The sequence below is a fragment of the Micromys minutus genome (genome assembly GCF_963924665.1).
Source record: "Micromys minutus genome assembly, chromosome: 2".
Classification (NCBI taxonomy): Eukaryota; Metazoa; Chordata; class Mammalia; order Rodentia; family Muridae; genus Micromys; species Micromys minutus.
In genome coordinates this window covers 52342744-52463555 of record NC_137971.1, presented here as the reverse complement: position 1 = coordinate 52463555, position 120812 = coordinate 52342744, and the positions used below count along the sequence as shown (strand labels likewise).

The window sequence follows — 120812 nt, the reverse complement described above, 5'->3', positions numbered from 1 at the left end:
ATGCTTTGGTTCGAGGCCCACAACTGTTTCCCTTGTACTCTGCCTGCCTCTCTAGGCTGTCAGGGTCTTGTTTTGAATCAACCCTCCCTCTCCGACAACTGATTCCATTCTGCTTCCTCTAATGTAGTCCAGGCTGGCCTTGAACTTGATAGTAGTAGAAAATAACCTGGATCTTCTTTGCTTCCCAAGTACTTCAATAACATCCATAAACACTGTAGCTGATGTTTATTGTCCCAGGGTCTGATTATATAGACCAAGGTGGTGTTGACCGTCCAGGGATCCCCCTCCCTGAGTTCTGGGATTGTACTGTACCCCAGTCCACTCAATCTTTAGTGCAGTTCGCTTGGCTCAATGAAACTGTGGTTGCATCCATGGGATACTATACAGTCACAAAAGAGTCAAAAGTAGCCACACCCACTGTGAAGGGACTTTGTAGACAGGATAATGAGAGTCAGAGCGAGAACGGAAGCCTATGTAGTATGACTCTACCAATACAGAATTCTAAAAGAGCAAAACTTAATCCATAGTCATGGAAGTGAGTCCCAACTACCGAGGAGTAGGAGGGCCCTCAGGGAGTGCAGATGTGTGATATCTTGACAGGAAGATGGCTACATACATCAATACACATAGCTAGCCGATACACTAAAAAAGCTCAAGTTGTGTTAAATGTAAAACACGTCTCAAACAAATATTTGTTTGTTTGTTTGTTTTAAGCAAGGATTTGCTATGCTGCTCAGGTTGGCCTCAAACTGCTAAAGCAATCCTCTAGCCTCAGATGCCAGAGTAGCTGGGACTACAGGTGTGTACCATCCCCCACCCAGCCCTAAGACCCCATTTAAAAAATAAGTCAAATATAAACATACTTAAAGTAAGCCTTTGAAATATAAGAGGGTAGCTAAGCAGAGTGGCACACACTTTAAAAAAATATATATTTATTTATATTATGTATATGAGTGCACTGTAGCTGTCTTCAGACACACCAGAAGAGGGTATCAGATCTCATTATAGATGGTTGTGAGCCACCATGTGGTTGCTGGGGATTGAACTCAGGACCTCTGGAAGAGCACTCAGTGCTCTTAACCACTGAGCCATCTCTACAGCTCCTGGCAGAGTTTTAATCCCAGTATTTGGGAAGTAGAAGCAGGTGGATCTCTGCAAGGTCAAAGTCAGCCTGATCAGCATAGTGAGATCCTGTCTCAGAAAAAACAAGCTACAAAATGGGCTGGAGAGATAGATGATGGGTTAAGAACACTGGCTGCTCTTGCAGAGGACTTGGGGTCAGTCCCCATCACCCACATAGTAGCTTATAGCTGTCTGTGACTCTAATACATTGGCTCTGACCTTCATGCCCACTGCACACACAAGGTGCACATACATAAATGCATACAAAACAGTCATAGAGATAAAATAAAAATTAATAAAATCATTACAGATTTTTTTGTTTGCTTTTTGAGACAGGGTTTCTCTTGTGTAGCCTTGGCTATCCTGGAACTCACTCTGTAGACCAGGCTAGCCTTGAACTCACAGATCTGCCTACCTTTGTCTCCTGAATGCTGGGATTAAAGGCATGCTCCACTACCGCCTGGCCAAAACCAATAAAGGTTCAAAAATATAAAAAAATATATAAACTACACAAAAAAGTTGGGCATGGTGACTTGCACCTGGAAGACTGCATGAGTCTGAGAACAGCTCGAACCTGCCCTACACGGTGAGACCCTAGCTCAACAAAGCAAACTGACAATCAACTAAAACGCAAATAAAATCACTAAAATAATCTCTTCCCCAAAGCCCTTTTTATGGCCCCTTGGGAGATATAGGTAGCCACAAATATAGATGTAGGCACATACATAAATTTCTCCCAATTAGCCATTTTTAGAAAGCATTCTAGGAAAGAGGGGGTTTTGGATATTTTAAAGATTTATTTTATTATTTGTTTCATGTATGTGAGTACACTGTCACTCCCTTCAGACACACCAGAAGAGGGCATCAGATCCCATTACAGATGGCTGTGAACCACCATGTGGCTGCTGGGACTTGAACTCAGGACCTCTGGAGGAGCAGTCAGTGCTCTTAACTGCTGAACCATCTCTCCAGCCCTTGTTTTTGTTTTTTAAGTGAAATTGTTCATAGGATCTGAGAACTGAGCTGTATTTCATGAGGGATTTAACCCAGAATGATGTGACCAATATTTTGCTATTTTGTTGGTTCTTCTCTCTTCCACCCTTCTTCTTCCACCTTTTCACCCCCCCCCCGAACACTGGAGTAGGAGAATAAAAGGGGACAGAGAAAAGGAAAAAGATCCCTGAATAAAGTCAGGGGTCGGGGTCGAAAAGCAATGTTATTGCTAGGCTACTTCTTGCTGATTGGAGGCATTGAGTTCCTTAGGGCAAGTTTTATCTTCACCATCAGGATATCTAATTTCTTCATTTATTTCTTTGTGTGCACACTACTTAACAAACTGAGACCAACAACAACCAACCAACACCCCATCTTTCAGGGCCCTAGCCTTTATACCCTCTGAAAAGTCCCCAGAATTCCAAACATCACACCATCACAGAAATTATCTGCAGCTGGCAAAATCATGTCCCTACCAGAGCATGAGGCAAATCATAGCTGCTGTGGACATTCTGAAGCAGCCCATATCCCACACCCACATCAGGAATTAAAATGATAATATTCTTATATTTCTGTGTTTTTTAAAGAAATAAAAATTCCAGAATTGTTGCTACAGAATGGGGCTGGGGGAAATGGTGGGGCACCTGAGTTGGGCAGAATGGGAGTGGGAATGAGAGAAGAGAGGGTACCCAGCAGAGAGACCAGCCTGAGACTGAAGAGGCTCAGTACAGCAAGGTAGCCAGGGCAAAGGAAGCCCAGTGTGCAGGAAGGCCCAGGTTTAGTCCCCTGGAGTGACATATGTCAAGGGTACATGTAACCTCTGCATTTGGGAGGTGGTGAGAGGAGGATCAGGGATTCAAGGCTAGCCTCAGCTACACAACAAACTTGAGGCTAGCCTGGGGTATATGAGAGTGTTTCAAAACAGGGGTTGGAGAGAAGGATCAGCAGTTAAGAGCAATGGCTACTCTCGAAGACTGGAGTTTGGTTCTCAGCACCCACACAATGGCTAACGACCGTCTATGATCTCCACCCAGTTCCAGGGGATTTGACACCCTCTTCTGGCCTCCCTGAGTACTTCATTCATGTGGTTCACAGACATATATGCAGACCAAACACTCATACACATAAAGCAAAGATAAATAAATGTTTTTAGACAAATGAACCAAAACCAACAAAAAATAACCAGCAGATGAACTTTGGAAGCAATTGGTGAAAATCCATGGAAGCCAAAAAAAATGCTTACTCTGTGGCCCCAATATTCCCTCCAAGGAAATGGTAGTAACTGGCCATTGAAGGAAAAAGCAGGTATGCATATGACAGCCTTCTTCACCAGGCCCCTGTCCTCTAAATTGGAAAAGTCCCCAAGCTGTCAGCAAGAAAATAGGAATACTCTTTGAGAACTCTTCATGGAACAGCACTCCATTCTCATATGGATGACAGCTACAAGGCTTTATGTGTACGCTAAAAAAAAAAAAAAAAAAAAAAAAAGTCAGTGAGTTAGCCAGGCAGGGGGCGCATGCCTTTTGTCCCAGGATTTTGGGAGGCAGAGGTAGGTAGATCTCTAAGAGCTCAAGGTCTATGGAATCCCAGGACAGCTGGGGCTACACAATGAGTCCCTGTCTCAAAAAAAAACAACCAACCAAATAAACAACAACAGCAACAACAAAGGCAGAGAGCTGAACATGCTGGATGTCGCTGCTGTCCTCCTTGAGCTTATTTTTAATCAATGTCTTAATTCTAAGAGCTGACACTATAAAACACTTAAAGAAAAACATGATGACTTCTTGACTTTGAACTGAACAAAAGACTTAGATTTTATATTAGATTAGGTTTTGTTTGTTTTATCTTATAGAGACAGGATTTCTCTGCGTACCTTTGGCTGTCCTGGAACTCTGTAGACCAGGCTGGCTTCAAACTCAGAGATCCATGTGCCTCTGACTCCCAAGTGCTGGAATTAAAGGTGTGTGCCACTGTGCCTGGATGGTTCTTAGATTTATCATCAGAAATATCAACAAATGAAAAAATATATAAATTGGATTAAACAAAAATTTAAAGTTTTTGTGAATCAGAAGGACAATATTGCTCGGCATGGTAGCTCCTGGCCAGCTACAACTACATGGTAAGACTCTGTAGTCAAAACAAAACAAGACAAAAGGACAGCAGCAAGCTGGGTGTCAAAAGCAGGGCTGTAATCTCAACCCTTGGAGACTGAGACAGGAGTGGTCCAGGCTAGTTTGAAGCTAGTCCGAGCTGCATGTGACCCAGTCTCCAGATGAAACAAACAATAGCAAAAGAACATTATCCTCAGGTACAGGATAACACATAGTTATTCATGCATGCAATCCTAGCACTCCAGAGCCCGAGGCAGGAGAATGTGAGCTGTGAGTTCCAGAAAATCTGTACTGTATAAACAGATCTATCTAAAAACACCAAGGGCTGAAACCATCCTTCACACACACACACACACACACACACACACACACACACACACAATTTTATTCCAGACAAGATCTTACTCTGTAGCCCTGACTGGCCTGGAACTCATTATATAGACCAGACTGGCCCCTCAAACTCAGAGATCTTCCTACTTCTGCTCCCTGAGATCAAAGGTATTTACCACCACATCCAATGTGTGTGTGTGTGTGTGTGTGTGTGTGTGTGTGTGTGTGTGTGTGTGTGTGAGGTGTTTATGCAACCATGCAAGAGTTCAAATGATTGAGTCTGTGCCATGTTTAAAGGAAGGGTAGTGCAATGGCTTAGCAGATAAAGAAGCCGCTTCTGTGCCTGAAGACCTTTGTTCAGTCAATCCCTCGGATCCATATGGTGGAAGGCAAGAAGGGAGAGTCTGTGCTCAGGTTGTTTACTGACCTCCACACAACAGTGATACAAAATAAACCAAATGTAATAAAAAATGTGAAGACAGCTAAGAGCCAGCTATCATGGGGTAAACCTGTACTATGATCACTGGAGAGGTGAAGGGAAGGGTATAATGAGTCAAAGGCTAGCCTGGGCTACATATCAAGACTCTGCCTATCAACAAAAACAATAAAACGAGAAAGAAACATCTGTAAATCATAAGGATTTATAGTCATAATATACAAAAACTAGTCTATACATCTCACTTAAAAAGAAAAGAATAAAGAAAATGCAGGTGTGGTGTCCCACAGCTACAGTTTGAGAGGCAAAAGCAGGATGATGAGATGTTCAAGATCTTCCTTACCTACATAGAAAGTTGTAGGTCATCCTGGGCTACATAAGATCCTGTTCTACAAAAAGAAAAAACCTCCCATCTTAGAAACAGACAAAGGACTGGAATAGGTATTGTATACAATATACAAGCCAGGAGGTGGTGCCACACTTGGGAGGCAGAGGCAGAAGAATTTCTGAGTTCAGGGCCAGCATAGTCTAAATAGCAAGGTCCAGGTTGGCCAGAAACACAAAGAAACCTTGTCTAGGAAAAAAAACAATAAAACGAGGTGACACGGTGCATCCTCCTGTCTTTATTTTTTTTTTTATTTTAGGTATTTATGTGTTGTGTGTTTTGTCTGCATGTGTGTCTGTGCACCACATGAGTGCCTAATGTTCTTGGATTCCCTGGGTGCTGGGTATTAAACTTGGGTCCAATTTGGAAGACCAGCAGGTGCTTTTACCTGCTGAAGCGTCTCTCCAGCCTGTAATCTTAAATTTTAAATCCCCAACTGCAAACTAACAAGAGTTAGCTGTATTGAAGTCCGAGCCCTTGAGCCTCACTTTGGAAGATGCACAGTTCATAGTCCCTTTGGAAAACTGCCTAGAGGCTCCTGAGGGAGAATCACCAATGCTGTCCTGAGAGAAAAGAAACCTTCATCCTCCCCAAAGCTGGTGCTCTGGTCTCCATCAAAATTCTGTGTGTATCTGGCCCAAAGTGAGCTCCAGCGGTCCAGAGACTGTGGATAAGCTGTAGTGCACACAGCATGAAATATTACTCATTCCCCCAAAGTAAAAATGATCAAATCCATGGGGAAACACAGATAAGCCTTGAAAATCTTTATGTTGAATTAAAGAAGCCAGATGGAAAAGGTCTCATGTGTGAGTCCATTTATGTGAAATACTCAGATTGTGCAAAGCCGCATCCAGAAAGTAGACCAGCAGGGGATGGGGTAAAGGGTACACTGGAGTGATTACTTAATGGGCACAGCGTGTTTTTCTAGACCAATGAAGTTTTGAAACCAGAGAGAGGTGGTGGTTACACAACACTGAGTGTATGAAAGACATGGAACTGGACACTTAAAATGGCGTGTTGTTTGGGTTTCACCTCAATTTAAAAGTAGCTTCAATTTAAAGAGAGCGGGAACTGCAGAACATAAACATCACCTCCAGCTCCCTGGTGGCCCTGAGAACTGGATAGATGCCAGACGTTCTTTCTTCACCTCTTTGGCCTCACTGCATCTCAGGAGGTGCGGATTCTCCGGGCTCAGAGATGGGAAGCCATTGAACCTAGAGCACACAGCAACCAAGGGACAGTGGAAGGGCTTCCCAGCAGTATGCAGCCCCTGGGGTTCTTCTCTAGCTCCCTAGCCACAAGCCGGTGAGGTCAGGCACAGGGAACGTCTGTGCAACCGCAAGGCAGGAGTTAATGACTGATGAGCTTGGAATGTGCTGGTTCTGAAAAGGCCTCTGTGGCTCCACAGTTGCAGCAGGAAGGGGCTTTCAAAGTCACGTACAAAATCTCCACTGGAGACCTGGGCCCGGCTCAGCTGCCACAGTGGGGGAAGAGGGTAGGGCAATCTTTTTTGCAGCAGGAAGATGAATGCTGTCAGGGTGGACTCAAATTCTCCCACGTGCCAGCACCTGACTGCCTATGTCATCAGTCTAACACTGGTCAGCCAAAGAGTTCAAACACCAATCAGTCTGTGTGTACGCATGTGTGTGTGTGTGTGTGTGTGTGTGTGTGTCTGTGTGTGTATTCTCCATTTGCTCATGCTGGAGTGTGAATACGTGCACATGCAAGAGTGTGAGTATGTGCACATGCAAGAGTGCACGTACAACACTCATAAGGAGATCATGGGACAGTGTTTGGGAATCAGTTCTCTCCAGACATCATATGCTCCAGGGATCAAACTCAGGTAGTCAGGCCTGTTGTAGCAAGCACTTTGACCTGCTGAGCCATCTCTGCAGCCCTGTTTTGTTTTTCGAGACAGCGTCATGTAATCCAGGCTGGCCCTGATTAAGCTCATCTTGTAGTAGATGCTGAGCTCAAACATCTTCGATCCTCCTGCCTTTACCTCTAGCACTCTGGGACCACAGTGCTTACCACCAGGCCTGTCTCTGTGACATTATTGTATGTATATCTCAGATGTCGTTGTCTCCCGTTCACAAATGCGGAAACAGGAGCTCACAGTTTGGGTGAATCATCGCAGATTCAGTTGATGGTCACCCATCCAGAATTCAAACCTAGAACCGACAGCATTCTGAGTGTATCATGTATGTATGAGGATTCTTTCTATGGATTCATTACCACCACAATTCTTTTCCCTCCCTCCCCTAACCCCCAACACACATGCCAGCATTTCTCTTTCCGGCAAACTGCTGTAATTTCTCCCAGGATTTCCTAGCATCAGGGCAAGGGAGAGACACCAGGCTGGCGATCTTCTGAGGATCCTTCAACAGCAAAGCACTTTTACATCTGTGGTCTCCTTTGGTCCCACAGCAGCCCTGGGAGGCCAGCAGTGAGGCCCAACATGGACTCGTGAAGGTGGTCTACCCGGGTCACATGGACACAAAGTATAGTTCTCAGACTAGACACCCAGGGCCACTTTGGCCTCTAAGCCTAAGTCTAAACAGCAGAACCCTAGACTTTGTTCCTAAGGAAGAAAGCCCAGGACTCTGCTTCCCTGAGGGCAAGTTTCTTCAGTCTGCACTGAAATGGAAGGAACTGGAGAAAGAGCTTTGGACCCACAGTCTACCAGCCTACCAGTCTTCACGTATGTGCCAAGTAAAGGCTTAAAGACTTGGTCACCAGACCAGCCACTTACTCAGTGGCCTTGAGCAACTCATTTCAATACCAGTCAGCCTCAGTTTTCCCCATCAATTAAATGGGGGTTATGGTGGCCTCTACATCCCCAGCATACCTGGCTAGGGCCTCACCCTTACAAAAGACCTTTCACATACTTCCAAAGTAGGCTGGTGACACACACAGTACTGGAGAAGTGCCTCCAGTCAAAGCTCCAGTCAGGAAGCCTTACTGATCGTGTCTCATGACAACCTGTGTCCTTCTGTAGGCTCTGTCTGCCTGCAGAGGCCTGGATCACAGCTTGTGATAGCCCCAGAGACGGTCTCAGGTCTCAAACATGTAGCGAGTTCTATCTGTGGGTACCCAAATGTCACTTCCTTTAGTATTAAAATATAACAACATTTTGTAACCCTGGTTTGTCACAACCTTTTGGTCTATCAGAAGCCTTGACAGCAGTTGAAACTGGGTGTGGTGGCACACACTTGTAACGTCTGCCCTCCACTAGGGAAGTGAAAGCAGGAATTCCAGGTTATCCTTAGCGGTGAAAGGATCTCAAGACCAACCTGCACTACACTACCTGAGACTATCTACAACAGCATTTTAGAGGTGAAGGGAAGGATCAGGAGTTCAAGGCCAGCCTCAACTAGATACCTGAGACCCTGTCTCAACCAACCTCCCTCCACAAACGACAAAGCAAACTCAGCTAAACAAACCTCCCACCCCATTCCAGAGGAGCGGTCTTAAGTCAAGAGACTTAAGATTTCCTTCCATTTCAATTCAGACTTGGGTGACAGTTGGAATGATTCCTGCCAGGGAAAAAATGATGATGATGATGATGATGGTGATGATGACAACCCATATTTATAATTCACAGTTTTCAGGCACTTTCCCCTTTCTTCTTTCTATATCTCGCCACGAGGCCAGGTGACTACGGGATTTTTTTTTTCCCCACCTTCTTCTATGGTGTTGGGAACTTTGACTAGCCTGGACGGGGCGGGGCGCAGCTACAAGCCCCAACCTCAGCTAGGTGAGTCAGGGGGAATCCTCACTGCACCTGGGCGCGGCAAGGAAATTGCACCATGTATGGGCAGCTGCGTCAGAGGGGGCGTGGCTGTCGCGGATGCTAGGGGACGCCAAGTCGCTCACTTTTTCCCAGTAGAGACGGTTGGCCACCAGAACAGGGGGTCGTGAAGTTCCGAGCAGACCGGTCCACGGAGGTTCATCTGGAGAGGTGGGTCCCTTGCAGGCGCCGCTGAGACACGCCCCCACCCCCTGCTGTGCAAGTGGTTCAGCCCAAGAACTTCATTCATAAAAAAGACCAGACTCTGCGAGGCGCGAGTGAGTCAGAACCGCAGCCGCCGACGCGGACCCTACGGAACATCCAGCCCAGGGCATGTACCGAGACTTCGGGGAACCGGGACCGAGCTCCGGGGCTGGCAGCGCGTACGGTCGCCCCGCGCAGCCCCCGCAAGCGCAGCCACAGACCGCCCAACAGCAGCAGGTGAGGCTGGCGAATCTCCCGGGGGACCTGGGTTTGGACAGCATTGGGAATGCTGGGGTTAGTCTAGTTTGCTCCGGGATTAGGACTGGGACCCCGAGCAGCAGTTGGCTCTGGTGGTCGCGACCCGGGATCCTGCACGTTCTGCGTGGTTCAGGAACCGGGTGGCCAAGGGGACGCGCGGCGCGCAGCGGGAAGAGCGAAGATGTTCGAATTCCCCTTCTCGCTCTCCCTGGCTGACTGTCAATCTGTGGCTGACTGTCAATCTGCTCCTCCATCTCTGTTACGGTTTTTAATTTCCTCCTATCTGCCCCTAAATACGCTGCCTCCCCCCCCCCCCAAAATACCTGCCCCATCCCAGCCTATACAGGATCAGAAGAGTTCTCCATCTCCAGTTAATAACTGGAACCTGGGCACATAGGAGACGGGGTCCAGCGGGGGACAGCGGGTTCTTAGCAGCCTGTCTGCGGCTGTCCGTGCGTTGCTTTAATTGTCCGTATCCCTTTACCCGGTCAAGTCCTCATCATTTTGTGTGCAGTGTAGAACCCATGGGCCCCACACAGTGGTTCTGAGGGGTACCTGGAGACCACGAAGTATTGGTTCGTGCGCGGGGTCATCTGCCCGGCCACTATCGAGCTCCACATTCTAGGCACTCGACGTCTCCCACTGCTGGATTGGGCCACTTGAGAGGTTGCAGGTGCCCATTTCCTGTCGAGGGGCCGCGAGCACGTGTCGCCAGGGGAGGGAAGGAGTTGCGTCCGTTTCGCCGAGTCACAGCGGCCGAGTCACTGAGGCTGAGTCACCCTGAATGCCCCTCCCTTCCTGGCCCCAAACGGCCCCTAGGACCGACGACCTGGGAGCGGGAGATGCCCCTGGCAGTGCTTCTAGCCCAGAACTGGGGGTCACTGAGCTGCTGCGTCGTCCCCCAGTTTTGGGCTGGGGGACATAGCTGTCCAGACTTGCCTAGGCATGCGAGGTGTATTCTGGACTGAAGGGAACCCACACCCTTAGCTCACAGGGCTTGAACCCAGTTTGCTCTCCCAAGATGCTCAGCCCTCACCGACACTCAATCCCAACACATGCCTCAGATTTCTGGAAAAGGACAATAGAATGCCACGCCCCTTCTGGGAGGCTTTTACTCCCTTTAACTTATATCATGGACCCCATCAATTTTGAACCTTCAAGTTTTTAAATCAACAGCTAGGCATGCATTTAACACCAGCATTCAGGAAGAAGAGGCAGGCAGATTCCTGGGAGTTTGAGGCCAATTTGGTCTACAAAGTGAGTTCCAGGACAGCCAGAGTTATATAACAGAGAGAGACCCTTTATCAAAACCAAAATTTAAAAAATATTTAAAAGCTGATTAAACCAATTTCTGAGCTATGAGTGTCAGCTTCTCCGCAGCTATGAAACGTTGAATGATATTAACAAGAACAGGGAAACTGAGGCAACACTGAGGCTAAATTATGTGTCCCAGTCTCAAAGTCAATGGCCAAGCTGATGCTTGAAACAAGACTCCCGAGCTACAGTGCTGCTTGTCTATAGTCTTGGTGCCTGGGAGGTAGAGGCAGAAGAATCAGAGTTCAGGTCTAGCCTGAGCTACATGATTACCTCTCCCCCACCCCCAACAACAAATTCTTTTACCTGATTCTCAGAGTTGCCTTGGGAGTTAGAAGCTGAAAGTATGTTCATCTGTGAGGATGGGTATAGGAAGGGGTGAGACCTCTGCCATTTTAGGCTCAAATCTTAGTTTCTACTTACTAGTTGTGGGTCTATGGGCAACTGTTCTCCTGTCTGAAAACCAAGATATAATTATGCCAGCAGTGTGAGTCACTGTTTGTCCATCCCCCCACCATCAAGTCACTGTTTGTTAAGTAGTTGGAACAGTGTTGAACAGTTCATACTTGATTTAAAACAAAACAAGACAAAACAAAAAAACAACTATCTCTGATGGAGAAACAGAGAGAGACATTTTGTGACCTTCTCAAAGTAACACAGTAAGTTTCTGATTACCAAATTGTGCTCCTTGTGGTTTCCCAGAACCACTATCTACACTGAGGTTAAGAGAGACAAAAGTCCAGCTCTAGTCCCCTGGAAGCACCTCAATCTACACAGACCTTATCATTCCCTTCTTGTTTCTCAGAAGTACCACCTTGTGCCAAACATCAACACTGTGAGTGGCAGCCAGGAATTGCAGTGGATGGTGCAGCCTCATTTCCTGGGACCCAGTGGCTATCCCCGACCTCTGGCCTATCCCCAGTACAGTCCCCCCCAGCCCCGGCCAGGAGTCATCCGAGCTCTAGGGCCACCTCCAGGGGTGCGACGCAGGCCCTGTGAGCAGGTAAGGAACAGCCCTTGGGAGTCCTACTAGACAGGGGCAGGATCTTGCTAAGAGGGAATTTCTATCCGCATAGGAGTCCCTGGGAGACCAAGGAAGAGGTAAAAGGTCACCTTTGAGTCAAGGAAAGCTTCCTGGAGAAGGCTACATGTTAAGCTAAGCTGCCAATAGGATTTGTGTATGGAAAGCTGAAAAGAATCTTCTTGGGAATAGGGTTGAAGGCACAAGAATGGAGGTGGAGGGGACAGAGTGTGAAGTAAGCATGTCTCCACTGTGCTGTGCACAGGGCGGAGGGAAGGCTGATGCCGTCTATGTACCTTGGGGCGAGGGAACACTAGGAATGAGTTCTTCTCAACGTTCTCTGGGTCTCAGCCTATTTCTTTTAATTATCACGAAAAGTGAGTGGGCAGTGGTGTTGGAAGCCTTTAATCCCAGCACTGGGGAAGCAGAGGCAGGCAGATCTATGAGTTCGAGGCCAGCCTGGTCTACAGAGTGAGTTCCAAGACAACCAAGCCTACAGAGAAGCCCTGTCTCAAGAAAGGGGGAAAAAAAGTGAATGGGAAATGTATTTCAAATTTTCCATCTTCCAGCAGAGGAAGTGAAGCATAGAAAGGTATTCGCTTGCCCGAGTTCATAGGAATGTGAGTAATGAGACAGGACTGCCGCTGGTCTCAGGTCTCCTTGACTCCCAAAGTCAGAGGGTCTCATGAGCCACTGTCTCAATGGAAGCACAAGGTTGCAGAGTGAGCTAAATTTTACCACCCTGAACTCCTTTCTAAAATAAATAAGGTTATGTTTTGGTTGGTTGGTTTGAGGTAGGGTCTTGAGATCCTCCTGCCTTCCCAAGTGCTAGGATCATATATATATGTTATATACCTGACAGGGATGGAGCCTCTTTTAGGCCATGGCACTTCTCTCCCTGAAGTACTGAGACTATGAGTCTAGTGCAGAGAGCTCTCCATACTCTAAAGCTGGCTGTACTGGGCCTGCCTGTAATCCCATAACTTGCAAAGCAGAGACAGGAGGAGCCATTTATTCCACTCTCAGAAACATGGGAAGTTTAAGGTCAGACTGGGATATATAAACCCTGTCTCTGATAACCAAACAACAACAAAAGAAAACTTGACTTAAATGTTAAGTAGGAAAAAATATGATGTAAGAAACAAGCCTGGGCGGGGGGTTTACCTCTGTGGTGAAGAACCTGCTTCAAGCCTGAAGCCGTGGACTCAATCCCCAGTGTATACACATATACTCAAGTGAATGCATACCCAGATCCTTGCCATAATGGCTTGATAGAGGATGGAGAGGGAAGGCAAGGCCCTGGGAGATATGCGAGACAGGCCAGAGAACAGCCAGCAGCAGGCTTCCCAGCAACTGAACAGCTTACTTCTGTGACCAGGGTGAATCCTTCCTTCAGCCCTGTCCTGAGTGTCACCTTTTGATCATGGGTATTAGTGGGTTGGAGCTGTAAGCTGTGGGTAGGTGGTCCCATCAAATAGCCTTTCACTCAGTGTGAATCGAGTGACTATAAAATCACGCTCTGGAACTTTAACAAATTACTCATCCTTCCTGAGCTTCAATTCCTTACATGTGAGTATGCAGAGGTCTGGAGAGGTGACTCAGCAGTAGCTCTGGCTGCTCTGATCCAGGTTCCATTCTCAGCACCATATAGCAACTCACTGTCCAGAATTTACCCCTAAGGTTCTGATGCTCTCTTCTGGCTTCCACCAGCACTGCATGTATGTGGCGCTCATACATAAAGACAGGCAAAGCACTCATACACATAAATTTGTTGGTTTTTTTTTTTTTTTTTTTTTTTTTTTTTTTTTGAGATAGGGTTTCTCTGTGTAGCCCTGGCTGTCCTGGAACTCACTCTATAGACAAGGCTGACCTCAAACTCACAGAAGTCCACTTGCCTCTGCCTCCTGAGTATGGAGACTAAAGGTGTGTGCCATCACCACAAGCTAATTTTTTTTGGGGGGGCGGGTAAATCTTATTTATGAATGAGCCCTTGCATGTATATTTGGTATTTGGTATACCTGCATACCAAAAGGCATCAGATCCTATTATAGATGGTTGAAAGCCACCATGTGTTGCTGGGATTTGAACTCAGGACCTCTGAAACAGCAGCCAGTGCTCTTACCCATTAAAACATTTCTCTAGCCCAAGGCTACTTTTTTTTTTTTTTTTTTTTTTTTTTTAAGAATTCTTTTGTGCTGTAGAGATGGCTCAGTGGTTAGGAGCACTGACTGCTCTTCCAGAGGTCCTGAGTTCAATTCCTAGTAACCACATGGTGGTTCACAACCATCTGTAATGAGATCTGATGCCCTCTTCTGGTGTGTCTGAAGACAGCTACAGTGTACTTATATAATAAATAAATTATATCAGTCCTCTTAACTACTGAGCCATCTCTCCAGCCCCTTAAAGATTTATTTATTTATTATATAAGTATGTAGCTGTCTTCAGACACACTAAAACAGGGTACCAGATCTCATTACAGATGGTTGTGAGCCACCATGTGGTTGCTAGGATTTGAACTCAGGACCTCTTGGAAGAGTAGTCAGTGTTCTTAACCACTGAACCATCTCTCCGGGCCACCTTTTAAAAAATCTTTAAACAAACAAAATAAAAACAAAAAACCAAAGCCACTGTTCAGGCAGTGGTGAGTTTGAGGTCAATGTGGTCTGACCTACAAACCAAGTTCCAGGATAGCCAAGGGCTACACAGAGGAAACCCTCTCAAAAAACAATTTATGTTGGGATGTTAGGGATGCTGGTGAGTCAGCTCAGTGGGTAAAGGTACTTGCTGCCAAGCCTAAAGACCTGAGTTCAATCCTTGAAACCCACATAGTGGAAGGAGAGAATCAACCTCCCAAAAGTTGTCCTCAGGTCTCCTGAGGTTCTATGGCACACTTGCATGTGCACACACACACACACACACATCTGACTCTAGCCAGGCATAGTGTGGCACATGCCTTTAATCACAGCACTTGAGAAGCAGAGGCAGGTGACATTTGAGGCCAGCCTGGTCTACAGAGTAAGTTCTATGACAGCCAGAGCTATGAAGAGAAACCCTGTTTTTAAAAACAAAACAACAGCAAAAGAATCTACGTAGGGAAGCTGGAAGCCCAGGAATCTGGGGTTTGAGGACAGTCTTGCCTATATGTTGTGTTTAAGGCCAGCCTGGGACACACGAAACTCTGACTTTTTTAAAAAGACAACACAAGCCAGATATGGTGGCACACATCTTCACCTGGGAGGCAGATGGCAGGTGGATCTCTGTGAATTCCAGGCCAGCCTGATCTATAAATCAAGTTCAAGGCCAGGCAAGGCTACTCAGAGATTCTGTCTAAAATACAAAGAAACAAAACTATGAAAAGCAGAAAAGAGCTGTAGAGATGGCTCAGTGGTTAGAAGCACTGACTGCTCTTCCAGAAGTCCTGAGTTCAAATCCCAGCAACCATATGGTGGCTCACAACCATCTGTAATGGGATCTGATGCCCTCTTCTGGTGTATCTGAAGACAGCTACAGTATACTTATATACCATAAATGAATACATCTTTTTTTTTTTTTAAAAGCAGAAAAAAGAATCTATTTAAGGTAGAGCATTTGCCTACCTAGCATGTACCAGGCCATGGGTTTGATCCCTAGCACTAAACAAAAGTCTCAGAAAGTGCTGTGCTGGCATAGCAGATCGATTCCCAGTAACTTTTGGCACACAAGAGCACCTCTTACGATTTATAGCTCCTGGGGGAAGAAATTCCATTCCGCAGATGAGAAGGCTGAGAGTCCTGTAAAGAGATAATTATGTCTTATAGACTCAGGAGGGAAGGCTGCTTCAGCCTGAGAGAGGAGAAGCTTCCTGGGAGAGGGAAAGCATTACAGGGAAGAAACCAGCAGTAATGCCAGGTGTGAGCTGGAAATGTCACCAGTGAGGTGAGGAGCGTCGGAGTGAGGAGTGGTGGCACCTAAACTACAGGCTGAAGGAAATTTGGATGGCCAGCTCAAGGCAGCTGGTGGCTCAGGGTCAGCCTCATTGTCCCCCCTTCTTCTCTTCCAATCTAGATCAGCCCAGAGGAGGAAGAGCGCCGAAGGGTGAGACGTGAGCGGAACAAGCTAGCAGCTGCCAAGTGCAGAAACCGAAGAAAGGAACTGACAGACTTCCTGCAGGCGGTGAGCATCATCCAGTACCGAGGGTCCCCAAGCCCGGACCCACCAAGACTAAGAGGGGCCTCGGCTCCCGGGAACAAGAGACCCTATAAATTACTCCTCCACACTCTGTTTTCCTCTCTACCTGAGGGGAAGTCCTGGAAAAAGGATAAGGGAAAGTGGTTTAAATACTGTTTGTCTTGGGCTTCGAGGCAGAATTGAAGTTGGTAGGCAAATCTCCTAAGATCCCTGGGCCTGATGGGAGTCATGCCCATTTTCTCCCAGGGTCTCATGGGAGTTGCAGTCCAGACTTGTTGGGGGATCCCAGGCACAATCCCTACTCCAACCTGAGGCTTGGAGATCTTTAGCCTTCATTTTCCTAACTTTCTGCTAATCCTGTAAAGGAGACCGACAAATTGGAGGATGAGAAATCGGGGCTGCAGCGAGAGATTGAAGAGCTGCAGAAGCAGAAGGAACGCCTTGAGCTGGTGCTGGAAGCTCATCGCCCCATCTGCAAAATCCCAGAAGGAGACAAAGACACAGGTGGTACCAGCAGCACCAGCAGTGTCAGCAGCCCACCGGCCCCCTCCCGCCCAGTGCCTTGTATCTCCCTTTCTCCAGGGCCAGTACTTGAACCGGAAGCATTGCATACCCCCACGCTCATGACCACACCCTCTCTGACTCCTTTCACTCCGAGTCTGGTTTTCACCTATCCTAGCACACCAGAACCTTGTTCCTCAGCTCATCGAAAAAGTAGCAGCAGCAGCGGCGACCCCTCCTCCGACCCCCTGGGTTCTCCCACACTCCTGGCTTTGTGAGGCACCCAGCCACACCCCTTCCTTGCTGGTGCTCTCCCCCAGTCATCTCCCCTCCCATTCGTCCAGCAGGCCTGGAACATACCCATGCCCCAAACCAGCAGGTCTTTTCTATCTCTTCCGATTAGAGAGAACACATTATACTTTGACGTAGAGCCAGCTTGGGGGTCCCCAAAGCTGCTCACTGTTTCTCTAGAGCCGGCCTATCATAATTTGCACAAAATCAGAGAAAATATGTCCCCTCTGCCAGAGAAAGCCTGGCGGCCCAGACTTTGTAGATCCCCAGTGATCCTTTTACGCCCTAACCCCCTGCAGACCACTCTCCCACACCACGTCACTTTCTTGCTATCCAGCCTCTCCACCTAGACAGAAGGTGCCCTTTGACCAGCCTAGAACACTAACTCACCCAGCAGCACCAGGACATCCTGCAGGCTCCTCCTGAATGGCGCAACTCAGGGGGCACCAGTGGCTTCTGGGATGAGCTGAGCTGCACTCCCTAGCTCTGAGAAGCGTTTAGCTCCAGGGTATCCAAGCCTCCACAGCAAGGGCAGCTGCTATTTATTTTCCTAAAGAGACTATTTTTATACAACCCTTCCAAAACGGAATAAAAGGCTTGAAGCTCTAGTCTGAGTTGTCATGTTGGATCCAGAGGCTAAAGGAGACCGTTTGTAACAGGAGTTCCAGGTTCCAGTCTTAGCCGTGACCTCGAAGAAGCTACCCATATTTTTGTTCTTCGATATTCTCATCTGAAGAATGGGGCTACCTCTGCTCTGCCTCGTCTCCTGTACTGAGAGACTGGGAATGCTCTGGAGTGCAAGCAAAGGTTATCAATTATTTTCCCCATGGGAACACACATTGCTTCTGTCTTAAGGACTGGGGGCAGGGAAGGCTGGCAGTATATCCGTCCACTATCCGACCAGGCAGCTCAGTGGGCTTTAGGCCCCCAACACCTGCTTCCTGTCCCATTGTTCTGGACAGGAAGGAGCCTGGAAGGGAGCTGGAGCCACTTTAGTGGCCGGATTTCGGCCTGTCTTGGCCTAAATCCGGGGAAGTTAGTGGTCAACCGCCGTCTCAAATCCCACCCCAAACCCAGGTAATGGGGAATTAGCTGAGGCTCTGCAGTCCCTCCGGATAGTAAGGGATCTTAACTACCTGCACCACATCTCTGGGTTTCCGCCCTTTTCCCAACCCCGGCGAGTTCCAGACACAAGCTGGCCAGGATTCGGGCTCTGCTTCCTTCCCAGTTTATTAGTCCCCACCCAACCCAAGTCCCTCCACTTCAGCCTCCATTCCCCTGCTGCTCTGCCAGCAAGAGCGAGGGGCCCTCCTCAGTGCCAGGGCTTTTCCAGTACATGCCAGCACCCTAGTGCTCAGCCGAAGCTGCGCCCAGGTGTGGAGGTTCACAACATTCCCCGCGCTCAGAGAGCAATCCAGGCAAGCATTGGCGTGGAAAATGCGGCGCCTTCAGTCATCAGGGGAGCAGGCTAGGGGCAATTGATCCGGGCTGCCCACACTGCCAGTGCTGGAACTTCCATCACCTAGGTCGCGGGGCCCGCACGGAGGCAGGGCCAACTCGGGTGTGGGCCCAGCACCTGAGCCCACTGCGCCACCGGGGCCACCGCGGGGGCCCCACTCTTCGCCCAGTGCTAGGCAAAGCTCCTTAAGGGCCAGATTTTCCCGCAGTAGCTCCTCCTGGCGGCCTTCCAGCTCTGCTAGCTTCTGCCAACAGCCACCCAGGTCCTCGCGCACCGCCCGGGATGCTTGGGTCCCAAAGAGCTGCCATTGGCGCGCCGCACGCCGTCCTCGTTGGCGCTCCGAGTCCAGGAAGCAGCAGAGGTCGCGCAGCTCCCGGTTCTCCGCCTGCAGGCGCCGGTTGAGCTGTTTGAGCTCACGGATCTCGCCCAGGTGACCCTGCAGCTGCCGATTCACCTCCTGCATCAGGCGGCCGCGCTGCACCAACGCTGCCAGACGCGCTGCCTCCTCCCGCCGCAGGCGCCGCACCAGCTCCTCCTTACCCAGCGCCGCCATCTCCTCGTCCGTCAACTCCTCCAGGCCGCCTGCCTCGGCCTCCATAGTTGATCAGGCAGCTGCAGCATTGCCTGCCAACGGCCGAGGCTCTGGAACCCCTCCTCGGGCCGGTTGCCGCTCAGGCTCCGGCCCGGGCTCTCTGGCTCCAAGGACCGTAGGCAGTGGAGGAGGCAGCATAGGCTGCAGCAGCTACCCTGGGCTGGGCACGAGGCCGGGCGCGCGCCGGGGCGGAGCCTCGTGATGTTGCCCAAGAACAGCCAATCGACAAAAAAAAAAAAAAAAAAAAAAAAAGCTCTCGGGAAGGGGCGGGGCCTAATCCTGTAGCTCTCTTTTTTCCGCCCACTTCGGACCTGGATGTCACGACCCTCAAACAGTAGGGACATTCTCTCTACTTTCCTTCTATGGTCATCTCAGCTGGACTTGAAGGCGTTGCAGGACTCCATGTTCCAAATCTCCTCGATCACTTTCTGAGAAATGATATTCAGATGCTGCCTTTGACTTCTGCCCACCCCGCAACAGAAGCTAAGCAGATGGCTTACCGGGCTCTTATTCCTTTGCCGGAACTCTGAAGCATTACTTGCTCCCAGCTATTCCGAATCTAGAGTCAAAGGTCTTGGCTCATTCCCAATCAACCCTCCCTCCCATGGACCGTTTCCTGCCGCAGGATGGGCCATCCAAAGGATTTGTTTGTTTGTTTAATAAACCTTTTTGTGTGAAAGCTCTGTGAAGAAATAAACTTAACAAGAATCTTGTATTTAACCAAAAAGGTCAACATCTGACAGAAGAAGCTAAGGCTATACAGAAAAAGCCTGTCTTAGAGGGGGAGGGAGAAGAATGAATATGAATGAGAATCTTTTGAGGAAGAGAGGGCAGGCATGGAAGCTCACACTGAGCATATGGCTCATTGATAAAACACCTAGCATGTGGAAGGCCCTGATTCATTCTTGGCCCATAAAAGAAGGATATGATGCAGAAGTAGTCCCTGAGATACCCAAAATATTTCCCAAAGAGGAGATATCTGAGGGGCCCTTAAAAATGCATAAGATGCCAGCAAAGGGTTCCAGGATAGATAGGGCTATGTAGAGAGACCCTATCATCAAAATAAATAAATAAATAAGACTAGCAAGAGAAAGTATGTGAGAGAAAGCAAGAAGTCTGGGGAAAGTCAATGGTGCCCTGTAGATTCTAGCTCCTTTAGGGTTCAGTGCGGATAGCTCTGAGATTTTGGTAAGTGTGGGGTGTGGGCATATGGAAAGTGGTAAGATAAGGAGGCTTTGAAGAACCCGGTGTGGGCTGGAGAGATGGCCCAGTGATTAGGAGTGCAGACTGTTCTTCCACAGGTCCTGAGTTCAAATCCCAGCAACCACATGGTGGCTCACAACCATGTAATGGGATCTGATGCCCTCTTCTGGTGTGTCTGAAGACAGCTACAGTGTACTCATATATAATAAATAATCTTTAAAGTGAAGAAGAGCCGGGTGTACTGGTACCTCCTATCCTGTAATCTCAGTGCTTGGGAGACTGATGTGAGTTTACACTAGCCTATACTACAAAATAAGACCTAGTCTCAACAAACAAAGCATAAAAGGGAGGTAGGCTTCAATGGTGGATAGATGTTGGGTTCTTAAGGACCTGCAATGCTAGACTAGAGGGTTTCCAAAGGCCAGTAAGAATTTTGAACAGGGAAATAACATTTCAAAGTGTTTTGTTTGAGGCAGGGTATGTCATTCTGAAGAGCCTGAGAGTAGACCAGGCTGGCCTCTAATTCACAGAGATTCTCTGGCCTCTGTGAAGGAAGTACAAGCATGAACCATCACACTCAAGAAAATATACATTCTAAAAAGGCTTTTCAGAAGCCAGTTGTGTGGGCATGTGTCAGTAAGCCTAGCACAAGCTTCAGGAATCCAAGATCATGTTCCCCACAGAAAATCTAAGATCTGAGCTGTAGGATACTTTGTCCCCAAAGATGTCTCCCAATGTGCTGTGTAGGCGGACTCTGGTGGCAGGGTGTACTCTAGATTAATAACACTGTGTCAGTGAGTACAGAGCTGTGCAGAAAGCCTAGCCTGGCACTAAGTCAGGGGGCGGGGAGTACAAAGCAGACAAGCCCTCAGCAGGCAAGCTCATCAACAGCTCTGAATGCCTCAAGAGAGGAACTTGGGAGACAGCCCAAGTTTCTAGAACTGGAGGGATGCTGGGGCTGCCACTGAGATAAGATTACAGGAAAACAGACTGGAGCTGAGAGGGCTTTCTCTAGAAACCCTAAAATGTGCTCTGTCTAGGAACCAGAGGTAATCTGGCCTTGTTAACCATGATGTCTGGGACTGGGACCTCCTCCTGTCTCTTGGTGCGCTGAGATAAAATGGCTTCTGTAAGGCTTTTTTTTTTTTTTTTTTTTTTTCCAAGACAGGGTTTCTCTGTGTAGCCTTGGCTGTCCTGAAACTTACTCTGTAGATCAGGCTAGCCTCAAATTCAGATATCTGACTGCCTCCCAAGTGCTGGGATTAGGTTATTCAAGGTTAATTATTTTTTAGTAGTTATAAGCAGTAATCTGTATTTTATGCATGAATACAACAGTGTATACATATGTAGGGGTCAGATGATAAGAGCTGGGTATACTGCTGGTTCCTATCCTTCAATCTCAGTGCTTGGGAGATTGCTGCCAATTTAGACTAGCCCGGACTACAAAGTAAGACCTTGTCTTCACAAACAAACGAAACAAAAAACGAAGATGGTTCTTTTCTTACACAATATGGGTGCTGGAGATAGAACTCAGACTTGGTGGCTCCTGTGTAAAGCTTTCAACTGCTTTGTGAGAAGACAAAGAGGACAGTGGAAAGCCTTGGCAGATAGGTGCCCCTGCAGAAGCCTACTTCCAGGCAGAGCTCGGAAAGACATTAAGTCACTAGCTTGTGTGTGGGTGTAGTATGTGTGAAAAACTGGGGCTGGAGAGAGAGCTAAGTAAGTGGTTAGGAGCAAGGAACAGCTCTTGTAGAGGAATTAAGTTCTGTTCCCCACAACCATATGGGAAACTCTTATTTACCTGTAATCTAACTCCAGGGGATCTGATACCTCTGGTCTTAAAGTGCATTTGCACTCACACGCACACACCTTCTCCCCACATACACATAATTTCAAAATAATAAAAATAAAATACGTGCTGGAAACAAGAAAAATGCTCATCTGTTTATCTGATGGGCTATGGAAATGGACCACACACACCTAGCGATTTCGGATAGTGCCTCGGAAACACTCTAATTTAGGACACAGGTCAAAATTGGGAGTCCCTGAGAGAACCGAGAAGATGGGAAAGACAGAAGGAGGTAGTGAAAGAATCTGCAAGACCCGAGCCTGGAAGAAGACTACCCCGAGCTTTTCCCAAAAAACCGCTCACAGAGCGGAGTAAAGAGCAGAGCCGCTTCTCACTAGCTCCGTCCCGGAAGTTGTCCTTCATTAGCTCCGGGTACCCGGAGCAAAATCTCTGAACTCCCGGAAGTGGCTCGGCGGCTACTAGCCCGCCCCCGGGCCGTGCAAGCTCCGGCTTCGGGCGAACCCGGCCCGGGCATCGTCATGACCAGCGAACTAGACATTTTTGTGGGCAACACGACCCTTATAGACGAAGACGTGTATCGCCTCTGGCTGGACGGTTATTCAGGTCTGTGTAGTGCCTTCCCGGAAGCTGTTGTTTTGGGTGAAAGAGGGGGCGTGGCCAGGACTTAAAGCTTGGTTTAGGGAAGTGGATAGAATGCTGAGAGTCGGGAAAGTGTAACGATTGGAGGTGGAACCCTTGGGGGACCTCTGGAGTCTTATGATAGCGCCTACTCCTCAGTGAACGATGCAGTGGCTCTGCGAGTACGCTCCGGAATCCTGGAGCAGACGGGAGCCACCACAGGAGTGCTGCAGAGTGACACCATGGACCACTACCGCACCTTTCACATGCTTGAGCGTCTGCTGCACGCGCCACCGAAGCTGCTGCACCAGCTCATCTTCCAGATTCCTCCCTCCCGACAAGCACTCCTTATCGAGAGGTGCTCACCAGGCGGGGTAGGGGTGGCTGGGATGTCAATTAATCTGACTTATACCCATTTTGTAGGGTGAAAGAGGCTCAGGGAGAGATGGGAAATAAAAAAGTTGAGAACAACAACAACAACAAAACCATTCCAAACTCCCTTCTTCCTCATTAATAAATCATTCATTAATAATGTCCTGTGCCTCCACAAGGTACTACACTTTCGATGAGGCCTTTGTTCGGGAGGTCTTGGGCAAGAAGCTGTCCAAGGGTACTAAGAAAGACCTGGATGACATCAGCACCAAAACAGGAATTACTCTCAAGAGCTGCCGGAGGCAGGTGGGTTCCACACATACACCACTACTCATCTAACCCATTCTTGATCCTCTGCTTACAACCCCAGCTCCACGCTAGCCTGTGATTGTGGAACCAGCTTCTTCATAAGTATCCTTGTCTCTTCAACTCCCATCTGGCCAGAGTGACCTTTTATAGGCCCAATCTGACTCTGACTTTTCTTTGCTTATAGATTTCATTGATTCCCACTGTCCTTGACCTTCTGATTCAGATTGGGTCCCTGTAGACTTCTCTGGGCTTACATTTCTTTCTTTTTTTTTTTTTTTAAGATTTATTTATTTTATGTATATGAGTACACTGTAGCTGTCTTCAGACACACCAGAAGAAGGCATTGGATCTCATTACAGGATGGTTGTGAGCCGCCGTGTGGTTGCTGGGAATTGAACTCAGGACCTCTGGAAGAGCAGCGGGTGCTCTTAACTGCCGACCCATCTCTCCAGCCCTAGGTTTACATTACTTGAGCCCCAAGTTTGTTTCTGTTCATGGTACTCCTGCCTAGAAGATGCTGTTCTTGGCCATATCTACCCCTTGAATACTACCTTATCCATGAGCCTTTTTGATAGCATCCATAAACTTTGTCCTCGAGGGAGAAGTGCCAGGGTGTAAACTGGGCTCACATGGTTATGAGAACAAATACGCATTCCTTTAAGGAAAATGCCAAAAGCTGACAAACAGTCGATTAATGGCAGTTATTAGTTATTAATATCTGGTCATGCTGGGTGTGGTGGCGCGCACCTTTAATCCCAGCACTGAGGAGGCAGAGGCAGGCAGATCTCTGAGTTTGATGTCAGCCTCGTCTGCGTAGTAAGTTCCAGGACAGCCAAAGCTACACAGAGAAACTCTGTGTCAAAACAAACAAAACCCTAGTCATTCGTTGAAGTGTTAGTGCTAAATCAGTACCTGTCCCATAGCATCTCACGCATGAATACCCTCTGACTAGTCTTCTTTAATTACCTTACAGTTTGACAACTTTAAGCGAGTCTTCAAGGTGGTAGAAGAAATGCGGGGCTCCCTGGTGGATAATATCCAGCAGCACTTCCTCCTCTCTGACCGATTAGCCAGGTGAGAGGCCAGCTAGCTCCCTTCCTACATAGAGTTTCCTTGGGCCCTGAGCCTGATAGACCTTCCCTTTCCTCACGATTTTACCTCTGATTGTTCTGGAGGAATGATGATTCTATTAGTGATCTGTAAGCTGCATCAAACCGTCAAGGTTAAGGCATCGTAAAGCATTGACAAAGTGCTCAGTGATGCGGTGTGGCCTTCCATTGTATCCCTTAGGAAGACTGGCTGCATCTTCTCTTTGCAGAGATGGGAGGTTGGTAAGGTAATGGTCTGTGGTTGGTCACATGGTGTGTTAGAGCAGAAGCAGACCAGAACTAAAATGCTTAGCCAAGATTGCAGGAGGGAGCCACCTGCTAGGAGAGATTTAAAACAATAACAGGTTTCTTCAAGAATGGCTTCTAAGTGAGCTTACTAATCCGACACTGGTGTACGAACCAGGCAAAGGTATTTCTGGTCCTAAGAGAGCCACTGTCCCTGTCTGCAGAGATTATGCAGCCATCGTCTTTTTTGCCAACAACCGCTTTGAAACAGGAAAGAAAAAGCTGCAGTACCTGAGCTTTGGTGACTTTGCCTTCTGTGCTGAGCTTATGATCCAGAACTGGACTCTTGGAGCCGTCGGTGAGGCCCCCACTGACCCAGGTGCCTGGACTACCTACCCTCTTGGGGACTGGTTCCCTGCTATCAGTTTATCCTGATGTATATACAGCTTCTACAGTACCCAGCACCCTTCTTAGCCCTCAGCTCCAGGCCCTTCTACGTATAGTCCCCCTTGCTCCACACACACCTGTCTGCAGGCTAAGGGCTCACTACTGTGTGGCCTGGGGTATGACATTTCACCTTTCACCTCTGAGATTCCAGTGAGGTAGTGGTGAAGAAGGTTCAGTAGGTCATAAGATGGCCTCTCATTCACCCACACCTTCTTTCATGGCCTTTGTAGACTCTCAGATGGATGACATGGATGTGGACCTAGATAAGGAGTTTCTCCAAGACTTGAAGGAGCTCAAGGTTCTAGTAGCTGACAAGGACCTTCTAGACTTGCACAAGAGGTGATGGGGGGCGGGGAAGGGGTCCGACGAGACGGGGTATAAAATTGTCTTAGATGGCTATAGGTATGACTGTCTCTTCCTACAGCCTGGTGTGCACTGCCCTCCGGGGAAAGCTGGGTGTCTTCTCTGAGATGGAAACCAACTTCAAGGTCTGTCGCCCTGTGCAGACCCTTCCCCCTAAAGTGTCAGGAGCCTTCTGTGCTCTACCCCTGCCAGGCAGCTCTGCTCATGCTTGAAGTTGACCAGCAGGTGGCACTGCTGTTCTCTCTGTCTGCCTTTGAGGGGGGTCCCAAGCTCATAACAAAAGGGACTTGATTGAGGGAGGTGGATATATTTGGGGAGGGGCCTGGCCCTCCCTCAGCCTCAGTGCTCAGCCTCTAGCTTCTGGAGCAGAAGACAGAACTCCCGAGATCCTTGCCCCACAGAATCTGTCCCGGGGGCTGGTGAATGTGGCTGCCAAGCTGACCCACAATAAGGATGTCAGAGACCTATTTGTGGACCTTGTGGAGAAGGTGGGTAGTCTTGTCCCACACCCTTTGGTCCCCAGCCTTTCCTGTGTCTGGGCAGTACTGATGGTACTACTGGTTCCCTTGGGCCTACAGTTTGTGGAACCCTGCCGCTCTGACCACTGGCCACTGAGTGACGTGCGGCTCTTCCTCAACCAGTATTCAGCGTCTGTCCACTCCCTGGATGGCTTCCGGTAAGAGGTGCCAGGCCTGCTGGCTAATTCCCCTGCTCTCCAGTAGCCTCAGGGCTCCCTATGGAACTACCCAGTGGGTGGAAGCTGTGCCTCTCATTGGGCAAGTTACTTACCTCTTCTGTGCGTTAGCTTTCTTAAATGTAAACTGAGGGTGAAGCCAGAAGTCTTCTAAGACTTTATGGAAACGGAATAGTCCTTAGATCAGTCCTCGGCGGTGGGTGGAGAGCAGGGGAAAGGAAGCTGGGCATAATGGCTCAAGTCTGTAACCCCAGCACTTTGAAAGCTGGGGCATGAGGATTGCCACTGTTTCCCAGGCCAGCCTGGGCTTCAGAATGAGACTCTGTCTCAGAAACAAACTAACCAAAAAAATAAAGATAAAAATAAGAAAGGGAGGAGTTGATGCCTTGTAGTGTAGGGAGCACTCAGCGTGTGTGGTGCGGGCATGGCGGTGAGTGGCCATCAGCTACCACTGTTGTCATCTTCATTGCAGGCACCAGGCCCTCTGGGATCGCTACATGGGCACCCTCCGTGGCTGCCTTCTGCGCCTCTATCATGATTAAAGCCCTTTTCCTTCCTTTCTCCAACATACCCCGAGAATAAAGTTGCCATAAGTTTGGAGACTGGTCCTTGTTCCAGGTTGAGGAGCTCATGGGGACTTCCACAGTGCATATGTGTACTCTAGTGCCATGCCATCATTTGTAAAGATGTACATACTAGCACCTCAGGGACCGACCAGGGCACAGATGAGGTCTTCCCACCCCCACCTTCCCTCGCCACACCCCAGCTGAATCCACTCAGAAGCCACAGAGCATCATGTCTCAGTTTATGAAGCCATACAGAGAGGATTGGGAAGTCAGGCAGAAACTCAGGGTGGGGCTGACAAGGAGGGCAGTGGCCATGTGGGAGAGGCTGAAGAGTAGCTGCTGACCTCAAGGTGGGCAAGAGATTGGTGGCTTCTTAACTGGGTGGCCCACTTGAGCTGTGATCGGGTACTTGGTGATTCCACAGGTGTTGTTTCCCCGGTATAGCCTGAAGTAACCCTAGGAAGTTAGGGGGTATCAGGGCCAGAACGTAAAGAAGACATTATGGTCTGCCCCCTTTCCGGTTCACTCCACTCACCTTTTCACCCCATTGATCTCCCCAGGAGTTCCTCAGGATCCAGTAGGGGGTGGATTGGCGAGGCTTGCCAGACTGGGACAAGACTGTCCCTGTCTGCCTGCCCTTTTTCTCCTTGCCGAAACCCACCAGCAAGACCGAATGGTCCACACGATGAGGGTCACAGGTACTGGGAGTAGCCTTGATCACACCCTTCTTGTAATACTGCAAAGGTGGGGCCGGGAGAGCTGAGTCTGGGGCATCGCTCCGTGTGCCCCCCACTCTTTCCCCTATCCACCCACCTGTAGTAGCATCATGTTGATGGTCACGGTGATAGGGCCGTGGGTGGCCAGGTAGCCGGCAATTACTAGAAATAGGTAATTAGTGGAGACTTGGGATGCCATCAAGCCCTGCCTGCCCTGCGGTTGCTGTTCTTCTCACAGGGGAATGGAGTTTACTGGGTCTCCCATAGCCAGGCTGTTTGCCTCCTTTCTGGTTTCTCTGCCCCCACCCTCCATGTCTACCCTGACCATACCCTGCTCATTTCTGGACAACATGGTAAAATCCTGGATCCAGGCCACCTTTTTGTACTTATTGGCTTGGCACCCTTGGCGGTTCTGGTGCCCTTTGAATGGGTAATCCTTTTCGCTGGCCAGGCCACCTGAAGACAAGCAAGACCAGGAAGGAGCCTTGGATACTGAACACTTACCATCCCTTGTCCACCCACAAGGCCTGGTACTCAACTGTTGTTGAGGACAGTTACATATGCGTCCCACACGAAGCCACCCTTGCAGTCATTTCCACAGCGATCACAGTCCAGCAGCTCTGGGGCAGATAGGGACAGCGTAGGTGAGCAGGCCCCTAGGCAGCTTTCCCTGTCACATGTCCACTCCCTGTCATACCCTGCACAGAGACGTCCACAAACTCCTTATGTTTGATGCGCCACAGAGCCTGGATGTTGTCCGCTGCTGCTATGGCCCAGCAGCACCTGCATTTTTCCTGAGTGGATAGGGTGGGACAGGGTAAGGCATCAAGGCCTTGGACCTTATCCCCTCACTCTTTGTGGTAGATTGGGCCAAACTGGGTTGGGACAGATACCTGGTTCCTGATCGATGAGATGATGTTCTTTGCTTTACGCCAGTCACAGGTGCGGGGCACGGATTCCCCCCACTTTTCAGACTCTATCTTCTTGGCCATGTTGGGAATCCTTTCTGGTGCCCTCTGGTTCCCATATAACTGACTAAACTCCTCCTCTGGGGACAGAAAGCCAGAGAAGTCACCCTTCCCTTCCATATTCTCTTTCTAGCTGTCACTATCTTGGCTCTTCCTGTCCCTATGATACCTTTGAAGGCATCAGGTAGGATACTGAGACCTAGAGCTGTCCAGTTTGTGCTGGTGCGGTCTCTGTACCTGCTTCTGGCCTGAGAGCCAAGCTGGACACGGGCACGGAAATCATGTCTGTGCTTTGAGATTAGGGTAGTCACCCAGGCTGTCCTCAAAGGGGAGATTGACCCTGTCCATTTGCCAGTCACTCCACCCACCACTTAGAGGCCAGGAGGGCTCTGCTACCTGTGAGGTCACTGAATAGAGTCTCTCCAAACTCAGCGGTACCCAAGTCTTCTTCCTGTAACCGTTGAGCCTGAGCCAGGTTGTGGGCAAAGATACCCAGACGACGAGTGTACTCTAGAAAAAAAGTTGCTGCAGGCCAGTCTCAGGGCAGGAAGTGGCCACTGGTTGGGCCACTCACACCCACTTGCTAAGTGCTGGTACTTTTCATCACTACAACTCTGCTGCAAGAAAGTGATTATCCAGCCCACATGAGGTTAGAATTTCCCCCAGAGACACTAATAGGCCCACCCTAGGGGGAAGCTGAGCAAGGCATTTAGAGGCAGTAACTCAGAAAGGAAAGTTAAAGTGGCTGGAGGTTGGTTTCCTGTACCTGTGTGCTACACCTCTGTCTCCTCTTCACACATCTGACCACAGGTTTGGAGGATGGGTGGGTGGGGTGAGGGGATGGGGCAGAGCGCACACATGCATACACACACACACACACACACACACACACACACACACACACTGGGGTTGCTGTCTTGGAGATAGGGATCTGCTGATTGAAAATGTGACTATCAGGTATATAACTATCCTCCACGCCCTGCCTGGAGTCACAGTTAAGTGGCTATAGACTGGGATCTTTCCGTGTCCATCATATATTGGGGGGGGGGGGGGCTAAGAAGTGCACTCGGTCCTATTTCCCACTCAGTGGCCTGGCCCAGGTGTGCTCCCCACCCGAAACCTCATCTCTTCAGAGGACAGAGGGAGTTGGACTGGAAACATCTGTGCCCATGATACCTGCTGGGTTTGAGTAACTTCTGTTGAACTGGATCTGGAACAGTTTGAAGGCTTCTTTCAGCTCCAGTAGTCGGGGACCTGCATCCTGCCAAGGAGCCAAAAATGGGGAGAGTGAATCCAACCATAAAGACAGGGCTAAGAGGTCATCCTGTATTCCTCTGTTCTAAATGTGAGCATCCACATGGCGCCAGCTGTTCCCTCTGAGAAATTAAAAAGATAAAGCTAGACAGGACAGCTCACCCCTCTAGCTGAATGCTCATTTCTGTATTCAAGAGGCTGAGGCAAGAGGACACCCTGGTCTACACAGTTAAAAACTAACCTGAGCTACAAAGTGAGACCTTTGTCTTTTTTTAAAAACAAGGTCTCTCTTCACAGCCCTGTCCTCAAACTCACTATGTAGACCAGGCTGGTCTTAAGCTCACCGAGATCCTTCTGCTACCAAAGGAATATAAAAAATATGGCAGTTCATAAGATAGGACCCCAGACATGGAACAGGCACGGAAGGGCATAGAAAGCAGGTTAGAAACATTTACCTTGGTGAGGAGGGAGTCACTGAGGCTTCGGCCTGCTAACAACAGGGCCAGAAAGTAGGAGAGGTGGGCAGTCAGTGTCATGGTGCAGCCACGAATGCTGGGGCAGGAAGCTGCATAGACTAAGTTGGAAAGGGCGGGGCTGGAGAAACCACAAGGGGAAACCAGGCTTATAGAGGAGGGTAGACCCTCCACCTGCCTGCCTGCCTGCCTAACTCCCACCCACTTAATTTCGATAGCAACTCTTGGCTACCATGCTCCCGACTGTTGTGAGATATAAAGACAAATCTGTCCCCAAGGAGACGGGAAGACAAATGTCAGTGGACAGTGATGATCGGTATCCACGCCACGATGGAAAACCTAGCAAGGACAAGCCACAAGTGCCTGGTGTCCAAACAGTGATGGATGGTGGTCAGGATTCCTTAGGGACTCTCTCTTGCTTTACTTGTGAAACAACTTAAGGGCTACCTTCTTGAAGAAGCCTTCGCTGCTTGAGAGTCCAACCTTGGGTATAACTGTAGATAGCCCCTTGAGCCCTGGACACCATGGTCCATTCATCTTCCTCCCAACCACAGAGCTGTCCAATCTGTCTCTGTCTAGACCATCCACAAACATGGTACAGGCTCAAATAATTTGGGTTGTTTTGTTCGTTTGATGTTGTTGAGACAGGTGACTAAGTAACCCTGGCTGGTCCAACTCTCCAGCTGCATACACCAGGCTTTTATTCACAAATATTTGCTTACCTCTACCTGAGTTCTAGGATTAAAGGTGGGTGCTACTAGACCAAGCAGTTTGGTGCTTCTTTAGTGAGAGGTGGTCTGATGGGGCCCAGGCTAGCCTTAAACTCCTTAGGTAGTTGGGGAAGACTGATGTTCCTGCTTAGACCTGAACACTTTCGTTAGAGACAGCAGGGTGTTTTAAGTGACTGCAAACTTGTAGTCAGCTTCTGTCCCGTTTCTTTTCCTCAACATGGTCTTCGAATGAGGACAAAGACAAGAGAAAATATTCTAGAAAAACCAAGCCTGGGATGGGCAGTGCCTGACATCTGTTAACTTCTGTCTCCATTCTAAGTGTGTCCTTGGGCTAAAGAAGCTCTCACCCCACCACCGACCTGGGAAACAGCTGCCATTACCAGAAACAGTGCAAAGAGTTGGCTCTCCAGGGTTCATGCTTGGGCAAAGGAGGAGGGGTTAATCCTGGAGTCATCCAGTTCATGCTCTCTACCTCATATATGTATTAGGGGTTATCTTAGAACTGCTATGTTCCATTAAATTCCACCCAAATCTCCCTGGGACAAGCCAAGGGACCTCTTTTGTTAAAATGAAGTGGACAGACTGTTCATAGGTGCCTAGCCTAGTGGCCCTGAGCCCGAATATGTACCCCAAGTTGATCTTGTACTATGTGAGCCAAATGTAGGTGACATTTGTGCTCTCTCTCTTGTGGAAGGCTAATGGAAGGACTGGGGGCTTTACTCCTTGCTCCTTCCATACCTCAAACATGAACTCTGCAAGGACAGATTCTGAAGTGTTTTGGACAGCATTGTGTCCTTGGTGCCTGGCACATTCTGATCAGCAGTGGCCACTCAGAAAACTTAAATGAATGAGTAAGGGCTGGAGGGATGGCTCAGAGGTTAAGAGCACTGACTGCTCTTCCAGAGGTCCTGAATTCAGTTCCTAGCACTAACATGGTGGCTCACAACCATCTGATGCCCTCTTCTGGTGTGTCTGAAGACAGCAGTAGTGTACCCACATACATGAAATAAATAAATAAATCTTTGAAAAAACTGAATGTGTGACCCCCTTGATCACTCGGTCACTCCCTTATTCTGTAACTCCTGCCCAGCGACTGACCAACCAGTTAGGGCTGGGTTCTGAGTCCAGGAACCTCACTGTCTTTGAGGAAAGAGAATACTCTACAATTTGTCCCAGGCGCCATCAACATAACAAGAACAATGTTAGAACTCAAATCCCACTGATTCTAAGACTGAACCTTGTCCCCAAGAAGAACAAGAAGGAGCCACAAATGAACACCTGGCCAGGCTCTTCATGCCACCACTCAGAGCTGCTGCTGTCACTTACAGGCCCCAAGACCCAAGACCCATCAAAAGCACCATGCTGACTCTTGAGCAGGAACTTCCAATTTTAGTGAGCCCAAGTTATCCTGCCCCTGCCTTCTTGTCTTCCCAACAGCCTCCTCTGACCTCTGCCACCCCAGTGACTTTGCCTAACTTCCCTGGATTGGCATCATATCCAGTGGGAAACTTCCTATTTGGTTGCTTCCTAATCTCTCAGCCCTTCTCATCTGTGAAGTGGGTAGCAATGACATCCCTTTTTTCGCTTGACAAGAGGATTGTGTGTCCTTTGCCAGTGCCTGTGATGGTTAGATCTTGATTATCAGGGGTTTTACTTAACATTATTAACAGCTTAATTAGGTGGTTATGGTGGCTCATGCCTGTAATTTTAGCACCTGGAAATTGAGACAAGAGACTTGCCAGGGGTTCAAGACTAGCCTGATTTCATTAAAAAGTTCCAGACCAGCCTGAGCTATATGAGACCCTGTTTCAAACAGTAACAACAAACAGATTAACTGAGATGTAAGTCATTCTTATGCAATTAACCTTTTGGGGTTTTTTGTTTGTTTATTTTTGTCTTTTTGTTTTCAAGACAGGGTCTCACTGTATACCTCTGGCTGTCCTGAAACTCATTATGTAGACCAGGCTGACCTCAAATTCACAGAGATCCACTTGCCTCTGCTTCTCTCAGGCTGAGATAAAAAAAATGTATGCCCCCACTGCCCATCTGCAGCTTACCTTTTAAGAAAATATGTATGTAAGCCAGCATGGCAGTGAACACCTTTTGTCCTAGCACGTAAGAGACAGAGGCAGGTGATCTACAGAGAGTTCTAGGACAGTCGGGGCATGTAAAGAGATCCCATCTCAAACACCAAGCTCCTCCCAAAAAAAACCCCAAGGATTATATGCATATTTGAGACAGGGTCTCAGTGTAGCCTGTCCTGGAATTCCCTATGGAGACCAAGTTGGTCTGAGACTCAGAGATCCGCCTGCTTCCACCTTCCAGGTGCTGGGATTAAAGCCATTTGCCACTAGGCCAGGCATTTCTTCCTTGTGTTTATCTTTCCTTTTTTTCCTTTCTTCTTTTTTCTTCTGTCCCCTCACCCCCACTCCATCAGGCTTTGAGACTGTTTTGATTGGGCAATAGGGAATGAAGAAACAACAGGCAGGCATAAAGAAAACCTGGGGATCTGGTGGGCCATGTGTTCTGAGGGAGACATTAGTAACCTGAAAGCTCAGCGGGTTCATTATATGAGCTGAAGGAACAGAGTTAGCTAATGTCCTTGGGGGATCTCTGCAGGGGAACAGTCTCAGGCTACAGTCATCTGGGCTTTCAACATGAACATACTGCATTGGTGCTCATTCAGGGCCTCACCTGACCTGGAGAAGACCCCGCCACTCCCACAGGTCTGAGAGACAGGGCTCCTTGACGTGGCTATGTTAATAATATTACACGTTTGCTCAGGACTTCATCCACTCCCCACACTTCTTTTTTTTGTTTGTTTGTTTCCTTTTTTTGTGTGTGTGTGTGTGTGTGTCTGTGGGCTTTGTTCTACTTGAGAATTTCAACACTCATGTATACTCACACACATTCACACTGATGCACTCATACACATTCACACACTCCTCACACTCACACACAGATATTCACACACATTTACACATACATTACACACACATACATTCACACACACATACACATACACACTCTCACATACATGCATGTACATTCACACACACTCATGTACACACACATGCACACACAGACACTCTAGTGTGTCAGGAGTTACTGATATTGAACTTTGGATCTCGGTAATGCTAAGCAAGCAGGATGCTACTCCTCTATTGCTTAAAAAAAAAAAAAAAAAAAAAAGTCAGTGCTAGAGAAATGACTCCGGTATTCCTCTTCCAGATGACTTGAGATTGGTTTCCACATCAGGCATCTGACAACCTCCGGTAACTCCAGATCCAGGGGACACTCCTGGCCTCTGGATACCTGTACTCAGGTGTTCATACCTACAAACAGATGCACACATGTATGCATCATTAAAAGTTAATATATTTTTTTTCTAATCAAGGCAATGGAAGTTGAGGAGATGGCCTATTGGGTAAAATGCTTGCCACACAGCATAAGGGTCTGGGTTCAGATCCCCAGTCCTAGCATAAAGATCAGCTGTTGTGGTGATGCGTGTCTGTATCCCTTAGAGAGCCAGGGAGGTACACTAGCTAGCTTACCAATCTAGCTAAAATAGTAAGTGACAAAGTCAGTGACAAACCCTGTCTTAAAACAAGGCGGAGAGGGATAGCCTCCACAAGTACATAGGCACACATGCATAACACACATTACCACTCAGACAATTGAATGAAATGAAGCAGTTTTGTTTTGTTTTTTTGTTTTGTTTTTTTTTACATTAAGGCTGAGCGGAGCATGGTGCACACTTTCATCCCAGAACCTAGGAGGCTGAGACAGGAGGATCTTCCTGAGTTCGAGGGCTCATCTACTTAGTGAGTTCCAGAACAGTCAGAGCTACAGTATGAGACCCTGCTGCAAAAAGACAAAACAAAAACAAAGAAAAAAGATGGAAAGAGGTTGGGTAAGGGAAAGGAAGGCCAGGCTATTGCCGCTAGCGGTCTGGGCCAGGCACGGGAACCCTGGACACGCAACCCTTTCCCGTCTAGACCCGCCCTGAGACGTGGGCAACGCGCAGTCCCGCCCACTCACCCCTTCCTGGGCGCCAGAGGCACCCAAACTCCGCCTCCAAGGCATGATCTCCGCTGGGGGCGGAGGCGGAAACTGGGTGGGGGACTTGGATGGGAAGAGGGTCGGGAAAGGGCTGGCACTGGTCCCTGGTGTCCTCCGCGCCCAAGTTCAAGCTTGCCCGCCTTCTCAGGGGCTTCCATTCATTTCGGGCCAAGACTATTGCTGCCCTTGCCCCCACACTACTGTAGCTTTGCGCAGGCAGAGTTTGGGGAAGCTGTGCCCCGAGTAAAAAGACCATCTGGAGGCCCTGGCAGTGGATACAGAGGGACAATTAATTTTATGCCTGAACAAGGGTCCGCAAACTTTGGATGAAGTTTAGGACCATCTAAATAATGATTCTGAAAGTAGTAGAATTTGGAGATTTGAGGATTAAATGCCTACTAGGTTCTGGGAGGCGCAGAATCGGGTTACACGGAGGTGCGAGTGCACACAGTATGGGGGTTCCGGAGGCACAGGTTAGATAGGATCTAGGTGGACAGAATTAACATTTTGAGTGAGGGTCTGGGGTGCCCAGGTGAGTTTGGGGGCCAAGCATCAAGGTCAGTGGCCTAAGGACTCCAAACACTAGGAAACTCAGGCTGGGCGTCCGCAGGCGACTCCCGGCAGCGCCGCGGGGGACCGGGTGGGGGCCTGTGGCCGGCCAGGGCGGAGAAGCCGGGGGGTCGGGGTCCCTCCCCCTGGCGCGGGCTCAGGAATCCGCCGAAGGGCGGGCGGAGGCGCCGGGGTGGGCCGCGGCGGGCGGGCGGGGGGCGCTTCCTGGGGCCGCGCGTCCAGTGAGCTGCGCGGTCCGTCCGTCCGCCCGCAGGCCCTGCTGGAGTCGACGCGTGAGTGGCCTCCAGCGGAGGGAGGGCGCGGGCCCTGTCGCGGCAGAGTCGGTGCTGCGCGGAGCGGACAGGCCTGCGCTCCAGGACTCGCGGGGCGGGGGCGGGGCGGTCCAGGATTGCGGCCCTGAGCCCCAGGCCTGCGAAAGGACTCGGTCCCCAGCCCTGGAAGGTTTCCGTGTTCCCAGCACAGTCCTGAGACGATACAGCTGGGACTCAGGCTCCCCTTCCAATAGAGGGAATGTGGGGTGCCTTGGCAGAAACCCCTGACTTCTGCCCATCACCTCCCAGCCCCAGGATGCTCCCTTTTGCCTCCTGCCTCCCCGGGTCTTTACTGCTCTGGGCGTTTCTGCTGTTGCTTTTGGGAGCAGCATCTCCACAGGATTCCGAAGAGCCGGACAGCTACACGGTGGGGATCGTGGGGGTCATCGGCTTGGGATGGGATGGGAAGGACAGCGAGACCAGGATCCTGGGGAGGCTGCTTCTGGGAAAGATTCTCCCCTGCTTGGTTAGTGGAAAGCTGGAGGCCATTGTGTGGAGCTGACCTGAACATGACTGAGCTTGGGCCCTGGTCTTGGCCTGGCTAGTTGGAGGAGACAGCCAGGGTGGTCACCGGCCACATCGGGTTCCCTTCTAGGAATGCACAGATGGCTATGAGTGGGATGCGGACAGTCAGCATTGCCGGGGTGAGTATGTCTGGGGTACTAGCCATCTTCAGGAACTGGGAAGGGGAGTATTGTTTCCCAGGGACACCTTATCTCCCAGAGCTGCTGCAGAAACTTGATGGCCTTTCCACTGTCCAGCTTAGTAGCCAGCCTTGCTTCTCTTGTGCCACTCAATTAGGAGCCCTACCCCTTTAAGAAGCTGAACAAACTCTGCCTCTCTCCTGCAGGAGGCAAGGGAGCAAGCACCTGGCTATTGCCCAGAGAGAAGGAAATCCGTACACCTTCCCTGAACAGAACTGTGCTCTCTTAACCCAGCTCTGTCCCAATGCAACCTGGGAGGGCAGTACAAGCTCTGTGGGTCAGGAGGCCTGCAAATTACTCTTGGGCAAAGGGAGAGGCAGGGCTTTGAGGAGGAAACTCACATGGAGGCAGGAGAATGGGGATAACAGTGTGAAATGGGGGCCCCCACGCCCAATCCTGCAAATCCCCGGGAGGGGTTTTTGGGACAGCGGCCTTAGTTTGCTGAGCAGAGAGAAAGCCTTGCTCTGCTGCTCAGCTTAGAGAAGGCCAAGTTGGGCTTCTGCCTCCCACTACCTCCAGGGCCAGCCCAGGCGACTGGCTGTGCCCAGCAGGCCCCTCTCTGCAGATGTCAATGAGTGCTTGACCATCCCGGAGGCCTGCAAGGGTGAAATGAAATGCATCAACCACTACGGGGGTTATCTATGTCTGCCTCGCTCTGCTGCCGTCATCAATGATCTCCACGGGGAAGGACCTCCACCGCCGGTGCCCCCAGCTCAACACCCGAATCCTTGCCCACCCGGCTATGAACCTGATGAACAGGAGAGCTGTGTGGGTAAGTGGGGGCCATGCTGGCACCTAAGTGTTCAGGCCTTTTACAAGTCTTTTTAAAACAAAGCAACCCCCCCCCCAATTTTGTATTTACAGTTTCTGGATTTGATCCTCAGCAGCACAGAAAACAAGTGTGGTAGTGCACACTTGTAATCCCACCAGCGGGAAGGTGGGGACAAGACCAGGAGGGACAGGTTGTCCTCAGCTGCATAAGGACTTGGAGGGCAACCTGAGCTGCTTCTCAAAAAATTAATTAACAAAATAACAAAGTAATTTCCCTATTAAATACCCCAGATCTCATGCTTTTTTTTTTCTCTCTCTCTCTCTCTGGCTCCTCAGAGAAATATCCAAATTTTCATCTACTGCAGGCTCAGGGAATGGTCTGCAGGCCCAGGAAGCCCCTCATTTCCTGTACAGACGTGCACAAGCTCTGCTCCCAGCTTCTGTCAGCTTTTTAATCTGGGGTCAGGCTTGGGAACCGTTGGCCTTGGAGGAGGAGAGATCTTGGTCCTAGAGTCAGCAGAGGGGTGTAGATGGATAAGGCTTTATTTGTCTGTTTACTTATTTACTTATTTTTAAGACAATGTCTCATTCTGTAGCTCTAGCTACAACTAGCTTGAACTCCCAGAGGTCCTCTAGCCTCTGCCCCCCACTTTCCCAACAGTGGTGGAATTAACCTACCCTTGTATCCATGTGAATGAAGTCTGGCATGGGCCACCTCCCAAATTGAGGTACATGGTCAGTAGCATACGGGGGCCTCCAGGCAAAGGCTGAATGGTGTCTCCCACAGATGTGGACGAGTGTGCCCAGGCTCTGCATGACTGTCGCCCTAGCCAGGACTGCCATAACCTTCCTGGCTCCTACCAGTGCACTTGCCCTGATGGTTACCGAAAAATTGGGCCCGAATGTGTGGGTGAGTTCAGAATGGCTTTCCTAAGTTGCTGCTCCGTGGCCTTGGTCTGGCTCTTGATCTAATGCCTTACCTCACCACATCCTCTGCTGCTAGTGCACTCCTATGATTAGACACAGATTAAATGTGGGTGACAAAGGCAGGGGTGAGTGTGGGTGCTGAGGCGAGCCGGCTCAGGCCCCACCTGGCTTGTGTTCTCCTTTCTGTCTGTTCCCTGCCTCTGTCTCAGACATAGATGAGTGTCGCTACCGCTATTGTCAGCACCGATGTGTGAACCTGCCAGGCTCCTTCCGATGCCAGTGTGAGCCGGGCTTCCAGCTGGGACCTAACAACCGCTCTTGCGTGGGTGAGGCTGTGCCAGATGAGGTTTTGGGATCCTGGGTCGAGATGGGTGAGGTGGGGGCAGGATCTCCTTCCTGAGCCCAAGCTGAGTGGGCTTTCACCACTCCTGTTTGTCCTTGCACCCTCAGATGTGAATGAGTGTGACATGGGGGCCCCATGTGAGCAGCGCTGCTTCAACTCCTATGGGACATTCCTGTGTCGCTGTAACCAGGGCTATGAGCTACACCGGGATGGCTTCTCATGCAGTGGTGAGAGTCCACTTGTGCTACTGGATACTGCATTGGTTTCTCAGCACGATCGACATAGTGGACCAACTCCAGTCACACAGTCATTTGTCTGAGGCTTCTGTGCCTCAGTCTTTGCTCCCACAGGCCTCTGTAAACTCCTCCCAGCTTGGTGGGATAGTATGTTAGGTGCTTCTGAAGCTTGCTGGAGAGACAGAGAAGGGTGGAGATGCCAGTCTTCCTGAGAGTTGAGTTGACTTGCATTGGAATCCTACACTAGGAAAAAGTCTTCTTTCTGGGCACATTTCTACTGCAAATGGGTTATTTGGAGTATTAGGGACAGTGATTAATGGGCTTCCTCAAGTCTTAGGCAGAAAAAGTGGGGAGTGCCATTTGTTTATAACTTAAATTTTCAGTCTCATTTAATCTGGACAATGATGATTTACTTTTGTAAACAGGACATTAATATCCCTTCAAGTGTGTTGGCAGAACTGTAGAAAGCAAGCAGAACGTTCTCAGAAAGTGGTGATTTTCATCTTTCCCCATACAGAGGTGAAGTGGCCTGTCCAAGTTTAGATGGGAAAGAGGTGATAGGGCTTGGGCTTGACCCCAGGCATCTCACTGTGTTACCTGGCATGGCCTTGTTTATTGTATGCGCTGCTGGGAAGCACAGCATCTCTGGCGTTCAGCTGTGTGAAAGGAACAAAAGCAAACATAGGATGCTGTATGTGGGGCACAGACTCAGCCAGTCTGGGCATTCTGACTGCAGGTTGCAGGACTTGAAAAGAATAGAGCAGGTTAGCCCTCAGGACACCTCTAGTCTAACCTACTCATTTGACTGGCACAACAGGGATCCTTTCTAAAACTAGTTAGGACTTAAGCCCAAGCCTCTAGATTCCTGTAGCTTTTTTAAAACAGAGTCTGTGTTATCCTGGCTGCTGGAAAGTTCTCTGTATAGATCAGGCTAGCTTACAGAGATCTGTTGAGTAGTGCTGTAATGAAAGGCACCGGCTCTGTTAAGTCTTCTTAAAGTCCTGAGGAAAAGAGGTGCTCTAGATGCTGGAAGGTCTGCTGTTGTCTTGAGACAGGGTCTCACCGTGTAGCCCTGGCTGGCCTGTCATCTCTTATGTAGACTTGGCTGCCTCAAACTGATCTGCTTGCCTCTGCCTTCCAGATGCTGTGGTCAAACACACCACTGTTTGTTTTTCAAGGCATGATTGATCTTGTTATGTAGTTCTGGCTGCCCTTGATCTTGATATAATCCTGGTTGGGCTCCCTATGTGGACCAGGGTGACCTTAAACTTGGTATAAATAAATCCTCCTGCCTCTACCTCCAAAATGCTGGGATTATAGACATATAGCACCATGCCAAGCTTCAAACCTTTCTATTCTTTTTCTTTTCTTTTTCCTCTCCCTTTCCTTGCTGGGATGGAACCTAGAGCTTCAAGCGTGTTAGGCAAGTACTCTACCACTGAGTTATATCCCCAGCCCCTCTAACCTTCCTCTGAAACCTTCAGTCCCCCCTTTGAGCATTATGGGTTTACGTCATTCCTTCTCTCTTCCCACATCCAGCCTCATGGGAGGGCTGGGCTCTCGGTAAAGGTCTGTGGGACTTGGTTGTGAGGACTGACTACCCTTGGCCCAGGGTCCTCATCCCCACCCTCCCTCAGATATCGATGAGTGCAGCTACTCCAGTTACCTCTGCCAGTACCGCTGTGTCAACGAGCCAGGCCGCTTCTCCTGTCACTGCCCACAAGGCTACCAACTGCTGGCCACTCGGCTCTGCCAAGGTACAGGTGCTTGGGTGGGCAGGAGTTGAGAGGCTGGTAGTTCACTGTCAATCCTAGAGTTCAACTCCACCTCCCTTGGCACAGACATTGACGAGTGTGAAACAGGTGCGCACCAATGTTCTGAGGCCCAAACCTGCGTCAACTTCCATGGGGGTTACCGCTGTGTGGACACCAACCGTTGTGTGGAGCCTTATGTCCAAGTGTCGGACAAGTGAGTCAACCTGAGAGCAGTTTGCTGTGGTAACTACAATTTCCAGAGGTCTGTGGGGGCTAACTGGTTTAATCAGGCTGGTGAGTGCCCATGATGTGTCATGGGTTATAGTCTTATATGTTTGGGTTTTCCTCCTTAGGAGGTGGGTATTTGGGAAATGGGCCTAGCCCTCATTCCTGTTCCATCTTGGGGTCTCTAGCCGCTGCCTTTGTCCTGCCTCCAACCCCCTTTGTCGAGAGCAGCCTTCATCCATTGTACACCGATACATGAGCATCACCTCAGAGCGAAGCGTGCCGGCCGACGTGTTTCAGATCCAGGCAACCTCTGTCTACCCTGGTGCCTACAATGCCTTTCAGATCCGTGCTGGGAACACACAGGGGGACTTCTACATTAGGGTAAGGTACTTCTCTACTCACACCCACTGACTTGAGTAATCTAAGTTAGGATGCCGGAAGTCATTTAAGTGCGAGCTGCCCTGCCTCTTCTCTCAAAGCCCTGTCCTAGGAAGCAGGGCTCAGAAGCCAGAGATGTTCCATGTTTCTAGTGAACACCCTACAGGCAGCTCTAAGGAGCAGTCGGTTAGTGGAGTTTGAGTCCCAGTACTGCTTTCTCCTGCCTGGATTTGACTTCCTTATCCATAAAACAAATGTGGTCCCTGCAGGGACTCCAGTCTGCTGGCAAGGGGAAGATAGTAATGTGAGGGGTCTTGAACATGGGTCCTTTTGCTGCCTCCAGCACTGAGATGTTTGGCATCAAAACTTCTTTCATAATCGCTTTGAGGCCGACATCACAGCTCCATGGCAGAACATGTGCTCCAGTCAGTAGACCCTCAGTTCTTCCCTAGCACAAAGCAATGACAGAACTGAATACTTTGGAAGGGAAATGGGATGTTTCTTGGTCCCCAAAGGCCCATCATCCCCAAAATTCGAGTCACCAGGTAGTCTTGATGGAGGAAGCTCAGGAAGGAGCTGATGGGGAGCAGCAGTGGCAGGGACTCAGACTGAGGGAGGGGAATGTCTACAGGTCGGAGTTGGGGAAGGACTTGAGCAGCAGCCATGTCAGACTTTGCAGACCTCGGGCTACAGGAAGGGGGTTGATGCTAGAGTAGGGTCCTGGCTCAGAGGCTAACACCATCTCCGTGTTCTGCTGTCCACTGTGCCCTGCAGCAAATCAACAATGTCAGCGCCATGCTGGTCCTTGCCAGGCCAGTGACAGGACCTCGGGAGTACGTGCTGGACCTGGAGATGGTCACCATGAACTCTCTTATGAGCTACCGGGCCAGCTCTGTACTGAGACTCACCGTCTTTGTGGGAGCCTATACCTTCTGAAGAAGACCCTCAGGGAAGGGTCGTGTGGGGGCCCCCTTCCCCCCCTCCCATAGCTTAAGGAGCCCTGGGGGCTTAGAGATGACTGTTCTGCTTAAAGGGACCATGATGTGAAGGACAATAAAGGGAGAAAGAAGGCGTCCTGGCTGAGGTGGGTGAGTAACCTCAGCCTGGGAAGGGGCTGGCTTGTGAGACAGGCAGGAAAATTCCACACAAGGGGTCCTCTCTCCATTCAGGCTGAGGTGGTTTCTGAGCTAAGAACATCCTTCAGAATCAACCTGAGCAGGGAGTTCTGAAGAGTGTTATGTTTCAGGCCCTAACTCAAGAACTTGGCTGATACTAGGCCCAGAAACCATGTTCAGGTCACTGCTAGGAGTTTGGGGTTACCTTCCTAGCCCTACCCCAAGCTATGCTGTTTTCCAATCCCCAAGATGGGGCAACTGGATTGAGAGCACTGTTTGAAAACTTATTTGACCAGAGGTTGTCTAATTACACTCAAAGATACTGTACCCCATTGACTTCATCTCCCTGACCAGAGCATTCCCAACCCCTAAGGAGTGTATGTCTCTACATCTATCTATCCATCCACCCACCCATCCTTAGGTTCTGGCTTGATGTAAGTTAAGTACTCATTATATCTGTGCACAACCATGTTGAGCCTAGGAGCTTGTCTTAAAAAGGACCTTGGTATGGTGTCCCACAAAAATTGGGAGTTCTAGGCCAGCCTGGGTTACACAGCAAGTTCTAGACCAAGCTGGTTTTAGGAGTGGGTAAATAGATGATTGCTATGTGGAAGAGTAATTGCCTAGTATGTGTGAGACTGTGATTCCACCGCTAGCCCTACAACACAGTTGGGTCACCAGTGTAGTCTTCCAATTCCCGAACAGTTCCTAAGGACCTTGGCATTGCTTCCTTAACATCTGAGACCACACACATTTAGATTTTTATTAAAGCCCAGAGGATCTCAGTAGAAAGGCTAGCTAGCCTTGGTAGGGATGAAGATGGGTGCTGGGGAGTGTCTCCTGTTATAGATCAGGTCAGAGGGCTGGGGCTGCAGTACAGCTGGTACAGGGTCCTGCTCAGAGCAGGTCCCAGATTTCTGCAAGAAAAGTCAGGAGAAGGTCAGCCTGGTGCCTCAGGCAACCCAGTCTTCTCTCCAGATTGTAATTACCCGTACCTCTGCAGACGCCCACACTTGATAGTGCTCAACAGCATCTCCTGCTCCTTCGTGGTAGCACAGGCATCATAGGCAGCCAGGAGACTGAGGGTGAGGCATATAAAGGCTGATTATCTAGGCGAGCATTACGAGACATGAGAGCTAAGGCAGGAGAAGTTGAACCTGGAGTGGAAGAATCTTAAACACTCCACATTTCCTGTTTCTGATGTTAGAGCCCCTGCTCTATCCTGCCTCTGGGAAACACTGGGACGGATCCTGCCAAGGTTCCCACATAGAGCCAAGCTCACTCTGCAGGAGCACTGGTTATGTGGAACTCTACACAGGAAGGGCAGAGGAACCCTCGGCCACTCTCAGGTGTACCTGGCAGGGGTGCTGTATCGATCCACCAGAGCTGCTGCCTTCTCCCCACTCAGTCCACGCACCTGCATCAGCTGCCGGGCAAATACTTCTCGTACAGACTGAGCCTGGAGTTGGGGTAGGCCTGTGTTAGGGGTGACCTGGGCCTAGGCCACCTGAGCAGAGGTGAGGCAGGGGTGGTACCTTGTTCTTGACAGCTTCTGCATTGAAGTCACTGAAGGTGAGGAGTGAGCAGAGAGGGTTTGTGGAAGGCTTTTCTTCTGATTCAGCATCCCCTGGGATTCCCCAAGCGCGGCTGCGTAGGGTGTGGCCCTGATGGAAGTGGGGACTGAGACCAGGATAGGCTCTAAAGGCTAACTCCCAGCTAGTCCTTTCCCAGGCCTCAGTGGGAAGCCTGAAGAACTAGGATCCCACCTTTCCTTGCTTGGGCAATAAACACCAGGCAAGGGTCCAGTACTATAATGGCATTTGCTCACCTGGTACAGCCTTTCCAGGCCCTTTGTCAAAAGTGCCAGGTAACCAGCTGACTCCTTAATATCCATGGTACGCTTCACAAAAAAGCCATCGATAACCTAGAGAAGAGGACACAAGGAAGGTAGCTCCTGGCCTGGGCCCTGGGCTATAAATCTGCCAGCCTTGGTCCTGCCCTCCCAGCTCACCTGGGTGTTTGTGACAGCCTGCAGCAGTGTGCTCTCAGGAAGGCTAAGGTTGTGGACAGATCCATGTTCCTCCACCAAGTATACCCGGTGCTCCAGGCCACAGCGCTTTAGGCGGAACTAGGAGGCAGGCAGAAGTAGTGTGGGTCAGGCTCAAATGCCACATGTCCAGGCCAGCCATCAGTTAATAACACATTAACGTTGTAAGAGACCTTGATCCTACAGTCTCATCCTTACTGGCTCCTGTCATATCTTAAGAGCAACACCACACTAGGCTCTTGCTATGACTCCCGTAGGAAAGCCCTGAACTTCCCTTGGCCTATTGGGCTCTGTGACCTCTAGGGTCAGCCCTGATGCTGGGACTTGGGTATAGATTCTGCTTTATAATCCTAGAGGTCTGCCTCTTGTTTATCTGAGATCTCTAGGGCTCTGTAAGTGTTTTCCAACGGTGCACCTGCATGGCTTAAAAGGGCTCTGCTTCAAGGCCACCCAGAAGCTTTTGTAGGTTGAGGTAAGCAAGGAGTGAGGCAGGCTAAGGCACCTTCTGCTCTCGGAAGCGGCCGTCAATGATACTGCTGCATAGGTCATCTAGCCGCTTGCGTTCCACAATGTGATCCAGGACTAACTCCCCAGGTCTTTCTGCCAAGAAACCAAGAAGAGATTGACTGTCTTCCCTCTACCCACCCAAGCCAGCCTCCTGTGCCTGTCCATGGCCCTTTACCTGGGTCTCTGGGCCTGGTCTCCTGTGCCACCCATACAAAGTCCCCAACATGCAGCTTGCGTACTGTGTGGGGCACATGCAGTCTTTGTAATTCTCGGAGCATTTCTGGCCTGTGTCCTGCCCTGACATTGCAAGAAAGAAGGCACAAAGTAAGGGCAAGCCAGCATTCAACACACTCCAGCATCCTCAAGTCGTTTTCAAGGTTTTCCCTACTTCTTACCCTCTGGCTTCGCCAATGTCCACACACAACAGCACTCTGTACTCGCCAGGCCTTAGCTCCAGTGATCTCTGCTGGATGCCCCCCTCAGCAGTGCCGCTACAATGGAATGAAGGTTGTGCATAAGGCCAAAACCCTCAGTGCCAGGGGAGTTCCCACAACTCAGGGGCAACTGGCTCAGTTATAAGTCTCTGAGATTAAGGTATGGCTGCCCCCATTTCTTTTTCTTACGGTTCTAACAAGGTGGCTTCTGGAACTGCTGACGCCCCTCCGTGATGCTCCTCTGGTTTAAAGCCAGTGTTCAGAGTGTTCAGGCCTTCTGCCTCGGCCAGCTTCTGGGCCAGCTCCAGGCCCTCTGGTGTCAGTGCATACCTGGGAGGTGAGGGACACATCACGTTTTATCTTCTTTATCCCTGGCATGCTCTCCTTCCCTCAACTAGGTGAGCCTTACCCTTCTTGGTATAGGTTCAATGGCTCCCCATCTCCTGTCTCCTTGTCCCTCAGGTCAGCTTTCTCAGAACCTCCCTAATGGTGCCTCAGCTTTGCAATGCATGTCTTCCAACTCCTTCCTTTATGTTCACTCAACACCACGCTGTCCTCCCTCCCCTCAGAGGCTCATACTTTCCAGATCCTCCAATATTTTGTAGCAGGTAGGCTGGACTTCCTCGGCCTCAGCAGCGCCAGGTCTGAGATTGGCTGGGTCATTAGAGCAGCTAAGAGTGTCCTAACTCCTGCATCTGTCCCATCCCTGCCTCATGTGCTCCCTGCTGCTTGCCTAACCTGGCTGGCCGATGTGTTCTGAAGACGAGGTTCCTGTGGAGGAGGCCTCGGAGGGCAGGCCAGGGTCTTGAACTTTCAGGTACTACCTGTGAAAGGGAAAGAGACTCTTAGGCCCCGATACTCCCAAGCCTACACTTCCTGTGCCCCTTCCATATGCCACATTTGGATCAGGTTTCATACCAAGGGTGCCTGCCATGAAGGGAAAATTGCAGTGGGTTCTACCTGCCCACTCTCAGCTGGATGCTCACCCTGGGGGTCTTCTGGGCACATTTCTGCAGCAGCTCCTCTTTGGTTAGGAAGCTGTGGCCATCAGAATTCTGAAACAAGGGTAGAGATGAGGGTAGGTGCAGGTCTAGGGCTCCTCACCCTGATATGGAGTGGCTAGTACGAACCCTGTTCAGGCACTTCTGTGAGCACCCTGCCGCACCCCACCTGCGCACTTGACTTACCAGGTGCTCCCTGTAGAGCTGTAGCAGGATCCCTCGAGCACCTGAGTTCTGAGCTGGCCAATAGCCAGCACTGGTACTTCCTGCTTGAGGCTGGGTGGGAACCTGAGAGAGACAGAGGGGCTCTCTGAATTCAAATGCCTGTCAGTGTCTGCTGAGGTTTCAGCAGGTCCCATGGGCCTGGGGTGGGAGATGAGGCTACGAACCCTTGTAGATCTGGAAGGTGATAGTGACCAGAGGAGCAGCAAGAGTTGGGAGTATGTGCCAGGCCCAGCCCCCAGCTACAGCTATGGGAGAACAATAACATGGTAGATGTCCCACAACTTTCTGAGCTGGATCTTTTAGCAGCTCCCTTGGGAACTCTGTCTAAAGCAGTCTCAATAATCCTACTTAGGAATTAAGAAAGTGCCTCTCAAAGAGGGTAAGAGACTGTCCTGAGCCAATCTCAATCGATAAGGGCTGGACGAAGGGCTGTTCAGCCCCCCAAACCAAGAAGTCCTACTCTCAATGACACCCCTCCCCCAATTTAGCTTTCTATTTTCTTTTCCAATCCTCACTGGCATGGAAGAGTCCTGGACTTGTGCAGGTGGCCCTTTGCTGGTTGTCTTCTTTCCAGACTGTGAGCAGGGGGCATGGTCACCTGTGGAGATGAGTAGGAAGTCAGTCCTACACACAATCTGGCTGTCAGGAGGAGCCAACATGTAGTCTGCTCACTTTGTGAATTTGAGTGTCTTATTTTAAAACTTTTTTCTTGTATTTTATTATATGTATGAGTATTTCACCTGTGTGTATTTGTGCATCACTTGCATGTAATACTGGAAGAGGCCAGAAGTGGGGCTGGATCCCCCAGAACTGGGGTTTTGGTTTGGAAACAGGGTCTCACTGAGTGACACCCTGGATGGCTTCGAATTCACAAAGATTTTCCTGCCTCTGCTTCCTCTAAGTGTTGGGATTAAAAAGCACGGATTACCATGCCCCGCTCATGTCTTTTTTTTTTCTTTTTCTTTTTTTTCTTTTTTCTTTTTTTGGAGATAGTCTCCAGTAGCCCGGGCTAGCTTTGAACTCACAATGAAATTGAGAATGCTCTTGAACTCCTGACTCTTTTACCCCCACCTCCTAAATGGTGGGGTTACAGTCTTGTTTCACAATGCCACCTACCCTGTCTCAGTGGGCTAGCTTTGTTTGTGAGAACTAGGAGGCTTGCAGAGCATCAATCACTTGCCATGGGCCGAACAGCAACCACATTGTGAGGGGGGAATTTGAAGTCAAAGTAAACACAGCCTGCACCTAAGAAATTTAGGAGATCACCAACTCCCAGAGATATTTACCACCCGATGCTAGGTGCTGCATTAGTCTTTCGTCCAACATGCGGCAGAGCCTGTCTCCGAAGTGCTGGAGTATCTTGGCTTCCTTCCCGCTGCGCAGTGGTAGTGGGTACCGTTGGAGGGAGCGCAGTGCCTGGCACAAGAGAGAAGGGAACTCACCAAACTAGGATTCATGGATCACCTGGCTCTGCCAAGACCTGTCACCAGAAAACAGCTGGGACTCACCTTTTGAAATACAAAACGCGTGTGGCGCCCTCTGCTGGCTGCCTCGTCTCGCCACTCGGTCAGCCAACGAACGAAGAGCGGGTTGGGGCAAACAGGCAGCGGACGCTTCCGGCCCAAACGGACCGGCTCCGCCATAAGGTCTACACTGGTTCTTTCGGAGTCTCAAAAAACCCCTGAGACTGGGATCTCGACAGTTCAATTGGTATAAGAACACTTGTTTGAGGGTAGGACCTCTCCAGCCTAGCAGGGCACTAGCTCAAGTAATACCCTCCCTTTCCCTTGTAGTGTGCAGTAAGAGGCTAGTAAATTCGGTGTGCACCACCTTTCCCTTAGACCCGCCCTCATTCGCCGCCAGCACCAGCCTCTTAGACAGGCCCCACCCAGGCCACGAAGCTTTGACCCACCCTTTCCTCTCACCCAAAAATTCGAGAGCAGACTTGTTTTTGATGCTGACTGTTAAAGGGTGGACAGCGCCCCCTGTGACTGGGAGGGCTGGCGCGCGCGGGGGGGGGGGGGGGTCGTTCGGAAACCTGAACTTGACTTGCTTCAAGGTCTCAAGGCTATTTCTGGCTCACTATCTAGAAAAAGAGGGCTTGAGAAAGGTGGGGGAGAGGGACGGACACAGCATGAAGGGATGGAATAAAGGTAAGGTAGGAGGAGCAGAGAGGGAGATGTGCCAAGTCGGGGATGAACACAGAAGGCTCAGAGTAGGTGAATGGCGAGGAGGAATAAAAGGTGTATTCTGGCAGATAGGAGTTCCAACGTGGGCACAACGTTGGATCCCGGGGAAGCCAGTAGACACTCCGGGGCTTTTGTGGCTTATAAAAAGTGAAGGAGCCTCAGGGAGGATGAAGGTGGGAACCTTGCTAGGGGTGCCGGATGTCTCAGGCTGAGGGACACAAGGCTCAACAGAGCACAGTGGTCCCTTTACGGTTTGGAACAGCGCACGGACTTCAGCTGTCATGCCGGAAGTCGCGGGGCGCCCAATTCGCAGACCCTGTTCTCAGTGTAGCTTTCCACACCCGCCTCCTTCCTCAAGCAGCCTTATAAGGAGCCTGCAGCTGGCTCTTGGGCTGGGCACGCCCTCTGGAGGCTCATGCCCTAATAAGGACATCTAGGGCATCCCGCGGCCGGGGGCGGAAGAAGCGCGTCTCCAGGGTAACTGCGTAGTCCCACCCCCGTTGCGCTGGGAAACTGCGAGTCTCAAAAAAGGTGGAGCTAGCCTTCCCTTTAGGCGGGGCACTTGGGAAAGGTGGGGGGTCAAGCTGTGGCCTCCACCCGGAGCTCCAGCAGCTTAGCCCTTGAGTGCAGCAGAAAGCCCCTGACTACAACCCCCGGCATCCTCTGCTGCCTCACTCCTGGGGTAGCGCCTCATTTACAGCCTTTATTCTGCTTGGGGAGGTCAAGGACCCCAGTCTCCTTTGCCTCTGACTTGTTTGCGACCTTGCCCTCTTTTTCTGCAGTGTGAGGCCATGGTCATTGTTTGAGGTCAGAGAAATTTTCCCGGAGTTCCCACCCCAGTTTGTTTTAAACTCATGCTTTCATAGTGATTCTCCACAGTCTTTGTGTTAAAAATAATCATAAACCTATCAACCCAGGAACTAAGTTTAAGTATTCCCTTTCTTGTATCTTGGTAAAGGAAATATAAAGAAATCTTTAATGCACAACTCTTCATCTTTCCCCCATGAATTACCAATTGATCTAAGAATTTGTCAAATGTTTTTAAACAAAGCCAAAGCTCTCAACCTTTTTTTTATTGTATTTCCCGTTTTTAAAATTCCTATGAGGCTTGAGAGATGGCTTAGGGGTTAAGAGCACTGACCGCTCTTCCAGAGGTTCTGAGTTCAATTCCCAGCAGCCACATGGTGGCTCACAACCATCTGTAAGGGTGTCTGAAAACGGCTACAGTGTACTCATATAAATAAATAAATCTTTTAAGAAATTCCTATGTTGAAATTTCACTACACGGGAGCATTTCTATTGGCTTGAAGACACCGTTATACTTGTGGTTCTCTTTTCTTTGGGAGAAGAGCCCAAGCGATGATTCAGAAAAACAAAATCTTGGTTTTCAGGAACCATAAAGAACAACAACAAAAACCCATTTCACTTCTGGGATAAAGAGAGACTCAAGTAGAGAATTATTTTCAGGTCATTCTTTTCAAGCGATGGGCCTCTCGAACAGAGCGTTTTTCTGGTCTATTGCACCAATGAATGGGCTCACCCTCGGTGCAACAGCCCACGCCTCTTGGCCTCCGCCTACTCTGCGTCGCCTCAAGCTCTGCGGAACCCGGTAGCAGCTAGTTCTATTTCGGTGCAAAATCCTCGTACTTCACTTCCCGTCGGCCAGCGCGGCGAGCGCCGGAAGGCCGCCCCGCCCCTCATTGTGCGGCTCCTACTAAACGGAAGGGGCCGGGAGAGGCCGCGTTCAGTCGGATCCCGGCAGCAGCTGCGGCGGCTCTGTTTTTCAGCAGCTCTTTCGGTCTCCCTTTGGTTTCCGGAAACATGGTGAGCACTAGGCCACTGCGCCCAAGGGAAGCAGTTTCGTGAGCGGTCGCTTGCGCGCCGGGCGGGGTGGGGGCGGCAGAGAAGCGTTCTTAGTATCCCATCCCCCAGCACCCCGAGCGAGATTAAGGGTCTCATTGAAGGGCAGGCCGCGCGTGCGCGCCTGTGGGCGCTGGGAAGGGCCGGTTCGGACGTCGCTCGCGCGCCCCCTGGCTCCTTTCCCCTCCCCCATTCGGCTTTTGCGCCAGCGCGGACACTGGCCGTGGGGGAGGGGTCCGATGTGCAAAGCCTCGGGCAACGCTCGCTGGTTCTCGATGGCGCGCGCTGGACCTGAGCACGAGGCTTCCAAACCCTGCCCCGGGGCCACTAGGGAAAAGCGCGCGAGGTGTCGGCGCGCGCCCCACCCAAGGGCCGTTCCTTTCCCCGCATCATCTTCCTCTGCGGATAGGTTCGTCTCCACAGCAGGTGGCAGGGATTCCGCCGTCTGGGAGGGGCGGGGGCGGCGTGGCTCTTGGAGATGCTGAGGCATCCGGGAACCTGATTGAGACGTTGGCTCCTGAGGCTCCTTGCAACCCAAGTCATAGAGTGGGTACTATACAGACTATCGCCCCACTTCTAGAAAGAGCGATTACACACTCCCTTCTCTATTCACTGTACTTCGGGTTAGAGCCAGAACAGCGCGTGCGCACATGCTTGGGCCCTGCCATCCGGGCCTCAGCTCTAGGCGAGCTAGGCCTTTTGCTGCTGTGCCGGATGGAACCGAGGGTGGAGCCGCGTTTAGGGAAGTGACCGAGGCGGGTACCGCCCGGAAGCCACCCAGCTCTTATGTTTAGCCTAAGGGCATGGAAAACTTGCTTGGAGAGACTGACCCAAGCTACCTCTCAAAGCTGACTGGGCTCACGCCTATTCCTAAAGGCTATTCCTAGACGTTAAGACATTGAGGTCCTGCGGCTTGGCTGCCTCTGGGATACGAGTGTCTCTTGGGGAGGCCCTGAACCTAGCCCAATCTTTCCCCGCCTACTCCGGAAGCGGGTGAATCACGTGGCTAGCTTCCTCTGTAGTTCCATGGAGGGTTGGTTGTAGATTTCTGATTGGGTCATCCTCCTGGGCCATACAAAGCAGAGTTTTCAACGATTTGGGGCACTACAATTTGACCTATTTGTCAATTACTCTTTTTGTTTTAAGGACTCTTACCACTCTTGGATGACAGGGAGTTGTCCAGCAGGGCCTTAATTAAAGGTTGTAATTCTTGCGTTCGGGAGATCTTGGCAGGGAAGAGTGTCGTTTATACAATTACTGCATATGAAGGCTCTGATGGGCTTAATGAACTGTTGAGCAGCTGTTGGTGTCTTTGTGAATTTGTTTTCGTGGAGATGAGACTATGGCCCAGGAGTTTGGTCCTTTGTATCTGTCCTAAGTTGGCATTTTAATCAGTAACTTTAAGGTTCCTTGAATCTGGTGTTCACAACTCAGCAAAGGTTTTTGTTTTCTTTTTGAGCTAATTTTTTAGAGACAGGATTTCTCTGCATTGCCCCTGCTATCCTAATAAGTACTGTTTCTAACATTTATGGGGATGTTGAACTAGATAATTGGATCTCTCGCCTGCAGGGGATTTGTTCTAACTAGTTCGTAGATAATAAATTGGATAGGAAAGGGAAAGTTATTAATTTGTGTGGGGTTGAGAGGTATTTATACCTTTTGTTATCCTGACTGAGGTTTCCTGTAACTGGAAAGAATACCCAGAATCCTTTCCCTTACAAGGCATATTATTTGATTTGTCCCTCAGGCCTCTGGTGTGGCTGTCTCTGATGGTGTCATCAAGGTGTTCAATGACATGAAAGTTCGCAAGTCTTCAACGCCAGAAGAGGTGAAGAAACGCAAGAAGGCAGTGCTCTTCTGCCTGAGTGAGGACAAGAAGAACATCATCCTGGAGGAGGGCAAGGAGATCCTGGTAGGAGATGTGGGGCAGACTGTGGATGACCCCTACACCACTTTTGTCAAGATGCTGCCAGACAAGGACTGCCGCTATGCTCTCTATGATGCAACCTACGAGACCAAGGAGAGCAAGAAGGAGGACCTGGTGTTCATCTTCTGGTGAGCTCTTTACCTTCTTATTCTAGCTCTCCTGCCTGCCTCTTCCTCTTTTCTCAGAGCCTAACAGAAATCATCCCTGGTATTGTGGAGGGAGGGTTAAGGTTGTAACAAAATCTCCCAGTGAGGAACTAGGCATAGTGATGGTACCCAGCTTGAGGGAAGCAGAGGCAGTGAGTTCAAGGCTAGCCTAGTCTACAGAAAGCCTACCCCAATTCAACAACAAAAACCAGTGAGGAACTTGGGAAAAGAAAATCCCCAGTAGAGTATCCTAAAGGTTTCTTTTATGGAGTCTTCTCTTCTGGAGATAGCTTCAGCCTTTTCCTTGCTTTGTCTTCAGGGCCCCTGAGAGTGCACCCCTTAAGAGCAAAATGATCTATGCCAGCTCCAAGGATGCCATCAAGAAGAAGCTGACAGGTATGGATCCTTCTTTGTATGCACTTCTGTGTGAGTCATGGCAGTAGTTTGAAATAGATGACAATAGCTGGGGAACCTTCTTCCTGTCATCTGCTCTGATGGCTCCTCCTAGATACAGTCTCCTACCCAGTGCTTCCTGCTCACTGTTCTCCTTTTCACCCTGTAGGAATCAAGCATGAATTACAAGCTAACTGCTACGAGGAAGTCAAGGACCGCTGCACCCTGGCAGAGAAACTAGGTGGCAGTGCCGTCATTTCCCTGGAGGGCAAGCCTTTGTGAGCCACCTCCAGCCCCCTGCCTGGAGCATCTAGCAGCCCCAGACCTGCTCTTGGGTGTTGCAGGCTGCCCCTTTCCTGCCAGACCGGAGGGGCTGGGGGGATCCCAGCAGGGGGAGGGCTATCCCTTCACCCCAGTTGCCAAACATCCCTCCCACCCCCTGGACCGTCCTTTTTCCTCCGTCCCTGACGGTTCTGGCCTTCCCAAACTGCTTTTGATCTTTTGATTCCTCTTGGGTTGAAGCAGACCAAGTCCCGTCCTAGGCACCCAGTTTGGGGGGAGCCTGTATTTTTTTTTTTTTTAACACACCCCTACTCCTTATTCCTCCCTGTCCCATGCTGCCAACTTCTAACCACAATAGTGACTCTGTGCTTGTCTGTTTAGTTCTGTGTGTAAATGAAATGTGGAAATGACCCTCCCTGCACCGGCTGGTCCCCCCCTCCCCTTGATCTTGGCCACTCACAGAAGCAGGACCAGTAAGGGACGTTCAATTAAAAAAAAAAAAAACAATAAAAAGGCTAATTAACAATGTGGCTTTTGGGCCTGGGATCTTGGGGACCCTGTGGTGGGAGATGGATCAGTGGTTTTCCTGTGCTGTACCTTAGCTCAGCTCCCAGCAAATACATCTTTTTGAGGTGGGGTACTACAGTTAGTGCCAAGGTAGTTGAATAGGGCAGTTGGGCCCAGAGTCTCACCTCAAACTTGTTGGTGGACATTGAAGTGCCCTGAGCCCCTTTCCACCTGTGGGCTAAGGACAGTTCATTTGGTTCCTCTTCTGGGATGGTTGACTCGCCCTACTGCCAGGTTTAGTGGTGCTATGACCAGCTAAATTGAGCCTTTGGCCTTCAGTCACAAGTACATTTAGGGTGGGTCAGCGGGTGGAGTCTAGGACTTCAGACCCAGGTATCAAGCCCCACCTACTGTTACCCAGCTAAAGCCTTGATCCTTTTGCTTGGATATCTGGATTTTGCCTGAGCTGGGTTTCTTACCTTGCCCCAAGTTTGGGAAGATTTCAGGAAGGGGGTGTTGAGGGTGGAAGGGATTTAGGGGTTTTCTTTAGCTTTATTTTGAAATGGTTTCTCTGCTGGAACTAAGATCAGCTTGCTTCTGCCTCCAGAGTGCCAGGATTAAGGTGTTCATTACCACTGCCTGCTTTTTTATTGGGGTTTTATGTTACATGTTTCTTTGGTTTCTTACAAAGACCACAGACCCATTAAGACTGGCTGTTGTAATCTTTTTAGTATAAGAGAAGACAGACATAGGAAGAACACTAGTTTTTCTGTGGTGCTGGGCATTGAACCCAGGGCAGGCAAGCATACTGTATCTGAGCTATAGTAACAGATTAGGAAACTGAACAGACTGAAGGAGATGCATCCCAGATGCATGGATTTAATAAGAGCTGAGTGGTTGTATGGGCTCCATGTCTTGGGAAAGTAAAGGCAAGCCAACTCCTGGCAATAAAACAGGGCTGTTTATTTCTGAGGAGCAGGTGGGGATGCCAATGAACTCTTCAGAAGCCAGTGACTGGATGGAGATGTGGAACTTTGACTCAGCCTGCTGTAGGGAGTGCTAGGGTCCCTAGGAATTCTGCTTACCTGTGGCCCCTGTGTCTCCTATGCTGCCCTGTCAGGCAGAGCCAACTAACTACCTTTGGGCATGGGTTCCCAAGGAAGAATAAGGGTGTGGCTAGTGGCTGCCGTGGTAGGGAAGGGGGCATCTTTACTGGGAGAGGGTAGGAGACTGATCAGATGTCATGGAAGAGTAGTGGCAGATTTCACTAAGGCTCTCCCTTAAGGGCAACAAGGGTGTTCTGGAGAAGCAGGGTGCTGGCCTGCAAGAGAAAAGACCTCGGTTGACATTCCTCAGCTTTCATGCTCCCCTCCTACCACCCAAGGAAGAGAAGGGACACAATGGCTATCACCTTGACCCCAGCCCTGGCTGTACACTGCTGCCCCTCACCACTACAACCCCGTACCTTGGTGAAAGAAGGGAGATGCAGAAGAGCTCAGGCAGTGAGCACTCACCTTGGCATGTTTGAGCTCCAGCTCTGCCAACTCAATGAGATTCTTACGAAAAGAGGAAACCCGGCGAGACTTGAAGTCCATGAGCTCTGGGGAGAAGAGTGATAAGGAGTAAGGACAAGGGTGGGTGTTTACTGGGGGGTGATGCCAGCCTTCAGGACTCACCCTGTTTGGCTGAGTCAGAGAGGCGCTCGAATCGCTGGCAGCACAGCTGTTGGTGGCTCTCCGCTGGCTGCACTTCCCGGTTCCTAGTCCGAGCTTTGTCCAGAGCTTTGTTAGCATTCTCATAGTCAGCCAGTGCCCGAAGCCGCCGGTACAACAGGTCCTAAGGTCATCAGCAGCTCAAGATGACTGTTAGGAATTTTGCTGCCAGCCCTCTATATGGCCTTCGTCCCTGAGAGTACCCAGGGCCACTCCTCACCTTGGCTGCCTGTGAGTCACCCATGTAGTATCTCAGCATGTCAGACAGCTTCAGGTCCTCATCAGAGGCTACCCGGCCTTCCAGCTTCTGTATGAGGAAGGTGAGACTAGGAAGGGGGGGCTTGTAAAAGGAATCTAAAGGGTTAGAGGGGTCTCTACATACATACCCAGAGGATTTTATAAGTGTTACACATCAGGCTCTGCGATTAAAAGTCAGGCCAGGGAAGTGGGCGCATGTGTGCAAGTCTGGTGAACCATATGTTCAGTAGGGTACATAGGTGAAGCAGATCTCAAAAGGCCTATAGGGCAAGCTAAGGGCTTTGTATCTTGGTAGGTTCTGGAGTGGACAAGGTCCCTGCAGGCCCTTGAGCACACATTTCTTAGAGAATGGCATAGTGCATAGATTTCTTGGGATGCATCTCAACATTAACAGAATGTTGGTGGCTCAGGACAGTCTCCCAGAGGTGCATGGCATACCCCTGTGCCTTGCTCCCACCCCACCTCTCGCCGTCTTACACTCACTTAGAATGGCATGCTTATTGCACGTCTTCGTTCTGTGTCTTTGTAAGCCAGTCTAGAGCCACAGCTCTCTACAGAAGAGCCTGAGTGTAGAAGGCAGTACTTACTCTCAGTCGTTCAAAGAGCTCTGCCAGTTTCAGGAAGCTCCTGGAATGTGGAGGGCAGGGATCTGGGGCAGCTCAAGGCCTCCCTTCCCTCACACCCTCCTTGGAACCTTTTCTCCCCTAACCCTTTCAGAAGCTTCTGCACAACCCCATCCCACCTTCCAAACCTGGATTTCTATAGCATGCATACCGCATACCACTTGTGAGTACACACAGTATTTCAGCCTTGGCGTATGAATCCTCACCTCTTCAGTTGGTTGACTTCCTGGGTTCCAAGACTGCTCAGTGCAGCAGAGATAGGGATATAGTTGTCTGCCAGACCTGCTGGAGAGCAACCTCAATTAGAGCCCCTAAATCTGCCGCCAAGCCCCACCCATGGTGTGAACCCTCAACTCGTACACTTGTGGGAGTGCATAACACGGTCGGCCCTCTGGCAGGTGTCTCGGATTCGGGTGTGGTATTCTACTAGGAAGGTCCTCTCATGCTCAAAGAAGTCATCTACCTCCTAAGGGTTGGAAACAGAACACTTCTTACCCAGGCACCAGGAGTGTGGCAGTGCCAGCACCCAGTGTGTCACTGTTTCCTGGCAACACACTCCATTAATGGGTTTCCCACAACCAAAGGGTCACCTTGAGTCCTGATATGCCAGTGATGAGGACTTCATCTGCAGACCTGACGATGCTCCTCAGGAACCCTCCCAAGACCTCCTTCCGGTTCTTCTCTCGAACACTCAGCTAAGCACACGGGAGGGCAAGATGCTCTGGTCAAGTGCCACCCACACTGGAAGCAAACTGGGTGACATCATCAGGCCTGATTTCCCCCACCCTGGTCTCAGATGTTCAACTACCATGTTCAAACAGCTTACATCCTGATTGTATTCCAAGAAGACAGAGAAGTTGTGGTCCCGACGCAGGGTAGGATGGGCTGCCAGGCGCTGCAGGAAGACTTCATGCATTGCAACAGTCTTCTTAAAGATGGCCAAGTACTCTCTGTAGGAGCATGAACAGCTTGGCATCCACACTGGGCTCCATCATGGTAATTACCCCCTCAAAACACCTGGGGCCACAGGTCAAGGTCTCAGGACATCATCTATCATAGCTGGGGAAGAAACCCTGGAGCGATGGGGTTGGGATTTATATACTCACGCTTCTAGCTCCTGCTTCATCTTGGCAAATTCTTCTCGGGTGATGGAGCTATTGCCCTCACCCAGCTTCTGCAACTTTTCTCTTGAAGCCTCAAAGTCTGGCCTGGGAGGGGCTGGGGGAATCTGCTCAAAGGAGGAATGGATTGCCGAGGGACCGAGGGACCGTCACAGCCTTCTGTCCTAACCCACATTCCCAACCTCCCAGCCCAGCCCAGCCCCTCCTCACGATGAGGCCGGCGTACTCTTCATTTTCCACATAGGTGTCATGTAGCCAGATGAACTCTTCATGCTGCCGAACCACTGAGAACTCAGGCTGGGCAAAGTGAGGGAGACCACTCTGGAAGTCCAGAGATCTGCGTGAGATCCCATCTTCCCCAAAGCTGTCATCACCAAACCTGCTGACCACCCAATTTTGGCATTCCCATCCTAAACCCCATTTGAGACCTGTTTACTCAGGCAATCAGCATTCAGGGATGATACTTCCTAAGGGGCTAAAAGTTGTGCTGGCTCTGCCTCCCACCCCAGGCCAGCTGTCCACCTCCTAGCCAACAAGCTACCTTACCTTGGTTTGCACAGTGAACTTCACCTTGTCTCGCTCACTCACAGCATCAGAAATCTCCACCTGTAAGGGACTGTCCCCCTGCAGATCCACTGACGTGGAGGAAGGCTGTGGAGCAGAGAGGGCAAGTTGGTTGGCTGAAGCCTCTTTGTCTTGCCTCCTCTCTGGAGATCCTGCTCAGAGTGTACCATTACTAACCAAAGCATTTCCCCTGGCTCCCGTCCTCAGAGGCAGGCAGAGGGCATCCTTACGTCCTACACACCCCTACTTCTGTTGAATATAAGAGCTGCTTCACTGTAAAACCTTCATGGGGTAAATAATGAATTCTAATCTAGATTGGGCTAGAGTAAGATCCTGTCCCAAGCAAAATAAAACAGCGAAGGTAGAGCTGTAGGTAAGAGGAAGCGTTCAAGGCTAGCAGATGTCTGACAGTTTTTACTTGGCCATATTAGTAAAGGTGGTACAGGAAGGCATGGCAGTAGTACTGAGTTTTTACCTTTTGTTACCCATTGAGCAATATTTTATGCTTTATCAGGGATTTTTTTTTTTCAAACAGTATCTGATTACATAGGTCTGACAGGCCTGGAACTTGATATAGTGACCAGGCTCGTCTTCTGTCCTAGTAGTCTTGTCTGCCTTCATATTGGGATTACAGGCAACAAGCCACTGTCCCTAACATCCCATGTTATTATTGTTACTACTACTGCTACTATCATCACCACCACCATCATCATCATCTTTCCTATAGTGTTGGGCATGGCTGAGTTCATGCCTGACACTTGCAAAGCAAGTGTTCTGCCATTGAGCTACACTTCAGCCCCATTTATTTATTTATTTATTTATTTATTTGTTTGTTTGTTTGTTTGTTTGTTTATGAGACAGAGTGTCTCTGTGTAGCCCCCTGGCTGTCCTGGAATTCTCTGTAGACCAGCCTGGCTTCAAACTCAGAGCTCTGCCTCTCCCGTGCTGGGATTAAAAGTATGTGCTTCTATACCTGGATCTACTTATTTTTATGACTTATTATAATACCTTGCTGTGGTTTGAATATGCTTGGCTCAGGGAGGGGCACTATTAGGAATGCCACAGCCTTGTTGGGGAAGGTATGGCCTTGTTGCAGGTAGTGTGTCACTGTGGGAGTGGGCTTGAGACTACTCCTAGCTGCCTGGAAAACAGTCTGTTTCTGGCTTTCTTTGGATGAAGATGTACAACTTTCACATCGTCCAGCACCGTGCCTGCATGGACACTGTCATGTCCCCACCTTGATGATAACAGACTGAACATCTGAACCATTTAAAGCCAGTCCCAATGAAACATTTTCTTTATAAGAGCTGCCTTGGTCATGGTGTCCCTTCACAGCAATGGAAACCCTAAGACACTTGCTAAATTTGCCATTAGTGTTCAGACTCTTTCAGGTTTACTATTAAATAATCCTATAAGTTAAGTTTTACTCTTTCTTTCCAGCCTTTATGTCTTTGTTTCCTGCTTCTGACTTACTGGCCCTCTATGACTGCAACAGATATGGTGATAAAGGAAACCCTTGGCTGCTTATGATCACAGACAATGACTTTCCAGCTGGCTGTGGCAGTGCAGACCTTCACTCAGGAGGTACTGGCAGGAAGATCAAGACTTCCAGCCTATAATTGTAGGCAGAGTTCAAGGCTAGTTTGACCCTCATGGAACTGTCTCACTAAAAGAAAAGAGAGCTGGAAAGTTGGTGAGACAGCTCAGTTGGTCATGCCACGTGCTGCCACGCAGGATGACTCCGATGTGACCTCCAGGACCTATATGGTAGAAGTTGAGAATTGAGTCCCTCCATTTTCTCTCTGACCTCCACATATTTGTCTTGGCACAGTCACCCCCACATTTTGTAACTAAATGGGATAAAATGTGTAAATAAGAGGAAAATTGAGGTTGAAGAGATGGGTCAGTGGTCAAGAGCACTAACTAACTTGGGATCAGTTCTCAGCACTCACATACTTGGAGTTTGTAACTCCAATTCCAAGGATCTGAAACCCTCTTCTGACCTCCTGTGGGCACCAGACCGGCATATGATACACATAGCTACACGAAAGCAAAATACTCAAACACATAGACTAAAATAAACAACAACAAAGTTTAAAGAAAAAATGCTTTCAGAATTCAGTGCTGGGGCCCAACAATAAGGCTAGGCAGTTACAGCATTTGTTTTGAAAGCTTAATGGAGTTCTTGCCAGGCATTCTCATTCCAGTGACATTGTCTTTAAACCCTATGTGGCAATCCCTGATGCACTGCCATGATACCCAGGGAAGACAGGGTGACCTGGAAGTCCAATTACTTCCTTAAGATCATCCAACTTTTGGATGATTACCCAAAAGCAGAGATGTAGCAGATCCACATGTCCCTCCCAGAGAAGGCTGCAGTGCTCTCCATGATGAGCAAGGCCATCAGGAGGCATCTGGAGAACAACCCAGTTCTGGAGAAACTGCTGCCTCACATCTGGGGGGATCAAGGGCTTCGTGTTCACCAAGGGGGACTGCACTGAGATTAGGGATATGCTGCTGGCCAATAAGGTGCTCGCTGCTGCACGAGCTGGTGCCATCCCCCCCCCCCACCACCACCACCGTGTGAGGTCACTGTGCCTGCTAAGAACACTGGTCTGGGGCCTGAGAAGACCTCTTTCTTTATGTATTGCCACTAAAATCTCCAGAGGTACCATTGAAATTCTGAGTGATGTGCAGCTGATCAAAACTGGAGACAAGGTAGGAGCTGAACATGTTCCTTCTTTGGGCTGATCATCCAGAAGGTGTTTGACAATGGCAGCATTTACAACCCTGAACATCATTGAGCCGTTGAGATGAACCCTGCTGGACACCACTAAGCAGACCCTGCATTCTCGCTTCTTAGAGGGTGTCCGAAATGTGGCCAGCATCTGCCTGCTGATTGGCTACCCGACTGTTGCCTCAGTGCCTCACTCCATCAATGGGTACAAGCATGCCCTGGCTTTGTCTGTGGAGACTGAGTACACCTTCCCACTTGCTGAAAAGGTCAAGGCCTTCCTGGCTGATCCATCTGCATTTTCGGCTGGGCAGCTGCAGCTGCAGCAGCCCCAGCCAAGGCTGATGCAAAGGAAGAGTTAGAGGAATCAGATGAGGATATGGGATTCGGTTTCTTTGACTAATCCCCTCAAAGCAGCCAAGTCAGCCTGCTTAATCTGAGAAAGATGGAAGTGAAGGCTTGCTTCTCTTTAAAAAAAAAAAAAAAAGGAGCTACATAAAGGGGGAAGGAAAGATAACTCTACAAAGTTGTCCTCTGAGTAGCATGCTATGGCACAGGTACACACATACACGCATGCACAGAGCAAATTTTTAGAAAACAAAGTTCAAACAGGTGTTTGTTCATGCCTTTTATATTAATGGAGCTTCTTAGGTGGCTGCTGATTTTTATCAAATTTCTCTCCCTCTCTCAGGATAATTATGTAGATTTTTCTATTATTATGCTTAAATTTTTTTATTTTGAGGTTCATGAGATGACTCAGCAGTTAAGAGGTCTCTTCCAGAGGTCTGGGGTTCAATTTCGCAGGTTACAGCAATCTGGAACTCCAGCTCCATGAGATCCTATGTCTTCTGCACCCGATGAGAACACTGTGCATACTTGCAGACAAAGCACCCTTAGACATAAAATTAAAAACAAAGAGAACTGGGGTTCCAGCATCTGACTGACTGCAACTCCAGTTTCAGGAGACCCAATACCCTCTTCTCAAATCTGAAGGTACTTATGTTCATATGCATGTACACACAGATACAGAATTTTAAAACTAAAATAAATATTTAAATTAAAATGGTTTATCATTATTATTTGGTTTTGTGAGACAGGGTATTGCCATGTAGCTCAGGCTGGCCCAAAGATACATAGCTCAGGCTAGCTTCCATCCTTAACTTTCCTACTCTGCTTCCAGAGTGCTGGGATTACAGGCATGCCATCAGCATGCCTGGCTTTTTGCAGCACTCTGGAGGAGGAAGATAAGACGTTTGAGACAAGCCTGGGTTACATGAGACTCTTGTTTAAAAATAACTACTCTCCCCACCCCCAGGCGGGGCATCATACACCTTTATTCCTAGCAATTAGGAAGGAGAAGCAGGCAGAGCTCTGTGAGTTCAAGGTCAGCCTGGTCTACAGAGTATTTCCAGGACACAGAGAAACTTCTAACTAAAGACCAAAACCAAATATCAGCAGACATGACTCAATGGGTACGGGTGCTTAGCACCAAGCCTGATCAGATTCTCGCTTCACACACAGTGGAAGGTGAAACTGGCTCCCATAAACTGTGCTCTGACCTCTACATGTGCATGGTACACACAATACTTCTAAAAAACAAAAACAAACAACAACAAAAAACAAAAAAACCCCACGATTCCCTTACTCTTTTTTTTTTTTTTTTTTTTTTTTTCTGAGACAGAGTTTCTCTGTGTAGCCCAGGTTGTCCTGGAACTCACTCTGGAGACCAGGCTGGCCTTGAACACGGAGATTCACCTGCCGCCTGACCCAGTACAATATTATAGAATATCACAACTCTAAAAGAAGAAGTAAACCGAAACACATCTTAAAGATAATACATTTTAATTGTGGAAATACGCTCCTTTCATCTCCACACTCCCTGTTCTTCCAGCTTCTGCTTGAGAATCCCGGACATTTACTTCAAGAGGTCTGGGCTGGACCACTTGGCTCAGGTCTGATCCTACGCTGCTCATCAGCCAAAGCTTCACAGTATTGGGTAGGCCAGTCTTTGGGATCTTGATTGTGGACTTTGGCTATGAATTTAAGGACTTTCATCTTGCTGGTTTCCAGATTTGCTCGTGGACCCCACTGGAGCTCACAGTCCACGGGATCTGTGTGGGGTATCCGCCGGGACTCCAGGTAACGTTGTCTCACGAAGTCTTCAGTAATAAGTTTCTTCGGATCTCCGAAAACGGAATGCTTCTTGGTGGGGCACACTCCCAAACGATGTAGAAAATCCCAGACATCGGATTCTGGGATGCTGTGGCCATTCATAAAGATGAGCCCTAAAATAATCATCAGGAGACCAGTGGTGGGCGTTCCCTGGTAGCTTCTCAATTCACCATCCTCCTCCATTGGCTCCAGGGCGTTGATGAGGATGTAGGCGTTGCTCTTGGGTTCGAGTTCCACCAGCTTGTACCCGAACACGTAATGGAGTCGTTCTGCAGCTAGCTTAAGCAGGTCTGGGAAGATATCCTTGTAGTCTCGGATGACGTGCTTCAGGATGCCCGACCGCTTGATGGGAATCTTCCTCTGGTCCTTAATCAGCAAGAACTGCACCAGCTCTGCCACCTTAAGCTCCAGCTGCTTCTGGGTCCGGAGCTCCGGGGCGGAGGTGGCCTGGGCCTGACCAGAGGTCAACGGCGGGGCACTTGGGGTGTCCTGAGAGGCATCGGGGTGTCCAGATGTGCTCAGGATTTCTCCAGAGACACTCGCACAGCAGTTGCTGCTGCGTCCTAGCTGGACACTAGGGTAGCTCCTGCTCCTCGTTTTTTGCAACATGTGACCAGGAGGAAGAGCCGCTCCTGTAACCGGCCACACCGGACAACTAGGGGTCATCTGCACGGGGCACACGCGCGCGCGTGTGGAGGGAGTGGGGACATGGGAGGAGGGGTGGAGCCAGGAGACAAACCATGCTTCCTAGTTGGATTTGTGCTGGATCTTATAGGCTGGTATCAAATGCCTAGCACCTTGCAGTCTTCCATTCTGAAAGAACTACCATCCTGGCATATTATCTTATTAATTTAACTTGATCATATTTTACGGTCTGTGGCCTGGTTTGTTCTTCTCCTTTCTCTTATAGTGCTACGGATGGAACCCAAGGTCCTGGAACAGGCTGGCCAGCAGCTATCACCAAGGCTTTGGTTTTATGAGGGCAACAGGTAGCAGTCAGAGGGAGCTGGTTCCCACCTTCCACCAAGTGGAACGGGGTTGAGCTCAACTCATCAGAATTGGCAGTAAACTGCCACTGAGCCAAACTGGCTGCCTGCCTTATTCTCCGGAGTGTCTGGAACCCGTACAAACCATCCATCAAATCTGGCCTCTTTTCTCTTAATGCTTTTGATCATTTTGGGGCTAGGGTGATAAAATATACATGTTTTGGCTCTTGTTCGTTGGAGAGGATGACTACGTAGCTGATGATGTCCTCACACTCACTCTTCACGTTGCCTCCATCTGCCAAGTGTTGGCCAAATACACCTAATTTAGAATATCCCATTTGAGGGCCAACAAGATGGCTCAGAGGATAAAAGCACTCATTGGACAAACTTGGTGACTTGAGATTGCTTTCTGGAATCCAATGCGGGAAGAGGGAACAGAATCCCAAAGGTCATCCACTGATCTCCACACATCTCCCATGGCAGGTGTTCTATATTTCTCTACCCCCCCCCCACAGTAATAATATATAAAACTAAAACTAAACCCAGGAGCTGGAGGGATGGGTCAGTGGTTAGGAGCATGCACTGTTCTTCCAGAGGACACATAACCGCTTGTAACTCCAGCTCCAAGGATTCCACGCATCTGAGAGCACATGAACTCTTGTGTACATTTCCACACAGAGACACAGGCACACATATCATTTAAAAACTGAACCTCTTTTTTTTTTTTTTTTTTTTAATTTAAGCAAGGCAGCATTGGCACACACCTTTAATCCCACCACTCAGGAGGCAGAGGCAGGAGGATCTTTGAATTGGAGGTCAGTCTGGTTTACAGAGTGAGTTCCAGGACAGCAGAGGCAACACAGAAAAACAAAGCAAACAACAAATTTTAAAGCAATTTAAATTTTAAAATTTAAATTTAAACAAATTTTTAAAAATTTAAAGCAGGGGGCTGGAGAGATGGCTCAGCAGTTAAGAGCACTGGCTGCTCTTCCAGAGGTCCTGAGTTCAATTTCCAGCAACCACATGGTGGCTCACAAACATCTATAATGGAATTTGATGCCCTCTTCTGGTGTCTGAAGACAGCTACAGTGTACTTATATATAATAAATAAGTAAATCTTTAAAATAATTAAAGCAATAAAGATTCCCACTGGAGCCATCATTCTTGAGGTACAGGCCACTGGCACTCGGGACATTCCTGCTTCGTGGCTGTCACCACTGCTCAGCTCTCCTCCTGGCAGACTGCTAACCAGAAATAAGAGAGGAGTTGTGCTTCTGTTCTGTTCTTAAGTAATTTGGGGGGCCTGGAGAAATGGCTCAGTGGTTAAGAGCACTGGCTACTTTTCCCGAGGACCTGAGTTCAATTCCCAGCACCCACATGGTGGCTCACAACCATCTTCTGGCCTCTATGGGCACAAAGCATGAATGTGGTGTGCATACCATACATGCGGGCAAAATACCCCAAACCCATAAAACAAAAGCATTTAGGCAGTGGTGGCTCATGTCTTTAATCCCAGCACTCAGGACACAGAGGCAGGGGGATGGATCTGAGTTCCGTGCTGTCCTGGTGTACAGACTGAATTCTAGAGCAGCCAGGGATAAAAAGAGAAACTCTGTTACAAAACCCAAACCAAATCACCACCACCACCATCACCACTACCACCACCACCAACAGTAATAATAAAGACATTATCTCTATAAACCAACAAAAACAAACAAAAAGTCTAAAACATTTTTTAAAATTATATGGCAAAAATGGTGGCCCTTTGATTAGAGGCAGGCAGATCTCTGTGAGTTCAAGGCCAGCCTAAACTTCTGGGCCCTACAGGCACTCACATGTACACACATGTGCATATACTCTGACACAAAGACATTCACATAAATAATAAAGATAAATCTTAATTACAAAATTAGAAAGGAGACAGACAAGACGCGCTGAGCCTGGTGTAGAGGCACTGAATCTGTAATGGCAGCATTCGGAAGGCTGAGGAAGGAGGGTTATGGAGAAGTCAAGGTTACCTGGCCTTCACAGTGAGGGAGAAGAGCGGGGGTTAGAGAGCTGGCTCAGCATCACAGTACCTTGCTGTTCTTCCAGAACAACTACAGTTCCTGGCTCCCACATTGACGGCTTATAACCCTTTGTAACTCCAGCTCCAGGGGATCTGATACTTCTGGCCCGAGGGCACCTGCACTCACATGCACATACAACATGTAGACACACAAACACACCCCTACACTTTAGGATCTTAAAAAAAAACTCAAAAAGCTAGGAAGTTGGGGAGATAGGTAAAGTACTTGCTATGTAAGCGAAAAGACAGGCCTTGGGATCCCCAGAACTCATTTAAAAGCCAGGTAAGCATGGTACATCATTTATAACCCTAACTTATAGCAAGGAGAGACTGAATACTCAGAGTAAGGTGGCTAGTCAGCCTGGTTCAAAAGGCAAACTCTGGGTTCAATTAAGAGACATCAATGGAAAGCCAGCAAGGTGACAGAGCAGTTAAGAGCATTTGACTGCTCTTCCAGAGGACCGGGGTCAATTCCCAGCACCTGCATGGTGGCTAAACCATGGCAAACAACTGTCCGCTACAGAGAAGTCTGGCTTCCTTCAGCACTGATTGCACACAGTGCACAGACACACAGACAGACAAAACACTCACACATGTGAATAAGAGTAAATATTTTCAAATAAAGGAACATTAACTTCAGGTCTCCACACGTACACAACCAATATACATTTGAATACACACATAGGCAAAAGACAATGGGATCAGGAAGAAATACAAAATAAGACGGTAAGTTTTTAGTTTGCTAAGTGGGGAAGTTCAATAATTGTGAATGGTATAAATGTTTCAATTAAAAGTCAAAATTCCATCTGGGTATAGTGGCTTAAATATGTGGTTTCAACATTTAAGAGACTGAAGCAGGAAGGATTACCAAAGTGTGAAGCAGACAAGATTATATAAGAAGATCTTATCTCAAAACCACAAAAGTGACATCCCATACTTTAAAATAAGCTAATACCTTTCCTTTTTATTAAAAAAAACTATTATTATGTTATCTTATGTTATAAGTGGTTTGCCTGTATGTATGTATGTCTGTGAATCATGTGTGTGTCTGCGAAGAACATACAGAGGCCACCCGATGCACACACACACACACACACACATTCTCTAAATAAATAAATATGTAGATAGATTAAACATAATACAAGTTTTAAAATAAACAAAGTTGTGGTACATGTCTTTAATCCCAGAACTCAGGAGGCAGAGACAGGAGGCTGATCTCTGAGTTCTAGGTCATCCTGGTCTACAGAGTGGATTCCAGGATAGCCAGCGCTATGCAGAGAAACCCTGTCTCAATAAAAGTAGTAGTAGTAGTGCTGGACCTAATAATAATGATAATAATAATAATAGTAATAATAATAATGAGGTCTCCTTAAGCAAGTTTAGCCCAAATAGATTAGGTAATTTTCAGGGCTTAGACAAATTCCTTGAAAAATGTGTAACCTTATCAAATATGAGACAAGCATCTGTAGACTAGCTTCCAGGAACTGAATGTGCAATTGGAAACCTCTCCAAAGTTATCTCTAAGTGTAGATATGTCCATAGCTAAGTACCTTGGGGCAGTCAAGGAAAAAATCTTTTTTATTATATTTATCTGTCTGTGTGCACATGTGTGCCTGCACAAGTGTATCATGGTTGCACATGAAGGTTGGAGGACAGCTGGGAGAGGTCTCTCCTATCATGTTGGTCTTGGGATCAAACTTAGGTTGTCAGGCTTGATGTCAAGGGCCTTGACCTAAAGAGCCATCTCACTGGCCAGAAATGTCTTTTTTAGTTTTTTCCAATTGACACTTTTTTTAAACATATTTTTAGATACAGTGATGATAATTTGGTATATGTGTGTAATGAGAAACAGTCAGATCAGGGGAATTAGTATCTCCTCTTTCTCCTTCCTCTTTTGTCCCTCCTCCTCTTCCTACTCCCTCTACTGTCCCCCCTTCTCTTCTTTCTCCTCCCCCTCTCCTCTTCTTTTCTGAGGCAGGATTTCTCTGTGTAGCCCTGGCTATCCTGGAACTCAATCTGTAGACCCAGCTGGCCTCGAACTCACAGAGCTTCCCTGCTTCTGCCTCCAAGTGCTGGGATTAAAGGTGTGAGGTGTGTGCCACCACTGCCCATTGCATTTACATCTTAAAGACTTGTCATCTATGTGTTGAAAACTTTTAGATTTTTTAAATTTATCATTGTTGTTTTGCTCTTTGTTTTATTTGAGCCAGTGCCTCCCTCCGTGAGGAAGGCTGGCTTCTATCTCCATATGCAACTAAGGATGATCTTGAGCTCCTCATGACTCTCCTGGATCCCAAGTGTGAAGGTTTGTGCCATTACACTTGGCTCCAGTGTGACATCTGGATATGTGCATCCATTTCAGACATTTATCATTCCTTTGTGCTGGTATGTCTCATCATCTTTTTATAATTTATTTTTTATTGTCTTTAGTAAGATTAATCAAATACTATATAATATTGCACCTTCTCCCCTATTATTTTCTTACTTGCATTTATTATCTTCATCATCATTACTGATTTTTTTTTGCAGTGCTAAGGCTCAAGCTGAGTTTGTTGCCAGGCAAGTAATATTTCACTAAATTACTCTTTAAACAGCAAGTCCTTTAGTGTTCCTTTTAATGCCTCTTCATTTAATTTAAAAGTTGTATTCATGTATTATGTGTGTGCACATGAGTATACACATTTGAGTGCAAGCACCCAAGAAGGCCAGAAGAGGGCACCAGAGTCCCAGTAGCTGGAGTTATAGGCAGCTGGGAGACTCCTAATTTGGGTGCTGAGAACCAAACTCAGGTCCTTTGCAAGAGTAGCAAGATCTCTTAACAACTGGGTCACCTCTCCAGCTTGGCTCTACAATTGAAAGATGCCCTTTGTGAGGGCAGCAGCATTTAGACTAGAGGATGAATATTAAAAAGAACTTTCAGAAAATATTGACTGTACAAGTCTGGGCACACTTATCAGTTTAATAACATACTTTCAGAACTGATTTTCAGTAACCCATTTGATAATAGCACCCACAACAATACCAATAAGTAACATTTTATATTTGGCCTTACAATACATTAGGTATTGTTCTAATAAATAAATTTATGTATTTATGACAGAGTCTCACACTGTAGTTCCATTGGGCCTTAAACTTGTGATAATCTTCCTGCCTCACCCTCATAAGTACTGGGATTTCATCTGGCTTCTAATCACTTCCTAAGCACACACACACACACACACACACACACACACACGGCATGTATATGTAGATACATCCTTCTACTTTTGAGACAATATCTCACTGTAAAACCCTGGCTTGCCTACAACACTCTATGTAGACCAAGATGCCCTTGAATTCATTGAGATCTTTCTGCCTCTGCCTCTCTGCCCCTCTGCCTCTCTGCCCCTCTGCCTTTCTGCCCCTCTGCTCCTTTGCCTCTTTGCCCCTCTGCCTCTCTGCTCCTCTGCCTCTTTGCCCCTCTGCCCCTCTGCCTTTCTGCCCCTCTGCCTTTCTGCCCCTCTGCTCCTCTGCCTCTTTGCTTCTCTGCCTCTGGAGTTCCAGGATTAAAGGTGTGTCTCACCCTGCCTGTCTCTCTCTCTCTCTCTCTCTCTCTATATATATATATATATATATATACATATATATATGTGTGTGTGTGTGTGTGTATTTCTAATATGAACATATATAATAAACAGAAAGCAATGGCCAGACTGTCTTATTCCTCCAAATTCCACTTGAATCCCACGAGCCACTTGGATTCTCTGACACAGAGAGCCAAGGCAGGCTCTCTGCCCTCACTCCCCACCTTCAAATGCAGGCAGACTAGGTCTTTGCTACAGTAGGACCTCTTGTCCCTGGTTCCCTTCTTGATATCTATCTCTACTTTGACCCACTCTGCTTGGTAGCTGCTTGAGGGAGATGTGACTTCCAGAATAGACCACAGCAGTTCCGTTTCCTATCCTGTCCAGCTCACCACACTCCAGTCCCCAAGTGTGAATTTATGCAAATCCCAAAACAATGAAGATCCTCAATAACTATTGAGTGAGGCTGAAAGAAATAAATGAAGAATGGATGGATAGTCTTACAAATATATGAACACAGATACACAGGTGAGCCTGTAAATTCAACAGGACTCTCTAACCCTTCTCAGTCACTTGCAGACTGCCTTGTTCTCCGCCATCAAGACAGTACTGAATTGATTAGGGAAGAGGGGTGGAGGTGGGACAGTGACGGGTCCAATTCCATTTATGCATGCTGGGAAAAAAATCCTGATTATCTTTGCATCCTCAGTCTGCCCCTATGCAGGGGCCTTAGAAGCGCCGCATTCCCTTGCTCAGGTATGGTATGATGAAGTGAGGTGGAGTAGGAGGAGGTTTTATTTCCTTCCTTTACCTTACTCTCTTTTCCAGCTTCCTGATAATGCTCCTCCATGGTGGTCCTTAGCTGGGACATACAAGAATCCTATGACAGGCCACGGCACGCGCGTTCCAAGAGCTTGGATGAGGGAACCTTGTAGGGATGCTATCAGCTGACATTGACACTAGCTGCCGCCTCCCTGGGTGGGTCCTATTGCCCACAGCTGTTCCTTCTGATTGGGCACCAGTTTTACCACATGAGCCTCTCTATTGGCTGTGAGGCCTGTCAATATTGCGTGGACTTTTAAGCTGCAGCAGAAAGCCGGTCCACTATAGGCCAGGGCCTGAGGGGCTCTAGGGTCACAGAGGTCACGTGCCGGTCCCGCGGGTGGACCCCACAAACCCGGCCGTTCCGGGCCCCGCCTTCTTCTAACGGGCTCGAGTGGAGGTGCACAGGCGCACTAGGGCAACTTGGCGCCACCAGGCGGTGGGCGGGGCAGGGAGTCCGCGGGGGGGGGGTCGAGGGTTGGGAGGGAGGTTTGGGGGGTAGGGAGGAATGGGGAACCCGAGTGGGTCAGAGGGTCCAGGGGCGAGGGCAGGCTGCAATGTCTGTAGAGAAAGAACTTCCGTTCCTGTTTTCACACCCGGGCCGGAAACTACAGAGTAAGCAGCTTAGAGAGTCGCGGGGACGCAGTAAGGCCCGGATACCAGGCACCTACAGGAAGCCCCGCCAGGACCTAAGGCGATCGCCACCGGAGTCACACTGCAAGAACGCTCAAGTACGAGAGAAAGAGAAGGTGTGGGTACCCTGGAATGGACTCATCGTGATTGGGAAGAGAGTGGAACTCTTGGACAGAAACGTGCAAAAGTCTAACCCAAAATTGGAATCTGAGTACTGGAAGCTGGAGGGCACGGGGAAGAAGCTTTTAAAAGAGAAATCGGGCCTGCCACCGGAGACTGTCGGCGCGAAGCTCCTGAACGGTGTAGGAAGGACGGTGCGGGCTCTAGCAGGCTTGGAAGATGACAGCCCAGAGACTTGGAGAGACCTGGAGGACAGACTCAAAGCTGGTCTATCTAAGAGTGCAGAGGAGCATAAAGAAAACTTGAAGTCTACGTCTAAGGACAAACTGAAGACCACTGGAGGAGACTTGAGGTCCAGAGGGGATCAGCTGAGGCAGAATGAGGAGTTGGAGTCTAGTGGAGAGAACTTGATGTCCAAAAGAGAGAAACGGGTGTCCATTGGAGAGAAGGTGGTAGGCAGGGGAGAGAAGCGGGGGTCTGCTGATGAAAAAATGGGCAATAGGGAGAAGCGGGTGTCTGTTGCAGAGAAAATGGACAGTAGAGAGAGGAGGGGGTCCGTCAGAGAGAAGGTGTCAGACAGTAGAGAGAGACGGGGATCCATCCGAGAGAAGGTGTCAGACAGTGGAGAGAGGCGGGGGTCCGTCAGAAAGCAGGGGTCAGACAGTGAAGGGAGAAGGGGGTCCGTCAGAAAGCAGGGGTCAGACAGTGGAGAGAGGCGGGGGTCCGTCAGAAAGCAGGGGTCAGACAGTGGAGAGAGGCGGGGGTCCGTCAGAAAGCAGCGGTCAGACAGTGGAGAGAGGCGGGGGTCCGTCAGAAAGCAGGGGTCAGACAGTGGAGAGAGGCGGGGGTCCGTCAGAAAGCAGCGGTCAGACAGTGGAGAGAGGCGGGGGTCCGTCAGAAAGCAGGGGTCAGACAGTGGAGAGAGGCGGGGGTCCGTCAGAAAGCAGGGGTCAGACAGTGGAGAGAGGCGGGGGTCCGTCAGAAAGCAGGGGTCAGACAGTGGAGAGAGGCGGGGGTCCGTCAGAAAGCAGGGGTCAGACAGTGGAGAGAGGCGGGGGTCCGTCAGAAAGCAGGGGTCAGACAGTGGAGAGAGGCGGGGGTCCGTCAGAGAGCAGGGGTCAGACAGTGGAGAGAGGCGGGGGTCCGTCAGAGAGCAGGTGTCAGACAGTGGAGAGAGGCGGGGGTCTATCAGAGAGAAGAGGAAGTTGAGTAGAGAGAAACTTAGGTCCAGTGGAGAAAAGCTGAGGAGTGATGATAAAACTTTGAGATCCACTGAAGATATACCAGAGTCAAATATTGAGGAATTGGAATATAACGAGGTGGAAGAACATTCAAGAACAGGAAGTGCAACCGAAGAGACTATTGAAAGAGTGATAAATATTACTGGTGATGGAAATGTGATGGAAAGTATGAGTCAGGAAATGCAAATTCCTTCTGAAAGTGTGGACCAAGAAGGAGCAGAGAAAAGGGTGGAAACTGATAGCCATGTCTTGGATGGAGTGAGAGATATTGCTGATGAATCTGTTCCTATGGAAGAGAAAAATACACTTGGAGAAAGCTCCAGGGAATCAGGTGGATGAAAAATTGAAGGCAAACACAGAGAATAGAGTATTGAAAGTCAAGGAGAAGCTAGAGCCAGGGTCTTGAAAAGGAGAATATGAGTGAGGAGTCTGGACCTCAAAGGAGCACTGGAAAGGAGCATCAGAAGCCAGTGGACATGGAGGCCAAGACAGCATCAATGGATGTGAAGAATGGGAAAGAGGACAATGGAAACATTTTATGGAGAAAGAAACAAATTGGGAGTGAATGCTAAGTAGAAGGAAACTGTTTCCTGCTTAAAGAACCATCTGAGAAATGGGTCTAGGGGTGGTTGGATTTTGACAGACACGAACATGGTCAGGGATACAGGACATAGGAGAAGGTCGAAAAACAGATTCTAGCAGGATAAGGGTTTGACCTGAGAGCTGTGGGAGAAGCAGAAAGGAGGTGACTAAAGCAGGAGCCAAGACTGAGTAGCTCCAGCAGGGAGAAACAGATAAACAGGGGAGAGGAACAATCAAATCAAAGACCAGGAGAGAAGCCACACCCTGCCACAGCACTTAGGTTTGTTGATTTTTTTTTCTTTTAGTTTTTTGAGATAGGGTCTCTCTGTGTAGCCTTGGCTATCCTGGAACCTGCTCTGTAGACCAGGCTAGCCTCGAACTCACTTGCCTTTGCCTCCTGAGTGCTGGGATTAAAGGCACTGCACCAAGTTCGAAGCCGATTCCCTTTACTGTTTTTGTACATTCCACGCAACCAGTTCCTCTTACAGCCCTGTGTATCTGGACTACTCTCATTTTTCCAGGTTCACCTCACCCCTCATGTCAGATTTGAATTGTCCGTATTTAATGTGAAGCTTTTCTTTGTACCCAGATTGTTTCTATCTTTCACTTTTTTATCTTTTTTTGAGACAGGGTTTCTCTATCTAGCCCGGGCTGTCCTGGAACTTGGAGATGTACTTGCATCCACTAGGATTAAAGACTTGGGCCACCACAACCTGACTTTATCTTTCACTTTAAATTATTCAACTGTCCAACTATTTGTTTGTTCTTGTTTTTGTTTGTCTGTCTGTCTGGTTTGGTTTGGTTTTTGTGATGGCTTAGATGTGTACCCCTGGCTAGCCTGAAACTATATGTAGACCAGGCTGGCCTCTCACATACAAATACCTATCTGCCTCTGTCTCCCAAGTACTGGAATATATGTTTCTTTTTTGAGACAGGGGCTTCTTCTTAGCTCAGGCTGGTATCAAAGTCTCAGTCATCCTTATTTTTGGTATTACAGGCTTGTACCACTTGATTTAAGCCTTGTTCGTAATCTTCCCTCAGCCCAAGGACCAGAAAAGGCCTCAAGTATCTATTGTTAGGATTCCACTATCAGGCTGGAGAGTTGGCTCATTGGTTAAGGGTATTTGTTGTTCTTGAAAAAGACCCGGGTTCTATTCCCAGCACCTGTCTGGAGATTTACTACTTCTTGGGCTTGAGTTCTCGTGCGCGTGCGCGCGCACACACACACACACACACACACACACACACTTTCATGCGCAAACACATACATCAAAACAAACAAACAACCCCCCCCAACAACTACAACAAAACCCCCTTATCAAGAAAGGTTCTTATGTCTTTATAGTAGAGGTGGTAGTGGATAGAATATCTCACCAAGTCTGATGTAGTGGCACACACATTTAATCCCAGCACTCAGAAGGCAGAAGCAGGCAGATCTCTGTGAGTTCAAGGCCAGCCTGATCTACAGAACGATTTCTAGGACAGCCTGTCTTGGAAAAAAAAAAGTATTTCACCCCTATTTCTCCTCTGGATATTATATTAAAGCACAATTTCTAAATACAACTTTTATATAAATGTCATAAGCATGTGATAGCCTGTCTTTAATTGTTCTTTAATTGTTGGTGATGGTGGTTCTGGTGGTGGTGCTGGTGGTGTGTGTATGTGTTAAAACAGAGTCTTATGTTGCCCAGACTTGCTTCAAATTCTCAAATTCAATATGTGGCTGGCAGTGATCTTCACTTTCTGATCTTCCTCAGTCCACCTACAGAGTCCTGAGGTGACAGGTGTTGGCCACTGTCCTCAGTTTATATGGTGCTGAGGGTGGAGCCCAGGGCTTTGTGCATGAGGCAAGCACTCTGCTAGCATAAAAAATCTCCAGCCTTCATTTGTTTGGTCTCAAGCTGTAGCCCATGCTTGCCTACAACTCACAGTGCAGCCCAGGCTAGCCTCAAATGCATAGCATTTCTCCTGCCTCAGCTGGAATCAGAAATGTGAGCCACCACATTTGGCTGTTTTGTGCTTTTTCATTGTTTCCAAAAGACTTTTAAGCCCTTTGCTATACTTTTGTGTGCACAGTGAACCCTAAGATAGTTTTCCCATCCCTCTTTTCCTTATTTTGGTCAGTTACATCCTCTGATAGTTGCCACAGAAAGTGACCATAGGAGGTAAAAGCTGCACCAGTCAGTCCCTGCCCTTCCCGCCTTGAGGCATTACTCTCAATCTTGTTTTAGCCTACTGAGTGTTAGGGTTACAAACCACACTGTGCCTGCGGTAATTGTTAATCACCTCTCTGTCCTCTCCAGCATGTGAGCTCTACAAGAACAGGAAAGTGTGTCTGTGTGGGGCCTGCTAGAGGCCACCAGGCATTAAGCACGTACTCGTGGAATCTGTCATATTCATTGCCTTTACCCATCCCAGTGCCATTTACCGTCGGGGATAAGTCATTGTAGTGAAGTTCCTGTGTGACGGCCTCACACTCTGTGATGCCCTGAGGTTTATCTGGGCGCAGAGGGCGCGCTGGCAGCTTGGTGATGTACTTTGTTTTCCTCCAGCATGGCCACTGGGACTCCAGGCCTATTTTTATGCTGGAGCCAATTACACAGCAAGACAGTCTGTGGCTGTGGCCTGTTTTCTGCTCTCTGTCCCTGACATTTCTGCTCCTTCCTTGGTCATATGCCGATTGTTTGCTCTTCCCTCCATTTTCTGAGAACCCTGACCCCAGTTGGACAATAAAGCAGAGATAGTGGAGACGGTGCAGCTGTAAAGATAAGCTCCTCGTGACTCAGGCCTGCCAGCAGGGTATGGTACATTTTCATTTTAAAAGAAATTAAAAGAGATTTATTTTGACATGTATGAGTGTTTTGCTTGCATATATGTCTGTGCACCACATGGGTGCTGTGCCCAGAGAGCCCAGAAGAGGCTGTTGGATCTTTTGGAACTGGAGTTGTGAGCCAGTTGTAAAATCAGCAGGTGTTCTTAATCAGAGTCATTTTCCCAGTGCATTCGATTGTTTGTTTGTTTTGAGGTAAAGTCTATTTCCTGGGCTGAACTTGAACTTGTTATGTAGCCCCAGTTGACCTCTACCTCTTGATCCTGTCTCAGTCTCCTAAATGCTGGGATTGCAGATGTTCAAGGCCCTTCATTCCTGCCTTTCTTTGGTCATAAGGTCTTGTGGTGAATGATACTGATCTTCTGGCTTTTTGTTATGAGCAGTTAAGTTGGATAGGTACCGACCAGCACTATCCAGGTTCTCTGCAATAGGAACCATTCCTCTACCAAGTCTACAGACTTAAAACTGCCAGAGCAGGCTGTTCCTCAGCCAGCCTGACCTCAGAGCCACCCTCCTCTGTTACACATCAGTCTCCATTGTCTCTAGAGCACCTGATTTCGTTTCCTAGCTTGCCAAAGCAGGCTCTGCCTGGAGTAAGGGAGAAGTTGATAAACAACCCTTCCATTCATTCAGCAACATTTGCAGAAAGATCACTTGAGTAGCAATTTTGTAAGAACATAAATGCAGGGGCTCGGGGTACAGCTCAACCATTCAGGGCACTGGCTGCTCTTTCAGGAGACTGGATGGGCTTCAAGCACAGCACCTATATGGCGGCTCACAACCATCTGTGCTTTCAATTCTGATGCCCTCTTCTGACGTCCTCGGGCACTGCACACACGTGGAGTACGGATACATGTGCATATACAATATCATATACAGAAAAACAGTTTTTAAAGAAAGAACATAAACCTAAAAAAGTAATGTTTATTTTCTTCTTCAGGCCCATGTCTACTTTAGACCATCATTTGAAGATTCCGCTGGTGAGTCTGTGAGCCCAAGTGTCATCATCCCTGTAAGAGACACCTTCCTAGGCACAAGTCGAAGACTCAGCGTCTGCCCTTGTATGGGAAATGACCTCCACTTGAGGAAGTATAGATTCTGATGAATCACCAGATCTGTTCCTTGGCTGGGTGACTCACCTGAGATATCATATACATCGCACCAGACCCCAGACCCCAGTGAAGATCAAGCTACTATGACAAATGTCACCTGCCTCGTAAGTGCAGATGTGTTGGATTGTCTAGGTGGCTAGAAGGGTTGTTTGTTTACTGAGTTTATTGTTTCACTTTGTAGCTCAGGCCTTCCTGGAACTTTTATGTAGACCAGGCTGGCTCTGAACTCACAGAGATCCTCTTGCTTCTGCCTCTAACCTGCTGGGATTTAAAAAGTATACATTCTATACCCAGCCCTTAATTTATTTGGACGGTTCTTGCTATGTTGCCTAGATTGGCACTGAATTCATGATTCTCAGCCTCAGATTCCCAAGCAGCTGAGATAACAGGCCACAAAATTTCATCTGGATGGGTTTTGTGTATATTATACCCTATTCTGCTAAAGCTAACCAAAATGCACACATCTGAGAGTTAAGGTCTTCTGAGTGATTTTATGTTTCTGATATCTTTTTTTCTTTTGAATATTTCCAGTGATCTGTGTTTCTTTCTTTTCATTCTTCTTTTCTTTCTTCCTTTCTTTTCTTCAAGACAAGGTCTCAGTATGTAACTCAGGACTGAACTCCAAGGGTAAGAAGGGCCAACTGCAGTGGCACACACCTTTAATCTCAGCACTCAGGAGGCAGATGCAGGTGGATCTCTACGAGTTCAAGACCAGTCTCGTTTACTTGGAGAGTTCTAGGCCAGCCAGGGCTTTATAGTGAGACCCTGACTTTGAAAAAATAAAGAAGAGTAAAAAAGGAACAGAGCCCATACAGGGGAACATGGAGGACAGCTTCTCTAAGCAGAAAGGAGAGTGTGCTGATGCCTGTGATGGGAGCTCAATGGGTCAGGAAAGGACAGGGAGAGGATCTGGCAAAGCTACAGCAGGAGAGTACTGTCCAGTCCAATCAGATGTGGACAGAGGAGGAATCTTTGTTCTGTCGAGGGAGAGTGACACCATCAGACCTGTCTGTCACTGATGGAAATGACTAAGCCAAGAGATGGAAGCACCTGGGCCCAAGGGAGGGCCACCCCAAGCAGGAAGTGTGAGATCAGATCATTGTCATGGTCCAGGGTGAAGAGGGCGGGGCTGTGGACCAAGGCAAGATGGAATAAAAAGAAGAGAGGTTTTGAACAGGTTTAAAAATCCTATTCAAAGCCAGGCAGTGGTATCACACAGCTTTAATCTCAGCACTCAGGAGGCACAGACAGGCAGATCTCTATGAGTTTGAGGCCAGTCTGATCTACAGAGTGAGTTCCAGGACAGCCAACACTAGAAACCCTGTCTCAAAACAAAAACAAAAAGAAAAGCAAACCAAACCAAAAAAAAAAAAGCTCCAACCAAAATCCAACCTTTCATTCAAACAAGCCTTGCTCATTCCTTGTGGATAAGTGGTGAGTGGAGGTGCCCGTCTCACAGTCTGGCTGATGTACACATCAGGGGTGTCCTCTGACCTGATGTAACAGACTTACTGGAGGGACTGTGGGTTTTAATTTACTCATGCCCTCGTGAGTGTGCGCGGCGCGCACACACGTGTGTGTGTGTGTGTGTGTGTGAGAGAGAGAGAGAGAGAGAGAAAGAGAGAGAGAGTCACAGGATAGCTCTTGGGCATAGATTATTGCTTTACACCTTGTTGAAACAGAGTTCTTGTTTCTGCCGGGCTGTATTCTCCAGGTTAGTTGGTCCTCCTTTTAGGAAAATTTCCTATCTCTGCCTTTTATCTCTCTGTAGGAGTGCTGGGATCACAGATGCATGCTGTGATTTCTGGCTGGTTTTGGGTGTTTTTGTTTTTGTTTTAGAATTATTTATTTTATGTATATGAGCACACTATCGCTGTCTTCAGACACACCAGAAGAGGGCATCAGATACCATTACAGATGGTTGTGAGCCACCATGTGGTTGCTGGGAACTGAACTCAGGACCTCTGGAAGAGCAGTCAGTGCTCTTAACCACTGAGCCATCACTCCAGCCCTTCTGGATGTTTTTTGTGTGTTTGTTTGTTGTTGTTGTTTGTTTGTCTGTTTTTGTTTTGTTTTTGTGGGGGTTTTGTTGTTGTTTTGTTGGTTGGTTGGTTGGTTAGATGGTTTATTGACTGTCATGGAATTCACTCTGTAGCCCAGGCTGGCCTCCAACTCTGAGGTCTGTCGGCTTCTGCCTTCTAAGTCTTGGAATTAATGGCATGTGCCACTGCCTAGGGACTTGTTTGTTATTTTTCAACATGGGTTCCAGGATTCAAACTCAAGTTGTCAGCCTTACACAGCAGAGCCATCTCACTATTCAGGGACTGTTTATTGTATGAACTTCATAGGTCATAAAAATTGAAGATGGAGTGGTTAACCTAAGTGAAGACCATCATCTTCCTCACTGTGCCACACTTCACCAGCTGAGTGGATTATTACTTTCCCCACTATGAAATAATTGGGGGTCAGGCCTCCTCCCAGGGAAGCAGTTAAAGCTGCGTGTGGTGGAGCATGCCTGGAATCCCAGCACTTAGGAGTTGAAGGAAGGAAGATCAGGAGTTTAAAGACATCCTTGGATGTGTAATGACTTTGAGTCCGGCCTGTATGAGTCCTTGTCTCAAAAATACCCACCACCACCACCAAAACATAAAGTAGAAGGAAAGGGAGAGAAAGCAGCTGTAGCTCTTCATGCTTGGTAGAGTTAGGCCTAGAGCTGCTCACTGACCCCAAAAGCATATGGCTGCACTCTCGGGTTCCAGTTCAAGCCACAGGCGTGTTATATGGGGATCATTTTTTTGGAACTAATTGACTTCTTAAAAATGTCAAGATTTGGCCAGGTATGGTATCACACACCTTTAATCTTAGCACTGGGAGGCAGAGGCAGATGTATCTCTTGTTCAAGGCCAGCCTGAACAAGTTTCTGGATAGTCAGGGCTAAGCAAAGAAACAGTCTTGAAAACCAAAACAAACCAAACAAACAAAAATTTAGAAACTCTAGTAAAATCTAGGTTTCTGGGTTTCCTGGAAAAACTGAGATATCTGGCCACATTAGACCTGTGCAGACATAGACAGCTGTTTGATCCCTTCACCTGAGGCCTGCCTGACCTTTATCACCTGGAGTGATCCCAGGCTACCTGTCTCTGCAGTATCTGCAACTGGTGTTCCACCATGAGAGGAAACACTGAGTGTGGCTTAGATGCCAATCTGCACTTTAGTCAGTGTTGGGCCCAGGCCCTCTTCCTGCCTAACATCTCTTTTGAGTTTAAGGGAATGTGGGACAAGGCTTTGTTTTGTTTGCCTTTTCCTTCATGATATGAGAACTGGAAAAAAAGAGGAGTGTTTAGTACTCACTGCTCTTGAGCCCATGCAGAGGAGGGTTATGTACAGTTGCTTCAGGCAAAGGGGAATGGCCATAGTTCCTGAGGTCAGCACTGATCAGAGGCAGCATAGGCCACACATGGCCATTCACACCTCTTGTCCTTGGGAGACAGAGGCAGGTGGATCTCTATGAGTTTGAGGTCAGTCTGGGTTACATAGCCAGTTTCAGGCCAGCCAGAGCTACGTGATGAGACCTAACCAGTCTGAAAAAAAATGTTTTTAAACTACAATATAGCAACATGCAGAGTGGTCCATGCAGGTAATTCCCCCAGACTCTGGGAGGCTGAGGGAGGGAAAAAAAATCAGAGTTCTAGACCACCCTGGTCTATTTAGAGAAACCCTGTCTTAAAATCCAAAGAAAAGAAAAGAAACAAGTGTAGCTGGGTAGTGGAAAATTGCAAAAGTAAGGAGGTGGCTGGAATTGGTAGGAGGTGGGGGGGTGGGGAGGGTGGGGAGGGTGGCAGGGTGGAGAGGTGAGGGGTGGGGAGGTAGGGGGTATGTGGCAGAAGGTGGCAGGAGGTGGTAGGAGGTGGTGGGGTGGGGGATGGGGGGTGGGGAGGTGGAGGGGTGTGGCAGAAGGTAGTAAGAGGTGGGGGGTGGGGAGGTGGAGGGGTGTGGCAGAAGGTAGTAAGAGGTGGGGGTGGGGAGGTGGAGGGGTGTGGCAGAAGGTAGTAGGAGGTGGGGGGGTGGGGAGGTGGAGGGGTGTGGCAGAAGGTAGTAGGAGGTGGGGGGGGTTGGGAGGTGGAGGGGTGTGGCAGAAGGTAGCAGTAGGTGGTAGGCAAATTGTGGTGGATTTGTTGTTGCTGCTGTTTGTTTGTGATGTGAGCTGTGGACTTTAGCTATTTTATCAGGAACTCTTCAGGGAAAGCTTCTGTACCAATGCATATGATTGTGCCTGCCACAGTTCAGACAGCTGAACATTTTCTTTAGAGACCCAATCTCAGTACATTCTTAGGAGGTTTTACATTTTACCTAATCTTGGCAACATGTTCCTGCATACTGAGCAAAAGTACAAGGTCCAGGTTGGCAAACAGATCTCTTTTTTAAAAAAAAGATTTATTTCTTTATTTCATGTATGAGTGCACTGTCGCTGTCCTCAGACACATCAGAAGAGGGCATCAGATCTCATTACAGATGGCTGTGAGCCACCATGTGGTTGCTGGGAATTGAACTTAGGACCTCTGGAAGAGCAGACAGTGCTCTTAACCACTGAGCCATCTCTCCAGACCCTACAAACAAATATCTTTTCTTGTCAAGTTAGATAGTTAGTTTATTATTATGAAGTTTTTTTAAAATTTATTTTATAGGTTATTTTATTTTATTCTATGTGTCTGAGTGTTTTGCCTCTATGTATGTGTATGTATCGTGAGCATGTCTGGTGCTCTCAGAGTCAGAATAGATCTCTAGAAACTGGAGTTACAGATGGTTGTGAATCACAATGTGGGGGGCTGAGTATCTGACCTGGGTTCTTTTCAAGAGCAATAGGTGTTCTTAAGCATTTCTCCAGCCCCTTATTATCAATTAATTAATCAATCAATCAACAAGCTTCTCTTGACCACACAGTTCCTTTTTAAAAATTCTTCTCTCATTTATTTCATTCAGGCTGCAGCTCCCACACTCCCTGTATTCCTTCTAGTGCCCACCCTGCCACCTCTCCCCTCCTTCAGGTCCAGTCCTCCTCCATTTCCCTTAAAAAGAAAAGAGAACAGGTCTCCCAGGATTACAAACCTCATCAAGAGTGGACCAGGCAACCCAGCAGGAGGACAAGGGTTTCAAGAACAGGCAGAAGAGTCAGAGACAGCCATCCCCACTCCTCCTGTTAGGAGAGCGACAAAAACACCAAGCAACACAGTTACAACAAATATTCACAGGACCTGACTCAGACCCACACCGGGTCTGTGATTGTCCTTTCAGTCTCTGTGAGCCCTTATGAGCCTGCTTAGTTGATTCTGTGGGTCGTGTTCTTGTGTGATCTAGACCCCTCTGGCTCCTACAATCATTCCCATCTTTTGCAGGATCCCCCTGGCTCTGCCTAGTGTTTGGCTGTGGGTCTCTGTGTCTGCTCCCATCGATTGCTGGATGAAGCCTCTATGATGGCAATCAGGTTAGGCACCGATCTATGAGTATAGCAGAGTTTCATTAGCAGCCGTTTCCTTGGCTGTTCCCCCCAGTCATGTTTGGTTCTGCCCTGGGTCTCTAGGCTGCCCAGCCTTTGGCTCCTGACCCTCCACACAGTGTCAGTCATGGGCTCCCTTTCATGCTGTGGGCCCCAAGTTGGACCAGTCATTTGCTTGGCCATTCCCACCAGTTCTCTGCCACCATTACCCCAGCACATTTTGCAGGCAGGACAGATCGTAGGTTGAAGGTTTGGTAGCTGGATTGATGTTCCAATCCCACTGTGAGAAATCCTTGACTCATTATAGAAAATGACTGATTCAGACTTCATATCCCCAATTACTAGGATCTAAGAGACACCCTCATAGACTCCTGGGTGTTTCCAATGCACTGGGTTTCCACATAGCCCTCCAAGTGCCCCCACCCAGTTCCAGTCTTCAATCCCAGCATTCTCTCCCTCTGTTCCTCACCCCACCCCCAGTTCACTTGCAAAATCTATTTCTCCTTCCCAGGGACTTCCTGAGTCCCACACCTTGAATCCTTGTTACTTAGCCTCTCTTGGTGTATGGATATTAGCATGATTATCCTTTTTGACAGCTAATGTCCTCTTATAAGTGTATACACATCATGTTTGTCGTTTTGGATATGGGTTACCTCATATTACATCATGAAATCTACAGGCAAATGGATGATTTTTTTCTAGTTCCATCCATTTGCCTGCAGATTTCATGATGTCATTGTCTTTAACAGTCGAGTAACACTACATTGTGTAAATGTACATTTTCTTTGTTCATTCTTTGGTAGAAAACCATCTAGGTTGTTTACAGTTTCTGGCTTTTTATGGATAAAGCGATCAATTCTCCGCCTTTTGGCTAAGATCAAGTGTGAATAAAGCTGCTATGAGAAGTGTTGTTGTTGCTCATGCCTTTAACCCCAGCACTTGAGAGGCAGAGGGGCAGAGGGGCAGAGGGGCAGAGGCAGAGGCAGAGAGGCAGAGACAGGGGCAGAGGGGCAGAAAGGCAGAGGGGCAGAGGGGCAAAGAGGCAGAGGAGCAGAGGGGCAGAAAGGCAGAAGGCAGAGGGGCAGAAAGGCAGAGGGCAGAGGCAGAGAGGCAGAGACAGGGGCAGAGGGGCAGAAAGGCAGAGGAGCAGAAAGGCAGAGGGGCAGAGGGGCAGAGGGGCAAAGAGGCAGAGGAGCAGAGGGGCAGAAAGGCAGAAGGCAGAGGGGCAGAAAGGCAGAGGGCAGAGGCAGAGAGGCAGAGACAGGGGCAGAGGGGCAGAGGCAGAGACAGGGGCAGAGGGGCAGAGGCAGAGAGGCAGAGACAGGGGCAGAGGGGCAGAGGCAGAGGGGCAGAGGCAGAGAGGCAGAGAGGCAGGGGCAGAGAGGCAGAGAGGTAGGGGCAGAGGGGCAGAGAGGCAGGGGCAGAGGCAGAGGCAGAGACAGGGCAGAGGGGCAGGGGCAGAGGTAGGTCGATCTCTGAGTTTGAGGCCAGCTTGGTCTGTAGAGTGAGTTCCAGGACAGCCAGAGCCATACAGAAAAAGCATGTCTACAAAAACAAAACAAATAACAGACAAACAAACAAAAAGGCAGCTATGAACATAGTTGAGCAAGTATCCTGTGGTAAGATGGAGCACCCTTTGGGTATATGCCTAAAAGTGAGTGGTAGAGCTGGGTCTTCAGGCAGATTAATTCTCAATTTCCTGAGAAACTGACATATTGATTTCCAAAGTGTTTGTACAAATTTGTACTCTCACCAGCAATGGAGGAGTGTTCCCCTTACTCCACATCCTCACCAGCAGGAGCTGTTACTTGTGTAATTGATCTTAGCCAGTATAACAGGTGTAAGATGGAATTTCAAGGGCTGGAGAGATGGCTCAGTGGTTAAGAGCACTGACTGCTCTTCCAGAGGTTCTGAGTTCAAATCCCAGCATCCACATGGTGGCTCACAACCATCTGTAATGAGATCTGATGCTGTCTTCTGGTGTGTCTGAAGACAGTGATAATGTACTTATAAGCATGAAATAAATAAATACTTCTTTTAAAAAGATGGAATGTCAAGATAATTTTAATTTGCATTTCTCTGATGGCTAATGATGTTGAAGAGTTCTTTTTTTTTTTTTCCAGCCATTTTGGTGTCTTCTATTAAGGATTCTGTTTAAATCTGTATTCCATTTTTAATTGGATTATTTGCTTTCTTGACATCTAGTTTCTTGAGCTCTTTTATGTATTTTGGACATTATTCCTCTGTCAGATGTGGAGCTGGTGAAAAATTATTTCCCATTCTGTAGGCTGCCATTTTGTCCTATTGACTGTGTCCTTTGCCTTACAGAGCGTTTTTGGTTTCATGTGAGTATTTTAAAGTATAGCAGTGGTTCCTCAGGGCCACAGTCAGCTGGAGAGACATCACAGGTTCCCGTCTATGTGAGTTTGCCTGCTCCCTGGGAGTTGCCCTTAGGCAGGCTGGAGCAGGTGAAAGTTCAGTTGACCCTAGAGTACTGGAGTCTCTCAGACTCTCCTCTAGTGGTTGTTTGGCTCCGGAACTGCAGGTGGAGGTCACTGGCCTTGATTTTGGGGTTCCCCTGTGTCTCAGAGGCTTATTTTGCATTCCACAATGGTTATCTCCCCTGTTGCAACACGTTGCCCAAATTCCATAGGACAACCCTGCAAACTTGCCCCTGGAACAAACTGCAGCCTACTTCAGTTTGGTGTCAGGAAGTGTCTCTGTCCAGATTACAAGGGATTTGTGAGGCCACGCCCTCCTCGCTGGACTCTGAAGCCCTCCAGTGTCGGTGTTCTGCCTTTATCTTGTGATGCCTTGACTGCTAGGAATTCCTAGGCTGTTCTGGGGGTTCTCGCCTCACTCCCCGGCTGTCTCACAGACACGGATCAGAGCCTGACAGGAGGAGGTTAATACACCACAGAACTGGGGACAGCAGGAGCCCAACCAGGCAGAGCTGTGTTTCTGTCTCCAATTGTTTTGTTTGTTTGTTTGTTTTTGTTTTTGTTTTGTGCAGCCCTGGCTGCCCTGGAACTCACTCTGTAGACCAGGCTGGCCTCAAACTCAGAGATCCACCAGCCTCTGCCCCTGCCTCTGCCTTCCGAGTGCTGGGACTAAAGGTGTGTGATATCACCGCCTGGCTTTTGTGTTGGTGCTTTTGTTGTTGCTACTGTTTATTTTTTAATCTCAGTTACATTTTGTACTAGGGGTGTTTCATCAAAAATGCAGCCCCCCTTGACGGTCTCTGCAAGTCCATGGCAAAGCTCTCCCAAGCCGTGTATTTAACAAGAATTCATCCTGTGTCATCTGGCACCACTAGACATGTTAGGATGCTCAAAACTAGAACAAAACAGACAAACAGCCCAATTCTGCTAAAATCATTGTGGGCAACATCAGGCTGGGAACCTGGCTCAGTGGTCAAAAACAGAGGCAGGCCTCTGAGTTAAAGGACAACATGGTCTGACAGCCAGGGCCACACAGACCCGAAGAACATTTGCTCTTTGGTTCCCAGCATCCACATGGTGGCTCACAATTGTTTGTAGTTCCAATTCTAGGGACCCAACACTGTCTTTGCATCTCCTGGTCTACTAGGCACACGTGATGCACATAGACAGGACAGGCAGATGATTTCGAGCTCAGGACGGCCAAGGCCACATAAAGAGATTATGCCTTGAAAACAAAAACAAAACAAAGAAATCCAAAAAGCAAACAAACAAAAAACCAAGCAGCCTAAAGGCGGGTGACCAGGGGAGGAAGATTGTTCTCAGGAAGATCTTTCTGATGATTTGACATGGAGCAGACTGAGAAAGAAGTGGGCAGCAGGCTACCTGTGTGGGGCAGTTCTGAGCATCTGACAGGGTGTGTGTCTAGGCCCACTGGGATTATCTTGGTGTTATCCATTTCATTGTGCACATGTGGCTTGCTGGAGGGAATTCTTCAGAAAACCATGTGTGTAAACCACAAGGCTGCGTGAGGCCGGCTTCCTCAGGATTTGTGATGTTTACTGATCAAGGATCATAATTATTGTGTTACAATCCTGTCCTTTCATTTTTATTATTGAGATGGAATTCAAATAACATATAATTAGCATCTTAAAGTTACAGTCTAGTGGCATTTAGTGCATTTGCTATGTTGTGAAACCAGCACCTCGAGGGTTCAAAATGTGTTTCAAACTCTACTTCAAAATGAAAGGCCTGCTCTCCTGCTTCTGTTTTGTTTATTTTGAGACTGAACCTAAGGCATCATACATGCTGTCCGGGTGCTTAACTTCCAAGATACCTCCCAGCCCCATATTAAAATGTATTACTAGTGTGTATGTTTACACGTGTGGACGTGAGGGCATATTATGTGTGCCACAGCCTGTGTGTATCATGGTGCACACGTGGAAGTCAGATGACAACTTTTGGGAGTCGGTCTTCCCCTTCCGCTGTGGGTACCAGGAACCAGAGATTGAATTCCTAAAACCCACACAGTGGAAGGAGAAAGCTGATTCCTGTAGAGCTGCACCAGAGAGCCCAAGAGCCCCCCCACGCCTTGCCCTCTCCACACATATAGATAAATGATGTAATGCATTTTATTTATTTTATTTTATGTGTATAAGTATTTTGCCTATGTGTTTGTCTGTGTACTGTGTGAGTGCCTGGAACCTGTGAAGGCCAGAAGAGGGCAGCTGAGGTTTTGGAACTGGAGTTACAGACGGTTGTGAGCCACCTTGTGTGTTCTGAGAACCAAACCTGGGTTCTCTGCAAGAGCAACACGTGTTCTTAACTGTTGGCTCATCTGTCCAGCCACTGTAAAACATTTTTTAAAGAAAATGAATACTTGTGAACTGGTAAAGGTGGTGCAGGCCTGTAATCCCAGCTACCTAGGAGAATGGTGTAGGATGAGTTCTAGATCAGCCAGACTGCTCACCTAACAATACCCAAGACAGCTGAAGTTCTTATAGGGTGTGACTGATTTTTCTTTCAGGGACACTGGGGGAAAAGATCTTCTAAGGAAATGAGGGGGGCCATGTGAGGGTGGAAGCAGAAAATCATGGGTAAAAGAGCATTTTCATTTGCTACTGGAAAACACTGGGGCCAGTAGTGTGACCACCATTACAATCTGATAAATGCGGAAGTGATGCCTCCCACCTTCCCCACTCCCTGCTTGCCTCAGCAGAATCACTTCTGATTTTTGCCTAACACCACCTTATACTCTAAGGCCCAGTGAAGGTGGAAAGTGGCTTTGTCCAACAAGGGGCAAGCTGAGAAGGAAAACTGCAGGCGCTTTGGGTCCGCCCGGCATCAGTCCAGCTGCAGGTGTGTCACAGTCTACCAGCAGAGGGCGCCGCAGAACCGTCTTGGCTCTCCCAGGTGCACTGCTCTGGTCCTTACCCCACCACACCCACTGGGACTCCAGTTCTCCTGACCCAGCAAGCTTTCAGCGCCCTGGGGCTTTTTCTTGCACGTTAGTGCCCTCTTATGTTTTTCTAGCTGCTTGTTCCTTAATCAAACCGTGGAATAGGAATAACAAACCAGGGCAAGTCACTGAAGTTACTTCAAACAGTGAGCCAGTGACCACAGACCTGCCTCATCTGGTCTCCCTGCCCGATTGCCAGCTGGTTGTTGCTTCTGTGCCATGACTGCACGTCTCTCATGTAGGCACAATCTTCTTCAGGCAGGATGACCTGGTAACAGTTGCACCCCACCCACAACTGGTTTCGCTTTCCTAATGTTAGAAGTGCCTCTAACTGAGGGAGGGTGGTGGAACAGGTTTCAGCATTTTTTCCTTTTTTTTTTTTTTTTTTTTTAATATGCTCATTTGCTTAAGATTTCTTCTTTTTAGTTAGTTTCTCTCCTTTCTCAAAAGATGCCCAAAGTGCCCTCTTTGGCATTTGTCCAAAGTTCAGGTCCTAATAGCTTTCAGTTAGTTTAATTTTAACCATAAAGCTGTCTTTTGGAATAATTACTTTTTAATCCGGAAAGAGCCAGTTTGATATAAGACCTTCCTCCTGCTCAGAGCTAGCAGATGTAGAGAAATATTCGTTTCCTGCTGATTCATCTCCTAATCGAGGGAGCTGATGGGAGTGAGAATGGAAAGTGTAGATTAATTGATTGGGTTTAACTGTTTCAATATCTGCTTTAATGAACTTGGTGTCTAAGGAGAATAGGCTGGAGAGAGAGCTCGAGGGGGGACAACTTGACCTTTGTGTGGAGCTGCCGGTGGCAATGAATGGCCTTTTCTCAGAGCTGTCCTGCGCACAACCAGGTGCCCTCTGATTTCTGGGACAGTCTCTCTCAGACAGAAAATGCAGTGGCCTTTGTTAGATCACCTATCAGTTGTCAATTCTAAAACTGTAGGCATCTAAGAGACCTGTCAGCAGCTGCAGCCTTCAGGCTGGCCTGGCAAGAGCAGGCTGGCAGAAATGGGGGTCCCCAGGGTGCCCCATAACGAGCTGGAATACTTTTGATTCCATTTTCCCTTATGACTCCAGTCCTTTGTAATAATTACTTGTGTTTATAAAACCTTAAAGGATTTTTTGATGTATCAGGATAGAAATCAGTCTTCCTTTTTGTTGTTGAGGTGGCAAACTTTTTATTTGGCAATAAAAGGAAAATCAAAGATGAGAAGGAGAGGAAAAGGAGCTGTGTGTGGTGGGGACCAGTCTGGAGAGAGGGCCGTGCTCCCGAGTCTGGAGAGAGGGCCGTGCTCCCGAGTCTGGAGAGAGGGCCGTGCTCCCGAGTCTGGAGAGAGGGCCGTGCTTCCGCTGGATTCTGCTGAGGCAGGCAAGGTCGGGAGAACACTGTTATAGAAATCAACGTGACTGTTGGCCCATTCGTGAGTCTAGGGCTCTCCTGCCAGCACTGGGTGAGAGGAGAGGATAAAGAAAGTCTTAGTACCTGGTACCAGTGACAAGGGTCTCCTAATCTAGCTGGGGATGAGCCTTTTGGGATCAAGGGGGCTACTTGTAGTAAAGTGTATTCTCAGCTCCAGAAAGGGGAGACGATTAGTTTAGGAGTTTGAGGCCATCTTTACTACATAGTGAGTTTGCGATCAACCCGGGTTACATGGGATTCTGTATTGAATAAATAAACAAACCTTCCCTCTCCCAAATAAGGGCAGAAGTCAGTGTGGACTGTGGATCCCAATATGCCGAGAGAGAGCATCTGTAGAAGTCTACAAACAGAACAGTCCACCCATAATCCATCTGACTTAAGACGGAACAAGTCAGAGCCTGGTGCTCTCCTCTAACTGGGGAAAGGATGGGAGAAGGGTATGTATGTGTGAATGTTACATAAAACATACATTCTATGAGGATGGGTGAGTCGGAAGGAAGGCGGCAGGTGCGCCAGTCTGGAGTTCAACTGTGTCTCTCCTGTCCTTTATTCCCGAGACGTCCGAGCAGACCTGCTTGACAGGTGTTCCCCTTGACACCCTCTGCACTTGCACCTGGGTGCTTACGTCACAGAGCACCCTTTCCTGAGGCCTTCCTCTGAATCAAAGGTAGAGATTGAGGTGGCACTCTCTCCTGGAGGGGCTGTCACCTTTAGGCTGTTGCTGGGAGGAAGAAACAGGCCCCAGTTGCTTGTGTCATGGAGTCACATCTCTTAAAGAAGGGACAAATGGGATTCAGTTCAGGGTGGGAATGGGGAACTTTTGTATCATGGATTCTTAGCATGTCCTGATAGTTTTCTAAAATCCAGTACATATAAGATTAGGACTTCTTTTTCTCAAATAACTAATTTTGTGTGTGTGTGTGTGTGTGTGTGTGTGTGTGCATGGGTGTGTGCTTTTGTGTGTGCGTTGGGCAGAGGAAAACAAGCAAGAGGCCATTCTCTCCTTTCACCATTCAGACCCTGGAGACTAAATTTACCACGGCATCGGGCGTGGTGAAGGCACCTTTACCCACTGGAAGTCTTGCTGGTCCCTAGGTTCTACTTTTGAAGGCACAGGGAATCCAATATGAATAACAGGGTTTGAAAAGCAGAAAACCAGAAGGTCACAGAAAAAAGCTTGGGGTATTGGGGCAGATACCACAAGTCCTGGACTATCAGAGTCAGTTTAGACAGGCATGGGGTGTGAAAAGTTGGACTATGCTGAGATCCTGGAGAGAAAGGAATGGTGCCAACGTCTCACATTAGTACATGTAGCTGACCTAATTATACTGTTGCCTGACTGTTTAATTAGTAGATAGTTGTATGGTGTGGGACAGCAAGGTCACCCATAGCTCTGAACGGTAGCAACACTGTCCTGGGGCCCTGGAAACCAAGTGAACCAAGTGTTGAGCTGGAGATTCGTTCTGCCTCATCTTCCAGGTTAGCATGGATCAGAAGTAGAGGGCGGCAGAGAAACAGACCCAGATTTTAGATCTGGGGAGAAAAATGCAAGGGAGGATCAGTAGATCCAGCTGTGGCCAGGGAAGCCACAGACAAGTTGCCTCACCCACTGCAGCCTCAAGAGGAGCCCCAGAGGCTGTGACAAACTCAAGTCACGTGTAGAACAGTTGCAATGGGGTGTTTTCCTGCCCTAGACTTACCCTGTCAGCAAAGATGCTGTACACCTTTATTCAGCCCACTTAGAAACACTGTAGGTAGGAAATACTGGAAAAGAACAAGAACAAGACAACGGCTCAAAACAGAGCTCTCTGAACTTGGGATCAGAGAGCCGGGGGTGGGGGGAGCTGATGAGTCTACCCTGGGCACACTCTTCTCATGTGAGAGGGTCGCAGGCTGGCAGGGTACCATCGATGTGTGAGACTCTTGATTGGGTGAAGGAGGGAGGAAAGGGAAGGCTAAGGCACCATCAGCCAACTCCTCGTCCAGTCATTTTCTCCTTCACAAACATTGGAGGTTTGATTGTCTGGGCCAGTCAGCTAACTGGGCAGAAGAATAAGCTGAGGGAGAGCTAAATACAGGCTGGAGGAAGTGGTCAGGGCTGAATACTAGGCAGTAGGCACTTTGATGCTGAGATGCTTGAACCTTAGACCTCACTATAAGATGTGAAGAGTCACTCCAAGTTTATAAGCTCATTAAATGACTCGTATTTTTGACTGGCTACATGTTTGGCTTAGCGAAAATACACGAGTGCTTCAAGCCACACCTAACCCTTCTCAGAGCTCTTGGCCAGCAGTTTCTTCTAATTACTCCAGTGAGCGTCCCTGCTGTTTACAGTTCATAGAAGACAGGGCGGAGTGATTTCTGGCTTGGTATCTTTTGGGCCACAGGATGGGGGAGTGGTTCAAGTTCAGCTGAAGTCTTGACATCAGTCTGAACCATAAGAGACTGCTAGAGTTGAGGGTTGAACCCTTCCCTACACACACAGACATGCACACACACATTCACCCACACTCATACACGTACACATATTAACACACACACACTCACATGTGCATGCACACACACACACACGCACACACATGCACGTATACAGTTCACGTTGTCTTTGCCTGTAGAGCCAGAAACAGGGTTTTATTTGCACTTTATTCCCACCTTCACAGTGACAGGTGGCTGGCTCACTCATTTCTTCTGGTTTTCTAAACCAATTAACTATGTGTGAGGATGTGGGTATGAAGCTGTGGGCATGTGTGCCACAGCGCAGATGTGGAGGCCAGAGGACTACAGGGCTGTTCTTTAATTCTGCCATGTGAGTCCCAGGGATAGACCCCATCATCCGTCTTAGCAGCAAGTGCCTTTCCCTGTGGGGCCTTCTATTTCTTTATTTGTATTAATTAAGAAACACACCCTAATTAATATGTACTGTATTTATATGATGTTATTTATATATTTAGACAGAGTCTTCCTCTGTAACTCAAGTTAGCCTTAAATTCACTACGTATTCAGGCTGACTTTCCATCTTGGTGATTTTTCTGGCTTAGCCTCTCAAGCACTGAGATTATAGGCATGTGTATCCATCCCTATGTTCTCCCTCCCTCTTTCTGCCCCTTCCTCCCTTCCTCTTGCATCCTTCCTTCCTCCCGTCTAACCTTCCTTTCTCTCTTCTTTCCTTCCCTTCTCTCTTCTTTCTAGGCTGACATCAAACTCACTATGTAGCATGGGATGACCCTCAACCTCTGGCCCTCCTGACTCTACCCGTCAAGTACTGAGATTCTAGGCATGAACCCTTATATCAGATCTATGAAGTCAGGATCAAACCCAGTGCTTTGTGGGTGCTAGGATAGAAGCACTTTGCCAGCTGAGCTACATCACACATGGCCTGAGACTCTAGGCTCCCCTTGCCTTAATCTTCCATGTGCTAGGAATCCAAGGCATAAACTATCATGCCCAACCCCCACTCCCTTATCATTTGAGAAAAAGAGAAGACTTTTGCCCTTTTCCTTCTTTTCTCCTTCTTCCTTCTTCTCTCTCTCCTTTCTTCCTTCCCTTCCTCAGATATTTTCAAGACTACATAGAAGTTAGCAACCATAACGTCCTATGCATCACTTCAATGTAGCAGACGCATCCTCACACCGAGGTCTGAGGTCTCACAATCCCCACTGTCTAGATTTCCCACCATCTGGCCTGGGGATGGTGCCCAAGACACGTAAGGCACACTACCCAGTTGTTCAAATGGTGCTATGTTGGAGCTGGGTTTTCCTGACTTGACAGTGACAGCCTTATCTTCAAAAGGCAAAACACTTCTGCCGATTTTGCTCTTCCCATCTCTGAGGTAAACGAGCTTCCACCCTGTCTGAGGAGCTAATAATAGGTGGGATCAGAAGCCTGTTTCCTCTGACACACCTTTATGAGATGTTTTCAAAGGGGCAGACAGCAGGGAAATGGTTAACCTTGTCACCTGACACCCTAGTGAGGCCAAGTCCCACTTGCCAAGGCAGCCAGGAGTATGTGTGTGTGAATGTGGGTACTGCATGAGTACACACGTGTGAATGCGGGTACTGCAGAGCCTGGAACTTTCACATCCCCTTGGTCTTGGATCTTCGGGTGGTTGTGAGCTGCCCAACATAGGAGTAACTGAACTCAAGTCCACTCAACAGCAATTACACACTCTCTCCCGCCAGTGCTTGGATTCACTGTAGGGCATGGGGCACGCTGTGTAAGCACGAGAGCACTGAGCAATAGCCCGGACTTCTTTGTTGTCATGTTTAATAAGTGTGTGTGGGCTGGAGAGCTGGCTCCGTGGTTGAGAGCACTTGTTGCTTTTGTAAAGGACCCCAGTTCAGTTCCCAGAGCAACATAATGGCTCACAGTCATCTGTAACTCCAGCCCCACGGGGTCCAGTGCCACCTTCTGACCTCCCTGACCCTAAGCAGGCATGTGGTGCACTTACATGCACAGAGGCAAAATACCCATACAGAAAAAATCTAAATGTAAGAACGTTTGTAAAAGATATGTGTATGTGTGTGTGTTATCACATGTGTGGTCAGAGTACAACTTGGGAGAGTCAGTTTTCTCTGCTGTAGATTCTGGGGTCGTCAGACTTTGCAGTGAGTGCTGCCAAGCCGGTAAAGACCCTCGCTGCCTTCCTTTACTTACTTAGCCATTTTCTTAGAAACTGAGGGAATTCCTCCTTCCCTCCCTCCCTCCTTCCTCCATTAATCCCTCCTTCCTCCCTCCCTCCTTCCCTCCCTCCCTCCTTCCTCCCCCCCTCCCTTCTTCCTTCCTTCCTTTCTCCCTCCCTCCCTTCCTCCCTTCCTTGCTTCCCTGTGAATGTATACGTGTTGTGCCTGCACAGATGTCTGTGCCTCACATGCATGTCTAACTTCGAGGGATCTTTTTCAGTTTTGTGTATGTGCAGAAGGCAGAGATGAACACTGAGTGTCTTCTATTACTCTCTATAATACTTTGGGTTTTGTTTTTTATTTTGCTTTGTTTTTGTTTTTGACAAATTGCCATGTATCCCCTCTGGCCTAGAAACCTCTATTTGGATGAGGATGACTTTGAATTTCCTATCTTCTTGCCTCTGCTTCCCAAGTGCTAGACTGATTAAAGATGTGCACCCCTATGCCTGGGTCTCTCTCTGTGGGGTGTGAGAGCCTCACACATGCGGAGCAGTTCATAGATGGTAGAGGCATACTCCAGCTTAGTATTATTATTGTGATGTTGAAGATTGACCCTGGGACTTGTGTGTGCTAGGCCAGTACTCACGGATCTATACTTCCAGGATATTGGGAGAGGGTTTAATTAAGAATAGATTGGTGGGCTAGAGAGATGGCTCAGTGGTTAAGAGCAGTGACTGAATGGAGTCTGTGGCTAGAACACGGTGCAGAGGTGATACTCTAACCATGGCATTGCCCTCAGTGTCGTCTCTGGTGGACGACCACAGGCAGGAAGCACATGAAAGACAGTTTATATTCACGCTAGACTAGGCAGAGCTACCAGGGGATGGGTCTAAAAATCGAAGCTGCTAAGCCACAGGTGGGGAATTAAAAGGTAGAATTGCTGTCACTAGACTTCCTGGGGAGGTACCGTGGTGCACCCACCGGGGAAGCTGTAGCTCCAGGAGAGGAATATGGCCAGGTTGCTATCTGCTGTCTAGCCAGTCCTTGGTCTTTGCTCGAACCTACCTGGTTTTCCTTCTTAGAACAGGGAATAAGGCTGTCTGTCTAGATGCTGCTAGTAAGATGAGTGTTGTACTTGGGAGTGTCTTCAGGGCCCTGTGCCAGGCCAATCCCACCTAACACCTCTACTCCTCAGTGCTTCCATCAGCAGGCTGATTCAAAACTGGGAGGGGCTGGGAAACCCCTCTGGCAGGAGATTTCGAAATGAGATTTGGATTAGAAGAAAACACAGTGGGTAGGGTTCTAAGGCACAAAGGAGACAGGAAGAACACCCATCCTGTCCAGGTCTTCACATGCCATTGGATGTGGGGGAGGGGGAGGTAAACAGGAGAGCCTGGAACTGAGAGGCAAGCACAAAGCTGATCCTTGCTGCCCATCTCCACCTCTGACAGCAGCGGCCTGTGCTGCTCGTTCACCTGCTACAGAGTTCGCTCTCAGTCTATAAGGCGTGTCAGCAAGGGGGAGATAAAATGCAGGACTCCCATGGGAGAGAGAGTGGGAGGGGGAGCTGGCAGGTATACTGGGAGAAAAGTGTAGCCTCACTGGGTGAAATGGGAAATGGAATGACCAATGGTGGGAGGAGTGGGAAGGCTTGGGTACTTAGCCTTGGTGGCCCCACACACAAAGGGTGGGTAGCTCCTCACCCTATAGCACAGGATGTTCCCTGTGTTGAACTCAGGATACCCGGCATGAGAAGGCATGGACAATCAGATCTGGAGGGAGAGGAGGCAGAAAGCATCTGAGGTAGGGGAAACTGAGGAGGTAGGAAAGAAATTCCCAACTAGGAAAATGTGGATGGGACATTACTGGAAGAGCCAAAGGTAAAAAAAAGGAAGTCTGATGCTAGGCATGGTAACACATGCTTTTAATCTGAGCACTCAGGAGGCAGAGATGGGAGGCTTGCCACATATTCAAAGCCAGAGGAACTACATGGAGACATTCTAAAGATAAATAAAGAAATCCAAGTTAAAAGATAATTGAGTTGCATCTCATGCTTCTCATTTAAAAGTCTCTAACTGTGGCCAAGGCATAGCCAATTAGCCATGGCAAAACCATGTCAGTTAGGCAGTCTGAGGTCAGCAGGACTTTAGAAGGCCGTTCAGGACCGTGCTGTGAAAGCGGAGAGTGGGCTGTCAGAACCCGATGAGCAGCTCTGAACAAGAGGGGCTTATGATTCACGAGCGTGCCTACCTGCCTCGTGCAGGGTGGGACCCACCTAACCGGAATCACCGCCCAGCCTCTCCCAGGCTCCTTAGATGACAAGCCTTGGCATCCGTGGTCCACCCGACTCAGCCCCCAAGCATTTTGCCAAAGCTTCAATAAACAAATATGGGTGAAAGACCACAGGTCTTTATATTTTGTCTTGTTTTTCTTCTTCTGTACCCAGTACACGGCTACTCAGGATGTCTCCTCAGGGCTTTAACATTCATTGCCAATCACTGTGTTTTGAGCTCAGGGTAAGCTTCTTATTTAATATTTTGGGCCTGTAGAGCCAAGAATTTGCTTGAACTGTATGTGGAAAGATCGTCCCTCATGCCAGCGTGCCCAGTGTTCCCAGCTGCTCCCATAAGTGTGACCTCAGTGGCTTACTTGTCTTTCTTGCCAGACATAAATAAGAATAGAATGTCTTTAGTTGTAACATTCAATGTGTTCAGGCGTTTGTAGTTCCAAAGCCATGAAATTTAGTGAAGCCTCCAGAGTCGGCTCCCAGCAGTGTAGTTTACAGATGCCAAGACTCAGGAAAGCTAAGCTTCTGGAGAGTCGACCTCCAGGAAGTGGCTGTGTCTCAGCGGAGCCTAGTATTTGTTTATTTGTTTTTGAAACAGAGTATCAAGGTATCCGATGCTAAACTCATCCTCGTTCCTCGTAGCAACACTCACAAATCCAAACCAATCCCATCATTTTTTTTTTTTTTTTTTTGTTTTTGGGTTTCAGCCCAGGTTGGTCTTAAACTCCCTGCTGCTGAGGATATTCTGAGCCTCTCCCCCTCCACCTGTCCAGGGCTGATACATAAACAGGTTTTGTTTGGTTTTGCTTAGTTCTCCTTGTTTTTCTGGAGATAATGTCTGGCTAGGTAGCTCAGGTTAAGTTACTGTGTAGCTCAGGCTGGTCTTGTGGCAACTAGTTCTTCCTGCCTCATCCTGGGATTGCAATACACATCATCACGCTCATTTTATTAACAGTTATATGATGGACTTTGGTATAAAATGTATAAGCTGGTGCACTGCACACACCTTTCCCAGCATGTGGAAGGCAGAGGCAGGTGTAGCTCTGTGAGTTTAGGGCCATTCTGTTCTACAAAGGAAGTTCGGGCCAGCCAAGACCACAGATAATGAAACTCTGTCTCCAAACAAATAAATAAATATTTTAAAAACTGTCTTCTGTTCTCTTTGGCTTCTGTGGCAGGAGTAAGGTGACTAGAGGAACATTGGGAAGTGTCACAATAAGACACACATGTGCCACCACTGTGGTTCTAAGGCCTACCACCTTCAGAAGTCTACTTATGCAAACATGGTTGAAGATTGTCTATCGAAGATTCAGACATGGATTCTGTGAAGGAACAACACCTAAACAAACCTAAGAGGACTGTTGTTTCAGCTGCCAGTTCTTCTTGAGCATTTCAATCAATCAAACAATAAATGTTCTGGTTTCAAAAAAAAAAAAAAAAAAAAAAAAAAAACAGCTTACTCAGTTTGCTGGCTTGCTTCTTTCCGTGCTCCCTCCCTCCCCCCTCTCTTTCTCTCTTTCTTTCTTCCAAGGTAGGGTCTCACTATGTAGCCTTGGCAGGCGTAAAACTTGCTGGGTAGACCAGGCTAACCCCAGACTCTCACACTCATTTCCTCTGTCTCCTGAGCTCTGGGATTAAAGATCTGTCCCACCATGCTTCATTTTGGTCTCTTTATTTTATTTTATTTTTTTTAATTACAGAATGACTGTAATATTTTTTGAAATAGGATGTTTTTTATGTAGCCCAGGCTGGTGCTAAACCCACTGTATACCTGAGGGTGGCCTTGAATTTTTGATCCTCCTGCCTCCACTCCAAAGGCTGGGATAACAATTGTGAGCTGCCATGTATGGTTTATTTGCTAGTTTGTGTGTGTGAGTTTGTATGCTGTATAATTTATTTTTCTTATTGCTATATAAAAACTCTTACCACCCTGTCCTGTACTAGAGGATTTTATTTATTTGCCATCTTGATTTGTTCAAGAACTTGTCATATTAAGACTGCAAATGTTACCTGATAACCAGGTGGATTGGGTGAGGTGGCACATACCTCATTTAATCCTGGTTTCCAGGAAGAATAAATAATGTCATCAAAAAGGTGTCAAAGCACTCAGAGGCGGAGGCAGGCAGATCTCTGTGAGTTCAAGGCCAGTTTATACTACATAGTTCCAGGCCAGCCAGGATTACATAGTAAGGCCCTGCCTTAAGAAAACATAACCAAAATGGTGCATGCTAGTGACACATGTTGATGTCCTATTCTAGACCCCATTCACAAGTGATACACGCATTGGTTCTAACAGGCACCTCTTGGAACTCCCCAAGGGAGGGTAGAAGTGTAGGAGTGTTATATTTTTATGGAAATGAAACAGAGACCCCTTGTCTGCAGGTCCCTCTTGCTTCTGGGCGGAGCTCTAGATGGCAGGGTTGTGCTTGCACAGGCTGGGGGTGGCCAGCCTGCCTTCTTCTGAGTCCCAGGTGGGCCCCGATCCTTCGCTCTGTTATTACGGCTGGCAGATTGTTTGTGCCGCTGGCAGAAGGGACTCCAGTTTTTCCAGTTCTCCTGGTCTCTTCCAGCGACTCATCCCTCATCCAACTCATCCGCTGATGCGCGTGGGGAGGGGAGGCGCCTAAGCCTGTTACCTAGAGTCCCCCCAGGAGCGGAGGAGGCAGGAAGAGGGCTGGGCTTGAGCCGGCTAGACTGGCAGAGCTGAGGAAGTGAGTTTCTAACAGGGCTGTGGAAAAGTGGGACTCTAGGGAGGAGGTCAGGGTACGTTGGGGTGGGTGCTGGGAGTTCACAGGGCTCTGATGTGGCTTTGGAACATTCTGGTCTACTCTGTACCTCCCAAGAAGTTTCCTTCTGCCATCCTCTCCTGTCGTGTAGAGGTGGGGACCGAGTAGCAAAGCTGCGGTTGCTGCTGCCTTAGCAGACACAGTTGTGCCTGGTACCCTCGGTCTCCCTTCCAGGTCTTTGGCTTCCTCCTGGCAGCAGGTTTCTTGTGTCCACACTACCCTTTGTCACATCTGCACACCTCCAGGGAAACCTGTGCTCTAGAGAGAGCACACACATTCTGCTTGGCAACCTGGGCTGTTTTCTTAATCTCGGTAGACCCGTCTCTCTGTCTATAAAGTGACACTAACAGCTCCTCGGGAAAGGAAAGTTCAGTAAGATGCCATGTGTAACAGAGGCAGCAGATGGGAGAGGTGATCAGCAGGAATACCTGACCTTCCTTTCGCTCCCTTATTCTCTTCAGTGTCCATATGGAGTGACACGGAAGAGCTGGAGAGGAATCTGCTTGAGCAGTGACCATAGGGGATTGGATGCCGTGCCCTGGGCCTCTGTCATACCTGCTGTCTGTCTGCTCACCACAGGCGAGCCAATCCCTTCTTGTGCATGAACTGAGATGTTTGTCCCAAGAGATGTGAATTTCTGGGAGGGGGTGGTCTTATTCACCTTCGCACCCCCAAGGCTTCTCTGTACCACACTTGGTCCAGTGCTCGGTGGCCATAGAACCATCAGAAGAAAACAGAAAGGACCTCCTGTTTTAGAAACAGCAAAGTTCCAGAGATAAGAGCCAAACTTTGGAGTACGGCAGATCCAGCTCAGATTGTGCTCACTCATGAGTGTGACCTGAAGCAAGATGGTTCATCTCCCTGAGCCTCAGTTCTTTGTCTAAAAATAGTCACAATAATAGCTACCTCTGCAGGTTGTTGTAGGGATTAGAGGTGATGTCAGAGACAAACCCCAGCATCCCGAGGCCCCGTGCATAGTAGGAGCTCAATAAATGGAAGTAGTGATTACCTGTGGTCACAAGATTGTTTGGGCTATGTATGAACTCTTGAGTTCATAGCAAGTGACACGCAGCTTCCCTTTGGTGACGCAGGAACTTCTCTTGTTTGGGTCTTCACATGAATGTTGGGGGTCTCACAATGCTCTCTACTGTTGTGATGACAGTCAGCACTGTTTAGTAGCCTGGATCCTCAATGTCACTCACCTACTGTCCGCTGTGGGCAGCACTGCCTGGATTTCTCCTCTGTTGACAGTAGGGGTTGGGGGGGTCAGAAGGGCTCGTGTCCACTATCGGCTCTCCCTCAAGTCTGCTGCTGAAAGTGAGGCTGGTGTTTGGGTTGGTACAGACGGCACAGTGTCCTTGGCCACTGCCACTCACAACTCTGATCACCCGTAAGATTCCTTTTGATGATTTGAGATAAAGTCTTATTGCATTTTAAAAGTTTGATCTCCTAGGCAAATGGATGAAACTAGAGAATATCATCCTGAGTGAGGTAACATAGTCACAAGAGAACACACATAGTATGCACTCACTGATAATTGGATACTAGCATCAGAAACCTCTGAATACCCAAGAAACAACTCACAGACTTTCTGAAGCTCAAAAAGAAGGCCAAAATGTGGAAGGCTCAGTCCTTCTTGGGAAAGAAAGAAAGAAAGAAATGTGTATTCATTGTATATTATTATGTAACAAATTTTGTGAGCTATAATAGTATTTTATAAAATAAAAATTAAGAAAAGGAAAAAAATTTGATTTGAGTAGGAATAAATACAGCCATTTTATAGAAGCCCCTCTCTCTAGGAATCAGCTTTCATGGTTTCAGGTACCAAGTCCATTATAGTCCAAAAATACTGTATGAAAAGCTATGTGTATTGAGATGGAGGAGGAGAGGGAAGGACGGCGGGCACTCATTCATCCAGCTTTGTCGATGAGGAGAAAACTGGCTGACAAATACTAAGATCCGATTTGTTGTGTTTTTAGAATTTTGTTTGTTTGTTTATTATTTATTTATTTGTGTGCACACACACGTGCACACATGAAGGCATCACAGTGCATACATGGAGGTCAGGGGACACCTTGCAAGGGCCAGTTCTCTGCTTCCACTGTATTTGTCCTGGGAATTGAACTCAGCTGCCTCTCCACGTTGAATCATTCCACTGGCTCGAGGGAGATCCAGTGTGTCCCCAGCCTGGGTCTCCATACCTGACTCAATTAATCCTCTGGCTCTGCTTCTGTTATGGCCCCTTTATTCCTCCAGCCTGGTGTCCCTGAGGGGAGCTGCAGGAGGGGGCAGGGTACACACAGTGGTATAGAACACATTGGTGGGTTAGAAGAGCCTGCGTGGCCCTTCCTGCCTGAAAGTCCAGACAGAATTCAGTGATGTAGGGAGAGGCTGCAGGAGTGGGAAGGAAGCCTGTTGGTTTTGGACATGACCCTGGGACAGCTTAGGTGTCTACTGTCACCTGGGGGAGTAGACCCAGAGGATGGATCATGAAAGGCCCTTCCTGCAGTAAGCCAGGTCTTCGCCACCCCAGACAGAACCAGGCACAGCCTCCCAGCTGATCCTCACATCCCGGTGTTTGTCTGTTGTTCTGTCCACACACACGTACTTCCTTCCAGCTCTGCCTTTTAGGAATGACTGTTAGACCTAGAAGTAATGACCACATTACTTTTACCCAGTGTCATGGAATTGTGTGTGAGGAGCCTTGGAGATTCTTTTTCCCCTGCCTGAAATCAGGATTGAGACCTTGTAGTGATTCCTGACAATGACTCAGTGGATAAAGGTTTTCGTCACCAAATCTGAATACCTCTTTGATGCTCGGGACCTATAGCATTGTAGAAAGGAATGGCTGGCTCCCCAAAGTTATCCTCAGCCTTCTGTGTACTTCCTGTGTACACACATCTACACACACACACACACACACACACACACACACACACACACGATAAAATATAATAAAAACCCAGGAGTGGTGGTGCACACCTTTAGTCCCAGCACTTGGGAGGCAGAGGCAGGCAGATCTCTGTGATTCTGAGGCTAGCCTGGTCTACATAGAGTTCCAGAACAACCATGGATAGATAGGCTGTGTCTCACACGAAACAGAACAAGCCAGGGTGGTAATGGGTGTTGTGACTCATGCCTTTAATCGTAGAACTCAGGAGGTAAAGGCAAGTATATCTCTGTAAGTTCGAGTCCAGTCTGGTCTACAGAGCTGGTTCCAGGATTACCAGGCTAAACAAAGAAACCTTGTCTTGAAATACAAAGCAATAATAATTTTTAAAAAGAAAATTTCCTTCCTCCTAGGCCATACTTTTGCCTGGCCTTCCTGTCCTCAGTGGGCTTTCTGCCAGCTTCTGGCAACCTCATCTCCATTGTGATTTGTCAGGACCCTTCTTCAGAGGGACTTTGAAGTGAGGCCTCAGACTCTTCAGAGCAGAAAGGGACTTTCCAACCTACGGCCCATACTTTTATAGATGAGGAAACTGAGAAGCTGGGAGTCGCCCAAGCCCTGCTCCCTTCCACTGATCCTACCACCCAGGGGCCTCCAATTCTGAATCCTCCTGCCTCAGTCTCCAGGTGTCGGGATTATGGGTTTGTGCCACTATGTCCAGCTGAGACCACACCTTTAAGACTGCATTGTCATTTTTGGTGGGGAGCCCACATCACCTCACTAACATCTGAACTTTGCCTAAAGTGTGTGTGCCAGGGACTGACAAGTACTGTGTGTGTGGTCTTCCCTAGGATCTGACTGGAAATGATATTTTGTGTCCTTTGGTCCAACCCTGGCAAGGTTCTAGAAAGAGGATAAGTGCCCCAAGTGTTTACCAAGTGCTGGAGGCCCTAAGCCCACAGAGGCTCTCAAGGGATACCTAAGCATCAGCAGACGAAGAAACCCCAAGAAAGACCTCCTCCCATCCTCTAGAGTAGAGTAGGCTGTACTGGGGTTAGCATCCTCCATCTAGTTGGGGCAAGTTCTTTCCAAGACTGACCTTCAGCTTCTCATCCACCTGTTTAAGAAAGTCCAGTATGTTTTACAATTCCTAGCTCAGGACAGGGCAGGGTATATGTACCCCTGGCTGGCCTAGAACTTACTCTGTAGACCAGGCTAGCTTCAAACTCAAAGATCCATCTGTGCCTCTGCCTCCTGAGTGCAGGGAGTTTGTTTCCATGCCCTGGCTCAGGTCAGGGTCTTGTCATAAACCCAGGGGACTGAGAAGGGAAAAGATTTGGCAAGAAGCAGCAATTGTTTTAATGAATTTCTCTGCATGAAGAAAAAAGGTCCAAGAGGAACACACAGACAACAAAACCCCAGAAATACAGAAAACATCAGTTCTCTCTCTTTCCTAGTTGGATGGGAGCTTATAAAACAAGACAACACAACACAAAGCTTACATATTGGCCCCATACTGGCAATGAGCTTACAGAGATGTAAACACAGTGCTTCCGGACATGGTGATTTTTACATTCGAGAACTTAAGAGTGCAGCAGCCCAGACACAACACGGAAAAATGAAACAAGCCTTTAGATCAGTCCATGCTCAGTTCAGAGATAGTCTAGGAAGAGCCATTTCTTGAGTGAGCCCACAGCTAGGGTCATATCCTGAGTTTGGGTACATATTATAAGGTTGTATGTAAGGCTGGACTGCTTAGCATTCATAGGCTTCCCAACCTGCCATGCATTGGGGCTCAGTCTCTATTCTCTGTGGGTTGGCTGTAACTCCTTGGATGCATGAGACATACATCCTTTGACCACAACCCCTTTTTTGGTCTCAGCAGGATACCCAGACACACCAGTGGGCAAATGTCCATTCCCTCAGAGGAGCCACTCGGTCCAAAGGCATTTGGAAAACAGAAGAAAGACAACAGAGAAGTTTTATTAGCTGTTGACATGCTCTCCCTCTCAAAAAGTTTCTGCTATGTGGATTATTATTCTGTCTCAAATTTTGCTGCTACTCAAGAATTTTTGACTTATCGAAGAAAAAAACCTAGACTCCCAGCCTGTTATCGCTCTTGCCTTAGTACTTCAGATGTGGACTTGGACTTGGTGTCAACTCGCCATCCCATCTGCTTGAAGAGCATCAGTAGTAGGGCCAGCCCTCAGCCTTGGGCCACACCCAGTCAGGTGTCACCAGGCTTAGCAGGAAAACAGGGGCCCTGAGAAGGATGTGGAGCCAGGGAGGGAAGAAAGAAACGAGGCATTGTCCAGGGGAGGGACAGGAGAAGTAGTACATCTTCTGGGCAAAGCAGGAGGAAAGTCTTTAATGAAACATCTCAGAGAACAGGGTGGGTCTGCATAACCACCCCAGAACCAAGGCACAGAGGAGGTTTGAAATGTCCAGGATAAATAGAACCAATGGGGGTGGAGAAAAAGCCAGCTTCTCCCCCTTTTAGTCTTGCTAAACAGTCTTACTGTGGGCACCAAAAATATATTAATATCTGTACATTTGTCATCTTTAAAAAAAAAAAAAAGGAAATAAAACCTCCTTGGCACCTTGTGGTTGGTTTCTTATGAGTGAGGTGATATGTGGAAAGACCAGGAGCACACATGCACACATGCACATGTGAATTAATCACACAGAGCAGTGTGACACACACACAAACATGCATATGGCTGTTCACATGTGGGCCTCTGATGAAAGGCCAGAGAGCCCTTGGAACCCTGAGAGTTAGCCCTGCTGCCCGAGGGCCGCTGCCAGCACTGCCACAGTTGTTTGCCAGGATGCTCTTTGCTGCTCGATCCTGCTCTCCATGGGGATCCGTTGCCCATCTTGTTCTCGGGGTCCCCTCTCAGCACATCTGCAAAGTTCTGCTGCTACAAAACAGGGCCTGTCTCTAAGCAGCTCTTTTAACTCACTTGGTCTCACCCCTGCCCGGACACAGGCACCCATGGTCCCAAGCTCTGCCTGTAAGACAGACTTCCCAAATAGGGCGGAAGTCAGTGCCTAACTGTGCAAGTGTGCCTGGAGTGAAACGTTGGAGCTCTGGTCCCGATCACTGGTGTTCTAGCAAGAGGTTGCAGGAAGGTGAATGGCTGGGCAGCAGGGAAGTGAACCTGGTCCTTCCCAGGGCCTGTGCTGCTCAGAGATGCGGGCTGCCCTGCAGCAAGGACGTGACAGTGTTCTGCAGAGCCACGGCCACTTTCTTGGAGGTCTTGCGCAGCAGTGGGCTGTCGGGGTGGTGCTCCTTGAGGTGCAGAACATGGCCCTCCTGACTCTCGGATGTGCAACCACACTCCTCACACACATACAGCTTGGCCCGGCGCTCCTTATACGCATACTTCTGCTGAACGCCATGGATCTTCTTGAGGTGAGACTCCAGAGAGCAGCGCTGGGTGAAGGCCTTGTCACACAGACTACACTTGTAGGGCCTCACACCTGCGGACGACAGGGGTCAGCATCAGGACCTGATAGAGGTTATGGAGCCCATCTGAAGCATCCACACACAGAAAGGTCAGGACACTTGACTGGCAAAGTGACCAAGGCTAAACCGGCTAAATGCCAGTTTTCTGAGTGACTCTGGTATCAGACTCTGTTTATGTCAGACTCTGCCCTGGTGTGAGCCTAGGGTGTGCCTTCAGGTCCCAGGGGGGTCTGAGGCATCCCTCTGGCCAGACTTTACTTACCAGTGTGGGTTCGGACATGTCTCTTGAGGTCAAAGGTGTCGTTGAAGCCCTTCCCACAGTAATTGCAGAGGTGCCTCTTGACATCATTGTGACACTTCATGTGTCGATTGAGCATGCGCTGGTAGGTGAAGGACTTCTGGCAGATGTGACAGGTAAAAAGGTCTCCATTTGGACTGTCCCCCACAGTTACCTGTGAGTGAAGACATTATTTGTGGCATAGATTTAGAAATTAGGACTTCAGGCTACCAGATGCCAGCTCCTTCCGCCCCACCCAGAAGTCATAGCCTGTGACATCTGCCAAAAGGAGCTGCGAAGGACCTCGGCTACTGGACCAACTTCCTATGGGGTTCCCAAAACCCCTTTTTAGAGACAGTCATTCTGAACTTTTGATCCCCCTGCCTTTATCTCCCAAGTGCTGGGGTTACAGGAGCGTGCCATCATGCCTGGCCTGTGTGAGGGTGAGGGCTGAACTCAGGGCTTGTTTGTGTGTGCAAAGCCACTAAGCTGCATCTCCAGCCTTAGAAGTATTCTTCTTTCTTTCTGTAAAAAAATATTTTATGTTTATGAGTGTTTGGCCTGTGTGTGTTTGTCTGTGTACCACATGCTTATCCAGTGCCCACGGTGGCCAGAAGGTGTGTCCTATCCTCTGAACTGGAGCTGAGAAGGCCGTGTGGGTGCTGGGAATTGAACCTGGGACATCTGGGAGAGGACCGGAAGACTGATGAGCCACCATTGTTGGCTTTTTTTTTTAATCATGGAAAATTCAAGTTCATGCAATGGTGGGAAGACTAACGTCACCATCCCTTGCCCGTTGCAGGTGTCACTCCATATCTACCACCCTCCTGTTCCTTGTCTGGGTCAAGTGACTCAATCCCTGGTGACATTACCCAGTACTGTTTCAAGTAGCTGCTGCAGCATTCTAGGTGTGACCACAAAGGTGTGACCAAGTGGCCAGGCCTTTTCCTTAACTCTGTTCACATCCAGTGCTTGCCTGGTCCCGTCAGGGGCCTGCCGCCAGCCATTCACCTGAGATCCTAGGTACCTGTCATACCACACGTTCTTTGGGCACCCTTCCCTCTAGCCTGCTTTTGACATTCTAGGGAATTTCCTGTCTCTTGCCAGTTAAGATCCTTTGGAACAGGACCTAGTCTTCTGTCTCTGCTGTCCTGTCCTATGATCTCTTTCCCATAGCTGCAGAGGTCTGAGGGGCCCAGGAGGGACTGGCAGAGAGGATGAGTGCAGCTTGACCAATCACAGCCTCTCTTGTCATCCAAATCTGTTCCTGTCCCCAACCCCCATAATTTACCCCATTCTTTGCAGGTAAGAAGGGACAGCACACTCCTCCCAGCTATATATAGTCTTTTGTCATGAGGGCCAGCCCTAGAAGAACACCCTTCTGTTAGATCTTAGCTGGTATGTGCTCCCGGGGCCTGGGGCTTTTGGGAGTGTTGACCCAGCCAGGTCAGCTGGCTGCTTCCCCTCCTCCACAGCGGCCATCAGTACTGCCTCATATGCTACTGAGCATGACTGAGGGTGGGGTAGGGGTTGCTCCTGCCCTGGTCACTGCCTGGTCACTGCCATATGCTTTAAGGAATGCTAATTACCCCACTGATTCAGACCTCTTACTCCATGCAGCCCATATGGGATTCTGCAAGATACAGCTGGGCCTGGCTCTAGTCTCTTCACCTTGGACTCCATGGAAAGGGGTGGCTCTTCTTCTTTCCTATCTTTTGTGGCCAGAAATGAGACCTGATCACTTGCTGATCTAGACTCTAAAGGGTTAAATGCTGTCACTTCATCTCTCTGCAAATGTCAAAATCCAGGATTCATATCTTGCCCCTCCTGTGTCCTATCTGTGGGTTAGACATGGGTTTTTAAACATGTCCCTGGACCTCAAGACAGAATAAAGTTATTACCTTCATCTTGGTTCGTAGGAAGCCCTGGTCTCTGCTCTGGGGATCTGTCAGATGGCTCACATCTTCAGGGGGTAGCTGGGCCACCACGCAGGTCCCTGGGGCTGCATTATAGCTGGAGTCTCGAAGGCTCATGTCCAAGGCCAGGGGGCAAGAAGGGGGCTCGGCCACTGATGCCTCTGGTTCCCGGTAGGGCTGTGGTGGGCAAAAGCCGAGGCTGACTGGAGGGAGAAGAACAGCTAGGTGAGGGTGGGTGGAGAAAAGATCTATCAGGGTTTCCAAGCAAGGAAAACCTGGCATCTGTTGCCTCCCTTCCTCCAGTTGCAGGCATGTGGCAGAGCAGGGCGGCCCCCTAGGCCATCAGATGTTGCACCGCCCTCCTGCCCCATTAAGGTAATTACAGGTGACGCCAGCCAAGAGCCACTGCCCCCTGAGTAACTCGTCTTAGCGGAACTGGGAGGACTGAGTTGCGTTGCCAATTGTTATGCAGCAAAGTGTCCGCCTGCCCCACCTGGGCCAGTCGCCCTGGATTCCAGCATGTCCTTACTCTCGGGACAAAGGGCACCACTGGAGGCCCTGGCCAGAGAAAGCTCCTTCAGACTCATTCTAGTCCTTGAAGGATCCTTGGCAGCATGGACCCTTCTGGGTCTCTTCTATAGGCAGACCTTTTGGGTTGGGTGGTCCGAGCCTTTCCTTCCAATCATGCCACTGTACTGTAGCCCATCAGGACTCCTTGGCTCAGGCCGGGCACAACTCTGTCAGCAAACAGGCCAGGTGGGTGGAGAGGGAGGAGGTCAGGGAGCAGCAGGTGGATGCTTGTAACAGTCTCTGGGCACCCTGCCCAGCACTTACACAACCCTCCCCCACTGCGGGACCGCTCACTGTGGCAGTCAAGGCTCAGCACCCTCCGGCAGTGCTGTGGCATCACCGATACCTGGCAGCCTTTTGACAAGGCCGCTCCCCTCAACAAACACCTTGAACTAAACTGAACTAAACGGACCAGGCCTGCAAGGCTGGGCTGGGACCTCGAGCTCCAATCCTTATAGGACAGGCAAAGAAACACAGGCCAACAGAGCTCGGACAAGTATAATTTTCCAATTAGTCAGTACAACCTAAGCTCTGTACTTAAAAACATATAAATTAGGTAGTTTCCTAGTTTCAGAAGGAAAAATCAAAAGGGGGCCCAGTCCAGAAAGGATGAATGAGTCCAACTGACTGGGATAGACTGGGATTTCAGAGCCAAAAGCTAGGCCCTCTGAACACTCTATTCCAAGCCAAAGATGTCAATGGTAGTTGCGGGTTGGGGGGCTAAGGATCCAGGCCCAGGTTATTGCCGGAACCTCTTCTGGGGGACCGTGGGGGAAGATAAACATAAAAGTACTTGAGTTTCAAGAGAGGTTCTCTCGCCCCCTCAAAACACAACAAAGGTCTGACAGAGGAAGAATGTGCCCGCCTGCCTCCCAGAACCCGTTCTTCTAGCGCTGGCGTCCGTCTGTCGTGGGGGGGGGGCACCTTAATGAGACACCTCATTCCAGGAGTTGATTCACCCGCTCCTAGCCCTGGTCCGGCACCTGAGCTGGCATCCCACCTCTCTGAGCCATGCTGACTGGTGCTTGGCTCCAACTTTCAGAGAAGAGTCTGCCTTTGCTGGGTGGAGTGGGGTCAGAGTAGTGGTGGCTCTCAGACCCACTCACCAGACGGGCCCTGAATGAAAGTCCAAAAGTAGATGACAATTTCCATTTTCCTTTTCTTGGTTTTTGTTTGTTGTTTTGTTTTGTTTTTTGGAGACAGGGTTTCTCTGTGTAACAGCCATGGGTGTCCTGAACTTGCATTTGCTTTGTAGACCAGGCTGGCCTCGAACTCACAGACATCTGCCTACTTCTGCCTCCCAGGCCCTGGGATTAAAGGCGTATGCCGCCATCCAGCAATTCCACTTTTCACCCCAAGTAGAGAAAAATGGCCCTCTCTACCATCCTCAGTCTGTCAGTTTGAGTTGGTATGGGTGAGACTTGAAAGCCAGCCCAGCCACAAGCCCTGGAGATGGGGTCAGCAGCGGTAGTGACAGACAGCCTGTGAGCTGAGCTGTCATACTTGGCTCCTTGGCTCTATGAGGGAAGCTGAGTTAAGAGTTTGAGGATCCACTGTAGAGGAGTAGCCCTTACCCATCTTTGTTCTTCTGCACAGCCCTGGAAAGGCTGCTGAGGACAGCAGACAGGACAGAGCTGGCTGGTCCATGCTGTGTCTACCTGGAGCAAAGGCCGGTAAATCTGCCAGGGTGGGGATGTTTGCCTCAACTTACCCATCCCACCAAACCTGTCTCCCTGCCACCCCCACAAGTGTTTCTACCAGGGCTGCACGTACAGGGTGCTATCGCTTGTGTGCTATCCGCCTATCCTGAGTATCACCGAGTGGCAGGAGGCAAAACTGGTTGGGTGTTGCTGGCGCTCCTGTCTCCTAATTAGATGTTTCCGGCAAGGCAGTGACCACTGTGGCTACTACTCATCACCTCCGCCCACAGACACTGAGTGTGACAAGGACAGCCCAGCTAGCCCTCTGCCTCCTCCCTGCCTTTACCTGGGAGATGTCACAGAGCTGGCCTGGAGCAGCAGACCAGATCTGAAACGGCAGCCTGCCCACTGGCCATCTCCTGCCTTACCTTCCACAGGGCTTTCTTTCAGCCACCGGCCCACATATCAGACAGACTGCCAAGTCTTAGCCCATAAAAGGCCTCAAGACAGAGATGCCCACGAGGCCTGAGTCCCCAGCTTTCTGGGGAGAGCAAGTTAAATTGATGTGCGGATGCATGGACTTCTGGGTCCGCAGATCCTCACGCAGGTGCTGGGGTGCGCACGCAGACCAGCTGTGTTCTAAATGTAGTTCTGCCGCAGGCTGCCTTACACACTGGTCTGGTAGGGCTGGGTCCCCTGTGCTCAGCTCCCTCAGACCTGCAGGTCAACTAGCAGTTACCTGAAAGTAACAGCAACAGCCTGCTGCAGATGCTGTAGTGCCAGCACAGGCGCCTGTCTCTCAGCCTTTTGTGGCCCTTTTGGTTCTCACAGCAACAAGGGGACTGGCCCTGGTGGGATGAGAACTGTACTTCCTGTGCCACCCCTTCACCCTCTGAGCCAGCACGGGCCAGGCTCCACCTGCCTGTCATATGCTCTGTGCCGAAAATGAACAATGGCACAAACACTGGCTACGGCTAAGCTGTGCTCCCTCTTCTCCACAAGCCTGGCACCCCGCCGTCACCATCGGTTCTGGGACAGTTTGACAGCTTCTGCCTTACTACCTCCACACTTGGGCAAATATCTTAGCAGCTTGGGTGACGGTGTCTCTTAAGACAGGAGAGAACCTAGCTGACCCCTTCACTGCCCAGTGCCCTCAGCAGCTGTTAGAAAGCTCTCTTTCCACAATGCTACACGAAGTAGCGACCCACAGCTGACTTTTCAGCTGGTCCCACTCAGCCTGGCAAGAGTGGCCCAAGGCAGGCAGGTCTCTGAGTTCAAGGACAGCCTGGTTTACAAAATAGCACCAGGACAGCCAAGCCTACACAGAGAAATCCTGTCCTGAAGGTAGATCTTTGAATTCCAGAGCTGCCTGGTCTACAAAGTGAGTTCCAGGACCACACAGTAAGACTCTGTCTCAAACAATGAAAGGAGTGGTCAAGTTCCTTCACTATCCAACAGGCAGCACCACCAGGCTGGGCCATCTTATCTGGAGGAACCCTGGCTCCTGCACTTCAGCCTGGCTAGGGCAGGGCTTCAGCATGTTTGTTTGTTTGTCTGTCTGTCTGAGATAGGGTCTCAGATAGCCGAGACTGGCCTCGAGGCTGTTATGTGTCTGAGGCTGTCTTTGAACTCCAGATTCTCCTGCTTTCTTCTAAGTATGGCAATTATAGGTTTGTGCACTGCACCTAGCTTCTGAGCTTTAGATATGTGCTGCCAGACAGAACAGCAAGCCAGATTATTAGCCAGAGGGGATGCTTGGAAGTGGGGGAACTCAGAGCTTAGAAGAGGCATCTGGAATTATCCTGGAGTTCCAGCTTTCAGGCTCAGTCTGTCCCTAGGTCCCTTCCTGACTGTGACTTCAGTCAGCAAGGACCAGCCTTAGAGGATCCACTCCTAGGCAAGTCCCTGAACCCTTCTTCCCTTCCATAGTGCAGGAATGGTATTCACCCCTAGCTACAAGGGCCTGTTTCATGCTGCTCCCAATCTGCCATCCTTCCTGTCACCAGAGTAAACACACGTACAAATAGAGTCCCATACCAGAAGAGGAGGTGGGTGGTGGAGAGGAGCCAAGTGAACCCCTAAACTGTGCTGTCTCCAGTGGAGAATAGAGTCATATCCTCACCTGCCTGCCGTTTGGTGCAGGATGCCAGCTCTCGGCAAAGCTGAAGGAATGACAGTGACTGCCCTGGAAGAAGACTCTAGAAGCTTGTGGGGAGGATAGTTGAAAGGATTGTGAAGGGCATTTTCCAAGTCAGGCTCAGCAACCTAGCATCCTCAATATATGGCAAACCTTCCCCTCCAGGTGGTCTCCATGATGCTTTGAGGGTTTCAGGGAGCCCCTGAAGGAAGGTCAGAACTCACACACTCCTGTATTCCCAGCCCTCCCACTGGAAATGGGGTCGTTGCTTAGCTAGTCAAAACGTGCTCCAAGAGCCTGTGAAGTAGGGTGACAGAAACGTGCCCAGCCAGCTCCTGGGGTCATGGTTGGCTGCTAGTGGAATGGCTCAGCCAGGAGACAAAACACACCCCCTGCACTCCAGCCATCTGAGGCATTCAAGCATAGAATGAGTCCATTCCCCCCACCCCCCCTTTTTTTTTAATTTCCAAAACTGTGGGAAAAACTTGTAGCTCCAGGGGGCCATATGACAAGTAGAAGGAAAATTAAGTCCTGTAACTTCTACCCACAGGACTTTCTCGGCTCAGCAATGGGGGGGGGGTAGTTCTTACAAGAGCTTATTGCCCACCCTGGGCAGTCCTGAGAGAGGGAAGTACCTACCTGCATGTCATTAGGACAGCAGTCATAGATGGCAGTGACCACCCAGAGGCTTCCTATCTACCTAATGGGACCAAGTCTCTGGTCTCCATGTCCCTCAGATCTGTACTAGGAAAATTCCTGGAACCCACGGAAGTCTTAATGATTTGAACTAGGAGATATCTTTGTCCTTTGTAAAAGTCAACGTATGGTCTGTTACTGACCGGGATGTGAAATAAAACTAAAAATAACAGCACTCTGAGCCTGGCTCAAGACAAGCTCACCTTTAACACAGTCCAAGTTCAGTTTATCAGATCCTAAGGAGCACTTAAGCAGCAAGTCAAACACAGCTTGGGGAGGAGGGCTGGAGCAAGGAACGGGCTGTGTCCTTCTGGGTGGAGCACTGACCGGAATATGTAGCCAGGCAGAAATCACAAAATCCCAAGTCCACACCTCAGGTGAGGAGGATCCCTTCCCTTTTTGCCTCCTGTTCCCCCTCACAGGAGATTCTAAGGCCTTCCAGCCCATTTCCTCTTTTAAAAGCCTTCAGAGTAGCCTTACAGAGCCTTATACAAGGTTAAGTTGTAAAACATCCTACCAGCCACTGGATCCGGAAAGGTCTGGCAAAAACCACCATTACACCCAAGACTCTAACAGCTTCCCAAGAGGAAAACTGAGGCAAGAACCCACACAGGGCCCTTCACTCACCACCCTCAGTTCCCCACTTTCTTAAAAGCCTGGGTGGAGCCAGAGAACCTGCAGATCAAGGGTCAAAGTCGGTTGGTTAATTACCACCTCTCCCCCCCACCTCCCGCCCCCTTGGAGACGCAGGGCAGTAGGCTTCTGCCCCCGCCCCCAGGACAGGGGAGGGGGAGTTTTGTATTGGGACAGAAGGGGCAGAAGTTTTCTAGGGTCTCAGAGGAAGATGTTGCTGGAGGAAGAGACAACTCCAGTTACTCAATTCTAAGTTGACATGCAGGCTGTCAAGGCGTACTCCCTACATAAACTAGGTACACCAGCTTCCTGGAGTATGTACCTTAAGGCTCTAGAACCATTTTTTACTTAGTGTCATCGCGGGGCTGAACCGAGGTGGGATCATCTCAAGGGCAAGCAAGGTGCATTAGGTTTATTTCCCAGCAGCTCCTGTGGTCCTGAATCTCCCTTCCTATCTCAACCCTACCGACGTTACGGGGGCGACTAAAGCTTCAAGTTTTCTTTTACAATGTTGCCCAAGTTTCAGCGGAAACTCCAGCTCCGCTCTTTTCCATCCCCCCGCCCTCCCCTCCAAAGTGGCATCGCTCCAATGCTCTTCTCCCGCCTCATGAAAACCTGGGTTTTCTGGATTTACGACGGAAAAGCCAGGAGGTCGCCTGAGCGGTGACACACCCCGCTGCGTCCCCTGTAGTGCGGCGCGGGCAGGAGGTCCCGAGCCTGAGAGCGGCAGAGCCTCGGTTTGGAGTCCCCTTCCCCCACCCGCGAGCTCCTTCCGCGCCGGGGGTCGAGCCGCGGCGAGAATCTGCGTCCCCACGCGGGACTGACCGGCGCCGACCGCTGGTCCGTGCGCCCCGCCCTCCGGGGCCAGGAGCCCGCGGCGCCTCACCTGGCACGTAGATCTCCCCGCGCTCCTCGTCCGGGAGCTCGCTCCAGTTCCTCTTGCACGTGGAAACGCATGGCTTCTTCACCAGGAACGCGCGGGGCATCTTCAATTCCTCCTGGCCCGGCGCGGTTCGCTCCGGTAAGTCGGGTCCGGGTGGTCGTCCCACCTTTTTCTTCCACTGGATCGGGGTTGAGGCGCGGGAATAGGGGACAGTTCAAGGAAAGAGTCGCCGAGGCGTGTTCACGTTCTGAGGACAGAGCGTACCAGGGACCACGCGTGGTGTTTCCAACTACGCCGAAGGTCGCCGGTGTCCGCCGAGCGGGTGCAGCCAGGTGCACCGGGATCGCAGAAGCGCTAAGCGAGCGTCCTTTAGCTGGACTGGCGTCCCCGCGGCTGCCTGCGAAGTCTTCAAGTGCGAGCTGGACGGACGGGTTCACGCTTTATTGGCTCGCGGCGGTGTGTGTTGGTGGCTCGGGCGGGGGTGGGGTAGGGGTGTTGATCTGATCTAATTAGCTTGGAGTGGCCGAGAGAGCGATGGCGCATGCGTTGGGAAATAACGGTGACAACCCACCTATTTGTTACCTGTCGAACTGGTTTCCATTCCGCTGCCGGTGAGGTGGCCTCGCGGCCCGGGCGGGGTGGCCCGACGGGGGCAGGGTTAGGGGTGTGCTCCGGTCCCCACACCCAGAAGCACCAGGCCCGCCCGGGACCTCCCCTGCCCGGCTTGCTCACGTTTGCAAACTAGAGTTTCGGAGGGAGCAGGCACGGGGAGGGGAGGGCAACGTTATTTGCACCGGCGCTCGCACGCTCTGTGGGCGATGGCATTAAACTGGCCCAACAGGCCCCGACCCAGCCTGGCGCGCCCCGGGCGCCGGGAGAGGCACAAAGCCACGGAGCGGGAACCCGCGTATTCGCCCAGACTTTCCTGGTCGTAAACAGCCGAATTTCAGATTCTGAAAATCTGGAAGAGCCTCTAGATTGAGGACCCCAGCTGAGTTGGATCTGACGCGGCCCTCTTTTGCCTGTTGCAACCAGTGTCCTCCCTGGCTGGGAGTTCAGCACGCGGCTCCCCACCCACCCTGCCTATTCTTCATCAGGCCTAATTGGAGCAGTGCCCCACCCCCACTGAACTGCCGGAGAGTGTTCTGTGGCCTTCGAGTGAGCCACTTCACTATGACACTTTGGCCGTGGCTGGGTTTCTTTTACTGGCTGACCTATTAAAGGCAGGGATGGGACCTGCAGTTAAAGACTGCTAACATTTTAGACGCCAGACTTCAGTCCGCCTGTCTCATATAGTGTTAAATGTTTGCTGGAACAGACTGAGGAAATGAGTCCGATAAATGAATTCACACAGTTCAAAAGTCAGGAGTCACAGGTGGATACAGTTCACGCTTGTGATCCCAGCACGTGGGAAGCTAAGAGGCCAGCCTATGTTTCATCGGGAAATCCTGTTTCAAAGAAAACAAAAGAATTAACATAAAGGCTGTCAGTGGTGGCTCAGGAGGTACTTGCTGATAAGTGGGAAGACCTGAGTTCAACTCCCAGGACCCACAGAGTGGAGGGAGAATCCCACAAGTTGCTCTCTGTCCTGTGGCGCACCATGAAACTGGCGCATGCTGGCACACACACACACATGCACAGCGGTCGTTAAAAGGAGGGGGACAGTCGTTACTATGGCCTCTGAGGCATTTGGTTGTAAAGAGGACATTTCAGAAGTGAGAGTACTTATAGAAACCCCATATATTTTCCCAAGATTTTTGTGAATTCCCCTGGGTGGAGGAGGAAAGAGTACAATTTGGGGCAGCCCTGCAGAAACACCAGCCCCCTTCTCACTGAGCAGGAAGTAGACTGAGTTTGACCAAGAGCCTTAAGTCTCTATTCCTGGAGAACCCTATCACCCACCTCACAGGTTTACTGGGAAGGTAACAGACACTTGTTCTGAGCCATTAAAGTTTGCCACTTCTTTGGTGTTCCTGGAGAGCTGTCTGTCAGTCCACACTTCCGCCGGTGTCCTCTTTACACTCTGATCTTGGACCTTGCTCAGCAACTAACATTAGTTGAGCACCTACTGTATGCTTATCTTTAGCAATAAATCCTGGGACAGCAATACTGATTGTCTGGGAGGCAGCTGAACTTGGCTTCTTTCTTTCATTTTTGCAACAGAGTTTCCTCTGTGTCGGCCTCACTGTCCTGAAATTGGCTCTGCAGACCAGGGTGGCCTTCAACTCAAAGATCCACCTGCCTCTGTCTCCAGAGTGCTGGGATAAAAGGTGTGTGTTCCCAGCTTGGCTTACTTATTTCAGTCTGTCTAACTTTTTTTTCCCCTCAGAGAAACTCATAACTTTATTTATTTATTTCAACACATGGTCTGTCTGTGCAGCTCTGTCTGTCTGCCCTGGAACTCTCTGTGTAGACCAGGCTAGCCTTGAACTCACAGAGATCTACCTGCCCCAGCCTCCCAAGTGTAGGATTTCAAGGCGTGCCAGGTTTACATAGCACTTCTTGAGCTTCTCTGTGTATCATGACAGGCTGGTCCTGGTGAGTGCCCAAGAAGAGTCTGTGGTGATGTCATCACAGGCAGCCCTGGACACAAAGCCAGCCTTTCGTTTATTTATTTATTTATTTATTTATTTATTTATTTATTTGTTTATTCATTCATTCATTCATTTATTCATTCATTCACTCATTCATTTTTGGACCAGAGAGCAGTTTGAATGTCCAAAAGGTCAGGTGGGGAACTAAACTGGGTGAATCCAGCCAGTACGGTGACTGTACAGGTCCAAAGAGTCACAGTGAATAGCGCAAGGTCCAGGAGAGGGACACTTGCTCTGTGCTGTCTGGTGCTGTGGGCTTCAGTGAGATTCATGTTGGAATGAGCAAATAGTCATTTTTATTTATTTCATGTGTGCGTTTTGCCTGCGTACATGTCTGTGTATCACATGCGTTCTTGGTCCTTGTGGAGTCATAGATGGGGTGAGCAGCCATGTGAGTTCTGGGCACTGACCTCAGGCCCTCTGGATGTGCTAGCAACAAGTGCTCTTGACTGGTGAGCCATCTCTACAGCTATTCCACCTAATTTAAGACAGTGTCGCTCTGTCAGGGGTGGGGAGGTGGGGATGGTGTTACACTCCTTTAATCCCCGCACTTGAGAGGCAGGTGTAGTTCTGTGAGTTGGAGGCCAGCCTGGTCTATATAGTGAGACCCTGTTGCAAAGAAAAGGAAGAAAAGACAAAGCTAGGGGCCTAGAACTCACGGTTTTAGCTACACTGGCTGAGCACTGAGCTCCAGAGATCTACCTGCCTCCATCCCCGCAGCACATGCATGCCAAGATCTCAACTGAGGCCCTCATGTTTGTTTAGCAAACATTTTCCCCTTGAGCCATGTGCCAGCCCATAGAATAGGTCAAACAAAACACTCGTGGGTTAGATTTGACCACAGGCTGCCTGCGTGTGTGAGATCTGGATCATTGGCACTCTGGAGATAGACAAGGTCTGAGCACCGTGAGGAGGTACCGTTTGCTAACGCCCTGTCACCATTTTCTAAGCACCATTCACTCCTGTCTCTTAACTCACCTCCCGGATATTTCTTGAGTGTCCACTAGGGACTAGCTCTTGGGGACTTGACTGCTCTAAGGATGGATTAACTAGGGTGAGGGTTTGGTGGCAGGTGGGCTTGCTGAGGTTGGGATGAGAGGTGGGAGCCAGCCAGACAAAGAGGCAAAGAGGGTAAGTGGAGGGAAAAGCTGGGGACAAGGATCATGATAGAGAACCAATCTGGAGTGCACACAAAGTTCCCAGCAGCCATGGCGGCTGGATGTGGAGAAGGAGGGAAGCTGAATGCTGGGCCATGGCATGGTCTGTGATGTGCAGAGTGGGGTAGGGGCAGGGACAGGGGCAGGGGCAGGGGCAGGGGGGTGGCAGTAAAGAGACCAGGATTGTGCTGGAACTACTGTGATGCTCCAAGTAAGGGATGGTAGGTTGAGTCACAGAGAAAACCAAGCCATGAATCATGTGTCTTGAGTGATATCACCTGCTGGTATGGAGGACAAGAGAGCGAAGGGAAGAGGAGCCACAGTGGGCAAGAACCATTATACCCCTGCATGCTTTCTGAACTGGTGCTCAGTTCTCATCCCTAGGAGCCTGGGGAGCTAGGACAGGCGTTGGAAAGTGTCTAGAATTACCCTTCCTGTTCTCATGGAAGTCCTTAGGAGGAGCGAGGATGGGCTGGAGACAGGGAGGGGCCTGTGAACCTGGAGTTTTAAAACACAAAGGATCATAGGAGACATGTGCTAAGAAGACACAGAAAGGTCCGGCTGCAGTTTGTGCCTGCGGATCTTGGCTAAGTCACCTAGTTAGCCAAGTTTCAGGGTCCCAGTCTCCCCAGCTATAACATGGAGCTTCTGCCTCTAGCTCTGACTTTTGGGAGTTAAGAGATTCTGACTTTTGCCTGGGAGCACAGCAACCCCACAATAGACACATACCCTCAGAGCAAGCCCATGGGCCCCTTTGCCAGCCATGTGAGCAATCCCCCTGCATTTCCTCATTTGAGACAGGTGTCATATAGTCCAGGTTGGCCTCTAACTCCTTATGTGGATGACAATAATGTTGAACTTTGGTTTCTCCATCTTCAAAGTCCTGGGATTACTAGCCTGTGCCACCATACCCTCCCTGCCCAGCAGCTGCCTTTCCAGTCCTGTCTGGTTTGCTATTAGGCCCATAGAAGATGTAAAGCCCCCCAATAACCTGTTAAGTGCTACAGATAACACAGACTCCTTCATTTCTATTGGGGCTGCCCAGCTCACTGAGGGGGCCAACCCCAGCCATATGGCAAAATGCTGGGGACCATAGGCAGAGGAGATGGCTTCAGCCATGGTCTGTGGAGTGGAGCTGGTTTTTCTTGGCAGGTACCAGAGAGTGGGGTGAGACTCCACTGCATTGGCTGCCTTTACACTCAGTCTCAATAAAGAGCGCACCCCCAGGCTGATGGCTGGTACCGAGGACCCCTTCTGCCTCCCTTCAGCTTTCCCACGTGCTCACTGCCCTCCTCCATCCAAGTACCCCACAATCTCTTCAGCTTAGCCTCTTTTGCAACTGGGAATTGGCTACCTCCCATTGAGTCTTCTGTCTTCTGACAAAAGTCCCTTCTATCTAGACCTGACATCCTAGCTACATCCTTGTTCTAATTGTCACCTCTACCATCAGATTTTGTTATCTTTGTATTATCTTTCAGGGTGACATTTTGTTTTTATGTTTGCCATTGCCTTCCCATCAGTACTAGGTTTTCTAGGTACTTGTTTTTTTTTTTTTTTTTTTTTTTTTTTCCATTTATTGATTGATTGATTGATTGACTTGACTTGACTTCTGATCACAGCTACCCCCTTCCTGGTCAGCCTGTGTGTTTTTATCTTTTACTTTTGTATGTGTGCATGCATGGGTCGAGTGCGCATGTCTGGAGACCAGGAATTTAAGTCACATGTCTTCTTCTGCACTCCAGACATATCTTTTTCCTGCCTCTCTCCTCCCCACCCTGCCCCTCTCTTCCTTTCTCCCTCCTTCCTTCCCTCATTCCTTTTCTCTCTTTCTCTATGTCTCTCTCTTGACTGGCCCTATTACTGAACCTGGAACGTATTGATTTTCCAGCCCAGCTGAGCTCCCAGGATCCTCTTGTCTCAGCTTCCCTAGCACTAGGATTGTAGGTGTTCACTACCACACTCATCTTTTATGTGGTTGTTGGGGTGTTCAAACTAGGGTCTTCATATTTATGCAGCAAGCACTTTACTGACAGCCACCTCCCTAGCCCCAAGGGACCCTATTTACAACACAATTTTTAAAAGTAATTATCTTAGCATAGCAGGGTAAGAGGCTTTGTATATGCTAAGCAAGCCCTTTAATACCACTAATATATGCCCATTTCCCTTTTTGCTTTCTGAGATAGTAGTGTATTGCTAAACTGACCTTGACCTCGGTAGACAGACCGAGAAGTTTCTTGAGTACCTGGGATTACAGGCTAAAAATGACACCTTTTTTGTTTTTGTTTTTCTGTCTCACTATGTAGTACTGGCATGCCTAGAACTCATTACATAGATCAGGCTAGCCTGAAACTCACAGTGATCACTCTGCATCCTGAGTGCTACAATTAAAGGTGTGCACCACTACAGCTGGCCCAACTAATGCCATTTTTAATAGTTCTGCAACATTCATCCTCACAAGATGTATATAATTCGGGGGTGGGGGTGGCTTTCAGGGAGTTATACAACCATCACCCCTAAGTCCAGAATATTTTTGTCTTAGTTTGAGTTATTATTGCTATGATAAAACACCATGACCAAAAGTAAGTTGGGGAGAAATGGATTTATTTGGTTTACACTTCTCCTGAAAGAAGTCAGAGCAGGAACCTGGAAGCAGGAGCTGATACAGGGGTGATGGAGGGGTGCTGCTTACCAGCTTGCTCCTCATAGCTTGCTCAACCTGCTTTCTTCTAGAGCCCAGGAGTGGCACCGCCCACAGTGGGCTGGGCCCTCCCTCATCAGTCACTAATTAAGAAAACACCTTACAGCCAGATCTTATGGAGGTATTTTCTGAGCTGAGATTCCTTCCCTCCTTTTAGATAACTCTAACTCATGTCAAGTTAACATAAAACTAGCCAGTACAGTTTTCACCACTGCAAAAGAAACTCCGTGTCGGGGCTGGAGAGATGGCTCAGTGGTTAAGCACTGACTGCTCTTCCAAAGGTCCTGAATTCAATTAAGCAACCACATGGTGGCTCACAACCATCTATAATGGGATCTGATGCCTTCTTCTGGTGTGTCTG

The 120812-nt window shown here is 48.9% G+C and overlaps 10 protein-coding genes, 1 long non-coding RNA gene and 1 pseudogene across 19 annotated transcripts; 6 read left to right on the top strand and 6 right to left on the bottom strand.

The window, feature by feature from the left end:
- Positions 1-9500: 9500 nt before the first annotated feature.
- FOSL1 (FOS like 1, AP-1 transcription factor subunit) lies at positions 9501-16910 on the top strand (the record flags this gene model as incomplete). 4 transcript variants are annotated; one of them, XM_080911889.1, is made up of 4 exons in its annotated part: positions 9501-9608; positions 11749-11946; positions 16009-16116; positions 16497-16910. In XM_080911889.1, 4 exons carry the CDS (start codon positions 9501-9503, stop codon positions 16908-16910), a joined length of 828 nt encoding a protein of 275 aa, XP_080768015.1. The 4 variants fall into 4 exon arrangements, with proteins under 4 accessions (XP_080768015.1, XP_080768017.1, XP_080768016.1 ...); XM_080911891.1 differs by lacking the exon at positions 11749-11946; XM_080911890.1 differs by lacking the exon at positions 16009-16116.
- Positions 16911-18187: 1277 nt separating this feature from the next.
- Positions 18188-19139, bottom strand: CCDC85B (coiled-coil domain containing 85B). 2 transcript variants are annotated; one of them, XM_080912571.1, is made up of 2 exons: positions 18923-19139; positions 18420-18767 (listed from the first exon to the last, which is right to left on the bottom strand). In XM_080912571.1, exons 1-2 carry the CDS (start codon positions 18978-18980, stop codon positions 18568-18570), a joined length of 258 nt encoding a protein of 85 aa, XP_080768697.1. In that variant the 5' UTR covers positions 18981-19139; the 3' UTR covers positions 18420-18567. The 2 variants fall into 2 exon arrangements, with proteins under 2 accessions (XP_080768696.1, XP_080768697.1); XM_080912570.1 differs by having other exon boundaries at positions 18188-19139.
- Positions 19140-22444: 3305 nt separating this feature from the next.
- FIBP (FGF1 intracellular binding protein) lies at positions 22445-26729 on the top strand. Of its 2 annotated transcripts, none has more exons than XM_080912477.1 (10): positions 22445-22590; positions 22765-22963; positions 23157-23283; positions 24260-24360; positions 24845-24978; positions 25298-25406; positions 25492-25555; positions 25832-25918; positions 26009-26106; positions 26597-26729. In XM_080912477.1, the coding sequence occupies exons 1-10, from the start codon at positions 22506-22508 to the stop codon at positions 26664-26666; spliced, it is 1074 nt and encodes a 357-aa protein (XP_080768603.1). In that variant the 5' UTR covers positions 22445-22505; the 3' UTR covers positions 26667-26729. The 2 variants fall into 2 exon arrangements, with proteins under 2 accessions (XP_080768603.1, XP_080768602.1); XM_080912476.1 differs by having other exon boundaries at positions 24845-24999.
- Positions 26730-27008: 279 nt separating this feature from the next.
- CTSW (cathepsin W) lies at positions 27009-30164 on the bottom strand (the record flags this gene model as incomplete). Its single annotated transcript, XM_080913187.1, is given in 10 exon segments — positions 27009-27146; positions 27226-27426; positions 27504-27568; positions 27737-27943; positions 27946-28026; positions 28104-28200; positions 28300-28454; positions 28771-28884; positions 29551-29635; positions 30084-30164. Coding segments are annotated over 10 exon segments (1197 nt in total). The 3' UTR covers positions 27009-27035.
- Positions 30165-35310: 5146 nt separating this feature from the next.
- EFEMP2 (EGF containing fibulin extracellular matrix protein 2) lies at positions 35311-42548 on the top strand (the record flags this gene model as incomplete). Of its 3 annotated transcripts, none has more annotated exons than XM_080913606.1 (11): positions 35311-35426; positions 36025-36142; positions 36371-36419; positions 37045-37251; positions 38038-38160; positions 38387-38503; positions 38628-38747; positions 40394-40513; positions 40598-40724; positions 40924-41119; positions 41891-42548. In XM_080913606.1, the coding sequence occupies 10 exons, from the start codon at positions 36032-36034 to the stop codon at positions 42050-42052; spliced, it is 1332 nt and encodes a 443-aa protein (XP_080769732.1). In that variant the 3' UTR covers positions 42053-42548. The 3 variants fall into 3 exon arrangements, with proteins under 3 accessions (XP_080769732.1, XP_080769731.1, XP_080769730.1); XM_080913605.1 differs by lacking the exon at positions 35311-35426 and adding an exon at positions 35619-35736; XM_080913604.1 differs by lacking the exon at positions 35311-35426 and having other exon boundaries at positions 35975-36142.
- A 463-nt stretch (positions 42549-43011) lies between these two features.
- MUS81 (MUS81 structure-specific endonuclease subunit) lies at positions 43012-48299 on the bottom strand. Its single transcript, XM_080911177.1, has 16 exons — positions 47954-48299; positions 47732-47861; positions 46961-47043; positions 46407-46508; positions 46206-46274; positions 45958-46043; positions 45409-45549; positions 45181-45276; positions 44961-45082; positions 44781-44878; positions 44243-44359; positions 44060-44155; positions 43767-43895; positions 43587-43690; positions 43227-43310; positions 43012-43148 (listed from the first exon to the last, which is right to left on the bottom strand). Exons 1-16 carry the CDS (start codon positions 48086-48088, stop codon positions 43082-43084), a joined length of 1659 nt encoding a protein of 552 aa, XP_080767303.1. The 5' UTR covers positions 48089-48299; the 3' UTR covers positions 43012-43081.
- A 2038-nt stretch (positions 48300-50337) lies between these two features.
- Positions 50338-53548, top strand: CFL1 (cofilin 1). The gene is made up of 4 exons (XM_080911852.1): positions 50338-50458; positions 52242-52549; positions 52887-52963; positions 53130-53548. The coding sequence occupies exons 1-4, from the start codon at positions 50456-50458 to the stop codon at positions 53240-53242; spliced, it is 501 nt and encodes a 166-aa protein (XP_080767978.1). The 5' UTR covers positions 50338-50455; the 3' UTR covers positions 53243-53548.
- A 1140-nt stretch (positions 53549-54688) lies between these two features.
- Positions 54689-70500, bottom strand: SNX32 (sorting nexin 32). The gene is made up of 13 exons (XM_080911569.1): positions 70362-70500; positions 58010-58114; positions 57674-57784; positions 57449-57570; positions 57169-57292; positions 56933-57037; positions 56703-56808; positions 56549-56624; positions 56307-56346; positions 55682-55768; positions 55426-55585; positions 55264-55349; positions 54689-55070 (listed from the first exon to the last, which is right to left on the bottom strand). The coding sequence occupies exons 1-13, from the start codon at positions 70419-70421 to the stop codon at positions 55017-55019; spliced, it is 1236 nt and encodes a 411-aa protein (XP_080767695.1). The 5' UTR covers positions 70422-70500; the 3' UTR covers positions 54689-55016.
- Positions 60280-61164, top strand: LOC308417425 (large ribosomal subunit protein uL10-like; annotated as a pseudogene). The gene has a single exon. The product of its transcript is annotated as a large ribosomal subunit protein uL10-like (transcript).
- On the bottom strand, positions 62682-63599 carry LOC308416944 (non-structural maintenance of chromosomes element 3 homolog; the record flags this gene model as incomplete). The annotated part of the gene is made up of 1 exon (XM_080912055.1): positions 62682-63599. One exon carries the CDS (start codon positions 63597-63599, stop codon positions 62682-62684), a length of 918 nt encoding a protein of 305 aa, XP_080768181.1.
- A 386-nt stretch (positions 70501-70886) lies between the features above and the next one.
- On the top strand, positions 70887-97474 carry LOC308417074. Its single transcript, XR_013974935.1, has 3 exons — positions 70887-73228; positions 76719-76994; positions 97284-97474. It is a non-coding gene; the product is annotated as an uncharacterized lncRNA (long non-coding RNA).
- A 7494-nt stretch (positions 97475-104968) lies between these two features.
- Positions 104969-114105, bottom strand: OVOL1 (ovo like transcriptional repressor 1; the record flags this gene model as incomplete). Its single annotated transcript, XM_080911698.1, has 4 exons — positions 104969-105264; positions 105513-105702; positions 107429-107646; positions 114006-114105. The coding sequence occupies 4 exons, from the start codon at positions 114103-114105 to the stop codon at positions 104969-104971; spliced, it is 804 nt and encodes a 267-aa protein (XP_080767824.1).
- Positions 114106-120812: the final 6707 nt, after the last annotated feature.

What these genes read in the sequence shown, in the direction of transcription:
- CCDC85B (XM_080912570.1), bottom strand. Translation starts at nt 18,980, where the DNA reads ATGGAGGCCGAGGCAGGCGGCCTGGAGGAGTTGACGGACGAGGAGATG.
- FIBP (XM_080912476.1), top strand. Translation starts at nt 22,506, where the DNA reads ATGACCAGCGAACTAGACATTTTTGTGGGCAACACGACCCTTATAGAC. An exon ending in CTTCTAGACTTGCACAAGAG is followed by an intron (nt 25,407 to 25,491) that starts GTGATGGGGGGC and finishes CTCTTCCTACAG; the next exon opens with CCTGGTGTGCACTGCCCTCC. An exon ending in TTGTGGACCTTGTGGAGAAG is followed by an intron (nt 25,919 to 26,008) that starts GTGGGTAGTCTT and finishes TTGGGCCTACAG; the next exon opens with TTTGTGGAACCCTGCCGCTC.
- MUS81 (XM_080911177.1), bottom strand. Translation starts at nt 48,088, where the DNA reads ATGGCGGAGCCGGTCCGTTTGGGCCGGAAGCGTCCGCTGCCTGTTTGC. An exon ending in GCAGCACCTAGCATCGGGTG is followed by an intron (nt 47,044 to 47,731) that starts GTAAATATCTCT and finishes TCATCTCCACAG; the next exon opens with GTGACCATGCCCCCTGCTCA. An exon ending in AGAACACATCGGCCAGCCAG is followed by an intron (nt 45,550 to 45,957) that starts GTTAGGCAAGCA and finishes CTCACCTCCCAG; the next exon opens with GTATGCACTGACACCAGAGG.
- CFL1 (XM_080911852.1), top strand. An exon ending in GACCTGGTGTTCATCTTCTG is followed by an intron (nt 52,550 to 52,886) that starts GTGAGCTCTTTA and finishes CTTTGTCTTCAG; the next exon opens with GGCCCCTGAGAGTGCACCCC. An exon ending in CATCAAGAAGAAGCTGACAG is followed by an intron (nt 52,964 to 53,129) that starts GTATGGATCCTT and finishes TTCACCCTGTAG; the next exon opens with GAATCAAGCATGAATTACAA.
- SNX32 (XM_080911569.1), bottom strand. Translation starts at nt 70,421, where the DNA reads ATGTCCCAGCTAAGGACCACCATGGAGGAGCATTATCAGGAAGCTGGA. An exon ending in AGCTCTTTGAACGACTGAGA is followed by an intron (nt 55,769 to 56,306) that starts GTAAGTACTGCC and finishes TTCCTCATACAG; the next exon opens with AAGCTGGAAGGCCGGGTAGC. An exon ending in GTGACTCACAGGCAGCCAAG is followed by an intron (nt 55,586 to 55,681) that starts GTGAGGAGTGGC and finishes TGATGACCTTAG; the next exon opens with GACCTGTTGTACCGGCGGCT.